At 39.3% G+C, this 127,795-nt stretch overlaps 4 protein-coding genes across 6 annotated transcripts; 3 read left to right on the top strand and 1 right to left on the bottom strand.

Moving 5' to 3' along the window:
* The first annotated feature begins 10,430 nt into the window (after window positions 1-10,430).
* Window positions 10,431-85,611, top strand: CCDC175 (coiled-coil domain containing 175). Its single transcript, XM_029239393.1, has 20 exons — window positions 10,431-10,590; window positions 12,335-12,420; window positions 14,412-14,523; window positions 18,125-18,260; window positions 20,881-21,109; window positions 27,331-27,453; window positions 37,401-37,510; window positions 41,023-41,104; window positions 49,085-49,221; window positions 51,403-51,513; window positions 52,351-52,422; window positions 59,836-59,971; window positions 60,530-60,661; window positions 66,090-66,228; window positions 70,185-70,264; window positions 71,726-71,878; window positions 75,076-75,178; window positions 78,523-78,566; window positions 79,879-80,066; window positions 85,276-85,611. The coding sequence occupies exons 1-20, from the start codon at window positions 10,431-10,433 to the stop codon at window positions 85,280-85,282; spliced, it is 2,340 nt and encodes a 779-aa protein (XP_029095226.1). The 3' UTR covers window positions 85,283-85,611.
* Window positions 85,612-85,813: 202 nt separating this feature from the next.
* Window positions 85,814-104,174, bottom strand: JKAMP (JNK1/MAPK8 associated membrane protein). Of its 3 annotated transcripts, none has more exons than XM_029239394.1 (7): window positions 104,102-104,174; window positions 102,041-102,132; window positions 101,319-101,473; window positions 95,650-95,856; window positions 92,231-92,412; window positions 88,669-88,745; window positions 85,814-86,807 (listed from the first exon to the last, which is right to left on the bottom strand). In XM_029239394.1, exons 1-7 carry the CDS (start codon window positions 104,103-104,105, stop codon window positions 86,589-86,591), a joined length of 936 nt encoding a protein of 311 aa, XP_029095227.1. In that variant the 5' UTR covers window positions 104,106-104,174; the 3' UTR covers window positions 85,814-86,588. The 3 variants fall into 3 exon arrangements, with proteins under 3 accessions (XP_029095227.1, XP_029095228.1, XP_029095230.1); XM_029239395.1 differs by having other exon boundaries at window positions 85,917-86,807; window positions 102,041-102,114; window positions 104,102-104,166; XM_029239397.1 differs by lacking the exon at window positions 88,669-88,745 and having other exon boundaries at window positions 86,620-86,807.
* Window positions 104,175-104,298: 124 nt separating this feature from the next.
* L3HYPDH (trans-L-3-hydroxyproline dehydratase) lies at window positions 104,299-115,870 on the top strand. The gene is made up of 5 exons (XM_029238612.1): window positions 104,299-104,892; window positions 107,661-107,830; window positions 110,313-110,435; window positions 110,525-110,662; window positions 115,411-115,870. Exons 1-5 carry the CDS (start codon window positions 104,385-104,387, stop codon window positions 115,534-115,536), a joined length of 1,065 nt encoding a protein of 354 aa, XP_029094445.1. The 5' UTR covers window positions 104,299-104,384; the 3' UTR covers window positions 115,537-115,870.
* A 5,834-nt stretch (window positions 115,871-121,704) lies between these two features.
* GPR135 (G protein-coupled receptor 135) lies at window positions 121,705-123,245 on the top strand. Its single transcript, XM_029237145.1, is given in 2 exon segments — window positions 121,705-121,906; window positions 121,909-123,245. Coding segments are annotated over 2 exon segments (1,539 nt in total).
* The last annotated feature ends 4,550 nt before the right edge of the window (window positions 123,246-127,795 follow it).

Raw genomic sequence — 127,795 nt, 5'->3', positions numbered from 1 at the left:
AACGCAGCCAAAAATAAAAATAAAATAAATAAATTGATTTTTTAAAAAAACTGTGTTTGGAGACAAAGAAGGTATTACATAATGATATAAGGGTCAATTCAACAGGAAGATATAATGATTGTAAATATATACGCATCCAACTTTAGAACACCTAAGTATATAAAACAAATATTGACAAATCTGAATGAAGGAATTTACAGCAATACAATAATAGGAGGAGACTTCAACACCTCACATTCAATAATGGGTAGACATCCAGACAGAAAGATTGATAAAGAAACAGTGGACTTGAACAACACTAGAGATCAACTGGACCTAACAGACATATGCAACTTTTACCCAACAGCAGAGGAATACACATTCTTCTCAAGTGCACATAGAATATTCTCCATGATAGATCACATGTTAGGTCACAAAACAACTCTTAAAAAATTTAATGAAATAGAAATTATATCATGTACCTTTTGGACCACAATGGAATGAAGCTAGAAATCAGTAACAGAAAGAAAATGTGGAAAATTCATAAACACATGGAAATTAAATAATACAGTCTTGAACAACCACTGGATCAAAAGGGAATTTTAAAAATTTCTCATGAAATATGAAAACAAAAACACAAATTACCAAAACTTATGGGATGCAGCAAAGGCAGTACTAAGGAAAGTTTATGGATAAACACCTACATTAAAAAAGAAGATGTCAAATAAACAATGTAACTTTACACCCCAAGGAACTACAAAAGAACAAACTAAATCTAAAGTTAGAAGAAGGAAGGAAATAATAAAGATTGGAGCAGAAATAAGTCAAATAGAGAATAGAAAATCAATTTTTAAAAATCAACAGAACTGGGCTTCCCTGGTGGCACAGTGGTTGAGAGTCTGCCTGCCGATGCAGGGGACACGGGTTTGTGCCCCAGTCCAGGAGGATCCCACATGCCACGGAGCGGCTAGGCCCATGAGCCATGGCCGCTGGGCCTGCGCATCCGGAGCCTGTGCTCTGCAACGGGAGAGACCACAACAGTGAGAGGCCCGTGTATCGCAAAAAAAAAAAAAAAAAAAAATCACTATCAGTGGGGGAACAAAATAAAGGGCATCACATAAGCAACTGAATAAAGTTATTTTAAAAAATCAACAAAACTAAAAGTTTTTCATAAAATAAAACTGACAAATACTTATCTAGATAAAAAAGAAAAGAGAAAAGACATGAAATCAGAAATGAAAGAGACATTACAATAGAAGCTTCAGAAATAAAAAGGATCATAATAGGCTATTATGAACAATTATATGCACACCAATTGGATAACAAAGGAGAAATGGATAAATTTCTAGAAACACACAACCCACCAAGACTTTATCAAGAAGAAATAGAATGCCTAAACAGACCAATAACAAATAAGGAGATTGACTTAGTAATCAAAAACCCCCTAATAAAAAAAGCACAGGACCAGATGGCTTCATAGCTGAATTCTACTAAACATCCAAAGAATGAATACCAATCCTTGTTAAACTCTTCCAAAAAATAGAGGTAGAGAGAATAGTTTCAGACTCATTTTATGAGGCCAGCATTGCCCTGATATAAAAGCCAAAGACACAAAAAGAAAACTACAAGCTAATATCTCTGATTAACATAGATGTAGAAATCCTCTATGAAATACTAGCAAACTGAATTCAACAGCATCATCAAAAAGATTATACACCATGACCAAGTAGGATTTATCCCTGGGATACGAGTTTAGTTTAACATACTCAAATCAGTCAATGTGATACCCCACATTAACAGAATAAAAGATAAAAATCACATGAGCTTCTCAGATGCAGAGAAAGCATTTGACAAAGATCAACATCCATTCATGATAAAAATTCTCAACAAAATAGGTATAAAAGGAAATTTCTTCAACGTAATAAAGGCCGTTTATGAAAAGCCCACTGCTAACATCATAATCAATGGCAAAAACTGAAACCTCTTCCTCTAAGATCTGATGCCCACTCTCACCACTTCTATTTAACATAGTACTGGAAGTACTAGCAAGAGCAGTCACACAAGGAAAAGAAATAAAAGGCATCCAAAGCAAAATAGAAGAAATAAAATTATCTCTATTTGCAGATGACATGATCCTGTATGTAGAAAACCCTAAAGATTACACACACACACACACACACACACACACTGTTAGAACTAAAAAACAAATACAGTAAAGTTGCAGGATACAAAGTCAACGTCCAAAAATTAGTTGCATTTCTTTACATCAACATTGATCTATCCAAAAAGGAAGTCAAGAAAACAATCCCATTTAAAATAGCATCAGAAAGAATAAAATACCTAGGAATAAATTTAACTAAGGAGGTGAAAGGTCTGTGCACAGAATACTATAAGACATTGATGAAAGAAATTGATGAAGACCCAAATAAATGGATACTCGTGTTCATGGATTAGAAGAATTGATATTGTTAAAATGTACATAATACCCAAAGTGATATACAGATTTAGTGCAATCCCTATCAAAATTCCAGTGGCATTTTTCACAGAAATAGAAAATGCAATGGAATCACAAACCCTGAATAGCTTAAGCAATCTTGAGAAAGAAGAACAGAGTTGGAGGTATCATGCTCCCTGATTTCAAACTATACTAGAAAGCTATGGTAATTAAAACAGTATGATACTGGCATAAAAACAGACATATAGACCAATGGAACAGAATAGAGAGCCCAGAAGTAAATCCATGCATATTTGGTCAGCCAATTTTCAACAGTAGAATCTAGCTCATGTCTTTGCTTCCTCTAAGTGGGAGAGAAAAGCCAGATGTTTGCTACCAAAAAATGTATTTCCGACAGAATAAGTGGAACTTTCTTCACTCTATTATATTTTAGGTTATCCACATTAACTCATTTGGGTACCCAGTTTATGGCAGAATTTTTAATCTCCATTGGGAAGAATAGTACCAAACCAAGAGCAATTTTTTCCTGGCCTTTATAGAGTTTCTTCTTAACAAGTAAAGTGCATTTATTTATTTTCTTTTTTATAAAAATTTATCCTATTTAAAATTTTATTCCTTAATTCATAAATTGGTTATTATATTAAATGTATTTAGCCAATTAACTATTTTATAATTTAGCTGCATGATTTATTAGTCAATAAGGTTACTTTGAAGCTATTAAAATGAAACTTGTTAACAATAATATAGCACCATTGAACCAGACACTGTGCCTGGTGGGCTTTTTACAAACATTACTTCTAATCCTCAGAATTTCAAAATCCTGCATGATTAATATTTTTATTTTTATTGTCCAAATGAGGAAACTGAATGTCAAGATGTTTAAATAACTGGCACAAGTTTACATAACTAGTAAGTGATGAAACAAGGACTTGGATCACTATTTGTCTGATTTTGAGGCCTGGGCTCTTTCCACTGAGAACATCGCCTTTCCTGTGTTTCTCTGCCCCCTCCCTACAATCTCTAACTCAGGAGCAATGCTGCCTCAGCAAGACTATTTGATTGCTAGTAATAAAAACTCAACTAAAGTATATTAATTATAAACAGGCATAACACAAGGGAGTCCAAGGACTTAACTACAGGAGATTGAGTATTTTTCCAAACATACAATTTTGCTGCTTTGACCTTTGTAGTTAAAGACAAAAGTGCTTAAATCCAGGTATTACCTAACAACCCTGCCGTGAATAGAGGCAGTAAAGAAGAGTGCACAGATCTTCAAGATATCATGGCTTAATTTTATATACAGATTCATCCTGAACCAGAATGAATTCACAATGGAACAAGAAAAACAACTGTTAGGTTGGAGCCACGGTGACAATTCATTTTTCAACTCCAGAAGCTCATTGATCTTGCAGAGCTGGGAATCCAAAGTTCTCATTAACTGAAATCATGGCTAAATAAGAGTTATCATAAAACTAATTATTAAGGAATAATTCTGATGTAATAAAATTCACTTAGAAGCAAGTGTTAAGTGCAGCTTAATCTGGTGGTTCACAATGTTCTTCAGGGTCTTGTAATGGTAATGATCAGTAAGACTTTTATGAATGTCAGTTCTTGCTGTACCAGCCTACATGTAAAAGGGGTGTTAGACCCTGAGGAAGTTGCCTTTTTCTCCAGTATTATTCTTTTTTCTACTAAAACCTAAACTGCAGGAGATTTTGAGCTCTATATTTTAAAAAACTTCTGAGCACATGAATCTCTCCTGTTATCCACTTCAACAATATCCTAAGCATCTATTGTGTGAAAATTGCTATGCTAAGTGCTACAGGAGATTAAAAAATGAGTAAAACACAGTTCCCACTTTTAAGGAGTTCATAGTACAGCGATGAAAACAATAAATATATGGAGTTGTTTGTTTTGTTCCAGGCATTGTTTTAAACACTTTAAAGTGTTTATTAATTTATTTAATTCTCAAGACTACCCTAAATTAAGGCCTCATTTACAGATGAGAAAACTGAGGTGTAAATGCTACACAGCTATTTAGTAATAAGACTATCACACAGAAAACTCTTAGACCACTCAGCCTACAGTGACTAACCATAAAAAAATGTGAATAAAGTGCTCTGGAAGCACTGAGATTATTGGGATCCAGAAAAAAACTTGTGCATGATACAGCTTTTCAGATGGGCTGACAATACAAGTATGTTTTCAATAGGCAGAAAAAGCACCTGCAATGCAGATTTTGATTCTGAACTGGTTGAATTTGACATGCTGGCAGCATAGGCTGATGAGAATGTTTAGTCTCGTCTACAAGATTAATTCTTAGAGGAGAGGTCGGGCAGGAGATACAACCTGAGAGTTATTTGTGTAGATTCAACTCTATTCAAGGGAAGGGTTGAGAGAGCCTGAAGAGAAGACCAAGGATGGAGCCCAGGCAGCATGCCCAAGGAAGGCAGCGAAAGAAGTGAAGAAGGAAAAGCAAGAACCAATTAGGAGGTGAGTTTCTAAAGAAGGGTTGGTGAGAGCTGGGTAATTGTGTCAAATACTGCAGGAAAGGGGATGTGTGGGATCGGGGCTTGAGAAAAGGCCATTAGAAGATGAGGAAGAGGTAATTTAGAATTCCGGGTGAAGGGATGCATTATAGCCAAGATGTAGACCACACTTTCAAGAAGTTTGGTAATTGAGAGGTAGGGTGGCCGAAGGGTTGAGGAAAGGCATGAATTTAGGAAGCGATGACTGGGCATGAGGTCAGAGGAAGACACAGGTGAGGGAGGAACTAATTGAGGAAGGTCCTTGAGGAGGTGGGAAGGAATGGGATTCAGAATTGCCATGGCTTGTATTTTTACTTTCCCAAATAAGCTCTGGAAATTCTCAACTGCAATCATATATGCAGGGAATTGTCAGCCAGTGTTAATCTGACATTTTCTAAATTTGTTAAAGGAAAAAAAAAAAAGAGAAAGATTTTTAAATCAAATGGAGAGTACTTACTCCAACTATCTTTACCAAACCGTCTTCATATGAATTACCTTATCTATTCTTCAATAATGAGTCAACTAAAATGAGAAAAAATAAGGAAAATAAGAATACTGCTCCTGAAAGATCGTGAATGTTAGAAAAGTCTAAAAATGCTAAGTCAGCATTAACAATTATCCCCAGCTACCTTTCTAAAAGAGGATACCCTTTGAAACTTCAGTGACTTAAGTTAATAATAGTGAAATAATAAGACATTCTTGCTAAATATGGCACGGGTTGTTTCAGGCCCAATTTAATTTCTGATTACTCTGCAGATTACTCTGCCCACTTGAAAAAATCAGAATGCCGTTATTGATGATATTCTGTCCTGTGATAAAATGTTACCTTAGGCAAAAATAAACTGAATTACCATGCAGCTGCCAGCAGGGATAGCTTAATCTCTGCTCTCAGCAGCATTGCCCGCAGCATAAAACCCAAACTCCTGAGCTTGCAATTCAAGGATCTTTGTAGTGAAATCACAACCTAAATTTCTGATTGGGCTCCTGCTTTTCCTCTCCATTCACCCCATGCCCATTGGCACACCTCCATGGCTGTGCTGACGTCCTGTGTAGTCCAGAGCACTCCTTACCCGAGCCCCAATCCCCTGCCCTGGTCACAAAGCCACAATGCAGCTCTAGCATAGCAGACAGTGCCCCAGTCCTGGAGTCAGAAGGACTGCTCTGCCATTGTCCAACTTTAAGGGCCTGACCTGAGGTTATCCCCAAGGTCATTGAAGCTCTCATCTTGGGGTGATTTTCTGAACAATAGGGTAATCATCATAATTCACCCCAGAGAGTTATGATAAAGATTGAGTAAGGCATGGAAACAGTTACAAAATGTACATTTTCTAAAACCACAAACTGCTTTGCAGGTGTGCTTCAAAACCGACCCTTCTTTTTCACCTTCAAGGCCATTTTCTTGAAAACAGGGGGCCAAATCTTGTCCATGTGTTTAGTCAAAGCACTGATAAGAGTGTCTGGTATGTAATAAAGCTCAATACGTGCTGAGTGGCTTCATCAGAGAAAGTGAACTTTTAGGGGAAACAAGAGGAAAGGAGGCTCTCATGAGAGTAGACAGCTGACTTCTCCAGATTCTTACCCCTTCTGTCTCCCCTTCCTCCTCTTATTTCTCTTTCCTCTTTTTGCCTTGTCTCTCTGACCTCTTTCTCTCCTCCACTAAGAGAATAATAAAAGAAGGCTGACTCCTCACCACTATGTCCCCCTTCCTCAGAGAGGCCTTCACTGGTGCCACCTATGGGTCTCATTTTTATAAGCTCAGTGCCCAGCACAATGCCCAGCACACAGAAGGCACAACCCAAACACGTAAACCAATGAGTCCAATGCCGACACACGTGAGGCCGTGCCTTTCTCTGGTAACCTGGCAGGCATCTTTCTCTGAAGAGACTCGGCCCTCAGAACCTCCCTAACTGAGCACTCCAGGCAGTCACTGCTGTCCAGCAGAAATAACATGGAAATAAAACCAATTTCCCATCTCTGGGACAGCAACTGTTGATTTAATTGCAGTAATTGTCACTAAGGGTTGAATGACCAAGAGGTTTAAGGAAGGCAAGGGATGCAGAAAGGACGTTAACATCTGTATTTCAGAAGAAATGTTTCTTGTTTTCCATTTAGTAGAAATAAAAGATGGGAAATAGCATGTACTCTGTGGTAAGTACATCATTATTCTACATAAGCTTCATAATCCCAGGATGTAAAATCCAATTTTACAGATGAAGAATGGAGATTGAGGTTAACTACCTGAGCCAATCAAAAACCACCAGCAAATGATGCAATGGGCGTTTGACTCAAATCTGTTCAGCCCCGAGCAATTGCTGATTTCAGATAAAAACTAGTCAAGAGACAAAGTTGAAAAGGAGGCTCCTTATCAGGTGTTGTTACAAACAATGATACGGTCTGCCCTTTCTTGGAGACACCGCCCTATCCTTGTTTGGCGTAGCTCCATCAGGGACACTAATCCATCTGTTTGCTTCTCTAACCATCTGGCATTACCTAGGGGACATGCTTTTCTTGCCATTTTACCACAAATGACTGTGTGATGGAGTCGCAGGAACTAAGAATCGCAGACTGATCACAGGACAGGTACTTTAGAAGCTGTGAGAAGCCCAAGGGGTATGGAATCTTTGTCTAATGTATAACGATCTTGCAGACATAGGCATAAAGCCAATATGAAGGCTTAAAAGGTACCCAATGGGCAAGGATCAAGAATGCCTTTCTATTCAATGCTCAAAGCGTCACTGATTCCTTTACCTAGGAAAGGCCCACCCAGCCAGCTGGTTTAGACCTAATGTTGGGGCTGACAAATATTAGTTCAGAGAATGAATGTGTGTCTGACATTCCATGGGTAACTGTCCAACTGTTCTGAAGCCTCTTCTCTCCTGCCACCTCCACAGAAGCTGGAAATGCGGATACCCCTTGGCCTAACCTCCCTTTCATGGGTGACCTTGTGATCTAGTACTAGCCACTGAGACATAAAAGGAAGTAGACAGATTTCCTTCCCTGATGAAAGGGAAGAAGGGCTTCCACAGGTGGACCCTTTCTACTCCTTTCCACTTTGTACAAGGGCATGAGGTCTGGGGCTACAGTCGCCATTTGTGACCATGAAGCAACAAGCCTGAAGATGAAACACAACATGCAAAAGATGGCAAGGCATTAAGATAAGAAAATCCTACTGACCAGCCATGATGGGGAGGCAGGGCCATGTGCCCATATCAGGCCCTATGCTTGGTACTGGTAGGATCAGAGTGAGGAAGACAGAGACTCTATTTTCTTGAATTCTTACTTCTCAGGAGGATTTGAGCGTGGTCCAGTACTGAACCGTCAGAGATGCTGAAATGCTGAGCACAAAGCGCTGAAGCGTGCAACTACTTCCTATATGTGAGATGTTTAACACATCACAGAGACTGGGACCTTGGCTTGGTCTAACCCAGGGTCTAGAAACACAACCAAGAAGTTGAGGCTTTCTCTAGAGGTACTAGATTTATGCAGAGGCAGGAACAAGAGCAATGTCATCGTCAAATACCATATACACCTCGAATACTGTAGAAACTGCAAATACGCCTGAATACAGTGTTGTATACGTTCCTTTGCAAGTAGGGGTCAAACTCATGCAGCAGTTGGGTTCTCCTGGCCCTGTTAGCAGCAGGGGAAACAGAAGCAAACTTGCCTGAAAAATATTGACTGGAAGAGAAAAGTATCTGTTATGTTACCAGAGTAAAAAGGAAATGTGAGAGAAGTAGGACATGACTTTTGGCTCACTGAACACCATCTATGGCTACTGAAGGATCAGAAAGCTTTTTTTGTACTCTCAACTATTTTGTTTATCTTCTGTATCTTTTTTAAGTTTTTTATAATTAAAAAAAGAAAGCTTTACTTTCTTTTCTAATTACAAAGGTATACATGCAATGCCCCCTCAGGGATTGGCCTCACTCATAGACAGTGGAGAGCAACGTGATCCAGATGAGGTGATGAGTAGGAATAATATTCTGGTGGCAGCATAATAAGGGTTGGCTTAGGGCAGTCCAGTCCAGGTAGTTCAAGAAGAGAGGAATTTATCAGAGGAAGTATGCTACAAGGGCTATAGAAACCAAAGGGAAGTTACGTAAAGGAGATCCCAGACACCAGAAAGCTGCCACAAACCTGTACAGTGCCCACATGCCTGCACTCACTGATAAGCAGCTGGAGACAGCTGGAGACACCAATTCCCACTCCTGCCACCTCTGGAGCCACCCAAACTGCTGGGATGCAGTCAACTGTGGTGGCCTGAAACTGCCATTCCAGGAGACGAACAGAATGGCTTCTTTGCCAGCTAGTCTCCCACCAGTGTCTCCAACCAGCTGACAAGTGTGTTTGAGGAATGTGGTTTCTAGGCATCCTCCCCCTGCCTCACAGAGAAAAGCACGGAAGGACACGGATGGATCTGAATGCCAAATCTTGCAAAAGAGGGGACCCAGGAGAGTGTTAAAAGCCAGGATATGGTTCTCCCTGGAGGAAGGAGGCTGTTGTTGTACTGTGTCCTCTCCAAGGCAGTCTAGCATAGTGATTCAGGGCATAAACTTTGTGTCCTCATATGCAAACTGGGAAATAACACCTACCTCAAAGGATTGTTATGAGGGTTAAATAGGTTACTGTAGGTAAAGTATTTAGGACAGTGCCTGGAGTATAGTTCCATTCAATAAAGGATAGCTATTGTCATGTTACTTTCACTCTGATTTCAATTTTGCCATCTGTAAAGAAAACTTAAGAAGGAGGGGGTTAAATCATCTTCGCTGCTCTCTAACCAACCAGAGGAAAGGGGAACAATAGTTACACTCAATCTGATCCTGATGCAGGGCTGGAGTTTGGAGACGCAGAGAAAAATAATATCCCTGCCTTCAAAGAGCTTACGGTTTGATGAGAAGGCAGAAGAAAATCACTGATTCAAGTTAAAATGTGCACAGTGGTAGAATGTATACAGGGAAAGGTCTAGAAGAGTACAGAGATGGGTATTGTAGCATAATGGAAAGATTTATACAGACTCCACTTTCAACCCAAAATTATTCTCTTGTGACGCTGGGCAATTCACTTAGTCATCCCTGCCTCAGTTTCCTTGTCTGTTAAAGTGGAGATAATGAAAGAACTTCCCTCACTAAGCCATTGTGAACATTAAGGGAGCTGTACATACAGCTGTAGTACCTAGCACAGAAATGCGTTCAAAAGTGATCATTATTATGATTCCCACGGTCCACGAGAAGTGTACAAGGGTTCAGGCACAAGTCCTGAACTAAAGAAATGGAAATGGAAGGAGGAAAGGGCGGCTAAAGAGGGACTCATCCTTATAGGATCGCTTGATTATTGTGTATAAAGTTAGAGAAACTGGCGAGGCACCCACCCCAGGTGGCGCGCTGGCGCTCTGCCTCGGCGTCCTCGTTGCCCGTGGCAACCGGCAGTCCCTACCTCTGGCCCGGTAGGCGCTGCGCAGGGGCAGCAAGATGGCTGTGAGCTCCTGGTCCTCAGAGCTGGGGTTCGGCAGCGAGAAGGCGCTGCAGGCGGCCGCTGTCTCCACTGGCCCCTCTCTGGAATTATGCACCTTCCCCTCCACCCTGGGCTCCTCGGTCGCGGCTGCCGCCCTGGAGCAGCTCTTTGTTGTCGGTGAGAGGCCCGTGGGCTCCCGGAGGGACGTCATCTCGGAGGTGGCGCCTAGGCGGCATTAAGCGGGAACCTTCGTGGGGACCCTCCCCCCAGAACTCAGGGCATCCCTGGTAGGGAAGAACCTTCTCCAGCTCCTTGGGGGAGAGGGGGGCGAAAGAGTGGGACCCAGGGCTCAGCTCTGTGGCTTGGCCCAACTCACACTAGTAGCTGGTGACAAATTGCGGACAAATCCCAGGACTCCCAGGCCACTGCTGTTTGCCTGTGATTGGAGTGCCCACCTGCATTTAGATTATGTATTTAATTTCATCTTGTCCCTTCTCGCCTTTTCTTTGCAAGTTAATTTCCTCCAACACTTTGGCATGGCAAACTGGAGGGTTTCACAGGTAAATAAGAAAGGAAGAAACACCTGTTGCATTAGGCAAGGAATTGTGCATTAGGCACAAATACTTTTTCTGCTAATAATTTCTTGACGCTCAGAAAGTTTGTCATAGGAAAAAAATTCATTATGCTTTCTTGCCCTGAGTGTGAGTTATAAAGTGTGTAGCTCTCCAGCCCATTTGCAAGTGGGAGTACGCTTGTGCTTATTCATTCCATAGAAAAAAGGAAAAGAGACAGCAGGCGATACCTGTCCCTCCCTAACACACACTTGCTTGGAAACTCAGTAACTGATTTTTCACTTGGTTTGAGAGCTTAGTTCATTAAGAGAATCCAAGTTTTCAGGAACTGAGGGCAGAAATTGCTATTTACTCTTCTGAGAGTTGAGGATGGCCACTCAGGGCATGGACTCTGGAGTCACACCATTTGTGTCTGAATCCAGACCTCTCATAAGTGATGGGCTCTGTGACCTTGAGCACATGACATGACCTCAAAAGTCTTAGATTTCTCACCTCTGAGATGGGAATCATCATGAAGTTATAAGAATCAACTTAGATTATACATACATGTGAAACATTAAACACATCACACTCATCCCACACATGTGGATACAGGCCTGGAATCCATTTAGACAGAATCTGTATAATGGAATGGTGACAGAGCCAAGGTGAGTAGAGCTTCCTCTGTTCTCTCTCCTCTTCCTTTTATATTTTATTTTTCCTTCCTTCTTCCCATTCTGCATGTATCTTGTCTTCCTTTGCCTACCAACATTTTCCAAGCCTCTTTTCCCATGTGATTTCAACTTACAGTGTGTGAGAGAAAAGGCGCTATCTTTCATATGTCAATGAATGAAAAGGGTTAGAAACTCTATCTACCTCACACCTACCAGTTTTACAAATACTTACTCTCATCCCATGATTAAAATATTGGCATGGAAGTGAAAATGACATAATGAATTTTTAAAGAATTAAATAAGTGTTGTTTTGTAAAATACTACGTTTAGGATATACGTATACAAATTTATATGAAGACATTCTTAAACCTACACTATGGGCATGTTATATTTATCCCTTTTATAAATATATATGGAAATTTTTTGTCTTGTCCTATACAGATTCCTTCTTTCTACCATGAGTGATACAAAAATAGAATCTTAAGAGGAGTTTGTCCTCAAGAAACATAAAGTATATACCTAAATTAGTACACTGTAAAATAAGAAATAACAAGTACAAAAGAGATTCATATGATGTACTATAGAAATTCAAAGATAGAAGATGTAATTTTCAGCTGAGTAAGATTTGAGTTGGATCTTAAAGGTTAAACAGGATTTGGATAGATAAAAGATCTTAATTTTCTAATTTTTTTTTAGAACAATCACTGCAAAGTGACTACTTTAAATGCAATGAAGAAGCTAAGACCTTTCTTAAGGACGTTGCTATTGCTGTTAAGAAATTGGTATTGTATTATCTATAAGAGCTACTTTTTCAATCTTTCACTTATTTCTTCATCAAACTTTAATTTAGCACCAGCTCTGTTCAACATACTTCAATAGATGAATAGGGAAAATATTTGCCCTGAGTGAAAATTTCTCTCAGTTTCCTAAGCATTTGCACCAGTATGGATCAGTAGTGGATTGGTGCCCGATTTCCCATGCAGAGCACTGAATTAAGGACCTGTGCTATGGATGAGGGCAAGACAGCTCAAGAGAAGAGACCCTGCTGATAACAGAGCTCAGTTAAGGGGTGGGCCACATGGGCAAATGCTTGTGACATCAATATGCGAGCATTGCTTAAAACCAGCAAACAACCTCTGGGATAAACTGCATGCATAGTGCCAATTTTCTCAGGTCTCTATAAGCAATTCCTCACAAAACTGGTGAAAGATTATTTGGCACCTACTCCACTGACACACAGTGCTTTTCAGTGAAAAGAAATAGGTTCTCTTTCAGTTATACTAACTTGGCCCCATCAAAGAAATATTTAAAGAATTTCCTCTTGAAGTGTCACAAAAGTGTCTCTGTTTGGCCCTGGTCCTGAGTGATGTTTCAGAATGGCAGTGTCTCCTCATTTGATTTAAAAATATTGAATAAGAATCTACTACCTATCAAATATCTAAAAATGTAGAAATATGGCTATAAAGTTAATGAGCTTGAGTCTACAGACTGCTGAGAAAAGTTAATCTTATTACTTTATAATTATATTTTTATGTAATTATATATAGTTCTGTAGGTATACTACAGAATTATAGTTTATAATCCCAGTTAAGTACATATATGTAAACACTGAGAGTTTGTGTGTGTTGTACTGCACTGTGGTCCTGTGGAAACCCTTTCCTCTGTTTCGTTCTTTTAGTTATGTCTTTCTCCAGGATTTGAAGTGTTCAAAATAATTATTGTGGCTTATTAAAGTATCTAGTATGTCTCCATTTAATATCTGAGCTGTGAAATCTCTTAAATAGAGATAAATCCTCCCATTTTTTAAAGTAACACATTTTCACTATTATAGAAGCATTGCGTGTTTATTCTGGAAAATTTAGAAAAAAATAGACAAGCAAAAGGAAGGATATAAAAACCAACATGATCCCACCCTAAAACAATCACGATTGACTCTTTGTTGAATGTCTTGACTACTTTCAGGATATAGATGATTCCTGTATTGAATTTTATTTTTTACAGAAAAGTGGTCTTACTAAATATACAATTATGCAACCTGCTTTTTTATTATTCATAAAATACAATGGCAGTTTCTCAGGTCATAAAGTAACTATAGCCATTATGACCGTTTATTTAAGAGGTGATTTATCTGTTCTTTCCACTAGCAGATTTTTGAATGTTTTTTCCTTTTTGAAACTAGCCCCATATATATATATTTCCAAACAAATAGGCAGGGAGATATTTTTAGGTAGGTATAAGAAAACCACTGTTCTTTTTATACCTAAGCATAGTTTTATAGGCATTTTCCATTTTTAAATTAAGTAGCTTCCTTTCCTTCTCTTTTTTTTTTTTTTTTTTGCCTCTTGGCATGTGGGATCTTAGTTCCCTGACCGGGGATCAAACCCGCACCCCTACAGTGGAAGCACAGTATCTTAACCACTGGATCACCAGGGAAGTCCCAAGAAGCTTCCTTTCTCAATGTCACCCTTTTGTTGGAGTCTTTCCTTTTAAATTTATTGAAACTGCATACAAGGGACACGCACACATAGCGAAAGATAATTTCTGAGTAGAAGAAAATCAGCAGAAATTAAAAGATAAATTAACAATGACACATTAAAAACTCATTGAAGAACAGTTATTTTTCCCACTTGCTATTCCAAATAAAAATAATGGCAAAAGGTACTTACTGAAAAGCAAATTTTGATCTCTGAAAACATTTACAGGGCCTTGTTTAGGAAATCAATCTTATTATTTTAATGTCTTAACTTTTTAACTATGTAATTTACATTTTCAGGAAGAAATGAGAAAATCCACAATTGATCTTCTGGAAATTGAAAGCATGGAACTCAGCAGACTATATTTTCTACTGGAAACTCTTCCCACTAGTGTTAGCAGAGAATTCGAAGGTACTGTGAGGTTATCAACTGTAGAAATTTAGTTTATCTTATAAGAAAATAGAGCCTAGTACTTGTAGCAAGATGAGTTTAATAGTTATTTCATATCAAAAAATAGCCAGAAAGAGTATACAACACAAATATAGTGAGATCCATGATAAGTTTCCCTTACTTTTTAAGTGGAAATAATATATATGACTTGAATTTATATAATTATTGTAAATAGACTAAAGACAATATTGGTCCTTTTGTGACTGGCTTATTTCACCTGGCATGTCTTTGGGGTTAATCCATGTTGTAGCATGTGCCAGAATTTCCTTTCCTTTTAAGGCTGAACAATATTCCATTGTGTGTATATACCATGTTTTGTTTATCCATTCATCCATCAATGGACCCTTGCATTGTTTCCACCTTTTGGCTGTTGTAAATAATGCTGTTACAAAATAATAATAATATCAATGAAATAGTAAATAATAATGCTATTACAAACATGGGTGTGGAAATATCTATTCAAGGCTCTGCTTCCAATTCTTTTGGGTATAAATGCAGAAGGGAATTGCTGGATTGTATGGTAATATAGTAATTTTATGTTTAATTTTTTGAGAAGCTCCCATACTGTTTTCCACAGTGGCTTCACCATTTTACCATCCCTTGCACAATGCATAAGCATTCCAGTTTCTCTACATTCTTGCCAGCACTTGATATTTTCTGTTTTTGTTTTGTTTTAAATAACAGCCATCCTAATGGATAAGAATTGGTATCTCATTGTGGTTTGCACTTCCCTAATAATTAGTGATGTTGAGCATTTTTCATGTGCTTATTGGCCATTGGTATATCTTCTTTGGAGGAATGTCTGTTCAGACCCGTTGCCCATCTTTTAATCAGGTTGTTTGTTTCATTGTGGGAATTCTTTATATATTCTGGATGTTAACCCCTTATCAGATATATGATTTGCAAGTATTTTTTCCCATTCCATGGGTTACCTTATCACTCTTGTTAATAATGACTTTTGTTGCACAGAAGTTTTTAATTTTGACATAGTCCAGTTTATATTTTCATTTGTTGTCTGTGCTTTTTGTGTCATATCCAAGAAATCATGGCTAAATCCAACATTATGAAGGTTTCCCCTATGTTTTCTTCTAAGAGTTTTATAGTTTTAGCTCTGACATTTAGGTCTTTGATCCATTTTGAGTTAAATTTTGTATTTGGTGTAAGGTCAGGCTCCAACTTTATTTTTCCAGCTGCCAGGAGTGTTGGCTGAGGCTCACAGCTCAGTTCCTCTACAGGAATTGCCCTAGACAAAAGAGAAAAGCTTCACTTCAAGTTAGACTCCCTCCCCAACTGCTGCCCACATTCAGTGATTGGTCACCAAGAGAGTAGAAAGGTCTGCCTCCTTCGCTCCACGTGGAATAACTCTGAAGTGTCATCACAGCTCCAGCTCATCATCATTTAAACGCTCCACCCTTGCCCAACCCTTATGTCCTCAGAGGAGATGTTCCTCAGAGCTTTACACACAAATTTTAAGATTTGTTTCCCAGGGAGCCCAACCTAAAACAGTTGTCTAAATTAAAAAAAAAAAAAAAACATTTTTAAAGTAGATGTTCCCTTGCAGCTCCAAGTCTACGTTCATTGTCTGCTCTGTCATAAGGGAGCTGGGGCGCTGTAAATTTCCCCTTTTGCCAGCTGGTGCAGTGTTAAGCTTTGTCAGTACAGAGCACCGAAGGGTTACTGGAGGAAAAAGGGGTTGTCTTCCTGTTCTGGTGTGCTCAGCTTGGCCGACTCCTGCAGTGCAGATAGCTTCTGCCAGCAGTGTGCAACAGTCCTTGGTGCCCAGAAGCTCCCTCCAGTATCCCCTGAGTGGCTTCATGGTAGATTGCTCCCCGTGAGGCAGGTACCCTGGCACCGTTTAGGTGAGTTCTGAAGTACAGCAATTCCCTGTGGACCAGTCCCCCCAGTGCCCCCAGAAGCCATATTTCTAGTAAGTTCTGCCAGCGGAACATTTCACGAACTTCTTTGCCATCCAGTGAGCCACAGACCTCTTCAATGAGGTCTAGATCTCAGGTCTGGAGGTGCTGCTTCCTACAGCCCCTGTAGGGCTGCTCCTTGTACCTAGTATTCCTAAAGTCTTCAGAGTTCTCTTTACTCTCTTAGTATTCGTTCCCTCATTACTCTACTTCTCTGCTACAGTTAATAATTCTTTATATTAAAATTTCCCTATTCAATATAAGATTTCTATCTCCCGATTAGACCCTGAGTGACATAGTTAGTTATCAAAGAATTTGCACAGTGTCAGTCTAGTTTGGCAGGGAAAATACAACAAACTCCTACATGCAGATAAAAAATAAGACTTAATCTGTGCTCAAGGCAGAATTAAGAATGTTTTTGTTTTGTTTTCTTTGGTTGCCTTTTTTTTTTTTTTACTGTCCAGATTGGGTTACTTTTATAAGCAGGAAAAATATTTTAGAAGGAAAAAGAAATACCATGCTAGCTTGTAAGGTCCTTGATACACACTGAGTACTTAGCCAAGTAAATTTAATTGACCTTGTGTTTTAAAGCTTTTCAGCTTGAAGTATGGTCCTTGGGTCAGTAGCATCAGCATCACCTGGGAGCTTGTTACAAAATGCAGAATCTCTAGGTCCACCTCTGACCTACTACATCAAAATCTGTATTTCAACAATATCCCCAGGTGATACATATGCATATTCAAGACAAAGTTTGAAAAGCCCTGCTACAATGAGCAATTTAACTTGTAGCCTACAAAAAAAGAATCCAACTCTCTCAGGGGAGCTACCAGCCAGTTTCTAGGGAATTTGTTGCATAGAAATGGATGGCCCAGTATCCATTTCTAAACAGCAGTGTTCAAAAATTCATGCATTTTAACCATGTATCTATCAAGCGCTGAGGTAATCCTTTGAAGTCTTATGTGATTACACTGATTTGTTATTTATTAATGAGTAATTAGTTCTTTAACACACTGGGTTCCCTTGAAAGCACAGCCAGAAGCAATGGCTTTTGCACTATTATTTTATTAGGACATACAATCCAAAGAGGAGGAGGGTGGGATAAGGAACCAAAGCAGGGAGAATGGAGAGCTAATATGGCGTGCAATATGATGTTGACTGCTGCTGACGGCAGGTAGTTGAGTGTGAGAATACACCCTCAAGACACAGTGTTACCTCTTCTCAGCAACACCTAAGCAGTGGCTCCTGCCTACCATTGGTCCGATGCTTGCCACACCTCCCAAACTTTCAGTTACACATGCATGGGGGGCGTGAGTGTCTAAAGAAGTCCCATGGTAGAGGTAACAAGGAAGTCCTAGACAGGTGAGAAGTGGATAGGACAGGCAGGAATCAGGTGCTATCAGACTGCACCGCCTGAAATTGTGCAGAGCTCATAGAAAGCTGGTCACCGACCATAGCAACAGCTGAAATAAGGGAAATAATTGATAGGTAAGATTGAGAGGGTCCAAAGGGGGTGATTAAGAGGTGTCTGATCCAGGAACATAATTAGAAGAATATTTCAAAGAAAGACAATTTATTATTTGAAAAGTCAGTATCTACAATTGTGCAGTTTCTCAAATAACTGAATAACGTTTCTTCCGCTTACTTTTAAGAATGTGTCAGGGATGCCCGAAGATTAAATCTTGTTGAGATAAATCAATTACACATGAAAATTACGAGGATAAATGATGAAATAGAGTTTCTGAAGAAGAAAATACCTGATCTGAAAAAAATTAATAAAGCTCTGGGGTAGGTTTTTTCAGAGGTTTTTTTTTTTAGTATTTGAGGGAGTCAGGGGCTGGGGCTAAAGTGGGAAATCTTTCCTAAGGGATTGTCCTCTGGTCCAAACTGGTGCAGGGCAAGTTAAGAGGTGGAGATCACTTATAAAAGATGACTGGCTGATGAGGGGTGTGTGATGGCTGCAGAGAGCTGGGAAGAGAGCAGAAACTCTTCTACCACCGCAGCCAGGAGACCTGTAAAATTTCAGAGGGAATTCAGCTTCCCAGCAGCAACTACGGTGTGTCAATCACACAGTGCCTCGCACCCCACCTCCAAAGGTAGAAACACACAGTGGTTTTCATTTCCTTTTTAGTAAAATTAAGTTTACAAACCTCAACCACCAAAGCAAGAAATTTTTCTGGGTATTGTGTTGCAAATATGATATCAAACCTGATATATTGTAGCTAGCTTAGTTCCTTAAAGACATTCAGTTATAATCTACTGGAGGGTTGAAAATGGGATTGGCTCTAGATTTTATCTTCAATTAAATGAGAGCTGACACCTGTTAGTTTCTTTTCTTTATTCCTCAGCTGTGTTGTTAGCACTTCCCCCTCTGTGGAAGAAGTGCTTTTCTCCATCTATAAAATGGAGATTACAAATCTTGACTTAGCCCACTGAAGAAGAGATATTCTGAAAGAAAAAAAACAATAAAACCCTGAAGAATAACTCAGTACTACAAGTAAATTCTCAAAAGTAATTCTCAAACTTTCAGTTTGTTGGAGTAAGAAATACTCAAAGAGCCCTCATTATAGTGAAAATCTTCTTGGGAAGCTAAAAGAATCAGAAGGTTGCTTGGTGCACAAGATATCAAAGCATCAGGAATTAGGTGGGGACCTCAAGGCCCAGGGACAGGTTCCCAAAGTAGGCCCTCAGAACACCTATTCTGGGAGATGCTCCATGAAAAAGAAAGTTCATGACCACGTAAGTTTGAGAAAGACTGCATACTCTAACTCCTCTTAGGGATTCACAGTGCAGATTTGTGCATGGTGCATGCTAGCCACAATCAAAACTAGACTATCAATTTCTAAACTAATAACAAGGGAAGATAATATCCAGGCTGGAATACTCATATCAACTGACCAGCACCATCACACCCCTATAGTCCAGTGATTCTTAAACTTGAGTGTACATCAGAATCACCTGGAACACTTGTTAAATTACTGGGACCTCCACCCCAGATTTCTGATTTAGTAGATCTGGGCAATGGGGGTAAGAATTTGAATTTCTAACAAGTTCCTAGATGCTGCTGATGCTGCTGGTCCTGACCACACTTTGAGAATCACTGCTCTAGAGAAATCTTTATGGAAAGTCAAATTACAAATGAACATAATGTGGGTTGCCTGATGAGCTAGCATCATCAAGCTACAATCACTTATTGCATCCATTTTTCAAAGAAAGATGTATATCAAGGTGCCCACACTCTCTGACAAGTGATCCTCTCCTGGACACTCCTCAAAAACTGGACACAGTCCTCAGAAACTGGGGATGGGGATTTCCTTGGGTCCTACATTCCATTTCTGAGAGCTTTCCCAACCCAGCACAATACACCTAGTCAGGTGTATTGATTTGACTTGTTTTGTTTTGCTTTGCTTCCTTAAGGCCACTCAATCCTTAGTTTGCTTCATTCTTAGAAGGCTTCCTCTACTAAACCTACAAAGCACCCATTATCTGGCCCCATCTAGCCTGAGCTTCTCTTAATTGCCTTTTCTGTGGTAGAGTTGACTTCTGGAAAATAAACTTACCAACAACCTGTTTCCACTTTCCTGAGGCTTTCACACAGTCCGCCTGAGCTAGATAGAGTGTTTAGCCTTGGAGATTAGAAAAAGAAAAACATCATTACATTGCAGGAGCTTTGAAAAAAGGAAAATAGAGAAATGTCACCAATTGTCCTTCCTCCAAATCTTTTATTGTTAGCCCTGGGGTAGATGTTTCTCAGTCTTAAGGTGGGTGTGGCCAGCAATGGATATGTGAGGTTAATGTCTCCTCTTGAACTCAGATTTGGCTACAGCTGTGAGAAGATAAGTGGGTTCAAATTAGATTTCAAACGCCCTCTGAGCAGTGAAGACAGACTCAGATCCCTCCTCCCCAATTCCTTTCCATCAGAGGAGGATTAGCTTTCTTCTCCTGGGCCTTCTCTGCAGGGCAATGGCATCAGAAGGTGGCTGGAAGAGTGGTGGGATGTTTATCTTTCCTTGGCTTAAACTACATATCTCAGGATGATAAGGTAGCTATGGCAATGCTACATATCAAACCATTTGTCCGGCCAGATTCCATTCACCTGTTCAAAACTGGCTTTGAATCATTGTATGTTTTAAACCAAAATATCCCATAGTTACTACCTAGTGTGTGAGAGTGGGTGGGGTGAGGCAGGACCACAAGACACTTTTGCAGTGATAAAGAGTTGCAAGGTTGACACTTGTGTTTCCTTCTGTCCTTCATCGCAACCAACTTTAGACAATCACAAATTCAACTCTAAAATAAGTATTCGTTAAATTTCCCTCTTTATGGTGGTTCATCTCATCAAGCCAACTTTAAATTTCTTCCTGGAAAGCCATCCTTTTCATGCCAAGAACGATTCTTTTTCTCCTAGTGAACAGCAAGAGGAACTAGCGAGGCATTATGAAAATGTTGTCCTGTCACTCAACCATGCGATGAAAGAAAAAGCCACTACCACTGTTTACATCAATGAGACTTATACCAAAATTAACTCAGAGAAGAAAGAACTAGAATTGCAAAGACAATATATTCAAGAAGTAGAGGAGCAAATGGAAAAAGAAAAAGCAGAATATTTGGAAAAAAAACAAAAGTTGAGTCAAGAGGTAAGTGGCATGATTTATTTTTTTAAAAAATACAGAATTGAGGGCAGGAAATGAGAAATAACTTATTTGTCCTTGATGCTAGCAAGCATGCCCGTGGTATCTTCTGCAGGAATAGAGCAGAGGCTCAAGGACACTGGAGCCTGTGGGGAAGATGTCTGATTGTGTAGCGGCATCTGAGTTCATGGGAAAGAATATGAATGACAGGAGTGGTAACACTGGGGTGGCCCCTTGCTTATATGCAGCACTGTAGGTACTAGGAATTTGCTTCTGTGTCACTTGGTTGTCTCTGCAGACAGGATGAGCGAGTTCAGATCTGCCGGAACTGATGCCGAAACCCGAACTCTGTGCACCGTCACCACATTGAGTCTCAGAGAGAGTTTTGGGTGAAGTAGAAAAGAATAGCTTTATTGCTTTGCCGAGAAAGGGGGGCCACAGCGGGTTAATGCCCTCAAAACTGTGTGTCCCCAGCCTGGGTGGGTGGGTGGGTGGGTTGTGAGGGGAAGGGTTGCTGATAAGGATCAGGGCGCGTGTGGGGCCTGCATCCCTTCAACCCAGAGATCATCTGGAGTCTGGTGGTCTGGTGATGGCTTCTGTGGTTCTCAAGGTTATGGAACTGTGACCTTCTCTCTGGAATGAAGAGCGCTTCAACAGGTAGTTAGCATCTTCCATTTGGTGTGGGTTTTAATGCTGTAGAAGAGCTCAGAGATATTGTTATGTGTGTCCCTTGAGGAGGAACCAGGACCCTGCCCCAAGGCTACACTATTGTTTCCTCACTGCTCCTCCCTTGTCTCTGGATCCCCTCCCTTCCCTGATTAGCAACTGTTTAAACCTGCTCTTTGGAACTCAGGGAAGGTCATGGAGGCTGACTAAAGCGTATTTCCTACAAACAAGAAACAGGGGACAGGGAAAGACTTTTGTGCCCAGGAGCCCCAGAGTGTACTGCTTGGTTTCAGAACTTGTGCCTCTTACTGAATGAATCCAAGAGGAGAGGCCTGCAGAGGGTCTAGGCAGAGCCAAGGGCCCTGTCGACTGAAAAAAAAAAAAAAAAGTGCAACCTAGAAGTTGTGAATTATGTTGTATTTGAGGACCTTACTGAGGACTGTAGCCTGGGAAGGCAGCCTCTAAGATAGTTCTGAGGAAGTGTTCCAAAGAGGTAATGGAGGAGCCAGGATATGTAGAAGTTTTTGCCGGGGGGAAAAAACAGATAGTCCAACATCAAAAGATTATTGCTAATCACAAAAAGACAGGCATCTCAAGGTAATGATTTTAGTGCTTTTCTATGTATGGGAAGATTCAAGAGTCTGGGCTCACTGAAATCATTCCTTTGATAGCATCTTAACTACCTAGGGTCAGTATCCTGTTTTTCTCCATCCTGAAGCCCCTCAGGGCACACCATCAGGCTGAGGCTGCACGGTGGCTGATGGCTTGATGGTGAGGAACATTCGTTGTTTACTGAAATGGCAGGCCACATTTTTTGTCCACAGCCCCAACAGAGAAGGGTATTTTGAGACCAGCAATTTTGTGAGGGTCAGTGGAGATAGCTACTGCATCCTGAATTCTAAATAATTCACCCTCAGAATGGCTTCTGATTGATTCCTCTTTGTTCTGCTTCCCGTTGCCCCAGGGGAAGCAGGGCTATCTCCGTGCTAGGTGTTCCTAGCAGCAGCCTTCTTTTCCTCCATGCAGTGAGGGCCTAGCCCGGGATGGAAATTGCTGTTGAGCTCCTGGTGCTGCCCTCTGCATCAAGGGAACTGGCATAACTATAATGCAGGAAATTGGACCTGGGCTTGCAACCCTGCTATATTAAATATGCATAAAGATATATATATATGTATAAAGAAAGAAAGAAAAGAACATTTATTAAATTGCACTTCTTGAGTCTTAATTAAAATTTAGTAGAATACAATCTGGCAGTGATCAACATTTTGATGCAAGAGAGAGAAATATCACTCCCTGGGAAGTGCAGGCCCCTGGGACAGACTGCCAAGTGAGGGTGCTTGGCTTCGCAAAGAAAAGAATTCAAGAGTGAGACAAAGTAAAGGGAAAGCAAGTTTATTTAGCGAGATACACATTCCTTAGGCCGAATGCCGACCTGTCTCAGAAAGCGAGAGTGGCCTCAGGGTGTGCGGGTGGTTAGTTTTTATGGGCTGCGTAATTATACGATAACAAGTGGGAGGAATATTCTATTGCAATATTTTGGGGAAGGGGGTGAGGATTTCCAGGAATTGGGCCACTTCCCTCTTTCTGGCCTTTTATGGTCAGCCTGGGAACTGTCACGGTGCCTGTGGGTATGTCATTTAGCATATGCTAATGTATTACAATGAGTGTATAATGAGGCTTAAGGTCTACTGGAAGTCTTCCACCATCCTGGGCCTATTGATTCTAACAAGTTTTTTGTGTTTTTTTTTGGCTGCATTGGGTCTTTGTTGCTACGCTCGGGGCTTTCTCTAGTTGTGGTGAGCAGGGGCTACTCTTCATTGCAGTGCGTGTGCTTCTCATTGCCGTGGTTTCTCTTGTTGTGGAGTACGGGCTCTAAGCGCTCGGGTTTCAGTAGTTGTGGCATGTGGGCTCAGTAGTTGTGGTGCACGGATTTAGTTGCTCCACGGCATGTGGGATCTTCCCGGACTAGGGCTCGAACCGGTGTCCCCTGCGTTGGCAGGGGAAGCCCCTAATCAGTTTTTAGAGTATCCTGTTTTTCTCCAACGGCTTTGTCCCCTTCCTCATTCTTTTAATGGTTTTGCCCTGCCCTCTCCCTTCGTCTCAATTTGGTTCTTGGGATGATTGGTTTCATGATAAGACTATTCATAAGTTCCAGTCAGGTCTGAGAGTCTCTATCCTTTAAAGTGCCCCTCTTTTCAGAAACAGTTTTACACTAAAACCATGGATTATTTTTCTTAAGTATAGACAGTTCAGCCCTAGTCATCCTCAGAACAGGCACTTTGTGAAGTCGCTGGCAAAGAGTCCCTTGGGCAGTCTGCAGCCACTAAACAGAATTTGTAAAAGCTGAGTTCCCTGGACCTTTTCCGGGGGTGAAGGCAGCTGTTAGCCTGCATTGCAGTAGTGGAGTCAACTGAAATTCCTGACTCTTATCAGTGGACTAGACCTTGCTTGGATTTTTTGTTATTGCAATGAAATAGAGTCAGGACAACAAGGACCTAAAGGGGTTTTCCTGTTTTCATTCTCTACCCACAACAATGATGAGAGGACTTCATTTCACCCACTGTTTCCAGCCCTCTGCTGGACTTTCTCTATGAGCAGTCTGGAAGCCCCACACTGGAGGGGTTCACTGAAGTTATAGAGGCAGAAAGTGGGATGTGTCTGCATGGACACAGGGGAGGGACGATGTGCAGGGCAGTGTAGGTTAGGAGTGGGGAGAGCCTTGTCCCTTTTCTTTACTTCCCCAGGGGATGAAACAATGGTCAGTAGTGGCATGGGATCTGAGCTTTGCCCACCAAAAGGAAGGCTCCACCAGGCAGGGATTTTGTCTGGCTTTTTTCATTGCTAAATTCTAGCATCAGGATCAGCGCCTCTCGCATGTTGTAGGCACTCTATAATATTACTGTATTGAATGATTGAGTTTCTAACTTCATTTTAAGCTCTAAAGGGAAGTTTCTACCCTCCCCAACCCCTTCCTATTCTTTAATATAAATGTTAAAAGGAAGGAAGCCCAGAGGGGCTTCAAATTGAGAATTTGAGAACATGATATGTTCTCCTTCCTTTTGTGAATAGTGTTTCTCAGGGATCCACAAACTTTTTCTGAAAGGGGCCAGAGAGTAATAGGGCTTTGTGGACCATACACAGTCCCTGTCACAACTACTCAACTCTGCTGTTTTAGCACAGAGAAGCCAAGAGCACTACCGAAATAAATGAACGTGGCTTCACAAAGACAGGTGCAGGCTGGATTTGGCCTACAGGTAGTAGTTTGCCTACCCCTGGTCTATCTCCCTGGAAAAGGGTTAGGATACTTTCAGATGCAAATAGCAGAAGCCCTGACTCAAACTGACTTAAATAGTAAGGACATTTATTATCTTACACAGTAGGAATTCCCAAGGTAGGGCAGACTGCAGGACTAGCTAATTCAGTGGCTCATCCCTCCTCCATCTTTCATCTTAAGGCTGGTTTCCCTCTTCATCACAAGACGGCTGCCAGTGACAACTGGACTATGTTTCCTTTCTCAAGTAGAAAGAAGAAAACCTTTCCCAACCAAGGACATAAGTTTCTTGCTATGTCTGATCCGGCCAGGTTAAGACAGTTCCCACCCCAGAACAATAGTGGATCCTAAGGGAAAATGTGTACTAGTGGACTAGACCAACTGGGAGTGGATATTAAGGACTCAACCAGCAATGCTCACTAAATGCACATCATATGCCATAGTAACAGCCTGTTAATTCCCTTTATTTCCAATGAGAAAGGAAAAGCTGTTTACAGCTGTCAGAGTCTTCAAACCGTAAGTTCTCTTCTAACACAAAAGAGTTTTTGCTAATATTATTTCTATAATTGCAAGACCCAAGACCTTGGGAGAAGGCTTAGGCCAAAGTATGAGCACAGAATTTCAATTTTCAACAAAATTTATTGTCACCAAGTTTCATTTTAATGCACCTGTGCCCTAGTGCAGAGATAACTGATAATGTTCACATTCATTCAGAGTAATCACTTTGGGTGAATTGGCTGGTGGCTTTGATGGAAAGCCACACAAACATGTTTTCATAACTCTTTAATACAGAGTTAAATATACTTTCTCTGGCCTTACTATTCAGTTACCTTTTTCTTCATAATTCATTTTGCCAGACAAATCCATGATGTGTCTGATTTTGATAAGGTGACTCATTTCAATAGGATCTGACAGGTAATCACAATATGTTTAATCATAGGAAAACTGTTATTTATCCTGTCAGTGAAAATAATCAATAATCAATCTGTCACAAGAATAGAAAGGTTTTTTATTTGAGCCAAACTAAGGACTAGCTCAGAAGCCATCTTCCCAGATTACTCTGAGAAGCTGCTCCAGAGAAGCATGGTTTTCAGTATAGTTTTTTTTTTTTTTTTGCGGTACGCGGGCCTCTCACTGTTGTGGCCTCTCCCGTTGCGGAGCACAGGCTCTGGACACGCAGGCTCAGCGGCATGGCTCATGGGCCTAGCCGCTCCGCGTTCCTATATCTCAAAATGTGAAAATTTCTTTTATCAATCCCCAACAGGTCAGTGACCCCTTCAATGGGTCCTTTGCCCAGTGTTGCAAATGCCAATCAAACGAAACCGGGTTCAAAATCAGAAACTCGAGTCATTGATCAAGGAGTGGAGAAGGGAGAGCTTGTGCTCTAAAAGCACCATCTCCCTGAAGGGAGGGGAATAAGGGAATTTTAAGGATTAGGAGGCGGTGGTCATCAGGGCTCTAGGAAGGGGGCAGAGATTTACAGAGGCAGCCAGAGCAGCTAGGGCATGCACAGTCTTCCATGCTTCCTTGCACAGGGCATGAATTGTGCCTAGCAGAGTATAAATGCCCCCTTTGGGCAGAGATCTTAACATGGTAATGAAGCAAAGGTAACTTTCTGACACCTCTAGGCCTCATCTGCGCAGGCAGAGCACTCCTGTGGTCAAGTCACAGTCAGTTCAGGGCATTTGACCACTGAATATCTCTTAAGACACAGCTGCAAAACATTTCTACCAAATACTGGGCGCTTTTGAAACAAGCCCAGGTAAATGGAGATAAGGATCCTTTAGCTCTCAGGGGCTGGTATGGGTGACAAAATGGTAAGTTGTTTAGGATTGTGAGCTGCCCTATCTTCAGTGATTTTGTTTTTGGTCTGTTTTACTTCTCATGAAATAACGTGAATTTAGATTTCCAAACAATTCTTAATTCCTTCCTTTGACTCTTCTGATGTGCTTAGCGCACAGTAAATCTGGTAACAATTGCTATGATGTTTTACTAGTAAATTTTACAATGGCAGTTGCTTTTATAATTTGCTGTTAATGATCATTGTTTCATTGTTCCTCTAAATTTACTAGTTCAACATTTTATAATTACAGTTTGATCCTTGTGATTTATTATTTTTCCTCTGATGCTTCAAACTAAGCAAACCTGTTTTTTTTAAATTTGATAATATACTTAGATTGAATATGGTATACTTAAATATGAATTAGGTTGACAAAATTTAAAAAAACATTTCCTAAACTGTGTTGTCCTCTTAAGCTTTTTGATTTGTTTATTATGTTTGTCACTACAGATTGATGAATATAAAAAACTCTGTGAACTAAAGAGAAAGGAGACTTACAAAAAGAAGAAAGAATTGGATAGATTAAGGCTTAAAATGACAAAACTGAGAGAAACCCTTGCTACCAGCACAGTGGTAAGAAAGAATAAACTATGTTTCTTCAAGCCTGACCCCAAGCACCTCAATATACACTGCCTTGAATCCAACTAATAGCAGGTGGTTTAAAAAAGGAGCTGATATTAATTAATCTTCATGCCATTCGGGGGAGAATGTTTTTGGCATGTTAATCTTTTCTGACATTTAAAGTGTCATAGGGCAATTGTGTTTTCTTCTTTAGGAATATGATGGAATGAAGGAAGTTTGGAATGCTTAGGTACACATTGCATTTGATGGGCCAAAATACTGTAAAAATGTTTTTTAAAAAATACATACAGGGCTTCCCTGGTGGCGCAGTGGTTGAGAGTCCGCCTGCCGATGCAGGGGACGCGGGTTCGTGCCCCGGTCTGGGGGGATCCCACATGCCGCGGAGCGGCTGGGCCCGTGAGCCATGGCCGCTGAGCCTGCGCGTCCGGAGCCTGTGCTCCGCAACGGGAGAGGCCACAACAGTGAGAGGCCCGTGTACAACAAAAAAAAAAAAAAAAAAAATACATACAGAACCGACCAAATGGATATAGAATCATATGTAATGTTTGTGTGAGGTTGCTTTATTTTACATAACAAAGTGAATAAACATGGGCAGATTCCTTAATTCTGAATGTGTGATAATAAAACAGAATTTAGGCTCTCCATTTATATTGAGTACATTAATATGGAAAGGAGACTATTTGTCTCTTCGAGTTAGAAAAACTTCAGAGCTCTGTACTTCTATTTTTCTTTTGTTGTTGTTGTTGCTAATTTTTTTAAAATTTTATTTATTTTTTCTTTTTCTCCCTCCCTCCCACCATCCCTATCGCACCCCTCCAGGCGGTCACAAAGCACCGAGCTGATCTCCCTGTGCTATGCGGCTGCTTCCCACTAGCTATCTACCTTACGTTTGGTAGTGTATATATGTCCATGCCTCTCTCTCGCTTTGTCACAGTTTACCCTTCCCCCCTCCCCATATCCTCAAGTCCATTCTCTAGTAAGTCTGTGTCTTTATTTCTGTTTCACCCCTAGGTTTTTCATGACATTTTTTTTTCTTAAATTCCATATATATATGTGTTAGCATATGGTATTTGTCTCTCTCTTTCTGACTTACTTCACTCTGTATGACAGACTCTAGGTCTATCCACCTCATTACAAATAGCTCAATTTCGTTTCTTTTTATGGCTGAGTAATATTCCATTGTATATATGTGCCACATCTTCTTTATCCATTCCTCTGATGATGGACACTTAGGTTGTTTCCATCTCCGGGCTATTGTAAATAGAGCTGCAATGAACATTTTGGTACATGACTCTTTTTGAATTATGGTTTTCTCAGGGTATATGCCCAGTAGTGGGATTGCTGGGACACATGGTAGTTCTATTTGTAGTTTTTTAAGGAACCTCCATACTGTTCTCCACAGTGGCTGTATCAATTTACATTCCCACCAACAGTGTTAGAGGATTCCCTTTTCTCCGCATCCTTTCCAGTATTTATTGTTTCTAGATTTTTTGATGATGGCCATTCTGACTGGTGTGAGATGATATCATAATGTAGTTTTGATTTGCATTTCTCTAATGATTAATGAAGTTGAGCATCCTTTCATGTGTTTGTTGGCAGTCTGTATATCTTCTTTGGAGAAATGTCTCTTTAGGTCTTCTGCCCATTTTTGGATTGGGTTGTTTGTTTTTTGGATATTGAGCTGCATAAACTGCTTGTAATTTTGGAGGTTAATCCTTTGTCAGTTGCTTCTTTTGCAAATATTTTCTCCCATTCTGAGGGTTGTCTTTTGGTCTTGTTTATGGTTTCCTTTGCTGCACAAAAGCTTTTAAGTTTCATTAGGTCCCATTTGTTTATGTTTGTTTTTATTTCCATTTCTTGAGGAGGTGGGTCAAAAAGGACCTTGCTGTGATTTATGTCATAGAGTGTCCTGCCTATGTTTTCCTCTAAGAGTTTTAGAGTGTCTGGCCTTACATTTAGGTCTTTAATCCATTTTGAGCTTATTTTTGTGTATGGTGTTAGGGAGTGATCTAATCTCATACTTTTACATGTAGCTGTCCAGTTTTCCCAGCACCACTTATTGAAGAGGCTGTCCTTTCTCCACTGTACATTCCTGCCTCCTTTATCAAAGATAAGGTGACCATATGTGCGTGGGTTTATCTCTGGGCTTTCTATCCTGTTCCATTGATCTATCTTTCTGTTTTTGTGACAGTACCATACTGTCTTGATTACTGTAGCTTTGTAGTATAGTCTGAAGTCAGGAAGCCTGATTCCTCCAGCTCCGTTTTTCGTTCTCAAGACTGCTTTGGGTATTCGGGGTCTTTTGTGTTTCCATAAAAATTGTGAAATTTTTTGTTCTAGTTCTGTGAAAAATGCCATTGGTAGTTTGATAGGGATTGCATTGAATCTATAGATTGCTTTAGGTAGTAGAGTCATTTTCACAATGTTGATTCTCCCAGTCCAAGAACATGGTATATTTCTCCATCTATTTGTATCATCTTTAATTTCTTTCATCAGTGTCTTATAATTTTCTGCATACAGGTCTTTTGTCTCCTTAGGTAGGTTTATTCCTAGATATTTTATTCTTTTTGTTGCAATGGTAAATGGGAGTGTTTTCTTGATTTCACTTTCAGATTTTTCATCCTTAGTGTATAGGAATGCCAGAGATTTCTGTGCATTAATTTTGTATCCTGCTACTTTACCAAATTCATTGATTAGCTCTAGTAGTTTTCTGGTAGCATCTTTAGGATTCTCTATGTATAGTATCATGTCATCCGCAAATAGTGACAGCTTTACTTCTTCTTTTCCGATTTGGATTCCTTCTATTTCCTTTTCTTCTCTGATTGCTGTGGCTAAAACTTCCAAAACTATGTTGAATAAGAGTGGTGAGAGTGGGCAACCTTGTCTTGTTCCTGATCTTAGTGGAAATGGTTTCAGTTTTTCACCATTGAGGATGATGTTGGCTGTGGGTTTGTCATATATGGCCTTTATTATGTTGAGGAAAGTTCCCTCTATGCCTACTTTCTGCAGGGTTTTTATCATAAATGGGTGTTGAATTTTGTCAGAAGCTTTCTGTGCATCTGTTGAGATGATCATATGGTTTTTCTCCTTCAGTTTGTTAATATGGTGTATCACGTTGATTGATTTACGTATATTGAAGAATCCTTCCATTCCTGGAATAAACCCCACTTGATCATGGTGTATGATCCATTTAATGTGCTGTTGGATTCTGTTTGCTAGTATTTTGTTGAGGATTTTTGCATCTATGTTCATCAGTGATATTGGCCTGTAGTTTTCTTTCTTTGTGACATCCTTGTCTGGTTTTGGTATCAGGGTGATGGTGGCCTTGCAGAAGAGTTGGGGAGTGTTCCTCCCTCTGCTATATTTTGGAAGAGTTTGAGAAGGATAGGTGATAGCTCTTCTCTAAATGTTTGGTAGAATTCACCTGTGAAGCCATCTGGTCCTGGGCTTTTGCTTGTTGGAAGATTTTTAATCACAGTTTCAATTTCAGTGCTTGTGATTGGTCTGTTCGTATTTTCTATTTCTTCCTGATTCAGTCTTGGCAGGTTGTGCCTTTCTAAGAATTTGTCCATTTCTTCCAGGTTGTCCATTTTATTGGCATAGAGTTGCTTGTAGTAATCTCTCATGATCTTTTGTATTTCTGCAGTGTCAGTTGTTACTTCTCCTTTTTCATTTCTAATTCTATTGATTTCAGTCTTCTCCCTTTTTTTCTTGATGAGTCTGGCTAATCGTTTATCAATTTTGTTTATCCTTTCAAAGAACCAGCTTTTAGTTTTATTGATCTTTGCTATCGTTTTCTTCATTTCTCTTTCATTTATTTCTGATCTAATTTTTATGATTTCTTTCCTTCTGCTAACTTTGGGTTTTTTTTTGTTCTTCTTTCTCTAATTGCTTTAGGTGCAAGGTTAGGTTGTTTATTCGAGATGTTTCCTGTTTCTTAAGGTAGGATTGTATTGCTATAAACTTCCCTCTTAGAACTGCTTTTGCTGCATCCCATAGATTTTGAGTTGGCGTGTCTCCATTGTCGTTTGTCTCTAGGTATTTTTTGATTTCCTCTTTGATTTCTTCAGTGATCACTTCATTATTAAGTAGTGTATTGTTTAGCCTCCATGTGTTTGTATGTTTTACAGATCTTTTCCTGTAATTATCATCTAGTCTCATAGCGTTGTGGTCGGAAAAGATACTTGATACTATTTCAATTTTCTTAAGTTTACCAAGGCTTGATTTGTGACCCAAGATATGATCTATCCTGGAGAATGTTCCATGAGCACTTGAGAAAAATGTGTATTCTGTTGTTTTTGGATGGAATGTCCTATAAATATCAATTAAGTCCATCTTGTTTAATGTATCATTTAAAGCTTGTGTTTCCTTATTTATTTTCATTTTGGATGATCTGTCCATTGGTGAAAGTGGGGTGTTAAAGTCCCCTACTATGAATGTGTTACTGTCGATTTCCCCTTTTATGGCTGTTAGTAATTGCCTTATGTATTGAGGTGCTCCTATGTTGGGTGCATAAATATTTACAATTGTTATATCTTCTTCTTGGATCGATCCCTTGATCATTATATAGTGTCCTTCTTTGTCTCTTCTAATAGTCTTTATTTTAAAGTCTATTTTGTCTGATATGAGAATTGCTACTCCAGCTTTCTTTTGGTTTCCATTTGCATGAAATACCTTTTTCCATCCCCTTACTTTCAGTCTGTATGTGTCTCTAGGTCTGAAGTGGGTCTCTTGTAGACAGCAAATATATGTGTCTTGTTTTTGTATCCATTCAGCCAATCTGTGTCTTTTGGTGGGAGCATTTAGTCCATTTACATTTAAGGTTATTATTGATGTATATGTTCCCATTCCCATTTTCTTAATTGTTTTGGATTCGTTATTGTAGGTCTTTTCTTTCTCTTGTGTTTCTTGCCTAGAGAAGTTCCTTTAGCAGTTGTTGTAGAGCTGGTTTGGTGGTGCTGAACTCTCTCAGCTTTTGTTTTTCTGTAAAGGTTTTAATTTCTCCATCAAATCTGAATGAGATCCTTGCTGGGTAGAGTAATCTTGGTTGCAGGTTTTTCTCCTTCATCACTTTCAATATGTCCTGCCACTCCCTTCTGGCTTGCAGAGTTTCTGCTGAAAGATCAGCTGTTAACCTTATGGGGATTCCCTTGTGTGTTATTTGTTGTTTTTCCCTTTCTGCTTTTAATATGCTTTCTTTGTATTTAGTTTTTGACAGTTTGATTAATATGTGTCTTGGCGTATTTCTCCTTGGATTTATCCTGTATGGGACTCTCTGTGCTTCCTGGACTTGATTAACTATTTCCTTTCCCATATTAGGGAAGTTTTCAACTATAATCTCTTCAAATATTTTCTCAGTCCCTTTCTTTTTCTCTTCTTCTTCTGGGACCCCTATAATTCGAATGTTGGTGCGTTTAATGTTGTTCCAGAGGTCTCTGAGACTGTCCTCAGTTCTTTTCATTCTTTTTTCTTTATTCTGCTCTGCATTAGTTATTTCCCCTATTTTATCTTCCAGGTCACTTATACGTTATTCTGCCCTGCATTAGTTATTTCCCCTATTTTATCTTCCAGGTCACTTATACGTTCTTCTGCCTCAGTTATTCTGCTATTGATCCCATCTAGAGTATTTTTCATTTATTGTGTTGTTCATCATTGTTTGTTTCATCTTTAGTTCTTCTAGGTCCTTGTTAAATGTTTCCTGCATTTTGTCTATTCTATTTCCAAGATTTTGGATCATCTTTCCTATCATTATTCTGAATTCTTTTTCAGGTAGACTGCCTATTTCCTCTTCATTTGTTAGGTCTGGTGGGTTTTTATCTTGCTCCTTCATCTGCTGTGTGTTTTTCTGTCTTCTCATTTTGCTTATCTTACTGTGTTTGGGGTCTCCTTTTTGCAGGCTGAAGGTTCGTAGGTCCTGTTGTTTTTAGTGTCTGTCCCCAGTGGCTAAGGTTGGTTCAGTGGGTTGTGTAGGCTTCCTGGTGGAGGGTACTAGTGCCTGTGTTCTGGTGGATGAGGCTGGATCTTGTCTTTCTGGTGGGCAGGTCCATGTCTGGTGGTGTGTTTTGGGGTGTCTGTAGACTTATTATGATTTTGGGCAGCCTCCCTAATGGGTGGGGTTGTGTTCCTGTCTTGCTAGTTGTTTGGCATAGGATGTCCAGCACTGTAGCTTGCTGGTCGTTGAGTGAAGCTGGGTGCTGGCGCTGAGATGGAGATCTCTGGGAGATTTTCGCCGTTTGCTGTTACGTGCAGCTGGGAGGCCTCTTGTGGACCAGTGTCCTGAAGTTGGCTCTCCCACCTCAGAGGCACAGCACTAACTCCCGGCTGTAGCACCAAGAGCCTTTCATCCACACGGCTCCTTAATTTGGGATGATTCATTGTCTATTCATGTATTCCACAGATGCAGGGTACATCAAGTTGATTGTGGAGCTTTAATCCGCTGCTTCTGAGGCTGCTGGGAGAGATTTCCCTTTCTCTTCTTTGTTCTCACACCTCCCAGGGGCTGAGCTTTGGATTTGGCCCCACCTGTGAATGTAGGTCGCCGGAGGGCGTCTGTTCTTTGCTCAGACAGGACGGGATTAAAGAAGCCGCTGATTCGGAGGCTCTGGCTCACTCAGGCCGGGGGGAGGGGGGGTAGGGAGGGTCACGGAGTGCAGGGCGAGCCTGCGGCGGCAGACGCCAGAGTGACGTTGCACCAGCCTGAGGCGCGCCGTGCGTTCTCCCGGGTAAGTTGTCCCTGGATCCCGGGACCCTGGCAGTGGCGGGCTGCACAGGCTCCACGGAAGGGGGGTGTGGATAGTGACCTGTGTTCGCACACAGGCTTCTTGGTGGCGGCAGCAGCGGCCTTAGCGTCTCATGTCTGTCTCTGGGGTTCGCACTTTTAGCCGCGGCTCCCGCCCGTCTCTGGAGCTCCTTTAAGCAGTGCTCTTAAATCCCCTCTCCTCGCGCACCAGGAAATAAAGAGGGAAGAAAAAGTCTCTTGCCTCTTCGGCAGGTCCAGACTTTTCCCCGGACTCCCTCCCGGCTAGCCGAGGCGCACCAACGCCCTGCAGGCTGTGTTCACGCCGCCAACCCCAGTCCTCTCCCTGCGCTCCGAATGAAGCCCGAGCCTCAGCTCCCAGCCCCGCCCGCCCCGGCGGGTGAGCAGACAAGCCTCTCGGCTGGTGAGTGGCAGTTGGCCCTGATCCTCTGCGCTGGAATCTCACCGCTTTGCCCTCCGCACCCCTGTTGCTGTGCTCTCCTCCGCGGCTCCGAAGCTCCCCCCTTCTGCCACCCACAGTCCCCGCCCGCGAAGGGGCTTCCTAGTGTGTGGACACTTTTCCTCCTTCACAGCTCCCTCCCGCTGGTGCAGGACCCGTCCCTATCCTTTTGTCTCTGTTTATTTTTTTCTTTTGCCCTACCCAGGTACGTGGGGGGTTTCTTGCCTTTGGGGAGGTCTGAGGTCTTATGCCAGCGTTCAGTAGGTGTTCTGTAGGAGTTGTTCCACGTGTAGATGTGTGTACTTCTATTTTTAAAAATTAACAACATCGATTGAAAGCCAGTATTGTGATAAATATTTTGTGAGGATTACCCTCATTTTAAAGATAAGAAAACTGAAGCTTATGCAGTGACTATAATTGAAGAGGTTAATGTTAATACTACTTCTATGTTAATTAAAACAGAAACACCTGTTAATCTATCACAGTTGAATTAATGAGCCTAGCGTATTTCTTCTATTTGTGTTGAGAATTACATGTAAAACTATATGGGGCAACAGTAATACTAAAACATCGCATTGCTTATCAGTCTTCAGTTAATTCCATTATATCAATACTATTTATAGTGTGATTTTGACCATTATAGTTACAATATATCTATTATGACATCCAATTACAAAACATTAGTAAAATTAAAAACTTCCCCCAGATATGTGCGTTTAAAAAGGTGATTATCTGTTTCTTCATATATCAACATAGTAAGGAAGCATGAGTCAGGCTAGGCTCAAAGGAGAACACAAGGATTGTATAAAACAGATCTTATCGGCACGCGTAAGCTCATATCCCCAGTTGGGGCCTCATAAATTATGCCAAGCACACCACCTGGTTTGGAAAAATGAAGTATATGTTCCTTAACCTGTTCTTCAAAGATCTCTAAAGACAAATAAGTCAAGGCTTGAGGTGGCAGGGGTAAACTCAGCTCCAGTGACATTCTCTACCTCCCCCCAATCCAGCGCCCCACCCCACCTTACCAGTGGAGAATTGTGTTTAAAGCACAAACTTCAGTATCACAGAGACCTGGGTTCAAGTCTTGGCTTTACCAACCCGAAGTTTCCTCACCTATAATATGGTGGTAATAATATTGCCTATTTCAAAGGGCTTTTGTGGAGATAGAATGAGGTCATGCCTATAAGGCTTTTAGCTGAGTGTTTTGTATTTGGTAAAGTTTGTTGTTATTGCCTGAGATTAGAAAACAACATTTTGGCTATGGACTTGAGACTACAGGGAATTTCAGGTTCATCTTCATGTGGTGCTTTTAGTTTAGAAAACTCTGAAGTCAGGTCAAACTGGTGTGATGCTGGCAGAAAAGAATAATGATGTGTGATTCTTAAGGTGCCCTACATGTCCAGGGCAGGGAGGATCGAGGGCTAGAGGTTATGGATGTCAGGCAGGACGGGCCTTCAGTGTATAGTCACTAATCCTGATTATTGGTCAGAGTTCTTTGGATATTCTGCTAATTTTTGATGGCATATCTAGGATTTCAGACTCCTGTTAACTCTGGAACTACTTATAGCCCACAAGTTCAGTCATATGAGTGCTTTAGAGGAAAAAAAAATAGTTTGGGGAGCTTTCACCCACCTGTCTCACCTGACATGACTGAAAGCACCTCTATACCCCCAACAGGTGTTTTTCTGACCCCACACTGATGTGCAGGGTTAGGTGGCTCTAAATAATCTGTCCATGGTTGCTCTATGCCAGAGAGCAAAGGAATTTGTTTGATCAGCTTTTCTCTCAGCTCCACTTTCCCTCACAAGCTGAAATGCAGACCCAAGCTCTGATAAGTTTGCTTTCCCTTTTCTTTATTCCAAAACTGTGTTGTAAAAATATGTTCACTATGAATTTTCTCCATCCGTATTTCCTTTTCAATCATGCTAACATTTTTTCATAGTACCCAATTTTTCCATTTCCAAATTACTGATTAAATATTAAGAAAAAAATCTTTGCAACATGGACATAGCTATCAACTAAGGCAAAAGACCCAATTTGTTTTGACTTTTCTTTTTATAATACTCATTCTAGTATCGTGGAATAACATTTTGAAAATAATTATGAAAATGTATATTTAATTTTTTTAAATGGTAGTCAAGATGAATTCATGTCTTGAAAACTGTTTTTATAGTTTTCACATTGCTATAATTGGTTTCTCTCCCTCCCAAATTTTGTTTTCTTTTCTGATGAATTCAGGATTATTTCTGTCTCAGTTTTTTTTATAAAGAAACAAGCAGTATAATGATTGCTTTATATATATTTTTTTTTTAATTAATTAATTTATTTATTTACTTTTGGCTGCGTTGGGTCCTCGTTTCTGTGCGAGGGCTTTCTCCAGTTGCGGTGAGCGGGGGCCACTCTTCATCGTGGTGCGCGGGCCTCTGACTATCGCGGCCTCTTGTTGCGGAACACAGGCTCCAGACGCGCAGGCTCAGTAGTTGTGGCTCACGGGCCCAGCCGTTCCGCGGCACGTGGGATCTTCCCAGACCAGGGCTCGAACCCGTGTCCCTTGCATTGGCAGGCAGATTCTCAACCACTGCGCCACCAGTGAAGCCCCTGATTGCTTTTTATTTTAACTAAAGGACACCCCCAGTGTAAAAGTTGAATGGATGATACATGAATATTTAGTGAATTGGACTTCTGTCATGAACCATTTGATGATGATTGAATGCCCCAATTTTACTGAATTTTCAACAGGTTCTTAGTGATCACAATTTAGAGATATCACAACTACAAGAATCAATAAGACATTGGGAACAACAGGTTGAAGACGTGAAGAAATCCTGTAAGATCCTGGAGGATAAAATGTAAGTATAATACTTTATCTTTACAGAAGCACTTCTAGATGTTATGTTCCTTTCATTAAAAAAAAATTTATTTAATAGTAGATGAAAATTATTCTCTTATTTTACTAAAAGTTGTGTGATTGTCAGCTTTATAGAATCACCTCTTCATTTTGAAATTAAACAGTCTTTCAGATGATCAAGAGAAAAAAATTGAGGATGATGTGGTTAGTTTAGGAAAAGGGAGGGAATTTGGGGTGTGTACTATCCTTATTTCAGTTCCTTACTCCCTACAAATACGCTCCTGGAGGAAGGCACTGCCATAGGGCTACAACTCACCTAACCATGCTGCTACAGTTGTTGTTCTTAGTCAAGGGGGACTTGCAGCACTTATTGAGAAAATACAGGGAAGCCTCAAGGCAAAAACTTTTACCATGGAACTGAAACCAGAAACATAAGGAAATATTCCATCTGTCTCAAGGCCTAGTGTTTGCTTCCTTCTGCGATTCTCTCTTTATCTACATGCTGTGTTCTCTTCCTGGTGAGTCCGTGGCTAAGCATGGCCATTCCAAACCCTCTGAGTTTACCTGTCACAGATCCATCTATCTTTAGAGATTGACCAACAGATTCTCTCCCAGGAGAATTCCCAGATTTCCAATCAAAAGCTGTTTGGCTCAGCTCTGGATAGGAAGGTGGGGTCTTTTAATATAAACATGGCTTCTGGGCTTACCCCCAGGGTTTACTGACAGTTTAAAAGACAAATTATGGTCTGAGCAGATTCCGCAAAAGACAAGTAATTCCACATGTGGGATCCTGTTACAATATGGCTCATTTCTACATAGATTTGAATGTATTGGGATTAAAATTATGTCTTCTAAAATAAGAACTGCACAGCACAATTCTACTCTATCATCAACAGTCCATAAAATATGCAATAATCCTTATACTCAGTACCAGATTTAAAATTGGAAAGCTCAAGTAATACAACAATTAAAAATTAGAATAAAAAATCTTTTTCTTTGAAAGTGATTCGATAATTTTAGTTGATATCTATTTCTTAAAAACTAGGCAAAGAATCATAGTGGAAAATATAGATTAGCTCTTATTTCTAGGAATTATGATTAAAAGCCTTGAAACACTGATAAAGTTTTATTTATAAGCAGACTTCATGTTAGCTAACTGGTTTTAAATGTATGTTCAAGATAAAAATGGGGATTCATTGATCTTTCATTTTGAATGGCTCATCTTTTTTTTTTTTCAGTCCCAGCCTTTCAAGGGTTTTCATGTGGAATCTCACTGAGGAAAAGTTCTTTTGATTAATTTGGTGATTGAGGATATAAGTTTCCCCCCCCTTTTATTAATAAAACTTTACTTTTTCTTCTTTATAACTTGGCAAATTAAAAGAAAATTCTCTGTATTTTTATTTTCTCACTTAGTTCCTTTTCTCTATCTTTGGAGGTAGGGAGAGGCAGCTCAGTTCTTGTTTGGTGGATTTGAAGAATCAAACAGTGTTGTTTTATAATATTCTATAAGATTCTTTAAGAATAAATTATACAAGAAACTAAAATAATTTATATAACTCATCTTCCTATTAATCTATTAGTCTTAATTTCCCCCATCCCACCCACCATGAAATCGTTAACTTGCAAGCTCATTATCTATTTTGAGGTCAAAATATTGAGGGAAAGCAAAAATTACTCAACTCCAAGTTTAAATTCTATATGTGGACAGTTAAGGGTACCTCAAATTCTTCACAGATCCACAGGAGGCATTGCTAGTTTAATCCTTCTTCTTTGCTATTATTGATATCCAGCATGATGTATTTGCATAATAAAGGCAAATCAGTGCCTATCTTTCTAAATTGCTATGACTTTTTTCGTCATTCAGCTGGTTATCAACACGTGGGAAGTGGGGAATTGGAAGCTAAATATTGTATATAAATGACATCCAATTTGTGACCCAAAGTACATACTTGCCATTATAGTGCAAGAGGCTATAAAAATTATAGATGCTTTTTAAAAAGGACTGACATGGTTTCAAAATTGTCAAGGTTACCAAAGATTTTCATCCTGCCAAATTTTAGTAATCTGATCTATTCCTCAAAGTTTTTAAATTCTTTATAGAATTTGACACAGATGTTCACTTCCATCTTCTTGATATACTTTCTTCACTTGGCTTCCCAAACATCACATTCTCTTATTTCATTTACTACACTGCTTCTTCTCAGGACCCTTTACTTGTTCCAGTTCTTCTTTTTGTCTCTAAATTTTGGAGTTCTCAGCCCTTCACTGTTCTCTGTTCTCTACTCGTACTCTCCATATGTGGTTTCATTCAGTCTCATACTTTCTGTACCCCAGTGACTTCCATATCTATATATCCAGCCCTGACCTCTAACTGCATATAGTCTACAGCTTATTTGACCTTTCCACTTGGAGGATATCTCAAATATACATGTCCTAAACAGAATTCTTAATTTCCCATCTCCTTGAAATAGCTCTTTCTTTAGTCTTCCATATCACTATTTACCTAGTTACTCCAGCCAAAAAACTAGGAGTCATCCACCATTCCTGTTTTCCTTACTACCTAACCCTAACCCAGCTAACCAACTAACCTAACCCTAACCCAACTCTAACTCCAGCCAAATCCAAAGCATGTCCTGTTGCCTTCATCTTTAAAATATATCCTGAGTCCAGCTGTTTCTCACCAGCTTCACCACTACAACCTTAATCTGAGCCACCATTATCTCTTCTGGACCACTGCCATAGACTTCTACATAGTCTATCTTCCTATACTATTGTCTTTCTCTACTAAGTGGCCAGTCATTTTTACAAGATGTGAATCAGCTCATGTCACTCCTTTCCTTAAAAAATCCTCCCCTGGTTCCCTTCAAAATAAAATCTGAACTTCTACCTTGTCCTCAAGACCCTATATGATCTGGGCTGTGTCTAACTCTCCAGCCTTCTCACACTCCTGTCTTCATCAAATATTCAATACACCAAGCTTGTTCCTATCTCAGGATATTATCACCTGCTGTTCCTTCTATATGAAAAGCTGTTCCTTAAGATCTTCAAATATCTGGCTCCTTCTCATCCTTCAGGTCTTTCACAAGTTATCCCAAGAGGTGTTCCCTAATCACCTGTCTACAGTACCATCCTCACTCTCAGGATTTCTCTATCCTTTACCCTACTTTGTGATCTTTGGAGCATTTAACACTATCTGAAATATATGTATATTTTTTGATAACTTTCTTATATTCTGTCTACTCCACTAGAGTGTAATTTCCATGAGGGTAGAGACTTTGTGCTGTATCTCCCAGAGTGTAGGTGTTCAAAAATTGCTTCTTACATTAATATATAAATAAATGAAATATTAATCCATCAATCCAAAAGAGTAAAAATTTTGTTTATTTTAATGAATTGTAAATAAATATATTGTATAGGGAGATGGAGACTGGAAGTTTCTGATGTCATAAGTAAATGTGGCTTTGCTGGAAAACATGTCCTAATAGGAATTTATTTGGCTTCCTTTGTTCATAGGCTTTTCTTTAGGAATAACAAGGAAAAACTGGATGATGCATCTAATTTTGAAAAAAATGAATTATTGCTGAAGATAAAACAGGTAGGAAGACAGAAATGATGGCTTTAAGATTATAATTAATTTTTAGTTAACATTTTAAGTATATGTGAAAAATGTGAAATTTTCCAAAAGTAGCATTTTCATTAACTAATAATATTCATGATCATTCACAGTAATTGATTTAAAGATTTGATCAGAAAACTGGAAGAGAATAGTGAAAATCACCTAACCTGAGCAGAAAAAAGAATTTTTAAAAAATGAGGATAGTTTAAGAGACCTCTGGGACAACATCAGTGTATTAATATTCACATTATAGGGGTCCCAGAAAGAAGAGAGAGAGAAAGGGGCAGAGAACATAATTGAAGAAATAGTAGCTGAAAACTTCCCTAACCTGAGAAAGAAAACAGATATCTAAGTCCAAGAAGCATAGAGATTCCCAAACAAGATGAACCCAAAGAGGACCACACCAAGACACATTGTAATTAAAATGGAAAAAATTAAAGATAAAGAATCTTAAAAGCAGCAAAGGAAAGGTGACTGGCTGTGTACAAGGGAACTCCAATAAAATTATCAGCTGACTTTTTAGCAGAAACTTCTTAGGTCAGAAAAAAGTGGCATGATATATTTAAAGTGATGAAAAGAAAAAAACCTACAACTAATACTCTACCTGGCAAGGCTATCATTCAGATTTCAATGAGAGATAAAGAGTTTTACAGACAAGCAAAAGCTAAAAGAGTTCAGTAGTACTAAACCTACTTTACAAGAAACATAAAAGGGACTTCTCTAAATGGAAAAGAAAAGACCACAACTAGAAATATGAAAATTATGAAAGGAAAAATCTCATTGGTAAAGGCAAACATAGAGTAAAGGTCAACCACTTATAAAAGCTAGTGGGAATGTCAAAAGACAAAAGTAGTAAAATCATCTATATCCACAATAAGTAGTTAAGGGATACAAAAAACAAAAAGATGGACAATGTGATATCAAAAACATTAAATGTGGTGGGGGCGCATAAAAATGCAGGGTTGTTAGAATGTGTTCAAACTTAAGATCATCAACTTAATCACATATATATAAAAGTTGTTATATATATACTTCATGGTAACTCCAGACCAAAAATTTATAATAGATGCACACAAATAAGAGAGAAATGAATCCAAACATAACAGTAAAGATAGTAATCAAATCACAAAGGAAGAGAACAAAAGAAGAAGAAATGAACAAAAAAGAACTACCAAAACAACCAGAAAACAGCCAACAAAATGTTAATAAGTACGTATCTATTAATAATTGCTTTAAATGTAAATGGACTAAATACTCCAATCAAAAGACATAGAGTGGCTGACAGATTTAAAAAAAGAAAAACTCTCTATATTTGCTGTCTATAAGGGACTAGCTTCAGATCTAAGACACACACAGACTGAAAGGGCATGAAACAGGTGTTCAGTGCAAATGGAAACAAAAAGAAAGTGGGGATAGCAATGCTTATGTCAGACAAATAGACTTTAGAGCAAAGACTGTAACGAGAGACAAAGAAGGATATTATAGACTGAGAAATGGATCAATCCAACAAGAAATAACAATTGTAAACATATATGCACCCAACATAGAAGCACCTAAATACAAAAAGCAAATATTAACAAATATAAAGGGTGAAATTGACGGTAACATAATAATAGTAGGGGATTTTAACACCTCACTTACATCAATGGACAGATCATCCAGACAGAATATCAATAAGGAAACAATGGCTTTAAGTGACACATTAGACCAATGGAATCAACAGATATATATAGAGAGAGCATTCCTTCCAAAAGCAGCAGAATACACATTATTTTCAAGTGCACATGGAACATTCTCTAAGGTAGATCATATGCTAGGACACAAACAAGAGTCTACAAGTTTAAGAAATTGAAATCATATCAAGCATCTTTTCTGACCACAGTGTATAAGACTAGAAATCAACTACCAAAACCAAACCAAAACAAAACCCTGCAAAAAACACAAACACATGGAAGCTAAACAATATGCTACTAAACAACCAATGGGTCACTGAAGAAATCAGAGAGGAAATTTAAAAATACCTGGAGACAAATGAAAATGGAAACACAATGATTCAAAATATACGGGACACAGCAAAAACAGTTCTAAGAGGGAAGTTTATAGTGATACAGGCCTACTTCAGAAAGAAGGAAGATCTCAAACAACCTAACCTTACATCTAAAGGAACTAGAAAAATAAGAACAAACAAAACAAAGTAAGAGGAAAAAAATAATAAGGACCAGAGCAGAAATAAATGAAATAGACACTTAAAAATAAAACAATAGAAAAGATCAATGAAACTAAGAGATTGTTCTTTGAAAAGATAAGCAAAATTGATAAACTTTTATTTAGACTAATCAAGAAGAAAAGAGAGAGGGTCCAAATCAATAAAATCACAAGTGAAGTTCCAACCTACACCACAGGAATACAAAGGATCATAAGAGATTACTACAAACAATAATATGTCAATAAAATGGAAAACCTAGAAGAAGTGAATAAATTCCTAGAAATGTACAATTTCCCAAGACTGAATCAGGAAGAAATATAAAATATGAACAGACCAATTACCAGTAATGAAAATGAATCAGAAAAAAAAAAAAACTTTCAATGAAGAAAGTCCAGGATTGGACAGGTTCACAGGTAAATTCTACCAAACATTTAAAGAAGAGTTAATGCCTATCCTTCTTAAACTCTTCCCCCAAAATTTAAGAACCCGTTTTATGAGTCTAGCATCACCCTGATACCAAAACCGGCCAAAGACACCACAAAAAAGAGAATATTACAGGCCAAAATTACTGATGAGCGTAGTTGCAAAAATCCTCAACAAATATTAACACACTGGGGCTTCCCTGGTGGCACAGTGGTTGAGAGTCTGCCTGCCGATGCAGGGGCCAGGGGTTCGTGCCCTGGTCTGGGAGGATCCAACATGCCGCGGAGCGGCTGGGCCCATGCGCCATGGCCACTGAGCCCGCACATCCGGAGCCTGTGCTTTGTAACGGGAGAGGCCACCACAGTGAGAGGCCCACGTACCGCAAAAAAATATATATATATATATTAGCACACTGAATTCAATAATACATTAACAGGATCATACACTATGCTCAAGCAAGATTTATCCCAGGGATGTAAGGATAGTTCAGTATCTGCAAATCAATCAATGTGATATACCACTTTAATAAATTGAAAATAAAAATCATATGATTGGGACTTCCCGGGTGGTGCAGTGGTTAAGAATCCGCCTGCCAATGCAGGGGACATGGGTTCAAGGCCTGGTCTGGGAAAATCCCACATGCCACAGAGCAACTAAGCCAATGTGCCACAACTACTGAGCCTGCGCTCTAGAGCCTGCAAGCCACAACTACTGAGGCCACGTGCCACAACTACTGAAGCCTGAGTGCCTAGAGCCTGTGCTCCACAACAAGAGAAGCCAGTGCAATGAGAAGCCTGTGCACTGTAATGAAGAGTAGCGCCCGCTCGCCACAACTAGAGAAAGCCCACACACAGCAACAAAGACCCAGTGCAGCCAAAAATAAATAAATAAACAATAAATAAATAAATAATTTTTAAAATCATATGATTATTTTGATAGATCAGAAAAAGCTTTTGACAAAATTCAGCACCCATTTATTAAAAAAAACTCAAAGTGGGTGTAGAGGGAACATACCTCAACATAATAGAGGCCATATACAACAAGCTTATAGCTAAAATCATACTCAAAGGTCAAAAGTTGAAAGTGTTTCTTCTACAATCAAGAACAGGATAAAGCTGCCCACTGTCACCCCTTTTATTCAACATAGTATTAGAAATCCTAGCCACAGTCTTTTTCAGACAAGAAAAATAATCCAAGTGGAAAAGGAAGAAGTAAAACTGTCAATGTTTACAGATGACATGATACTATACATAGAAAATCCCAAAGCCACCACCAAAACAAAAAACCACTAGAGCTCATCAGTGAATTCAGTAAAGTTGCAGCATACAAAATTAATATACAGAAATCTGTTGCATTTCTATACACCAATGACAAACTATCAGAAAGAGGAATTAAGGAAACAATTCCATTTATAATTGATTCAAAAGAATAAAATATCTAAGAATAAATCTAACTAAGGAGGTAAAAGACCTGTACTTGGAAAACTATAAGACAGTAATGAAAAAATTGAATATGACACAAATGGAAAGATATATATTTTACCATTGGGAGAATTAAAATTGTTGAAATAACCATATTCCCCAAGACAATCTACAGATTCAATCCAATCCCTATTAAAATTCCAGTGATATTTTTCACAAAATTGGAACAAATAATTCTAAAATTTTTACCAAAACACAAAATACCCTGAATAGCCAAAACAATCTTGAGGAAGAAGAACAAAGCTGGAGGTATTACACTTTCTGATTTCAAACTATACTACAAAGCTACAGTAATGAAAATGGAATGGTACTGGCACAGAAACAGACACATAGATCATGGAACAGACTAGAGAGCACAGAACTAAACCTGCATATATAGTTTATTAATCTATGACAAAGAAGGCAAGAATATACAATGGGGAAAAGATAGCCTTTCTAATAAATAATGTTGGGAAAACTGGATAGCTACATGCAAAAGAATCAAATTGGACTACTTCCTCACATCATATACAAAAATCAACTCAAAATGGGTTAAAGACTTAGATATAAAACCTGAAATCATAAAACTCATAGAAGAAAACATAGGCAGTACACTCTTTGACAACAGTCTTAGTGATTTTTATTGGGTATGTCTCCTCAGGCAATAGAAACAAAAGCAAAAATAAACAAATGGGACTACATCAAACTAAAAGGCTTTTGCACAGTAAAGAAAACTATTAACAAAACGAAAAGACAGCCTACTGAATGGGAGAAAATATTGGCAAACAATATATCTGACATGGGGTTAATATTCAAAATATGCAAAGAACTCATACAACTCAACATCTAAAAAACAACCTGATTAAACAATGGGCAGAGGATCTGAATACACATATTTCCAAAGACATACAGGTGGCAAACAAGCACATGAAAAGATTCTCAGCATCACCAATCATCAAGGAAATGCAAATCAAAACCACAATGAGATATCACCTCACACCTGTCAGAATGGCTATCGTCAAAAAGACCACAAATAAGTGTTGGATGAAAACTGAACTCTTCCTGACATCCAATCTTAATTCTCATGAGTTATAGGAGGCAAGTTCAACAATGACACAAAATTCTATTCTAACTTTAACTTTTATTATGAAATATTACCCATATACAGAACAGAATATTTACTGTAAGTGTACAGTCTTCATGTACATATCTATCTTTTGATAAATGTAGTTTATTAATTTTAATGAAGTATAGTTTATCAATCTTTTCCTTTTTGGCTTATGCTTTTCATGTCCTATGTCTTGAGGATATTCTCCTACGTGATCTTGTAGAAGCTTTAGTGTTTGCTTTTTCACGTTAAGTACTGCAAGCCGTCTGGAATGTGTGTGTGTGTGTGTGTGTTCTGTGAAATGGTAGTCCAGATTCATACTTTCACATAAGATTGTCCAATTAACTAGCACTGTTAAATGAAAAGATAGTACTTTCCTCCACTATATTTCAGTGGCACTTTTGTCATAAATCAACTGTGGATCATAAATATATTATAAATATATGTGTGAATCTGTAGCATCTATTTTATTCATTTGGACTTAATCTCTTCTCACATTAAAACCATGCACTCTTAATTAGTAGCTTTAAAATAAGCCTTTATAGTTAGTAGTAAAAATCCTTTAACTTTGTTCTTCTACAAGATTGCTTCCATTATTCTTGGCCCTTTGCATTTCAGTCTGTCAAGTCCTGCCCAAAAGCCTGTTTGGATTTTGATTGGGGTTGAATTAAATCTATAGATCAATTTGGGGAGGATTTTATGTTTTAACAATATTGAAGTTTCCAATCCATGAACACAGCATGTCTTTCATTTATCTTAGGTCTTTTTTGTTCCCTTTGACCTAGTTATTCAATTTCACTATGATATGTCCAAGTTTTTATTTATACTGCTTGGGATTTATTGGGCATCTTAAATCTGTGAGTTGCTGTATTTTGTAAGTTCTGCAAAATTCTTAGCCATTATCTGTTCACATATTTCTTTTGTCCCATGCTTTTTCCTGTTTTTCTGAGACTCCAGTTATATGAACACACTTATGTGTACTAATAAAATATCCTGTCTGTATCTTACTCGCTCTTCTCTATTTTCTACTTTTTGTCTACCCCTGCTGCATTCTGGGCAGAATGGTCTTATTTCAATTCTTAATTTTGGTTGTTGTATTTTTCAACTGGTAATTTTCAAATCTGCTTTGTTGCTCTTTATTTTTTCCAATTCCTTGCCATATTTTTCAAGCATGTCTAGTATTCTTTGATCATAATAAATACAGTATTTTTATATTTCAGTGTCTATTTCCAATACCTGGTATTTTTGTAGGACTGGTTCTGTCATCTATTGTTTCTGCCAATTTTTGTTCATGCTGTCTTGTTTCCTTCTGTTGGAAAACTGTACACTGGACATTGTACTTCAAAAAAGGTGTTTGTAGAAACAATTTGAGGCCTAGGATGACAGTGTATTTCTCAGGAACAGATTTCATTCACTTCTGTCAGATACCTGGGATGTTAACAGTCCCAAACCTCCTTAATCCACCTTTAGGTTCCCTGGTGATCTAAGCCAGGCTGGACCATAGCTTGTTAGCTTCTAATTCACTCTTCTTCAGAGGGTGAAGCTCTCTGGAATCCCAGACTAATGTGGCAGGAGGTTTATAAGGCGTAACACCTGGATAAGCTCTAAGTGTTGACTTTTGTCCCCCTTGTCATGTAAGAGAACCAAATCTCAGATTCCAAGTGGCTTCTTCTATATCAGTAAATGTCCTCAGAGTAAAAGGAGTTTTCAATGCTAGGTTTACCAGTCTGGATTCTTGCTTTCTTGTAGAATTAGGCTTACTAATTCCTCATTATCTTGTTAGTTCTGCAACACTTTTTTAAAAATAAATTTATTTATTTTATTTATTTATTTTTGGCTACGTTGGGTCTTTGTTGCTATGCGCAGGCTTTCTCTAGTTCTGGCGAGTGAGGGCTACTCTTCATTGTGGTGCGCAGGCTTCTCATTGCAGTGGCTTCTCTTGTTGCGGAGCACGGGCTTTAGGCACACGGGCTTCAGTAGTTGTGGAAGGTGGGCTCAGTAGTTGTGGCTCGTGGGCTCTAGAGTGCAGGCTCAGTAGTTGTGGCGCAAGGGCTTGGTTGCTCTGCGGCGTGTGGGATCTTCCCGGACCAGGGCTCAAACTCATGTTCCCTGCATTGGCAGGCGGATTCTTAACCATTGCACCACCAGGGAAGCCCCTCTGCAACACTTTTAAGAACTTTTTTCATCCATCTATTTTAGTGATCCTTAGCCCACCATTCCTACCCAACCTAATTTTCTTACCTCATTTGAAGCAATTCAGTAGAGACATCCAAGCACAAAGTTCTCACCTCATTCAGAACACTAATGGGTACTATGTTTTGTCCTTGAATAGAAATATTTAACAAAAGTTAAGCATGATATCCAGTCAAAGAGGTTTTGAACAAGAGTTCCTATGGATGTTACATTTTCTTTTCCCTGGTGTAGTTTATCTTCTGGGAAAAGGACATACAGATCTTGTTGAATGATCCCAGTTTATTAATCCCAATTCTTATTTTAATATCAATTATTACTTTATGGTTTACTACTTTACTATGGTTTATTACTTTACTTTATGGCATCAGTGTTTACTACGTTTCTACACATTTGTCATAATTTATAGAAGAGGCCCCAAAATGTACAGTTACATATTTGATATAGAATTAGATCACTCAACATTTAAGGCATAGTCATTGTATGTTAAATAATATACCCAGTGTTCTAGAGAGTTGCCCACCAAAAGAGCCGTGAAACAAATCCTCTACTTCAATTCCTTTTTTTTCTAGATGGCTGAAAAGCTACACAAATGTCATTTCGAGAACAAAGATCTACGAGAGAAACTGCATACTGTTTCAAGACAATATAAGATTGTCCTAAATGAGGAGGATAAAGTTTTTATGCAGAAACAGAAAATTTATTCTGAGTATGTTTCTATCCATAATCCATACATGACTCAACATGCTTTAGTTATGGGTTACTTCTCCACTTAAGCTTATCCTAGTTTAAAATCTATTGATAACAATGAAGTGTTCTTTACCCAATTGTAAATACACTCCTAATGCGCCTCTATATATACTGAATAATGCTTTCCTCATATGGGTCAGATCAAATCCATAAACGCCAAATCTATTATTTTTACTTCTAAATCAGATTCTTGAAAGAATAATCATGCTTTTACCCCATGAGACTGCCTAGAGAAACTATGGGATCTACCTTCATCAGAAACTGGCTTTGCACCTACATTTCCTTTCTCAGAAAAAGGTTTTGTCATTGACACAATCCCCTAACCCAGAGACTGGGAAATTATTCAAGGAAACCCCTATCTTTTACTAGGACTCCATTCAAGCACCAAGGCTTGTCAATTCCACCTCCCAACTATTTCTCAAAAATATCCTATCCTCCTCTCCAACTCCACTCTTTTCACCCCTTTTAGCTTCTTTGGTTTGGCTTGCCTCTCATAAGTTCTTCCCACTTTCTGTTTTACCACTCCTAACTTATCCACCTCCCTCTCACCACAATGATCCTTCTGGAACGTCCCTCTGAGGTCATTCCTTTTTATCAGTCACTGCATTGTTGTCAGCTGGGTACAAATCCCTTTGTCCCACTGAACTATGAACAGATCAGAGCAGTTGCTCTGTCTTACTCAGCACTGTATCTTCAGGATCTTGTCCATTGCTTAGCAGGTAGTGGGCTTTCACCAGTGTTTTCCTAATGAGTATTACAGAATAACACCTTGCAAGTTTGAGTTATGTAAGTAGTAATACATTACTACGCTCAAAGTTAAATCACATGGAAGTGTAATTATGGTGTCCAGGCCCACTTATGTGAAGCTGAATTTATGGTCACTGTTGCAGCATTTAGGATGCAGAGAGTTACTGCAGTCATTTTGTATCATCCAATTGAATAGTCTACTAATAGTATTCTTCAGGCAAAAACTTTCCTCAGATCCATACTAAGTTATCAGTTTGAATCACAAAATGTGCTGATGACAAATAATTGTAACAATAAAACATTTACTACTGTTGTTGGTTTTTGTCTTCTTCAGCTTGGGCTACCATAACAAATTACCATAGACCAGGAGGCTTAAACAACAGAAATTGATTTCTCATAGGTCTGGAGGCTGGACATCTGAGATCAGGGTGCCAGCATGGTCAGGTTCTGGTGAGAGCTCTCTTCCTGACTTGCAGATGGCCAACCACCTTCTTGCTATGTCCTCATAGAGGCGAAAGAGAGAGAGAGAGAGAGCGAGAGAGAGAGAGCTGTCTGGTGTCTCTGCTTATGAGGGCACTAATCTCACCATGAGGACTCCATCCTCATGACCTCATATAAATCTAATCACCTCCCAAAGGCCCCATCTTCAAATACTATCTCACTGGGGCCTAGGGCTTCAGCATATAAATTTGTGGGCGGACACAATTCAGTTCATAGCAGTTTTGAAGAAGATGAGACACTTAGATAAAGTACTTCCTGTTACAGGCACATTCCTATCAATGTCTAGAAATTTGAACAAAATCATAAACTTCCCATTATTCTCTCTGTAAGTTAGAGATGAAAAATAACCACTCTTTACAAAATGCCTCATGAGTGCCACCCACTGGCGTTGTCACTTCACATCTCGTTTAATCCTTAAAACCAGTGAGATAGGTACTGTGATCCCCACTTTATGGATGGGGAAACTGAGGCTTATCCACAGGTGAAGTCTCTTTTCAAGGTCACACTACTAGGAAGAGGTAGACCACTATCCAAAGTCGGTCTGATTGATTCCTTCACCTTTTACAAAATAACATAACAGAGCTGATAAATTCATTAAAAGAGACACACCCACTCAGCATGATAAAATACTATAGAATTGTTCTTGTACTTTTATGGTTACTATTGCAGTTAATGTTCCTTTCATGGCTTAGAGATTTTCATAAATTTAGCCACCACTAGCAAAAAGACTTTGTTTCTATTTTTACTAATTTATTTGATAAACAGTTCATGAACTAAACTTTCCAAACTACTTTTTAAATTCTTGTTTGTGGTTGCATATTTTCTTATGCTGAGGAGTTAAAAATGATTATTTCAACCTTAAATATATGATTACTCTGTTTTTTCATGGTAGAAATCAGAAACAACTGGCATTTATATCTCAGAAAGAAAACGTCCTATCAAAAAGAAAAGTAGACATCAAAAATATGGAAGAAGGACTTATCAGACTCAATGAGCTTCATCGGTATGTTTGTTGCCTTTGAAAATTTTAATCTTCATTCCTCTACATTTATCTTTTTAATAAATGGTAGCAACAAATCTATGCCAATTTCTAATATACTATAGAAAAGGAGGTTCATAATTGACTCTCTCTCTTTTACAGTCCAGAAAAGTCATCATCATCGAATCTTTCACTGAAAGGAGAGACAGGCACTGAGTTGTACATAAGCTGTGTTTAATATCTCTGTTACAGCCTTCACATTCCCCTCCATCCCAGATTCACAAGCAAATCTTCCATCCTTAGTTACCACTTATCCCTAATTCAAGAATATTTATTGGCTTTCTAAATTATACATGGCAGCAAATCAGAACTCAGTCTAGAACCCAGAGTTCCTCACCAATTTGTTGACCTTAACCCTTCCTATGTCACAGTGTTACTTCCCTTCATGTCCTCTGTATGCAGCAAGTTTGCCTTAGTCACAAGAGTCCTGACTTGCTGCTCCTTTCCTCTGTTTCTTTGCATATGATGATGTCCTTTCCTTGGTGAGATTGCACCTCCATTCTGGCAATCCATGTTCCTCCCTCTATTAAACATTATCCTCTAATAACCTTTCCTCAACTGCCTCACCAAAATCCGTTCTTCCCTATCCTTGGCTTCAATACTTGCAAAATCAGTTTACACTTGCAAAAATTGTAATTGTCTTTCCATTAGTCTGCCAATAAAATCTGTTGTTTCACAAGGTTTGTTTTGTCTCCCAATTAGATGGTAGCCTTATTGTGCATGTGAATTATACATACAGTCTACTATACATTTTAACAGCTCCCACAAATCCAAAGTCCAATATATTTTTCTTGTTTTTAGAGCAACAAAGGAAGTATATCGGAAACAAATAAAAGTCCTGAACGATAACCTGGAAAGAAAAAATCAGAGATGGTAAAAAAAGAAAATTCATTTATATTATAAGTAGTATATGTTATCTTTTTAAAATTTAATTTTATTTATTTATATTTTTATACAGCAGGTCCTTATTAGTTATGTATTTTATACATATTACTGTATTTATTTCAATCCCAATCTCCTAATTCATCCCACCCCCTGCACGCCCCCTCAGCTTTCCCCCCTTGGTGTCCATACGTTTATTCTTTACATTTGTGTCTCTATTTCTGCCTTGCAAACCAGTTCATCTGTACCGTTTTTCTAGATTTCACATATATATGTTAATATTCAATATTTGTTTTTCTCTTTCTGACTTACTTCACTCTGTATGACAGTCTCTAGGTCCATCCACATCTCTACAAATGACCCAGTTTCGTTCCTTTTTATGACTAAGTAATTTCCATTGTGTATATGTTCCATATCTTCTTTATCCATTTGTCTGTCCATTGTACATATGTACCACATCTTCTTTATCCATTCGTCTGTTGATGGGCATTTAGGCTGCTTCCATGACCTGGCTATTGTAAATAGTGCTTCGATGAACATTGGGGTGCATGTGTCTTTTTGAATTATGGTTTTCTCTAGGTATATGCCCAGTAGTGGGATTGCTGGGTCATATGGTAATTCTATTTTCAGTTTTTTAAGGAACCTCCATACTGTTCTCCATAGTGGCTGTATCAATTTACATTTCCACCAACAGTGCAAGAGGGTTCCCTTTTCTCCACACCCTCTCCAGCATTTGTTGTTTGTAGATTTTCTGATGATGCCCATTCTAACTGGTGTGAGGTGATACCTCATTGTAGTTTTGATTTGCATTTCTCTAATAATTAGTTATGTTGAGCAGCTTTTCATGTGCTTCTTGGCCATCTGTATGTCTTCTTTGGAGAAATGTCTATTTAGGTCGTCTGCCCATTTTTGGATTGGGTTGTGTGTTTCTTTAATATGGAGCTGCATGAGCTGTTTATATAGTTTGGAGATTAATCTTTTGTCCATTGATTCATTTGCAAATATTTTCTCCCATTCTGAGAGTTGCCTTCTTGTCTTGTTTATAGTTTCCTTTGCTGTGCAAAAGCTTTGAAGTTTCATTAGTTCCCATTTGTTTATTTTTGTTTTTATTTCCATTACTCTAGGAGGTGGATCAAAAAAGATCTTGCTGTGATTTATGTCAAAGAGTGTTCTTCCTGGGGCTTCCCTGGTGGCGCAGTGGTTGAGAGTCCGCCTGCCGATGCAGTGGACACGGGTTCGTGCCCCGGTCCGGGAAGATCCCACATGCTGTGGAGCGGCTAGGCCTGTGAGCCATGGCCGCTGAGCCTGCGCGCCTGGAGCCTGTGCTCTACAGTGGGAGAGGCGGCAACAGTGAGAGGCCCACGTACCGCAAAAAAAAAAAAAAGAGTGTTCTTCCTGTTTTCCTCTAAGAGTTTTATAGTGTCCGGTCTTCCATTTAGGTTTTTAAGCCATTTTGAGTTTATTATTGTGTATGGTGTTAGGGAGTGTTATAATTTCATTCTTTCACATGTAGCTGTCCAGTTTTCCCAGCACCACTTATTTAAGAGACTGTCTTTTCTCCATTGTATATCCTTGCCTCCTTTGTCATAGATTAGCTGACCAGGTATTTGGGTTTATCTCTGTGTTTTCTATCCTGTTCCATTGATCTGTATTTCTGTTTTTGTGCCAGTACAATATTGTCTTGATTACTGTAGCTTTGTAGTATAGTCTGAAGACAGGGAGTCTGGTTCCTCCAGCTCCGTTTTTTTCCCTCAGGATCGCTTTGACTATTCAGGGTCTTTTGTGTCGCCATACAAATTTTAAGATTTTTTGTTCTAGTTCTGTAAAAAAAATGCCATTGCTAGTTTGCTAGGGATTGCATTGAATCTGTAGATTGCTTTGGGTAGTATAGTCATTTTCACAATATTGATTCTTCCATTCCAAGAACATGGTATATCTCTCCATCTGTTTGTGTCATCTTTGATTTCTTTCATCAGTATCTTATAGTTTTCTGAGTACAGGTATTTTACTTCCTTAGGTAGGTTCATTCCTAAGTATTTTATTTTTTTTGTTGCAGTGGTGAATGGTATTGTTTCCTTACTTTCTCTTTCTGATACCTTGTTGTTAGCATATAGGAATGCAAGAGATTTCTGTGCATTAATTCTGTGTCCTGCAACTTTACCAAATCTATTGATTAGCTCTAGTAGTTTTCTTGTGACATCTTTAGGATTCTCTATGTATAGTACCATGGCATCTGCAAACAGTGACAATTTTACTTCTTCTTTTCCAATTTGTATTCCTTTTATTTCTTTTTCTTCTCTGATTGCTGTGGCTAGGACTTCCAAAACTATGTTGAATAATAGTGATGAGAGTGGACATCCTTGTCTTGTCCCTGATCTTAGAGGAAATGCTTTCAGTTTTTCACCAATGAGAATGATGTTTGCTGTGGGTTTGTTGTATATGGCCTTTATTATGTTGAGGTAGTTTCCCTCTATGCCCACTTTCTGGGGAGTTCTTATCATAAATGGGTGATGCATTTTGTCAAAAGCTTTTTCTGCATCTTTTGAGATGGTCATATGGTTTTTCTTCAGTTTGCTAATATGGTGTATCACATTGATTGATTTGCCTATATTGAAGAATCCTTGCATCCCTGGGATAATTCCCACTTGATCATGGTGTATGATCCTTTTAATGTGTTGTTGGATTCTGTTTGCTAGTATTTTGTTGAGGATTTTTGCATCTATATTCATCAGTGATATTGGTCTGTAATTTTCTTTTTTTGTAGTATCTTTGTCTGGTTTTGGTATCAGGGTGATAATGGCCTTGTAGAATTAATTTGGGAGTGTTCCTTCCTCTGCAGTTTTTTGGAAGAGTTTGAGACAGATGGGTGTTAGCCCTTGTCTAAATGCTTTATAGAATTCACCTGTGAGGCCATCTGGTCCTGGGCTTTTGTTTGTTGTAAGATTTTAAATCACAGTTTCAATTTCATTACTTGGTCTGTTCATATTTTCTATCTCTTCCTGGTTCAGTCTTGGAAGGTTATATCTTTCTAAGAATTTCTTCCAGGTCATCCATTTTATTGGCATAGAGTTGCTTGTAGTAGTCTCTTAGGATGCTTTGTATTTCTGCGATGTCCATTGTAACTTCTTCTTTTTCATTTCGAATTTTATTGATTTGAGTCCTCTCTTTCTTTTTCTTGATGAGTCTGGCTAAAGGTTTATCAATTTTGTTTATCTTCTCAAAGAACCAGCTTTTAGTTTTATTGATCTTTGCTATTGTTTTCTTTGTCTCTATTTCATTTATTTCTGCTCTGATCTTTATAATTTCTTTCCTTCTACTAACTTTGGGTTTTGTTTGTTCTGCGTTCTCTAGTTCCTTTAGGTGTAAGGTTAGTTTGTTTATTTGAGATGTTTCTTGTTTCTTGAGGTAGGATTGTGTTGCTATAAACTTCCCTCTTAGAACTGCTTTTTCTGCATCCCATAGGTTTTGGATCATTGTGTTTTTGTTGTCATTTATCTCTAGGTATTTTTTATTTCCTCTTTGATTTCTTCAGTGATCCCTTGGTTATTTAGTAACGTATTATTTAGCCTCCATGTGTTTGTGTTCTTTATGTTTTTTTCCCTGTAATTGATTTTAATCTCATAACATTGTGGTCAGAAAAGATGCTTGATATGATTTCAATTTTCTTATATTTACTGAGGCTTGATTTGTGATCCAAGATGTGATCTATCCTGGAGAATGTTCTTTGTGCACTTGAGAAGAAAGTGTAATCTGCTGTTTTTGGATGGAATGTCCTATAAATATCAATGAAATCTCTCTGGTCTTTTGTGTCATTTAAAGCTTCTGTTTCCTTATTAGTTTTCTGTCTGGATGATGTGTCCATGTTGTGTCCATTGGTGTAAGTGAGGTGTTAAAGTCCCCCACTATTACTGTGTTATTGTCAATTTCCTCTTTTATAGTTCTTAGCATGGCCTTATGTATTGAGGTGCTTCTATGTTGGTGCATATATATTTATAATTATTATGTTTTCTTGGATGGATCACTTGATCATTATGTAGTGTCCTTCCTTGTCTCTTGTAACATTCTTTATTTTAAAGTCTGTTTTATCTGATATGAGTATTGTTTCTCCAGCTTTCTTTTGATTTCCATTTGCATGGAATATCTTTTTCTATCCCCTCACTTTCAGTCTGTATGTGTCCCTAGGTCTGAAGTGGGCCTTTTGTAGACAGCATATATATGGGTCTTGTTTTTGTGTCCATTCAGCGAGCCTGTGTCTTTTGGTTGGAGCATTTAATCCATTCACATTTAAGGTAATTATTGATATGTATGTTCCTATTACCATTTTCTTAATTGTTTTGGGCTTATTTTTGTAGGTCTTTTTCTTCTCCCACTTAGAGAAGTTCCTTTAGCATTTGTTGTAGAGCTGGTTTGGTGGTGCTGAATTCTCTTAGCTTTTGCTTGTCTGTAAAGCTTTTGATTTCTCCATTGAATCTGAATGTGATCCTTGCCAGGTAGATTAATCTTGGTTGTGCGTTCTTCCCTTTCATCAGTTTAAGTATATCATGCCACTCCCTTCTGGCTTGTAGAGTTTCTTCTGAGAAATCAGCTGTTAACCTTATGGGACTTCCCTTATATGTTATTTGTCCTTTCTCCCCTGTTGCTTTTAATAGTTTTTCTTTGTCTTTAATTTCTGTCAGTTTGATTACTATGTGTCTCAGTGTGTTTCACTTGGGTTTATCCTGCCTGGGACTCTGTGCTTCCTGTACTTGGGTGGCTATTTCCTTTCCCATGTTAGGGAAGTTTTCGACTATAATCTCTTCAAATATTTTCTCAGGTCCTTTCTCTCTCTCTTCTCGTTCTGGGACCCCTGTAATGTGAATGTTGCATTTAATGTTGTCCCAGAGGTCTCTTAGGCTGTCTTTATTTCTTTTCATTCTTTTTTCTCTATTCTGTTCCGTGGCAGTGAATTCCACCATTCTGTCGTCCAGGTCACTTATCTGTTCTTCTGCCTCAGTTATTCTGCTATCGATTCCTTTTAGTGTATTTTTCATTTCAGTTATTGTATTGTTCATCTCTGTTTGTTCTTTAATTCTTCTAGGTGTTTTTTGTTTAATTCTTCTAAGTCTTTGTTAAACATTTCTTGCATCTTCTCGATCTTTGCCTCCATTCTTTTTCCAAGGTTCTGGATCATCTTCACTATCATTATTCTGAATTCTTTTTTTGGAAGGTTGCCTATCTCCACTTTGTTTAGTTGTTTTTCTGGGGTTTTATCTTGTTCCTTCATCTGGTGCATAGTCCTCTGCCTTTTTTTTTTTTTTTTTTTTTGTGGTACGTGGGCCTCTCACTGTTGTGGCCTCTCCCATTGCAGAGCACAGGCTCTGGACGCGCAGGCTCAGTGGTCATGGCTCACGGGCCCAGCCGTTCCGCAGCATGTGGGATCCTGCCAGACCGGGGCACGAACCCATGTCCCCTGCATCGGCAGGTGGACGCTCAACCACTGCGCCACCAGGGAAGCCCTGCCTTTTCATTTTGTCTGTCTTTCTGTGAATGTGGTTTTCGTTCCACAGGCTTCAGGATTGTAGTTCTTCTTGTTTCTGCTGTCTGTCCTCTGGTGGAGAGGCTATCTAAGAGGCTTGTGCAAACTTCCTGATGGGAGGGACTGGTGGTGGGGAGAGCTGGTTGTTACTCTGATGGGCAGAGCTCAGTAAAACTTTAATCCCCTTGTCTGCTGATGGGTGGGGCTGAGTTCCCTCCCTGTTGGTTGTTTGGCCTGAGGTGACCCAGAACCTGAGCCTGCAGGCTCTTTGGTTGGGCTAATGGTGGACTCTGGGAGGGCTCACACCAAGGAGTACTTCCTAGAACTTCTGCTGCCATTGTCCTTGTCCCTGCAGTGAGCCACATCCCCCCCACCTCTGGAGGAGACCCTCCAACACTAGCAGGTGGGTCTGGTTTAGTCTCCTATGGGGTCACTGCTCCTTTCCCCTGAGTCCTGATGTGCACACTTGTTTGTGTGTGCCCTTCAACAGTGCAGTCTCTGCTTCCTCCAGTCCTGTTGAAGTCCTGTAATCAAATCCCACTCACCTTCAAAGTCGGATTCTCTAGGAATTCCTCCTCCCATTGCCATATCCCCAGCTTGGGAAGCCTGACGTGGGGCTCAGAACCTTCACTCCAGTGGGTGGCCTTCTGTAGTATAATTGTTCTCCAGTTTGTGAGTCACCCACCCAATGGTTATGGGATTTGATTTTATTTGATTGCGCCCCTCCTACTGTCTCATTGTGGCTTCTCGTTTGTCTTTGATGTGGGGTATCTTTTTTGGTGAGTTCCAGTGTCTTCCTGTTGATGATTGTTCAGCAGTTGATTGTGATTCCGGTGCTCTCACAAGAGGGAGTGAGTGCATGTCCTTCTACTCTGCCATCTTGAACCAATCTCAGTATATGTTATCTTAATTAACAATGCCCCAAAGTTGGAAGGATATCAGAGTGCTTGCTAGAGTCCAAGGAAATTATTTTCCCAAATTAAATTGTGAGTTTTCTTGGATCTAGATGTGTTTGTTAGTTTGATTTTTTTGGCATTGAACAGAAACAGAGTTTTTCATCCTAATCATGGCAAGTCACCAAAGAGTAAAATTGCCAAGATGTGCAATGCCTCTTTGCACCAGTAAGGAAGGCGATGTGCAGGGACAGAGGAGAGTGGTTAATTACACAGGCTCTACAGATGGACTGCTTTGTTTGCTCTGCCTCTTATTGGCTCTGTGACCGGGGCTAAGTTATTTAATAACCTCTCTGCTCCCATCCCTACAAAGTGAGGAATGATAGTAGCACCCGCCTTGTAAGGTTGTTGTGAATGGTAAATGAGATGATTGATGTACAGTATGTAGCTCAGTGCCTGACACCTAGAAAGCACTTGCAGAAACATAGCTATATTTTATTATTGTTGTCATTGTTATAATATTATTTTTAAGACTCCAATTGTACATTTTTACTCTTCTCTAGTTATATAGCTTTTTTATGTTAAAGTGGAGAGAAAAATTTGAGAACCTAGAAGCTTGAAATTTCTTACTAGCACTTTGAGTAGTTTAGGTAATTCTTTTACTATTTCTGTCTGGGACTCTTCTTTTTCCAGCACCCCTGAGCCTTCCGCATTTCTATCCTTTACCTAGAGGAGGCAAGCTCTAGGTAAATTGTGGTTTGTCCACTGTCCTGTTAGATGTACTGACACAACTTAATGTGAAGCAACTTGCAGAGATGGCATTAAGGCAGTTAATGTTTTGTCTTATTTTTTCAGCTAATATGTCTAGTCTACAACATCAATAGCACGAACAATTTTATATAATCATAGTAGGATTTGTTTTGTTTTGAATTCCTTCATCTTTTCAGTAAACTGTGATGTCAGTTTGATGATAATTCTTTTTGTTCTAATCTCTAGTATTATAACTCAGTGGAAAATAGCTTGTTTGCTAAAAAAACATGCACGTTGGACCAACATGATAAGGGCTGAAATACAAGAAATTATAGATAAAATTCAGGATGCTGAACTTAGACGCAGTGAATTATTACAAGAGGTAAAGGAACTCAAGGAACTTAGTATTTACCCCCTATATTGCATGTCAGTAATTCTTCAATATTTCATTAAACCTTACCTTATTAAAAGGTATTTTGCTTTCTGCTGATTTCATGTTTAGAGTGAATTATGTAACTTCCTTGAGAAATGTAGACAATTGCTCTATATTAACTATAGGAATTTAGCAAAGTAGCAATTCTGTCCAGAATATGCTTTTGAAGCATGTAACTGAAACTTGAAGATAGTGTTTAGGGAAACTATCTAAAAATAAGGAGACTAAACATCATTTATTTAGCTCCTATATTCATCCTGTGCCTACCCTCCATCCCCTACTATTCCCACTCCCCATTTCCTCAAGTCATTTATAGCTATTGTTTGGTGAAGAAACTAATCTCTGGAGGGAAAAGAAGATCCTCCTCAGTGGTTACTGAGAAATAATATAACCTGAAATCAGAGCCAAGTCTCATGCACAGAAATATTAATTTACCTGGCTGTTTGAAAATTTAATGCTGACTGCTACAAAACAAATGATAAATCCTCATTTATTTCCCCTAATTAGACCAGTTTTAGAGAAAATGAGATCAATGAGTTTTTGGCACAGATCGAACAACTTACATTAGAATTAAAACAAGAGGAAGAGGAATTTGTTGCCAAAGAAAAAAAGTTAATTCGAGAGTTGAGCAAGTATGAGGTAAATTTTATTTTACTTCTAAGAATAATTTTAGATGGCGATATGCAGGGGAGGGTGTATTTCATGCTATTTTAATCAGTTAGAAGTAAAGTAAATCTTCTAGTATAAACAAGACTACAATTAAATTATGAATCTTTCTTCTTTTTCTAAAAAAGAAATAGAACAACAAGAAATATGTTTTCAGTTAAAAAAAAAAATCACACACTCCAAGTTTTGTGGAAGTGCTGGCAAAATCCATGGAGACAGGTAGAGTGTTGGATAAAACCATGAAGAGCCGGAACAGGAGAGGCTGGAGAGAGTAATGAAGGGTGAGGGAGACCAAGAAGGCCAATCTCAGAAGTCCTTCTTAAAGACAGGGCATGGCACTGACCTGGGAACTGCCAAGGGCTGACCTGAGGTAGAATAGAGCATGGATGATGGGGGAAGTGGAGAGAAAAGTCACTGCAAGGACCCAAGGGGCCCAGAGTGGCTAGGTCTCTGGAAACACAGCAGAAAACAAACCTTTTCAAGGTGATGGTGTTACCTTGATAGCCAAGGCCATGTTTCTTGGAGACCACCATTGGAAGAGTAGCTGAGGAGAAAAGAGATGGTAGCAGAAGACTTCCTCAACTTGATTCAGTTTGAAGAGGGAAAAGAAGGCCTGACTACCCCAAAGAGAAGCTTTATTTGAAGGCAAGGGAGTAGGGAGTCCTTACATTTCAAAGTTTAGATCTTACCCTGGTCCAAGCCCACTCTTCCTCCCACCACACACACCCTGCCACATCCTGCAGAAACCCTCTGCAGATAACAGGTCCCAGAAAAAGCCAATTCTTTCTAATGTAAATAGCAAAAAAGAAGCAGATATGTCTTCCACACAAAAATACTATGAGAAAAACAAGTGAAGGGGCAATGAAACTTTCCATCAAATGAAGAGCGCTCAGAGAAATGGTGCTGGAACAGATGAAAACTGTGACTCAACATCCCTCCATGAATTCAGAAAAAAATAATTTCATAGAAGTGCCAAGGAAGATTAGCAATATGGAAATACAGGAACTCAGGGAAGAGACGTCAGAAGGGGATGGCCAGAAATAGGAAGAGGGGAAATGGGAACTGGCACAACTCAGGGAACAAACCAGGGAAAGAAAGCATTGCACAAACCTATACAAAATTAGAAGGAACAGAAGGAAGAAGCAAGGCGGAAAGCATTTCTCCATTGGTTGTAGCATGTGTGGGTACCCAGTATTTTTCTAGATGCTGAAAAACAGAAATTTTTTAAAAGGGGGGAAAGAAACAGAAGCCTTATGAAGCTTACATTCTAGTGGGGTGGGGGAGATTGAAAATAACAAGATAAACAGTAGAACATGTAATATATTCAGTGGTGATAAATGCTCTAGAGAAAATAAAACAGGGAAGTGGGATAGGGTGAGTGTGTGTAATGCGGTCTGTGTGCCATTTTAAACAGGGAATCAGAGAAGGGTACAGCGCCAAAGGCTATGAGGAAGTGTGATGCGCAGATATCTGGCGAAGGTGGCTGCAAGCAGACGACATGCTAAGCATGCAGGTTCTGACGCAGGACTGTCCTATTTGCGGAATGACAAGGAGGCAGTGGGGCAGCAGCAGAGATGGGGGAGAGTGCTGGAGGTTCTAGGGACTCATCTTCCAGAAGCAGATGCTAACATGGAATTAGGAGTGCAAAGGTTTATTAGGGTGTAATGCCTATGAAAGGACTGGGCAGGGACCATTATGTAAACTGCAAACTCTCTGGGGAACTCCAGAGCAAGGATCGTCCATTAGAAGAGGCCTGCCTTGGGCAGAAATGGCTATACCCTTGTACCATCTCTTCGCTCACACGGTTAGTTGGAAACCACCCCTCAAAGAGCATGGTCTTGGCTAGATAGCCAAGGCCACTCTGAAGGGGCCAACCACACTGGAGGCTGTCAGCTAACCACACTCCTTGCCACAGGACAGTGAATTCTTCCTTGAGGGTAGATCTAAAAGGGGCATCCCCAGGCTTGCCACACCTTGTGAGAACTTTGTCTTTCACTCTGCATGGGCTGGGAAGCCAGTAGTAGGTTCTCTGTGAAGATTATTTATTCTGAAATAATCTGGTTTTCATTTAAATAGGATCACTCTAGCTGCTATGTTGAGCAGAATTTAGGAAAGCACTGGTGGATGCAGGAAGACCAATTAGCAAGCTAGAGCAATACACCAAGTGGTTCAAGTAGCTTGAACCAGAATGATAACTGAGGAGGTGGTTGGAAGTAGTCAGCATCTCAGACGTTTTTTGAAATAGAGCTGACGGAGGTTACCAGTCGTACTTAATGGTAAACGAATGAAGGCAATCCTCTTAGAGTCAGGAATAAGACAAGGACACCATTTAACATTGCATTCAAGCTTATACAATGAAATTAGGCAAAATAAGTAAATTAGAAGTATAAGGCTGCAGATGAGAAAATTTCTGCAGACAGTCTGCTTGCCAGGCTGTGTGCTCCCTGCAGGACTCTGTCCACCTGTGCCTCATTTACACAAAGTCATAGACAGATGGCAGCCTGTGCGCCATTATTATAAATCCCTTTTCCCCTTGAAAATCACCATCAACGACCCTGGGCACATTGGAATCCCATTTCTGCCTTTAGTTCAGTGGCATGAGGAGCCCAAATTGGAGAGGAACCACCCTCAGATTTTGGTTTATGGAACCATTATTGTACCCTTGATAGAATCATTCTTCTCACCAGTAGTAAGATCTCTGGACTGACAGAGCCAAATTCACAGGGAGGGGGAGCAAAATCATTAGGTTTAATAGTGAGAAGGCCCACTGCATTCCCAAGGAAAAGAGCCCTGTATATTATTCACTGGTTCAGAATGTAAACTTCCAAATCTTTAGAGGTGTTTTCTTCTAGGCGGTGCTGTGACTAATTCTTGTGTAGACTTGGCTCCGATACCCAGGGGCCTCCACTACAATGTTCCTGTCAGAGCTTGCAAAGCCTTCTGCATCACTCTGATCTAGCACTGACACATTGATCACAGTTGGATCTGCTGGGTCCTTCAGCCCTGTGTCTGGCAAGGTTCAGTCAGAGAAACAGAGCTACCAGGAAAGGAGTTTATTAGAGGATTTGACCTTCTGCCATTGTGGGAGCTTGTTATGTAGTCTAGTGAGTCTTTTAGCTTTACATCTGGAGCCGGGGCCCAAAGGCAGCAGGGCAGGCAGTTCGGAAGGAAAGATGGACAGGAAGTGGAGAAAGCAAGGTCAAACTGGAAGTCGCAGGATGAGCGGAACTCATGAGCTTGGACTGGTACCTGCATTGGCCACTCTCCTTTCCAAGGCTTCAACGCCCAAAAATCGCAGCAGAAGCCGGAGCCTTACATCACTGGGCTATGTATGCACGTGGCTCAGGACTCAGGGAAGCTGAGGGAAGATTTGAATGATCTGAAGAAGCTGTGGGCCTGACAGGTCACCCAACTCGAAGAAGCTGAGCCAGCAGCCACCACCTTGCCTGAGCTACAGCAGCATCTGATACCCAAACCCTGACTCCTAGCGTAAAAGAAGAGCGTGGTTTCTTGTCAGGGTGCTGCCGGCAGCTTCAGCCTTGTGCAGGCAATGGGAATGAATTAATGCATTCACATGCCTCCTTATCCCCCCAGGCCATTCTTTTTTTACCGAATATAGTATAGATATGCGTTTCTTAATACTGCAGTCCGGAGAATTTACTCCTGATTCTGCATAGTAATATTTTTATATTACGGTGTTTTATGTATGTTTTTGTCTTTCTGTATTATTCATAAGGATTCTAATGGTAATTTGGAATGGGACAGCATATCACTGTATTAATTAGGGTGCGAGCAAGGTGCTCTATCAAAGAGATGCCAAAATGCAGTGAACATAAGCAAGATGTGTACTAAAGGGTTAACAATCCTCTATCCTTTACTAGGAAATTGACCTCGGCTTAACTTTCTGGCTCTTCCCCTCGTAGCCTGATAAAGGTGGATTATCAGTTGTATTATCAGGCAACATTGCTTATATAGAACAACCCTTTATTAGTATGCTGCATCTTGACCAGGAGAATAACTAGCGGGAAACCAGAGCATTGGGCTTTCCTGGATTTGATGCCTCTTTTAAATAGGCATGTCCCTTGTATAGACCTAGAAGGTATGCCCAAAAGATGTTGGTTCCAATTTAAACATGGGGCTTCTAGGCCAGGGAGTCCTTCACATCTACCCCTGTGGATCTCCTTCTCTTGCACTAACTTACCACTTTGTTGGGGTCAATGGAAACTAGCCTCTGGTAGGCTATGTTGTGAGGGCATCTCCCACTGGGGAAGCATGTCTGGCATTGCTCTGCTGGTCCTCAGGGTTTCCTTTAAATTATGTGTGTATGCAACTTAGATAAAAATAAAAATAAAAGTTTTTAAGAGTAAACTGGATCAATTATGGCCAGTTTAAATCTTTGAGTCTGAGTATCTATTTAAGACAGATACTCAGATACTTCTGACATGGTCATTACATAAGAGAGATGTTTATTTCTCTTTCCCGGTATAGGCTGAAGGGAAGGGGTGGCGGGCTGGAAGGGTAGCTCTGCCACCCTCGGCATGAGACTAACATCTGTGGGTCCAAGTGGCAGCTTCCATTCTCATCCTCTTCCAGCCAGGGGAAGGAGGAAGGACCCAAGGGGCACATACCCCTTCCTGTTGAGGGACACACCCCACCTCCGCTCACAAACTCATTGGTCACACCCACCTGCAAGGGAAGCTGAGAACTCACTCTAGTTGGCAGCCATATGCTCAGCTGAAACTCAAAGAGTCCTGATATCGAAGGACAGGAGAGTGGATAGTAAATGTCAGTTGGCTGTCTTTGCCTTAGTCACTATTTTAAATCCACCCTAACTTTCTAAGAGAGATTCAACTATATTCCACTTGAAACTAAATAAAACCTGAGTTTGAATAAATAAGCAGGCATTTTCATGTTTTACTTTCGGCACTCTTAACCCATTTATTGTAGTATCATATCCACTTATTTCTACCCCCTTCCCATTTCTTACTAACATCCACGTTTCTTAGAGCTGGTATATATTTTGTTTTTCTGCCTGGTTTTGTTTTGTTTTTTTTTTCATAAAATATGATCAATCAAGAGAAAGTTTCTCAAATATGTTTTTGGGGTACACATTAGGTAGCAGTAATAGAACCATAGCAGTACAGCTATAGAACTGAAAGGATCTTTGGAGAGCCCAGTGAATTTAATCTCCTAACAGTATAGATTGCCAGAGAGTCAGTGAGTCAGCCAACAAATATTTATTAAATATCTAGTATGTGCCAGATACCTTTCTATGCACCTTAGGATAAGAGGAGTCCAGGACAGACAGAACTTTTCCCACCAAAGAACTTACCTTCTACTCTAGAATACTGTACGAATTCTCCAAAATCATACCTCACAATCAGCTTTACTGTCTTTAAAGCAAAGATTCGCTGAGGAAACACAAATTAACAAAGAAAAGGAAGGTGAACTAGTCGAGTGTCTTCCACAGCTTCAGGTGGCAGAAGAAGAATACACGGACAAAAACAGACAGTTTGAAAATCTCATTGATGTTCTTACAGGTACATATGAAGCACTTAGTAATTGAACTCAAGCCCAGGTAAGGATTTCACTGTTGTCTGCTAACACAAAGTGGATCACAAGCCAGTGGTGAAATTCTCCCAACTTCTCCCATCACCTTTAACTCTCTATTCTCTAGTTTTTGCCTCTTCTATTAATTTCCTCTTCTCTGCACCACAATCTTACTGTTAACTCTTGTCAAATTCCTCCTTTTCTCTTTTAAAACTGTTTAAAATTAAGAATTAGTAGCAACTGTATTATATGGTTTCTCTCTGTACTTGCTAAAGGTAGAACCAACTCCTTTATCTCCTGCCATGTGGAAAATTTTTTGTTTCTTAACATGAATTTACAGCTTGACTTTAATCATTTTCTAGCTTGACTTTAATCATTTATAATGTATGTACTCCTTAGACTTTTTTCACTAATCTGCCCCTAAGGCAGAGATAGATAAGAGCTTGTCTCAGATCTGGGGGCTTCATAGAGAAGATGAAATGTGTCTGAAAGTATGCATATTTTGCATTTTATTACACGGCACACCATGTGTGTGTTTAATATAGAAAATAATTATTTTCTCCACAAAAATTGGATGTGGTCAGCTAACCCTGAACCCCAAATTTCACAGATCCAGAACCATCCCTAGAGGTGTGAGTCTTGTTTTGAATTTGGGGAGTAAAGGATCATTATCCAAGGATTTAGGTTATTAAGAAGGACAACTTCTAGAACTTCTATCTTCTAGATGATGGAAAAAGTGCCATTGGAATCAGGCCAGGACCAAAATTACAGAAAATGTGCACATTTTTTACTGGAATGGGAGTAAAAAATGTGCATTGTGGTGGGACTGACCAGCTGGCAAAGATGAATATGGGGATAGGAATTAAAGCAGTGTGTCAAAACAAGGTAGTCATATGGAAACCCAATATGGTCAAGTGTGAAATAAACAGATATTCAAAGTGAATAGTGGTAATTTTCAAGGAAGGTGGATTTTTAAGAATATAAGAATATTATAAGAAAAAGTACCTGGGTCTGGTTCCCATTCCTCAGTTGATTTTCCACTTTTGCCACATTTTCATTTAGTCAACTCAGTTAGGTTTTCTTGTTTTTTTACCACTTTTACCAAGACTTGCAACATATATGTACTCCGTTCCCAATTTTCTACTCCCCCACCCTTCCTTCATCCCTTCTTGCACTGGGTGGAGGATATAAGAAACACAATGAGTATAAAAATAGGCAATATATTGCAGTATATTGCAAGAACTGATTCTCTTAAGTCAAAGAAAAGGGATAAAATACTGAAGAAAGTAGAGAAAAGAGAGGAAGGCAGGAGAAAAGAAGGAAAGGGGACGTAAGAGCAATGTGCTTCGGAGAGTAGGAAAGTATACTTCACCTGCCAGGAGTGAGACTTATAGAGGGTAGAATATAAAGGCTCAGTACACATAAAGAATAATGTTGTGACTTGTGATTAAATATGATGGATAAAACACATGCATCTATCTTTGCTCCCTAATAAAACTTCATAAAATATGTGCAAAAGATTTATTTAAAGATATAAACCCACAAGTACAAAGAGACTGGCAGAGAAGACATCAACAGATAATAAATAACAGCAAATTGTTGGAAGGTGTAATTGGATAGAGGTATTAGCAGAAAAAGAAGTTTAACTAGCAAGTGCTCACGGAGAAGCATAGCATGAGGACAAGAAGTTCTCTCCTCAGGACCAGGGAAGTCTTGGACATTGGAGGACAGGGATACTGTGAAGCCCGAGATGAGTCATGGGGCTGAAGATTTGCTGGAAGTCTTTATAGCGAGCAGTTAGACCCCCAGGTCAAGTGTCCTCTTCTGTGTCACTGACTGACTATTCCTCCACAATGCCAGCAGAGAAATTGGGCAAGAGGGTTCTAACTTCAGGATATCAGATATGGCTGAGCGCAGAAAACAGGTGCTGTTCTGAGACCCCCTTCCACTGCTCAGCTTGATGAAGGCTGCCAGCTAGTTGTGTTATAACTCTTCTGTGATCCCTTCCCCACCCTGAAGATGGTTGGATTCTTCCCCAAGGACACTGAACAGTTTCAAAGAGCTCCACAGAATCTAACATTAGAGAGCCCCCCAACAAAATGGGTGATCACTTCTGATCACTGTACAGTGAAGTCCACCCAGGAACCAAACCTTTTAGTCCCTCACCCTTAAGTAGGATTAGATAGTCAAAGATCACCAGACATCTCAGGAAAAACTCCAGCATGAATGACATAAACTAAAGCAGATAGAAAAACAGAACTTGGTGGAAACATAAACACAAATAACATAAGAATACTTTTAAAGATAAATTCTCAGGGAGTATATATTCTCTGTATATTATTATATATAATACATATATATTCTCTGTATATTGCTCAGAATATATGTTCTCTCTAGTATAGAGAATATATCTTAAAGTATATTCTTAGAGAAATAAGATATTGCATTTATGAAAAGAACAAGATGCTTAAAAGAAAGAACAAAGAACAAAAAAGAGCTCTTAAAAATAAAAAATATAGCAACTAAAATTTTAGAATTCAATAGGATTATAAGAAAAGTTAAGGAAATCTCTCCAAAAATAGAACAAAAAATAAGGAGATAACAGGATAAAATGGTAAGGAAATTATAAAACTGTTCTGAGGTGTCAAATATCTGACTAACAGGAAGGCCAGAAAAAGAGGTCAGAAAAAAAATGGGAAGTATAAAGTTATCAATGAAATATTACAAACATATTTCTCAGAACTGGAGAATATGAACTTCCTATTTTAAAGGGCCTTAAAGGGCCTGTCAATCCCCAGTACAATATATGAAAGAAAAGACATTAAGCTACATCACTGTTGGATTTCAGGAGAAAAAAAAAAAAAAAAAGAGAAGATCCTAAAAAGCTTCTAGAGAGAAAAAGCAGATCTCACACAAGTCTGAGAATGGTCTCAGACTTCTTTACATCAATATCATAATAGAATTTAGAAGACATCGCCCTCAAAATTTTGAGAGAAAATAATTTCCAACATTAGATACCCATCCAAACTACCAGTCAAGTATAGATTTAGAATAGAGATATATTTAGATATACAAGATCTCATTTACTCTGTCTCAGGAAGCTACATAAAATTTGCTTCAACAAACAGAGGAAATAAATCAAGAGAAAAAAAAAGGTATGAGATTCAGAAAGCAGGAGGTCCAACATGAGAGAGATGCAGAGGGAAGTCCCAGGAGGTCACCTTTGCGGCAGGACTAAAGAAAAATGTACAGAAGGTAGTGGGAGAGGGTAGAGAAAGGGAACTGATGGATTACATAACGTGTTTGACCACGTGGGAAGTAATGTTCAGAAAGATTTTACAGTTCTGTTATAGATTTTGATATGAATTAATGACATGTACATGGAAAACTAAGCAATTCTTTTAAAAAGTGAGGTAATTTTTACCTCCAGGAAAAACAAGAAACTATATAAGAAAGGAAGTGTAATCATACTACACTGTTTGTCTCATCAGTGAATAATATTTACATTGTCATAATGATCCAAACAGTTAAAATTCATTTAAACAAAATCCACAACTTCACGAGGAGGTTGAGGGAGGGAACATGGAGCTGCGGGTGTGGGTGGGAGGTGTAGGGATGGGGGTAAGTGGGCTGTGTCTTCTACTATGTTAGGAAGCGAGCAGAAGAAGTTAAGAAAGAAAAAAGTTTCTTAAAGAAAAAATTTTAAGAAAAAGATTTTTAAGAAAATGTAAGAGGAAAAAGTTAAAATGAGTTAAAAATGGTTGATTCTGAGGAGTCAAACACAGGGGTGGATGCAGCATTGGGGCGTGCCTGACTTCCAGTGTTTGTTATAAGCCTTATCATAGTGTATGGCTTCTAAAACCAGGCATATGTCTTGTTTTGATTATTGTCTTTTAATTAAAGAACACTGTAGGTGGTTATTTTTTCCTCTCTCTCTTTTTTATAGCACAAAAGCAGGAGCAGAATTCACTGAATGATCACATTTCTCAATTGTCAAGAGACTTTTTAAGATACCTTGACAACACGGTAAAGAGTCAATGTATTCATTCTTTTTTCTTTTATTAGAATATTGGTATATACAGACAGTGATACTTACCTAGCACATTAGAGTTTTCAAGAAATTCACATTTTTTAAACTTACTCTGTTAATATCAATGTTTTGAAATTTTTAGTCACAACATATATGTATATAGATATATACACATACACACATATATATACATGTGTGTGTGTTTGTATGTAGAGAGAGAGCAACTTCAGAAGCAATGAACATGTAACCTGGGACTTCCCCAGTGGTCCAGTGGTTAAGAATCCACCTTCCAATGCCAGGGGCACAGGTTCGATCCCTGGTCAGGGAATAAGATCCCAAATGCCGTGCTGCGTGGCCGAAATTTCAAAAAACAAAACAAAACAAAAAACTGGAAAATCACTGGGGAGGATTCAGTTTCCTTATTTAAAAGGTAGAGATTAGAGTATGCTTCCTAAGATTCTTTTCAGATCTATTATTCTGGTAAACTCCTATGAAGACAAGGATAAGTGGGCCAAAGTTGTGGGTGTGGAGGGGGTGAATGAGATGGGAGCAGGTGAATAGATGCTTACTACCTTTTCAAATTTTATAATCAATACTTAATGATAAACATATGTATGTGGAGTTGGTTAATTAAAAATAAAATGTATTCTTTGAGAGTCACTGATCTCAAAAGTAACTTTCAGTGCATTATGGAAATAGAAACATATGAAGGGGAAAATTACAAGTAAGTATACTATATATATAATTCTATATTCTTTATAAGATGCTGCTAGGGATGATTATACAGTGTACAAAGATTATGTGATTTATAGCAGTATAATAATAGAAAACTGCTTAGAGAATTCAGTAGAGAAAACTGTAGAGAACTCTGAAAAATCCATGAAGTAATATTCTTCTTCTTTTGAGAAATATTAAGTCCTCACTGAAAGAGCCTCAATAAATTCCACTCCCTGCTTCCCCAATTTTGCCAGGTAATTGTTCATATGTCAAAGTCTGTTTTGTGAAATTGTCTCAACAACTTAACTTTGGCTCTTAACTTGGGATCCATAGACTCGTTTCCCAGAGTCCATTCGCTTTGGAGTTTATATAAAGTTTTTCAAGGGAAGGTGTCCATAACCTCTGCTGATGGCCAAGGAGTTACAGCTGACCCTTTAACAACATAGGTTTGAATTCTGTGGGTCCATTTATATGCAGATTTTTTTCAGTGAATGAGTACTACAGTACTACGCGGTCTGTGGTTGGTTCAATCAGCGGATGTGAAACTGAGGATACAGAGGACCAACTGTGAAGTTACACGCAGATTTTTGAGTGGAGGGGGTTTGTGCCCCTCACCCCTGCATTGTTCAAGGGTCAGTTGTAATTAGAACCCCTCTCTGAATGTGGTCCAGGCAAACTAATACACTGGGGCCCTGCTAGTTGAACTCTATACAATAACTGTGGGTTTTATGTTTGAGCAGAATAAAGTGAAGCAAGAATTAAAACAATTAAGAGATCACGAAAGCCATAAAATCAAAGCTCATTTTGAAGTTCTAAAGCACTTAGAAAATGAAATCTACGTACATGACCTAAAAACAGATGATTTGCTCTTGGAAAATAAAAGATTAAAAGAGGTAAGTTCAAGTGCACTTCACTTTGCACAATGGTCTTGGTTGATTGTCTGCATCTGCACTAGTTACAAGAGAAAAGGAGAGAATAACTCTTAAAACTTTTTAAGTGAAACTTAAAGTACACATAGAAAAGTGCCCAAATCATAAGTGCACAGCTTAATGAATACACTGGGTAACCAACACTTAGATCAAGAAACAAAGCATCAACAGAATCCAGATATCTTCCATTGTGCCTTCCTGTCACTAACCTCCTAACAAGGGTAATGCTATACTGACTTCTAATACCATAGGCGAGTTTTGCCTGTTTTTGAACATTCTATGTATGAAATGACACAATATGCACTCTTTTGCCCAACATTATGTTTTTGAGGTTCATTCTTATTACTGAGTGAAGGTATGATTCATTCATTCCTTAGTTCTGTATTGTATTGTATTGTATGTATGTACTGTATTCCATTGTATGACTAATACTACAGTTTATTTATACAGCCTACTGTTGATGGGAGTTTAGAGAGTTTCTAATTTGGACTATTACAAAGAGTGTTGCTATGAACATTCTACTACATGTTTTTTAGTGAATAAAATTACATATTTCTTTTGGGTAAACATCTCAAGTGTAATTCTCGAGCCATAGGGAGGCATATGGTCCACTTTAGTGCTCAGTGCCAGTCTCCCAAAGACGTTTCACAGCTGCCACTGCCAGCAGTAGTGTATGAGAGCGCAGTTGTTCCTCGTTCTCTATGAAACTCGGCCTTTGTCAATTTAATCATTCTGGAGGGTGTGTATAGAGGTGTCCCTTGGTGGTTTTAATTTGCATTTTCCTGATGATTAATGAAGCATCTATTCATACGTTATTGGCCACTTGGATACCCTCTTTGTGAAGTACCTGTCCAGGTCTTGTGCCCATTTAAAAAGTTAGGTTGTCTGTTTCATATTGATTGCAGCTCTTTTTAAAGCAAAGGAATTTGTTCATCCAACCCCTAAAATTAAGGTCTCAATCTCAAATGATTAAATTTTACTTATTTATACTTGAGTTACTTATTTGAATCTGTCACTCACTGGTAACCCTGTGTGACTTTGGGCAGATCACTTAACTTGTGAGCTTCATTTTTCTCCCCTTAAAATGGGAATAACTCCTAAGTTCATAGTGTGAAGGTGACTTCTTTGTAAACTGAAAGTGCAAAAGAAATGCAATATAAAAATTTTTTTTTTGGAAAACCTTATTGACCTCAAAGGTCAGGATCTGTATCAATGTATTTCAAGAGTTTTGCACAATGCCTCACATGTAAAAGGAATTCAGTCCCATTTGATGCTCACAATAACCTGGATAATATATGTGGATATTACATTATATCCCTTTTATAGATTAGGAACTGAGTCTCTTTGGGTTTTTTTTGAATTTTTAATAACTGGAAAAATAAAAACAGTCCTACAGCGGTAAGACTCTAAGGGGATAATCTCTTTACCTCTTCGAGCAATTTTTTTTCCATTGGTTAAATGGCAACAATTTTCCCACTAATATCATGTGTTTTTTGGTAGAATTAAAATGGCGTAAGAGGTACTAATGTACTTTGAAAAGGTAGATGTGCTCTGCAGAGCCCAGGTACCATGAGCAAGAACCTGTACACATCTGACACATCTTCATTCTAGCCCTTGAAACAACCTTGTAAGAAATTTCATCCACCTGTGAAATATTCCACCAGGCTGTCTTCTATCAAGATGATGTAGATTATTTATTAATCTAACTGGAATTTTCATTGCTGTTTTGGCAATGTGTGAGCAAATGGATGGCTGACTATGTTAAAGACCGATTCTAAAAGTTCTGTTTTTGGATTCAAGGTCCACCTACTAGCCCCTGGATGACCCTATTCGTTTATCTTATTCACTTACCACTCTTTGTTTTAATGATCGCATCCCTTCATTCAACAAACATTTTAAGCATCATTGAGTCCCAAACTCTAGGGAAGGCACAGTGAATACAAATACGAGTAAGACACGGTCCCAAGCCCTTAGGAAGCTCGCAGTCTAACTGGGGAGATGGATATACAGATGGAATTACAATTTGGTTGTTAAGTGTGACAGTCTACACAGGGTGCATATACAGAGTCACCCAGAGCAAGAGCACCTAATCACACCACGGGAGGAGCTCCAAGGAAAAGTCTGACAGGGTGTCATTAGCATAGAGGTAGGCTTTACACCTGGGAGATAGTGAAATTCCTCAGGGATAGTGAATGAGAACAGTGAGGTGTGAACAGAGTTCTGGAGAAAGACAGCTTTTAAAGAGTCAACAGAAGAGGAGACCAAAAAGGGGGACTAAGAGAGGAAAGTTGGAGAGTTACGAGAAGCCTGCTGAACTAGGCAAGTCTATGAATAGTGATCCATGTTCAAAGAGAGCGAGAATGATGACTTGGACTTGGCTTAAGGTGACTTGCACTTTGGTTTACTACAAAACCTTCCAGCAAGCCATGCAAAGACTGCCACAAGATCAAGGCTGCATGAGAGACCCTCTGAAACATGCTTATAAACACAGTCCTCTGGAACAGTTCCATGTCTACTTCTCCAACGGTACCAGACACTATTTCTAAGATTTTTATCAGTAGTTTCTAGTATTTGACTATTTCTCTCTTGAAACTGGGCCAGTGCCAACATTATATCCCAAAGCCCATACTTTCAGAGTTCCCAGAGACTTTAGAGGTCCTGAGCATTGGGTGGTCAGAACAGAAAGCCATGACTTCAACACTCAAACCACTGCTACCACTGCCACCCCATGCAATGAAACATCCAACTAGAGTGAGCAATTCCATAGGCTCTCCTGACTTGATCTCTGTGAGGTCTTATGAACGCCTCCAGTGAGGCATCAGTGCTGCCTTGTAACATGTACTGAACACACATTTTACAAAAAAAAAAAAATCATTTTTTTTCCCTGTGAAGACAGTGTGTTTAGGCAGAATACCTTTTAATTCGTTTTTGTGGCAAATTCAGAATACCATGTTTACTTGGCTGTTGAAATGCTTACCAGGAAGTAATGTCCTTTACCTCCCTCACCAGAATGTAAGCTTAACAAGGGCTATGTTCACCACTGTTACCCTTGTACCTAGAATGGTAGGTCGCACAGAGGAGGAATCAATAAATGTTTGCTAAGTGACTGCATGGATAATTAACTAAACTGCTTAAAGCAAACACATGCCTTTAATTTCCAGTATATTGCATACATAAAGAACAGCACAGAGCAACACAGAAAGGGAGCAGAAGACCTCATGTGCACCTCAAGTGACCTGTCGTCTCAGCTGACAGCTCTTCAGAGTAAGTAATGTGTCATGAATGACCTTTACATATAAAAAATAAAGTTTTGTTTAAATCAGTTTTACTGGTTTGCATATAATAAAATGCACCCATCTTAAGTTCAATGTGTTTTGACAAATGTACATACCACTAGAACGACTAGTACCACAAGAAAGATATAGAACATTTTCATCATTGAAAAACGTCCCTCGTGTCCCTTTGTGGTTGATTTCCCACCCTACCTCCAGTCCCTAGAAACCATTGAGGTGCCTTCTGTCCCTAAGGATTAGATATAAATGGAATGATAGAGCATGAACTCTTTTGTACCTGGCTCCTTTCACTCAGCAAACTGTTTTTTAAGATCCATCCATGTTGTTGCATATATCATCATTGGCTCTTTTTTACAGCTGTATAGTAGTGTTCCATTAAATGGATATACCATGTTTTGTTTATCCATTCACTAGATGAAGGACATTTGGATTGTTTCCAGTTTGGGGTTGCTATTTGTTTGTAAGTGTTTTTGAGGATATTTGTTTTCATTTCTCTTGGGTAAATACAAAGGAGGGGAATCGCTGGGTTACACCGTTAGTGTAACAGGTTTAACTTTATAAGAAATGGCCAGTTTGCCAAAGTAGTTGTACAAATTTATCATCCCACTATCAATGGGATGCTCCACATCCTCACCAACTATTAAAATTGTCAAAACACTTAAAATTGTTAACATTTTAGCCACTTACTAGGCATTTAATGATATTTCCTTTTTTTTTTTTTTTTGGCGGTACGCGGGCCTTTCACTGCCGTGGCCTCTCCAGTTGCGGAGCACAGGCTCAGCGGCCATGGCTCACGGGCCCAGCCGCTCTGCGGCATGTGGGATCTTCCCGGACCGGGACACGAACCTGGTGCTCTGTATCGGCAGGCGGACCCTCAACCACTGTGCCACCAGGGAAGCCCCATGATATTTCCTCTTAATTAAGTTTTCCTGTTGACTAAGGTTGTTAAGTACCTTTTCATATGCTTTTTGGCCACTTATACATCATTTTTTGTGAAGTGTCGTGAACAAATTATCTATTACAGCATGACGTTACAAATTACTTTGCTCACAAATTGTCAATTTGGTTAGAACTTAGTGGAGGCAACTCCTGTCTGTTCTACATGACATCGGTTGGGGCAACTTGATGGCTGGGGGGTAATTCAGCAGCCGGGAACTGGAATGATCTGAAGACCCACTCACTCACACTTCTGGTGTCGATGCTGGCTCTCAGATGAATTCAGGGGAGACTGTTAACCAGAACACCTCCATGTGGCCACTCCATGCATGTAGCTGCTTGGCCTGCTGTGTTCCAAAAGTTAGCATCCCAAGAAAACAAAGTGGAAGTTCATGGCATTGCTGTGACTTGACCTTGGTAGTCAGAGTACCACTTCCACAATGTCCTAATGGTTGAGGCAGTCACCAGGCAAAAGGGGAGGGGACAGAGACATCACTACTAATGGGAAGAGTGTCAGCATCATGTTGGGGGAAGAGCATTTGAGATGAAATATACTGTGGAGCCATCTCTGGAAAATACACTCTGCCACATGTCTGTCCAAATCTTTTGCATATTGCTTTGTGTTCTTTGTGTTTCTTATTGAGTTAAAATCATTATATAGTCTGGAAATGAGTCATTTTTCAGTCTGAGGCTTGACTTTTCATTTTCTTAATGGTGTCTTAGAAAAGAAGTTAAAAATTTTCTTTTGAACAAAGACTGCTTTATCTAGTTTGTCTTTTAGGGTTAGTATTTTCTGTGTCCTGTCTAATACATTTTTTTTCAACTTTTTATTAAGAAAAATTTAAAACTTACTGAAAAGTAGCGCATAGAATAATGAATCACATGTGCTCATGTCTAATACATTTTTGCCTAAGCCAAGTTCTCAAAGATTTTTTCCTACGTTATCTCTGAGTTTTTAGTTTAGCTTTTATGTCTAGATCCCTGATTCATTTCAAGTTAACTTTTTCATATGGTATGAGGTAAGGGTTGAAATGTCATGGTTTTCTCTTATGCGTATTCAATTGTGCCAGCACAGTTTTTGAAAAAACTCTCCTTTTAGCACTGTATTACTCAAACGATGTTTTTAAAAGATCAGTTTTATGAGTCTGTTCCTTTATTCTAAATATCTAACTGTACACCAGTGTCACACTGTCCTGGTTACTATAGCTTCATATTCAGTCTGGGAATCATGTAATGCAAGTTCTCCACATTTGTGCTTCTCTGTTAGAATTATTTTGGCTATTTTAGATCTTTTGATTTCCATATAAGTTTTAGAATCAGCTTATTAATCTATGCACACCACACACACATACCCCTGCTGGGATCTTAATTGGGTTTGTGTTGAACCTGTAAATCAATTTGGGGAGAATTGACATCTTAACAAAATGAAGATTTACAATCCAAGAACACAGTATATATCTCCATTTATTTAGAACTTCTTTAATTTTTCTCAGCAAGATTTTGCAGCTCTTCATATTGTTTTAGAGGTCCTCAAGACAGTCACCATTCTTGGTGATTAGCTGGAAGGATTCACAGGACTCAGAAGTTGTTATACTTTATAGTTATTTTCTATTACAGTGAAGGGTACTGAGTAAAATCAGCAAAGGGCAAAAGGGCTTGGAGGAAACCAGGTGCAAGCTTGCAGGCATCCTCTCCCAGTGGGGTTGCAAAGATGCACTTAATTCCCCCAGCAATGACGTGTGACACATGCAAAATGGTGCTAGGCAGGGGAGCTCACAGGGGCTTGGATGTCCAGGGTGTTTATTGGAGGGGGTCAGTCACATAGACATGCAGTGCCTGTGTGAATGACCTCAGTGACTCAAGCAGCTACCGAGATGCTCAGGTGGTATTTCTCCTTTATTCCCTTAGTATGGGAAATTGCATTGATTGATTTTGGAATGTCAAACCAATCTTCCACTCCAGGGATAAAACTTTACCACTTGTTCAAAACCTATTATTGTTTTCTTATATTGCTGGATTTGATTTGCTAATCTTTGAGCAGATTTCTGTATCTGTGTGAGACTGCCTTGCTCTGCTCACACCCCCAGCAGAGCGCCCAGTGGTCATAGCGCTCACATTTCTCCACCTTCTTTCAGGTGTCACAGTTCTGTACTGCGCACTCTCCAGTATCTGAAAACTGGATATTGAAACAAATATACTTGATTTATACATTTAGTCCCATTTTCTCCTTGTTTTAAGTGGGAGGGCAAGTGTTGTTCTGACATTTTGGAAGTAGGAATTTTTAGATAAAAATAATTTTTGAAAAACAAATAGCGTTACTTGAATAAAAATGTTCAAATTATTTCACTAACTTTTGCATTTTAAAAATCTTTAATTTAGCACAATATTCGGATTTGTGGACTGGATTTTGGACTACACTTAAGGTGAGCTTTTTTGTGTTGCCTCCATAAGTATCATATTTCTAAGATATTCACCTACCTAATAAGTGTGTGTGTAAGGAAAGAGGTCAGGATTTGCGGGGAGTGACAGAGCTGGTGTGATCATCATATCCTAAAATGTATCCTTTGTGCTGTTAAAAAACAAATTTCAACTGAGTAAATTTTAAAGATCTTATTGGCTTTATTCAACACTTCATGAATCAGGCATCATTTAAGCTAGCAGACAGGAAGGAGCCCTGAGGAGCTGTACAAATGAAAGACTTTCATAGTCAGAAGGGATCAGGAGCAAGGAAGTTATTCCAGGCAAAAAAGGCAGGTTGGCTGTTGCAAGGTCACTTTCCTCTCAGGGATGGCAGGGGTCTACTAGGCAAATTACCTGACTAGTACTGATCAGGTAGATTCCTGATTGACTGGTTTAAGATTCCATTTCTGAGAGAGCTGAAACTGTAATTAAGTCTCGCAGTTTGGTGACATGGGGTTTAGTGTTAAGTGACTCCATTTTGGGCCTGTTGTCTTGTTTTTAAGAGTACCAAACATCACTATGAAATCTTAATCCTTTGGGAAGCTGTCTTCCCACTCTACCACTTCAGTTAAAGTGGGAATGGGGGAATTACAATTTTTTTTTTCAAGTACAAACTGAACACAGATCATTTTAGGACAAAGTTGTCAATTCTGAACTCCATCTCTCCTCCATGTTTTACCAGCCATTCACCATCTCCAACCCTCCCCCCTTTAGAGGGAGGTAGGCTGTAGTTTAAATCCTGGTTCTGCTACTTCCTAAGTATTTAAAGTTTACATGTGATCCTTGTTTAACCCTTAAAACAGTGGCTAAGGGAAGTGTTAGTAGTGCCTTTTTTAGATGAAGCTACAGAGGCTCAGAGAGTTTAAGTGACTTGCCGAAGACCAAACAGTTGATGAACTTATGGGGATTTAAAGCTCAGATCCAGCCTGATTCCAAAGTTCTTTCTCTTAAGCTTTAAGCCATGCTGAATCTCCTCTGCAATTCTGTGCTGCTCTTAAGATGGGCTGGCTTTTTTATACCACCACCACTACCCTACCCAGTTAAAATTTGGAGTTCAGTGAGTACTCTGTTAAATCTTCTCATTTGCTAATCCACTTTTCTGAGATCCTTTACAGAACCTTGTGAATTTGCTGTCTACAGACACTTATTTTACATGACTAGTACCAATTTTACCTATGTATTTTTGTCTTGTGCATGACTCACTTATACAAAATATGTTTTTATTTATTTTGTTGCAATTTATATTCACATACCCCCAAATGCTACTTTTTAAAGGAATTGGTAGAGAGTGGTAATGAGACCTTGCAAGAAATAAAAAATCTGATAGAGAAGCTGTATGAAAGAGATGAAAAAATTGAGCAAATCAGTATTTGGCTTCAAGAGGACATTGAAGAGATGCGTTTTCTTATGGAACAGGAATCGCAGACGGACCTTCTCAGTAAGAAACACCTCAAGAGCTTTGGGTAACAAAGACCTTTCTGCTATTCTACTGTAGCTGGTGACATCTAATATAGCAAAAAGAAAAAAAAAAAAAGAATACCTATCAATAATTTAGTTATCCCCAGTAATCCATTCTCAATAATGTCACATATGTTCAATGAATGTTGATTCTCATTTGTGGGGTTGAATATGGTAATGCAGCAGTGTTGGGCAAGTCTCCCTTCCATCTGAGTGAATCTCCTAAATAACTGAATCTCAACTTCTTTCTGATTTTTTAAAACATTTTTCCTCCCAAAATCTTTTTAAACTCTTTTACATACTTCCTTGTCTTCTTAAACAGAAGATATTGAACATCATTTTCCCTTTTCTTCCTGAGCTGAGTTTAGCATTAAAAACAGCAACAGCATTAAAGACAGCAATAGTTGCTGTTTTCTAGTGATGCCTTCTGGGGCTTCTGAGATGATAACACATCCTATGCAACACGATTGACTCATGAGCAAGCAACCCGGGCTCTCCAGAGGAATGTCATCCTCAATCCCTAGTCTAGTGTCATGTTAGACACAAGGGCTACAGAACTCCTTCCAGATCAGGGCTGCAGTTAGAAGTGAAGGTGAATCCTCGCACAGTACAGCCCAGAGGTCCCAGGGCTGGAATCCCTTGGGAAGGTGGGATGGTGGAGGTAGAAGGGGCTGGTGAGAAGGAAGGAGAATAGAGCGTAGGGGAGAGATGGAGTGGTGAAATGAAAATAATGTCATCTGGCAAGTGTACAGATCTGTTAGAGGTTATTAAGGTTTAAAAGCATCATCATTAGAAAAGCAATATTAAAGGTGGGTTGTAGAAAATTTACAAATAAGATGAAATAAAAGTAAAATGAGAGAAAGTGGTACAACTAAAAACATCTCAATATTTGGTAAAAACCAATATTCTGAGGGTATTGCTTGACAAAAGAAATAATGTTTTAGCAACCAATAAGGAATTTTGTGGGTGAACCTTCTTATCAACCTAAAAGCTGTCTTGGTGGTCCTGCTCCAGGTTGGTGATACCTATTATGTCTTAGTGCATAAGGGTCCCTGGTGAATCTTGCTTAACTCTGCATTTTCTTTGCTAGGTCAGGCCATCCCTAGCAACTGTAGAGCAAGCAGAATTTTAAGAGCCAAATCATCTCTAGGTGTCAATTGCACTGTTTTCACACGAGCAGATCTTCCATTTTTGTCTGAAACCTGATGGAATCTTTGCATTGGAGCAAAAAAATAGACTATATTGAAAAGCTAAACCCATGGAATAACTAATACCATATTCCCTTTTTCATTTATTTTGAGTACTGTCTTATTGATAACCTATGGAATGTGGAGGATTGCAGCATGGAAAAAATTGCAGGCCACCCAAACGAGAACAAGCTGAGGCATAAAGCTTGGTAGAACAAGGGAGTCAGAGTCACCATCGCTTGTTTTTGCCAGAGATTCAGAGGCAGGTGTGGGAGTGAGAGAGGTTTAGTGTGGGGAAAAAAAGGAAGGTTTCAGGTGTGTTCCGATTGGAGGTTGTTTGCATGGGGAGGCTGGTAACAGGCTGACTAGAAGGAGGACAGCCTATGTGATTGATTAGTAAGCATACTTGGCTTTTCTCTGGTTGGTCCCAAGTTAGAAGAAGGGTCATAAAAGAGGGAAGTTGGTGGTCATTGATCAAGTTATGACTGTTCTGGGCTCATTACATATATGGTCATTGCATGGGTCTATTGTCATGTATGGTGTGGCCATTGTTGGTTTGTATATTCAGTCTCAGCATGGATCTTAATTTTTACTTCCATTTTCAACTTAAAGTATCATGTTCAGAAAAGAGTAGTAGTCGCTTTGAGTGAAAACCAACCCAAATAAAATATAAATAATAGGCCAATTCAGCATGTGCCATTCATTTTTATTTCATCCAAATGGTACAATCATTTAATTAAAATTTAAGTTCATTTGATAGGCAGTCCGTATATACGACTCTTAATTAAACCGTTCTTATTCTAGACAACTGGAACAAGTTCCAGTTAATATTTATTATGAAGTATTGCAAGTATGGAAAGTATTGGCTTGGCCAAAAATTTCGTTCGGGTTTTTCTGTAAAGCTGCCCCCTCCTGTTTTTATAGGGCTCAGAGCTAAGAATGGTTTTTATATTTTCAAATAGTTGGGAAAAAATCAAAAGGATAATACTTCCTGGTGCCAGAAAATTATATGAAATTCAAATTCCTATATTTGTAGATAAAGTTTTATTGAACCCCAGCCATGCTCATACAGTCACACATTACATATGGCTGCTTTTGTGCTACAATGGCAGACACTGACAGGGACCATGTGGCTCGCCACACCTAAATTATCTATTACGGAAAAGATTTGCCAAACCCTGAGCTAGAGTATTGCATCTTCTCCTTTGATCACTCATGGAGTGGGTGAGATTTTTTTGGCAACATGGCAAACCCTAAGGATCCTAGACCATGCAATGATGAACATGTTCTGTTACACAGTGACCAATTCCGGAAAAAATTAAAATATTCTTTTTGTTGTTGGAAATGAAAAGAATATCACTTAATTTTATAAGAAAAAACACATATTTCTACTGAAAATATTTTCAGTCAATAGATTACTGATTGGAGGAATTTCAATTTAAAAAGTCAGTACTGTTTGCAGCCACTGAAATGTTCCTAACTGGGCATACTGATACTTGAAATTCCTCCTGTTTTTAAGGTTTCATCCATGTTTCACTATTAACACTAAACTGAATTCCACAAGTATTTACTGAATGCCTATTCTGTGCCAAGTACCATGTTAGGCTCTGGGGTTACAGTGGTGAATGAAAACAGGTATAATCCCTGCCCAAATGGAATTCACAGTCTAGTACAGAAGCCGGCAAATGTTAAAAGGCCATAATATTTTTTGGCTTTGTCACCCATAAGGTCTCTGTAGCAACTACTCAGGTCTGCCATTGTAGCAGAATTGCCCCTGTAGTTTGCTCACCCCTGACACAGTGGGAGAACCAAGTATTATGCAAATGTATGTAAAACCTCTTGTCATAGGAATTTTACAGGTGGGGTATGAGAGCTATGAGAGAACCTTAGAGGGAGAGAGACTTGACCTAGTTAAGGAATCGGGAGAGGTCTCTGGAGAACTGGAAATGGAGCTGAGATGTAAAGGAGGATTTCTGGATTCCCTTACTCCACTTGTTTCTGCTCCTGGAGCACTGGCACCACATGGGCTTTGGAGGAAGGTGGACCTGGGATCAAATCTCAGCTCTGCTTCTTACATGTTATTTAACTTCCACTCTTCAGTTGCCCTGGTTAAATATGAATGCTAACTAACAGGAATAATAAATAATGCCTCAGACACAAATTAGGCACTGAGATCCCTGAAATCTTCTGCCCTCCTGAGGAGATAATAGTCACCCTGGCTCCTTGAATTACTTGAACATCTCTGAGGCACCTCTCAGCTCTTGGATATTTCGCGTTGAAAGTATTCTGTCACTGATGGACTTCTAGAGAAGCCCTTGATCTCTTCCAGCTTAACAGCCCTCTCCTGCCCTCTTCTGGCCACAATGTGTCACTGTGGCCCTGCAGGTCCTGGTGCTCTCCTTCAGGGTCACTGCACTATCTGTATTAGCATATTGAATACCTTTGAGCCCTGTACTAGAGCACATGCCCAGTTACTGAGTCACAAAACCAGTCCCTGAAACTGGTCATACACTGTGAGAAGCAGACAAGTGAAGAGATGATTAGAATATGGTGGATTCCTTCTAGTGAGTGGCTATGGAGGGTAAAGAGGCACCTCTCAATCTTTTGGGGCGTTGGGAATATACAGGGATGTCTTCCTGAAGGAGCAGCTGACGTAAGCTGGCCAGGAACAGTAATAGCGTGGCTGAGTGGAGATCTGCTGGGGGTACCAGTTGGCAAGAGTGGGGGATAGGCTTGGCCGAATGTGAAGTGCCAGACTTCATCCTGAAAACTAAAATCGTTACTTTTTGCTTTAACGTTCTTTCTTGTAAATTAAAGGTAAATAAGTTAATTCTTGGTGTATACCTAAACCAAATAGTAACTGTGTACAGATTATTTGTAAAGAAGTATTAAAAATAATTTTGTTTTAAAATTCCAAAAATCCCTGAGTTAGGTTACAGATAAACACTTTGTGTGCTAATCAAATATTTTAACTTGATATGTGCTCTACAGAAGACTTCTTTAGGCCAAGAGATATTTTTAGAGAAAGATCAAAAAATTCGTGTAACTCTCTGTTAAAGTTATCTTTTTGTTATTGTGATGAAAAGGACTTGATATAATTTATTTTGATCATTTAATTCTGGAAAAGAACCTAATTATTGAAGCAGAATCAAAATTTCAGTATGAAATACTTAAAAAAATCATTCCCTCAGAAATTTTCAAAAGATCTCTTCGAAAAATTAAGATCTGAACTAGGAAGAGAGTTTAGACCATGGTTATCAAACATTAGAGTCACCTGGAGGAAGTTTTAAAAATCCCTCTGCTCAGCCAGACCAATTCACCCTGAATCTCTGGGGGTGAGACCCCAGTGTGTTTTTAGAACTCTCTCCAGCTGGCTCCATTGGGCAGCCAAGTCTTGAAAACTATCGGTTTGAGACAAATATGTAACAATGTAATTGTTATATATTTATCAATTGACCCAAATTAAGAAAATATTTTAACTTTTATATTACCTATCCAGTGCTAGTTAGCAAAGTAATTACTATACACTGTAGCAGCCAGAGTAGTAATACAGTACAAGGATCTAAGACAAAACAAAGCCGAGCTAGAAAAAGGGTTGTTTTTGTGTATTTTTAATGACCATTTTAACAAATTATTTAGTAACATTAGGAACCACAGTTGCTATGAATTGTTCTAGTCTTGTTCTTAAGGAAGCAAATTAAAAATGCAAATATGTATTATTTCCGAAATTCTTTGCATTTGAGGACTTGTAATCATATTACTTGCACAATTTCTCCTTTTGCATACACACTTTTCTGCTAGAAGAGGACATTGGAGGGGAAAATAATTATTAAAATGACTCCAAATGTACTGCGACAGAAAGATAGTCCTGGTAATCAGATGCATGATCCCTCAGCACCACCCCCCACCCCAACCCCGCCCATTATACAATCGTCCAATTGAGGATTCTTGGGGCAATTTAAAATTGTAACTACATAAACCTATATAAGATACATATAGACTTTTTACATTTTATTTATTCCTACAGAAAATAAGAAGAAACAGAGTCCTATCAAAAGAATACGTCTCCCAGTGGTTGAATGTACTATGAAAAAAAATCAACAAAGAAAAACTAACAAAATAACTTAAAGTATACAACTGCTGTGAATTTAAAAGGTACAAAACTACAGAAAAAGTGAGTGCATTTTCTTTTATATTTTTCAACTGTCAATGGAAGTCTTAAAAGTTTGAGATTTAACAAACTCACGCAACCCTCGCCAAGGAGCAGAAAAAGGAAATAACCTTCTAAAAATACAAATGGATAAACATGGTCAGATTATTAAGTGCAAAAATCTTATTTTGTTCCCAATCATGAGTCTCCTGAAGACTTCAGAGCATAAAAATCACAGCACACGTATTACCAACCAACCACAGGAAAACTTTATGTACTGTATATATTCTGTATTTTGTTAAGTCTAGGAAGCCACCAATTGAGATATCACAATGTGACAAAAATTGTGTCTCAGGATTCATAAAATATGGCACGTGCATATATCCTTCAAAAATGAGATATGGGGGAAGGAAGTATATTTATTCATTTGGGAAAGAGACACTAATCTTACTACTTAACATTTTGAATTATTTCCACAATTAGTGTGGCAAATACAATTAAATGCCAGATATTTGAGATTTTTTTGTAGTTAAGCATTTTATTATCATTTTTCTTTACAGGAACAGGAATAACCTGAAGATGTCTTCAACCAAACTACCTAAAACAAAAGACCTCTTATATAAATTAGGCTCTATTTTTGTAATAGATCAAAATACTGTATTGGTGAAAATAAATAGATAACAAAAAACAACATACTTGATTTCCATGTTTGCTATCAGACCCCACAAATACGTTTGACTTTATAATTCAGTATACTTGAAACACTGAAACACAACAGGCATGCGCAAGTATGCCAATGCTAAGGATTCCAGATGATACTTGTTACAGTTTTTCTTAATAAAAGTGGGAACAACACATTGCTAGGTACACAGAAACATGATTTTGCACAAAAGAGCTAAATTGTTGCAAGAGGCAAGTGCTTCCTAATAGGTTTCTAGTGTAATATAACCGTGTGCTCTAAGTGTATGGTGTGTTCTACTACATAATGGAGAATTATGGGATTTTGTATTTTCCATCAAACCACAAAATCTGTTAAGTCAAAAAAAGAACACAAACAACAAACCCCCCCATAACATTAGGTGTACTGACAATCATATTCCCATGTATGACAGAAGAGTACTAATACATTCTTTTCTTTCTTTACTTCCTTTTATTAAGAACACTTCTTAGGGTTTTTTGGCATTTTACATTCAGTGTCCATTGGCTCCTTCTGAGAGTATCCGTGAAGGTTCGGTAAATTTTGCGGTGAACAAGTAAAAAAGGGCTGGTGTGGGTACCAGTGCCAAAAGGGGTAGATCTTGCTCGAGTTTATCCACTCTGGAAATGGAGATTATTCCATAGGCATGAAGTAACCAGTGGCTGAAGAGAACAATGAGTCTTTTCTTTCTGACCAGAAGATCATAGCAGTTCTACACAATTTTATAAAAGAAAGAAAAGAGAAATACAGATTATTGGGCTGAATTGGCTAGATAATTTATTACATTTTACTTTAAAACATATTATTGTCACACAAAATCATAACCTCAGAATCCCAGGGACCTAAGAAATCACCCAGTCTTGCTACTGCACTTCACAGATGAGGAAACTGAGGCTTCCTACATTCAGCACTCAGCGGCAGCACCAAGACGGGAGCCCACGTCTCTAAGTTCTGGTCTACACTACCGTTCGACCCTGGAAACACTACTGCTTCTTCTGAAAGATCTGAACTGGAAGGGGAACGCCACGTTATGTGCCTTCTTCCTGCCCTGATCCACAGCAGCTGAGCCTACCAGGGCGAAGGAGGAGGTACATACACCCAACTTCCTTAACTCCAGCGTTCCTAGAGTCTGCTGCCTGGATACTTAGAAGGGAGCAGAAATGACATGTGACTGCTCTGATTTCCCTTGTATCTTTAATACTGCTCTACAATATACAGAAATTGGAAGGACCAAATTATTATAAAAGTAATATCTAAATGTGCTAATGAACACACTAAAATGTAATTTGCAACTGGTTACTTAGCAGCCTTCCCTCATTAAATGGCTCATCAGCTCACCTAGAGCTTGACTGTCTTTTCCTGACTTGAATACCTATTTCAGATTCATGTACAGAGTGCTAATTGAAGTACATGAATGTTTTATATATGGGGGATTCCCAGCAGCAGAGAAACAAATATGATTCAAGCTAATCAAACTTTCCATAGTAACTATGGATAATAAACAAAAATTCAAAAACTTCATTTTATTCAAATAGCCAATCATCCCCCCCCCCACATTTCCCTAGAGTTGATAAAAGTGCCAAAACTAATTTGCTTATCTTTAATTATACTGCAAAGTTGATTAAAGATTACCAAGGAGAAATGGGAGTAGAATACAAACGGAAGCATCTGAAAAATCACCGTAAAAATACTGTCTAGTTCCTCTACTGCTAGTCTGCCTAAAAGTCACTATGATTTCTTTCTCATTCTTTCACTAATGTAATAGAAACAGGAGCTTCAAGAGCAACCACTCCAAAATAGTTAACAACTTTCTCTGGGGTGAACTTTTTTATGTTAAGAATTATAAGAGAGCACATATCAACTGTAGTGGGCGGTTGAAAACAGTGCATAGGCACTAGATTAGCAAGCAGAGGATGGAAGAGTACTAAGACATGTTACACTTTTATTCCTTTACAGTTTACTCTCTAAGAGTTCTAACAGTGGCCTTCCACTGAAATATTAAAAAGTTAGAGGCACAAAAAGGATATCTCAAGATAGGAACAGCATCGGAGCTAATGTGAGTGTTAATAATATTTCCAAATCACCAAAGTATTACAGATATTAGAGGGCAAAAGTAGACATCCGTAATCAAGAAAATAAAATTAGGGACAAAACATAGAAGGGTATGGAATGTACACTGTAATTATTGATGACTGTTAGTGTTCACTGCAAAAAAAAAAAGGCTAGAATTAGTTCTATATAAAATAAAGCATTTTTATGTTTCCTTCAAAATAGTGTTAATAAGGTTCAACATTTCAATAATTATACATTTTCTATGTGGATAAACGATGTGAAATGAGTTTTTTCTCTAACATGCCGGAGTTAAGCCTGACTACTTCACTAATTTCCCAAGCAAATATTGTCTAGTATACAACTTTTCATGAACTAATGAGCCAAAAGCCACTGAGTGGCATCGTTTAGCCAAGGATTACTAAAACAGTCAGCTGTAACATATCATATGCACTATTCTCCTATTCAGTTGTCAAATCTATAAAAAAAAAAAAGTCTTTAACAAAGGAAAAACGATGTCCTACCTCTATTTCGGAAGCCGACATGTACACAGCCAGAGTAACCAAAGATAATACTAATATAATGTATGGGAAGGCATAGTCTGAAAGACAAATATTGGTATTACGCTGAAAATTAAATTTTCTGAATAAACCATCAAAAAATTCAAACAGTATAATTCTTTCCACAGACAAAAACCTTCTCAACCAGTCTTGGGAGAGAGTGAAGCCCTAATGCTCTAAGGCAGGGGTCAGCAAACTTTTTCTGTAAAGGGCCAGATAGTGAGTACTTTTGGCTTCGTGGGCCACGCAGTTTATGTCTCGGTCACCTAAGTCCGCAGTTGTAGTGGGAAAGCAGCCAGATCATACAGAAAATGGATGTGTCTGTGTTCCAGTAAAACTTACTTTATAAGTTTGTAAGCTATAACTTATTTATAAGTTATTCAGACAATAAAATTCAAATTTCATATAATTGTCACATGTCAAGAGATACTACTCCTTCTTTTGATTTTTTTCCCCAACAGTTAAAAAATGTAAAACTATCATTGGCCCAGCTTTGAAGACCCCTGCCTGAAGGCTTCCACTGCTGTAGAGAATTAACTTCTCTCCTATGCATCTCGCACGATACTAGTTATGTATCATACTTGGGAGAATTGGCAAAATAATTACTCAATTTTCTGTGTTTTGTGGTCCAGATGGGGAACTTCAGTTGAGAAAGGCTATATATAAGAGTAATTCAGCTTTAATTAAAAGGTCATATACCAATAAACCTCAAAGGCTAACTGGATCATTCAGTGCTCTTAATGTCAAATTTCTAGACAGTTCTATTTCAAATACAGTACAGTAAAATAATACTTTAAGTGAAATTTTTTCTTAAAAATACCACCTCTTAAAATGTTCTAAGTTTATAGCTCACTAAAACAAATGGACAAATTGAGAAAGATTCCTTGAATTATTTTTATACAATTATTTTAAAACGATTAACTTCAGTTACTAAAACTATTAATCATTCTACAATACAATGCAGTGGAACCTATCTGGAACATTTTCAAATGTTAATTAAGGATATGGCAGCCCGAATCTCTGAATTATCTATGCAGGTCTGATTCCAATTGCTAAATAACTGACAATGATTAGGTCCTAACCAGCCATTCAAAAGAATCCCAATTAACTTATAAATAGCTAAACAATGTTGCTAATGATAGTAAGAACTGGTAGTAAAAAGGAGAAAGAGGAAATTTCCAACAAGCCCCAAACTTGTGGGGAGTAGAGGGAGGTTCTGGGCTCAAAGCAGGATTTAGAGTGGTTCTTACTCTAGGGTCTAAAACAATGTAATATTTTGAGCAACTAGGTCTGGCTGGGGGTAGTGCCTGGAAATCTTCATTTTAGTTCTGCTGGTGGTTCAGAGGAAGATCACACTTAAAAACTGGCTTCAATAATACTTCCAAGCAGGTAAAAGCTTGTCACTGACATCTTCCTAATTACCCCAGTGTCTCTCTCCCTAGACCCTGGTATCTTGAGCTACCAGAAGCCGCTTGGTGCTCTACTTTGCTCAGACTTGCTATATTCCCTTGTCATGGACTAAATGTTTGTGACCCCACCCCCCAAATTCTTATGTTGAAATCCTAACCCTCAATGTGATGCTGTTAGTAGGTGGAGGGGCCTTTGGGGTGGATTAGGTCATGAGGGTGGAGCCCTCATGAATGGGATTCGTGCCCTTATAAAAGAAACCTCAAAGACCTCTTCCCTCTTCTGCTATGTGAGGACACTGAAAGAAGACAGCCATCAATGAACCAAGAAATGAGTCCTCACCAGACTCCAAATCTGCTGGTGCCTTTTTTCAACACCATAAAATTATGAGTTGGTATGATACCCTCTGTGACTAATCTCAGCAGATTGCACAAGTTTATACTTAGTGCAAATAAACAATAACTCCTTGATCCTCCTATGAATGTGCTTTGAGTGGAGGCTTGTTAACAAAATGATCCAAAGACTTTCAGTGTGGGAAAAGGCATTTTCCATATAGGCAGCTACAACATAGGAAGTAACACTGTCTGGCAGTCTCCTTAGGTTAACTTTCCAAACCTTTCCCTGCTTTCCACAGCTTTTCCCTTTTCCCCATTTCATAACCAAGAGGTTCTCTACAATAGTACCAGTGGCAGTCTAGGACACAGGGATTTGAGGGCTGGCAATGCTTAAATCTTTAAGCCTAGTCAGCTCTCCCAAGCTTGTCTAGGATAAATGACTACCTGTGCTCTTTTGAATATTCCATGAATACCTAAAACTGAATTCACTTCTCACCAACCTATTTGCTTATTCTAACATTCATTATTCATACATTCACTAGTTACTAAGTCAGAAAGCTCCTTTATCGTATTCTCCTCCCATTTCCTCAACCCCTATATTTAATTAGTTACCTAGCTTAGTTAATTCTGTCTTTGAAATAGTTCTTCTTTCACAATGTTTCTCTGCTTTGGGTCAGACAGTCAGGCCCGGCTTATGGCTGTCATCTCTTAACTGATCCCCCAGGTTCTCTTCCCTGCCAATCCATCTTCCACACTGCTACCAAGTTATCTTTCTAAAATGCAAATCTAGTCATGTCACTCTTCCTCCTGAAATCCTTTTAAGAGCAGGTCTCTAGTCCCTAGAGCAAGAATAGCAACCTCAAATGCCTACAGAGGTCATCCAGGAGAATGACTGAAGTGGGCCAAGTCTAAGAAAATAGGAAACGGTAGGAGCTCGGAAAAACTATAGATTTTCAAACACTATGCAGGCCAAAAGAAACAATACATCTGTAAAACCAGAATATGAGGGATAACAGACCCCTGACTAGTCTCCAATTTCTTCTTCCCGTGGCCTTATCCTCAGCTCCACCCTCCTAACTTTGAATCAAATTCATTACTAAGCTACATTACTTGCACAGTGATGCCATCTTGCCCAGTTCCTTCAGGCCAGAAGCTTGCCCTCTGCACCCAGGCAGGCTCCATATAAAGATGGTATCCAACATCCTTGCAATGTTCAACGTCACACGTTCAAAAAGTCCCTATGTTCTCTCAGCTACTTATAGCTTTCCTAGTAGTATATGAGCTCTTTAACACCAACTTTCTCTCATTCTTCTTTCGAGTCACAGATCAGTCTAAATGGTTGCTGAATAAATGAATGGATATATTAAAAATATATATTGAGGATTTTTTACTATATCTAAAAGTCTTTCATAAAGGAATTTAGAAAACTAAGACTTAATGGTAAACAGTATATATTATCATGAGTAATTTCCATCTATTACATGTAAAAACCATCTATTATATCAAGAGTAATTTCCATCTATTATATGTTTTTTAATTTATACTCAGGTTTTAAAAATCTTCCTATTGACGTTGTGAGCTTCAAATACAAAGTATTCTCTAAACAGAAATCAGTTTTGATAAAGGATGATGATACGTTTTAGCAAAAGTATATACTATGGTTTATTTTCAAGAATAAAAAACAGAAACCAAACTACAGAAAAAGGTCCAAAATTATACTCAGAGAAAATATTGTTTATCACATATAGTAAATATATTTCATTGACTTTACCCAACAAACTTACATAAAAGGCCTCCACCAACTGCCTGAAGCACGGTTAAAATTGGGAAGAAGTAAAGTGCAGCATAAATACTTTTAAATCGATCAGATTTCCCTAACCCACAGGCAATCTTCTTTACCAGAAGAGGTCGGAGCAGCATCATTAATACCAAGCAGAATGCATAATAGATAAATACAATGGTGTATCTGGAAAATAAAATAAAAAATTATAACATCAAAAATATGTTTTAAAATGTATTTTTATCATTGATCATTTTAAAATCAAAGATCCTGAAAAAGGTTTAAAAAGTCTATCCATCGAATATTCAGATTGGTGGAGGGTTCACCAAAAAGACTCTCATAATACCACTGCAAAGTGTATGCTGAGTCCTTTCCGGTAGACAGTTTGGAAATGTGTATCAAAAATCCTAAAATGTTTATATCCTTTAATTCAAAAATTTTACTTGTAGAAATTTATCAAAGGGAAACAATCGGGTATACACAAAAACCTGATGAACAAGCATTTTTAGTGAATCACACAATAAAGAAAACTCAGGAAGAAAATAAATATTCAACAATAGGAAGCTGGTTAAATTTTAGAGTACATTTATGCTGGAATACTATGCAGACATTAAAAATCCAGTTATGAAAGAAATGTTAACAACAAAAGCAACTGTGCCTCATACATTAAGTGACAAGAACAGGCTACAAAACGGCATGTGCATAGAATAACCTTAATATTCTTTAAAAAAGAATAAAAAAATAAAATAAAAAGTGCAGCTGGAAAGACATTTTTAGCAGTGATCATCTTAAGAAATGGAATTATGGATTATTTTATTTGGGGTATGCCTTTTCTGCTTTCCAAATATCCTATAATGTAATTTTTACAACCAGAAAAAAAGTTGCAAAAAGATCTCTGTATCAGCAGACTATAGTTTCTAGCTCCTTATTTTGAATATTTATATTTCTATGCACATAGTTCTAACTTCCTTTCCATGAGGATTTTCAAATTATTTTTTTACTATCTTATACACAAACCCTCTCCCTTGCAGGGGGGAGTCAAGGGAAGCATGGGAGTTGTTTCAAATAACTGACCACATGCCTCTTCTCCACACAGCTTAATGATACCGGGTCGCTGTGCTCTCATGATGCTTTTAGGTCCAGCCCTGTACCATACTGCATTATTTCAAGCCTCTCTTCTTGGATAATGAGTTTTGTCTTCTTAGGCTACCTCTTACCAATATCAAAACAAAATAAAATCTGTCTATTCCTTCAGCTTGTAGTTCCTTAAGAGCTCCAAAAAGACTATTATTTTAATCAGAAGGAAACCATCATGTGCTACCTGTCCTAAAGAACGAGGAAACTAGCTTTTGGAAGCAGATACCTGTTTCCTGCCCCTGCTCTCCACCAGAAGACCTCACCCTCTACCTCCCCGCCCCCATCCATGCCCCTCATATGCACATAGGATAAATCTGACAAGCTAAAGCTAAGTTTTGTTACAACAGTAATTACTGCTCATTGTCAATAACTCAAAGTTTTAGTAAACATTACCTTTTGCAGTAAGTTTCTAATGATAGAAGCTTGCATGTTTTTCCATATCTTATCTAATTAATTTCCCCTCAAAACTATAATTATCAGTAAAAGTATTCTGATATTTTTCAATTTGTAAGGAATTTACATATACCAATGGAGAAGATATCCTCCACTAGTCAATGTAATAGTGTTCCAAAGGTTTCTGTTAATATTGCGCCATTACTTTTTGTTGACTTACAAAAGAAAAAAATCATTATGACTTTGGTAGTCCTACAGCTTTCAGAAATATTTAGCCCCAGTCTAGCCACATATGTAAGTTTAAATGGTTATGTAAAGTAACATGTATGAATTCAAATGCTAGTATTATAAAATCTTCTCATACTTTTAATAAAACATTGTTTTGTATAATTAGTAAAACAAGGCAGACAGTCCATTCCACAGTGACTATTGGTAAAGCTGCTAAGAAAAAAAAAATACCTACTTAATTCAAAGATGGTGAACAGATGGAAAATGTCCTAATCAATGAAGTTGTGTGATGAGTCTGACTGAGTGCTGTGACAAGGCTCTGAGGCTACACCCAACTCAGCAGGACAAGTGCTGTAATAAATTAGAAGTGGCTGTTATGACTGCAGAACGAGGGCTGCGAGTACCTATTTGCCATCTCTGTTCTCATATTTTTTGACTCTCCTACTACAGGATTTACAGATATTATAAAAAACACTATAGATGTGAATAGCAGTAAATCAGTCTGATTTTGTTTTAAATAAGATGGTTATACATCTTATTTAAATATAATATCTGATTCAGTAATTAACTTCTCTATATAGGACCAGGTTAAGTTCTGCAAGTCCCCAGGACAATATGTGACAAGAGAATAATCAAAGCTGAGGGTTATAGCTCTATGAAATCAACAAAGAAGATAGTATCAGTCTTTTAGATACAATTTATATATATAAATATGTCTGGTTGTCTCTGTACATATATAAATAATTTGCAGGACTTAAAAGGTAGGCAGGTGGAAAAGATTTTTATAGCTCTATATTTGGATCTCGTTTTTTGTTTTGTTGTTGCTTTTTTTTCTACTTTTTTTTTTGGATCTCGTTTTTTGCAAAGTATCTTTTTACATACGTGCATGTTTGTTTTTGACACTTAGTACTATTAAGAATTGCACAAAAAGTACGATTTTGTTGAGCATATTACATAATGGTAACTTGCTACAACTATGAGAATACAAATACCAGACTCTTCTATTATACATTTACTGAGAAAAACACATCAGAATGAACACTAATTCACAGAAATTCTAAAAATGTAGGCCAGGGTAATATTATACAGAATCTTATGAATTTGATATTTAAAAAAAAAAAAAAAAAGAACATGAAGCCAAGCACTCTAATAATAATGCCAGCTACTTATAAGTGCTTCCTGTATGTAAGGCATTTATTTAAGTCACCTTATAAGGTATCATTATTCCCATTTTTACCAACAGGAAAGCCGAGGTTAAGAGGCTCTTAACATGTTCAAGTTAACAGCTGACAGGCCTGGGATTCAAAGTCAAGCCTGTTTTTAGCTCCAAAGCCTATACTACTTCCTGTATGTCAGATATTGCTTCTCTGTTGTATAAGAAAAAGGTTTTCCTTATAATTCCCTTTTTAAGAAACAGATATAGCTTATTTTAGAAGTGCTCAGACATACTTCAACATCAACACAAAAATACTTTCACTTCTATTATACTAAGATGTATTTCTATTTCCTCTTCTCAGACTATGTATCACGTAAAAGAAGAAAATCATTTCTGTATATCTCCCCCAGTGCCTAGGAGCCATTTCACAAGGCTCAATCTGCTTAAATGAATGAAATCTATAATCATCATTTTTTTAAAAATGATCCTACGTCTAAATAAATACTTACAGTGGGTAGACAGCTTCATGAGTACAGTGCACTGTGGTAACATAATCTGGACTTGGATTGTAAAGCATGGTGTACCAATCAGAAAGCATCAATACTCGACATGAATGGATATAAAGCACACCGACTGGATCGCTCACAAGTAAGGTGATGATAGCTGCCATAGTGCATTCAAATAATGCAGTGATGTGTTGGAAAACGGCACTGGAACTAGTAAAACAAAAGAAGCACAATCACCAGAAAATTCTCAGCATGTTAAGTGGCTTTTAATAAAACCTGTGTATGCTTCAAAATATGTATTCTAAAAAGAAGTTTTAACTGATAAATCCTGAAACAAAAAAATCTTCTAAATAGGTAAGTAAAGCCAAGCACATATGAAAACTACTTGAGAAGGATTTAACCTTGTTTACTAAAAAGGGATAAATACTCATCCCAGATAACACTGTGCCAATATTGTCTAAATGTGTAGAAGAGCAGAAATTAGATCTACCTTTATCTTCAGTAACTCGCCAAATTATTAAAAATGTCTTGAAGTTATCTATGCATCATTTTAAATTATCTTAAACATTAAAAGTACATAAAAGATTATATGTAATACATATTAGTTATAAAATATAATAAACATTGTAAGCTCACCACCTAACCCAATAACTAAAACATTAACAACTCGTATCTACCTGTTCCTCCCCATTCCACATTCCTGTCTCTCCCCTAGAAATAACCATTATACTAAATGTTCTTTATTAGTTTTTCTAAACAGTTTTTATTCCAACTGTATTTATACTTCAAAACCACTATTTAGTTTTGCTTATTTTTCAACATGATAAAGTGAGGTAAGCTTTCTGAGATTTTTCTTTCCACTCAAAATTACATTTCCAAGATTCATTCATGGTTTTGCTTATAGCTGAAGTTCAGTCGTTTTCATTGCTGTATAATATTCCATTGTGTGATCTTTCCATTATTTATCCATTCTGCTTCATTAGTAAAATGTGTTGCAAATGTCTTCCTCTCAGTTTGTGGGTTGAATTTTCATTTTCTTTGTGATGTCTTTTTATGAATAGATGTTCTAAATTTTAATATAGTTGCCTTTATCAATTTTTAAATTTCTGGTTAGCAGATTCTCACACTAAGAAAAATATTATCCTATATTTTCTTCTAAAAGTTTTAAGGTTTTGCTTTTCATGTTTCAATCTTTAACTCAGAAGAGATTTCTGTGTCTAAGTTAGTATATAACTTTAGCTTTTCCCATTTGGATATCCAACTATCCCAGCAGCAGCATTTTCTTGAATAGTTACTCTGTTCTCCCCACTAAGCTGCCATGCCACTTCTGCCATATAAAGTCTCCTATATAACTGGCCTGTTTCTAGGTTCTCTATTTTGTTCCTGGGGTCCATTTATCTATCCCTGAGACAACAGAATATGCCAATAATTCTTGATATTACATACATTCTTTTACTTTTTCAGTGGTCTTGGTCATTCTTGGGCCTTTGAACTTCCATATAAATTAGAGAATTAGCTTGTCAAGTTCCACAGTATAAATCCAATGTAGCTTAGCTACCTTGGTCTTGGCTACCTCACAGTACTGTGATTCTGTAAATGAAATATAGGGAGGTAATTGATTTTATATACTTAGCTTACAGCCAGCCTCTTCACTAAACTCTCATTATTTATGATTGCTTCTCTATAGATGCTTTTGAGTTTTCTATTTGAACAATGTTTCAGTTACCTATCACTGCACAGCAAACTACCCTAAAACTCAATGGCTTGAAACAACCACCAGTGATTATTTCTCACTGTTCTGTGGTTTGACTGGGCTCATCTGAAAGAATGAAAAACAAATTCACAGAATTGCTTCCTACGAAGCAAAACACATCCCAAGCAGAATAAATAAAAAGAAATTCACATTATAATTAAGCTGAAGAATACCAAAGATAAAAGAGCAGCTGGTCAGCAGCCCCCATGTGCTCACAGCTGACAGCCAGCACCTACTCCAGCATATGAGTTACTCATTTTGAACACCACAGCCCAGTCCAGCCTCTAGGTGGGTGCATCCCAACCCAACATCACGTGGAACAGAAAGGACTACCCAGTTGCTATCGGCAGTGAACCTCTGGCCACCCTCCCAACCCTACTGCCTGGTTTGTCACTCTGGCCCCAGCTCAGGGTGGGTTTGCTTGTTTTCTGAAAAAGAAGAGTTCTCGGAGATCCCCCCTTATTCCTGTGAGACCAGCAATGTCTTAAACAGTATGTCTCTTCCAGACTTTAGTTATTTCATGCAGGAGGGTGACCTGGAGCTCCTAATTAGCCCATGGTGTTGGAAGCAGAACTCCTGTGCCATTTTACACAGATGAAGACACAAAATATGTAAGTAAACGTGTACACTTTCATATTATATAATCCAATCTTTTGCTTCCCTACAGAATTCATATTTTTAGAGGCAAAATCCCAACCTCATTATTTCTTGCCATGACTTTAGCAACCTTTTTAATGGCTTCCTCTTCTCATCATGCTCCCTTTCAATCCATCTGCAGTCAACTATGTAATCTTTACAAAATGGAATCTGCTTTTAAAACTCCTCTTATTAAACTACCTCAGTGGATCCCATCTGCCTTTCAGGAAAAATACTTCCTACCAGCATTACCTCCCACACCTCCTGCCCTTACGAAATTACTTTGTTTCCTCACTGCTCCATTCATCTCAGCATGCTTCATGCTCCACCTGAAAACACGTCACTTACCTGGCAAATGGTGTATCCTTCAAGATCAGCTCTGGGGTTGTCCCCCAGGTCTTAGGAGTATTTCCTAAGACTCCCCCAGCCCCAAACCTCTTTATATCTTGGTCTCATTTAGTCCCTATTTCTCATAGCACCCTCAGCTCTCATTTCTTGGTTATGCTGTGCTCTTTCTTGGCTCTAGACTTTTGCACATCTTTTTCCTACTGTCTGACTCTTTCCTCAATTCCTCTCTCAAAAACTACTCATTTTTCAAAGTTCAACTTAAAGTCAGTTTTTTCTGTGACACCACCCTATTTTGAGAGGACAGAACTGACTTCTTCCCTCTTTAAGCTAGCCTTAAACCTCTGTACACACCTCTCCTATAGACCCTCACATACACTGTGATGGTTTGTCTACCTCATCCACTGGACTGTGAGCACCCACATCTTCATCATCTCTGAATCCCACAACCTAGCACAGCACCTGGCACATTGCAAACATCCCTAAAGACTGTTGCATGAATACATCTGGAAAGCTATAAATTACATAAAAACAAATTACAGAAGAAGCGCAGCTTCTGGCTTCATTACATAAAAACATGTAAGTTCTGCCTATCTCTGCCCTGGCCTCAAAGAAAAACAAATTTAATACTAAACTTTGGGGAAAGCAAGCAGGCCAGAAAGGGAAGTTTTGACTAGTGTCTAGCCCATGCATTCTCAATGGGCACTAGCACTCCCAAGGGGACAAGAATGGATCCTTGGGTATAAAATAATATTACACTTTTAATATATAAAGCACATGTATACATACACTATATAAACCAATAAACAATATATCTGCAATATTAAAATTTTATGGGTAGGTGGACTTGGGGGAAAAAAGGTATCTAAAAAGCTTCTTTAAGGAGGAAAGAATGAAAAAAATGTCGAGAAACATGAATCTAGCCTCAGACAGCTAGGCCTCTGCTTCCTTGATTTTAAGTGCAATGTCTCAGGAAAATACAAGAGATAGTCCTTGTCTTCCTTGCTACCAATTTCCTAGGCAAAGCATAGATATGCAACCTCCTTTTTAAACCCACCTCCTTTCCTGCCTAAGCACTGATCACACCTCTGCTTTACCCGCAAACCAAGGCTCTACCCTCTGCTCTAAAATTCTCTCTCAAAACATATCTGATGTTTTAGTTCAAATGCATTTGGTGAGGTACATCCATTAAACCTACCTCTTCTCCACTCTGGGCTGAGAAGTTCCAAATGAGCAATTATTCTATTTTAGCTCTGTTAATCACATCTCTTTTCTAGCCCTCATCTCTCATCATTCTATAACAGAAATTAAAAGCAGGATGAAAGCTGCTTTAAAAAAAATTTTTAATAGAGTCTTCTGAAAAAGTAATGAATGCTCTTCCAACGTAAATAATCACTGTGGACTTATTAGGTAGATCCAGAAAAGTACTGATTCTACTTCCACCTGACCTTCTCTTCACTTCCGTTCCTACCACTGGCCATCACTATTTCTTGGACAACAGCTTTCTAATATGTCTCACCACTAATCTGCCCTCCACAGAAGTTATCTTCCTAAAACATACATCCAAGATGCTGTTTCTCTAAACCCAAACCTTCACCAATAAATCATTCACTCGGCAAATACTAAGCGAGTATCTACCATGTGCCAGCGGCTGTGCTGGTCTCTGGAGATTTCATAGAGAACAACAGCGATGGCCACTGCCCTCATGGAGCCTATGGTCGGGGTGGGAAATAACATTAAATGAGGAGACAAACATAACTACAGATTGTGTTGACTGCTAAATACAAAGCAAAAACAACAACAAAATGAGAGTGCTATTAAAAAAGAAAAATAACGGGTACAGACCTACATTAGATTGGGTCAGGGGAGGCCTCTCCGAGTAGGTGTAATTTAACCTGAGATCTGAAGGAAGAAAAGGCAGCTAGGTAAAAAGTTGCAGGGAGAAGAGAGTATTTCAGGTAGAGAAGAGTTTGGGGAAAGGGACAGGACTTAAAGCAGGAAAGATGCTGAGATGTCAGAGGAACCAACAGCCAGGATGGCTGAAATGTACTACAGTAGAATATGGTTCCTCATTCCCAGTGGGATGAGGTTCACAACATCACCAAGAACTTTCACATTCTGGCCTCAACCCCCTTTCCCACCTTCCTTTTTATCACCTTTCTCTCATATGCAATCCACACTTTGAACACCCAACTACTTCCATTCCCACTCACAAGAGATCACGTTTCATACCTCCCCGCCAGTGTTCATGCTGTTGCCTCTGCCTAAAATGTTCCTTTTTTGAAGTGTTTCGGATGCCACCAGGCACAATTTATCTCTTCCATTCTTTGTGATTCCACAGCATTTTGTTTATAAAGCTTTTATATACTTTTTGTTATATACTTTTAAGACTGATTTGTATTATAATTAGTTATGTATACATTTGTCTTCTCTACAAGAGTATGACTATAAACCACATCAGTTATTTTTGTATCTCCTTCCCTGATCTTTTCAACATAAAACACAATGCTCAGTAAATTTTCTGGATTTGTTTTAGTATGAGTTTTCATAATTAGCTTGCAGCTATAGCATTTTAACTACATTATACTAGATTACTAGTATTAAGTTGCAAAGTATTTGTTTTAGAACAATAAACAGTTTGTAATCATAGCCAAGTCTTTGTAGAAAACCAATGAAGATAATTAAGAAATAAAAATATAACTAAAATACTCCCTCAGCATCACTCAGAGTAAAACAGACAAAGGATATTTCCCTTAATATTTACTGAGGCATGCCCTAGCATTAAGTTTCCTTGCCACAGTCAAAAGTAATCAGAAGATAAAGGAAAAACAAGTTTGCCACTTTTACAAAAACAGAAGTATAATTACTTGATAAGGTCTTCTAAATGATAGCTATTCCAACATCAGTCCACCCAGATACATTCATAGAAAGTGCTAACCTCTTTTTCCCTGAGTACCATTCAATGAAGAACCAATGTAAAACAAGAGGAAGCATAGCCATAAATCCAAGATAGAGCCAATCATAAAGTTCTGGAGACTCTGTGCAAGGCTGACAATACTTCTGTGCATTTGTTCTCTGTCCTCTTGGACACACCTATGATATATAAGAACAGTATTTTATGTACAGTTATTATCCTAGAACATTAACACCTCCAAAAAATCATTCACTAAGACATCACATTTCAGTTTAAACATCTGTTTACATGTGCATCTTTTAAAAATAAAAGATAAAGCATAAGTAAAATAAAAAGCAATCTACATTGCATTTGTTATACCTGTATAAGGTTATTAAAGGACTCTATTAAGTTACTAAAATAGTTGACTAATATTACACGAAAAACCTAGTTATTAACACCATATAAAAATTGCAGAGAAATGCTCTGGAGTTGTAATGCTAAATTATTGTCCAAATCACTTTTCTATATTAATAAAAAGTAATTAGAAATTATTATAAAACTATCAAATTAGAAAACTTAGTAACTGTGACCGTCAAGATGTATTATAGATATATAATCAATATGACAACACAAATAAGGATTTTATTAATGCCTCCATATTCTTTTACAAGTTGAATACATTGAAGAAGTTATTCTACATGTGACAAGATTTCAGAAGCAAAAAGATTTTACAAATGAAATAACATACAAATGTTAAGACTTACCCCACATTCTCCATATATTTCAGTTGAGCCATTTTTAAATAACAGGGTCTTCCCACAATACAGTCCAAGGCATGCTGGTTGAATATCGACAGCTTTTTAAAAACAAATGCCAGTATAGTAACATCTTTTGTGATTATAAAAAATAAGGTAATAAGAGCTGAAACATTTGGCAGAAATATCTCAACACACTTTCAATTAAAAAATATGTATTAGACAAAAGTCTTGATGCATTTATTTAAAGGTTTCCTTTTACACTGTGACATTACTGAAGGTTACATGGAACCTTATTGCTAATACTGTTCCTTAAGATTAAGGTCCTCAACCAGCAGAGCGGACTTTATGCCCACAACTCAAAGCCTAACCTGGTACGTCTCCAGTGGCTCCAACCAGCCATTCCCCTTGATTAGATGGTCTAGCCTTTTGAATTTCCCTTTTTTTTTTTTTTAACTAGAGGACTAAGAGAGGATGGATACTTTTTCTTTTGCCCAGTCAGGACATTAAGTGCGAGCATACACACGAAATCTATTATCACCTTCCTTCATGACAGAACACCCTTTAATACCAGAAAAGCAGAGAGGACATAAGTTCAGAATAAAGGGAAGGCCTTTAAAGTAAATACATTCACCTTACAAGAAGCTTGTAAATTATCCTAACTTTGGTCATTTTTGTAGAGGACAAGTGAAGATTTCACCAAGGCTGTCACTGGGCCTCTGACCAATACTTAGGAACCACTGCATTAGAATCAACCCTCTGATCTCAAGGCTTGGACGACATAAAAAGCAGCTCTTTTTAACCAAAAAACTCAGGGCCTACAGATTGTCTTTGACCTCATCTACAGGGAGAAACTATCGAACTAGTTTTTTTCATCAGTGACATCTGATTCCCTTCAATCATTGACTCATTCCTTCAGTAAACATGCATTAAGTGTCTGATTCCACTGGTGAAGGGCCCCTAAAGATTCACGGAGGAACATGACAGAGTCCCTACCCTCAAAGAACCTACAGCCTCGTGTGGAATAAATCCAAAACAACTGTGGCCAAATGTGAATTAACTTGGGAAATTATGCATTCTATGGCTATTCTTGAACAATCATTTCCCAAATTCTTCATGAATTCACAATCTAGAGACTGCCTGATCCACAATACTCTTTCTTCTTTCAAATTCAAGTAGACTTTTTTCTTTCTCCTTGTGCTTAAGAGAAAAATAGAAATGGCGCTGACTAAAATGCCTCAAGTTTAATATTTTCACTTTTATCAAATTTCTGACTTTTTAAAAAACCCATGGGCTTCTTTACCTTACTTGGCACTTATTTTTAAACCAGTGTAATCACAATGTTCTAAACTAATAGACGGAAACGAGTTGTTTCAGATTTTTTGAGAAGGCAGAAGGTAAAGAATTGGAAACCTTCTATACCGGTTTTGCATCTAGCAGATGCATAATAAATACATTTGAGTGTAAATATTCTAAAATTTCTCAAAATCCAAGGCCTGACAACCGGTATGATAAACTGAACGCAACAGCTTACCGTCGACCAAAAAAACCCTAGCTCCCACTGCACGCTCACTTTCCCCTTTGATTTCCTTTAGTAAAGGAGGTCTAGATTTTTTGCAACCGTCATGCCCCTTTGTGAAAGGCCCCCCAAACTTAACGTTTGATGCTGAAGCTGGACACAACCGTTAAGCAGCAATTAGCTTCTGCTTCCTTTCCTGTTTTCCTGCACTTACGCCCGCGCTTTAAATTGTCAAGTCAACTCTCAGGAATGTTAAACAAAGGGACCGAAACAAAGGGACTGAGGTGACATTTTGAACAAACAACAAAGGTCTGTCCTTTTCCCCCAGTACGCAGCCGGCGTCCCCTCTGCAGTCGGTCTCCTCGCTGCAGCTTGTCTGGAGCAGAGACTACCCCTATCCCACCTCGGCCCGGCCAAGAGCTGCTGGGAGCAAGGGACAAGGATTCGCCGCTATCCGGAGGCCACCCGCTGTGGCCCAGCCCAGAGCTGGGAGCGTAGGGAAGAAGCAGAGACTAGGATAAATGCTTCCCAGGACCTCGGCAATCACTCACCCATCGGCAGTTTGTAGGTTTCCTTGGAGAGGTTAGTGATCAGCCGACCCGGCCGCAGCGCCCGGACATCCGGGCCAAAGCCGCCTCGACGGCTCCGCCTCCTGGTAACCCGGGCGACCGCTCCGAAGCCCCGCCCCGCCTCGGGCTTCCGGGTCTCGGCTCGAAGGCCCCGCCTTTCAGGTGGCGCTGCGGCCTGGCCCTCTGGCGGGGAGGAGGCGGTTGGACAGGCGGCTGGAAGCGCGAGCGGCCGTGCGGTGGTTGATTCCCCATCCGGACTCAGACGATGGCGAGCCCGCCGGCTGTGCCCCGGCTGCCTCCGCACGACCCGAGGACGCCGGCTCTGTCGGTGGTGGACATGCACACGGGCGGCGAGCCTCTGCGCATCGTGTTGGCTGGGTGTCCGGAGGTGGTCGGCCCCACGCTGCTGGCCAAGCAGCGCTACATGCGCCAGCACCTCGACCACGTGCGGCGACGGCTCATGTTCGAGCCCCGGGGGCACCGGGACATGTACGGGGCTGTGCTGGTGCCGAGCGAGCTGCCTGGCGCGCACCTGGGCGTCCTGTTCCTGCACAACGAGGGCTACAGTTCCATGTGCGGCCACGCGGTGCTGGCTCTGGGCCGGTTCGCGCTCGACTTCGGGCTGGTGCCAGCGCCCCCCGCCGGCGCCCGCGAGGCCCTGGTCAACATCCACTGCCCGTGCGGGCTGGTAGCCGCCTTCGTGGAGTGCGAGGGCGGCCGCAGTGGCGGCCCGGTGCGCTTCCACAGCGTCCCGGCCTTCGCGCTGGCCACAGGTAACCGGCGGGACCCTTCCTACCCTGCAGCCCAGGACCCAACTAATTACACTGTCCCTCTGGGCTGGAACCCACGCACCGCAACTAACTCACCCCACAAAGCCTTTACAATCAGTAAAAAGGTAATTCTAAATAACTGCAAGTGTGTGTCAGCACCTTGCCCTTGCGAATTTGTGTGGTGCATGCAATTTGATTACCCCGCAGATCTACCCGTCTGTGGTTTGGGGAGAGTCTTGAGGGGTACAGAATTCCATGCTTCCCATACTCAGCGACTCATTCTCCACTCGTCAGGCATTCCTAGAGATTTCACAGTTGGGTAAGGCAAGGTCCACTAGGGTCAAGGAAAGTGCAAAGAACCGGATCTCCAGGCTGGCTAGAATATGATTGCTAGACACATTATTACACCCTGACAAGTTAGTAAACACGTTACTAAAAGTCATCTGTAAAAATTGCCTTACCCACTTATTGGGGGAAGAATTAAATATTTTCGAGAAGATACAGATGTTGCTGGTCTAATTCTTTAAGAACAGGTACAGACATTGCCTGGGTCCAAATCCTGACACACCCTTAAAGCTATGCAAACTTAGTCAAATTACTGACGCCCTCCATGTCCATTGTATCTTCATTTGTTATCTCATTGAGGCTTTTTTGAGGATTTAATGAGTATGCAAGGTACTTAGAATTTTAAAAAAACATCTTCCTAGACATAGAAAGACTGCAGAATATATAGGGTTGCTAGTTATAGTTCTCTAGGTGTGCAGAGCCTTTAAAAGGCTTTGGTGGGTTCTCTAGTACAGAGCCTGTATGTCATGTAAAACAGAGTGTAACTATTCATCCTTACAAAGAGGGAGATTGCTACAAATTCCATCAACAAAGGCTGAATTCTATCAAGATGCTTTAGTAGTCTGACTGGAAGTGAGCTGGGAGCTAATTTAGTCAACCCAGCAATAGGGTTATCATTCCTTTTCTTCAAAGTCTTCCAGCTGTGCAAATCATTCTGTTAATTTGATCTTGATCCTCCTCGTGGATTTGGGTTCAAGTTTAGCCTGATTATAAATGTTATGAATGATGCAGTAATAGCCCAGGTGTTTGAGAGTCTTAGAATACCTCAGGCAGCTGAAACACACAAGTTGATAAAGAATGCCACTGGGCAAACTGATGCCAGTTTCCCAGAAAGAATGGTGTCACGTCTGGATTGGGAGGGAACTTGAGGGAGACAGGAATGTATGTTAGGATTGCAACTTTAAAAAGCTCAGCAGTTAACTAGCTTGGCTACCTGATTTCCCCTTAGGCCACCCCAGCAGCAGATTAGAAACACTCTAAATTTTGTGGGAAATGACAGCTGGCAGCAGGATCACCAACTACGTACATCATAGTTTGGGGTTGGTTAGGGCAGGGGCAGCCAACCCCACAAGCACAGTAGTTCCTGAAAGCATCACTGTGTGACCATACTATAATCAGTGGGCATTAATGGTCACTTTGAGCCATTAAGAAAATGAAATCCTTAAATTCTCTACCTTGAAAATTGCATAAAAGGCAGATGGATAGTGTCCAAGATCACGGCCCTGCCCCTCCCCATCTCTGTGACCTTGTGGAAGGGATTCCATGTTTCAATGTCATCTATAAAATGAGGATGACAACAGTCCCTACCTCAGGATTGCTGAGTTCATCTCCACTCCACCCAGCTAAAATGAAGACTCTTTAGTTTTATTCACTGTATTTAAGTGCTAGAACAGTACACAGTCAATGAATATTTGTTGTGTAAATAAATGAAATTCAGAGAAGAATATGCTGATTGGCAAATGTAATTATCTGTCCTCTTAAGAGCCCTGTTCCAGTTGGAAGTTAAACTTTTGGCTTTAATATTAACATTTATTGTATTCCTAAACTGTGCCCACTATTCCCCACACATTATCACATGGAATTCTCAAAACAATCCCTTTAGGACGAAACAGCAATTCCATTTTACGCATGAGGACTTCAAAGCCACACTTAGCTTTCCCCATTCTGGCAGTCTCACATTTCCATCTATTTCCTGAGTCTCCTTTCATTAAACCTGCTTTTCATGTTGCATCAGCATCAAGATAAAGACATTTTTGATTCACTTTTGCTCTTAAGTTCCACAGGTGTGTTTTATTCCTTTGATTATAAACTTGCTCTGTTTTGACACATCATGTGTTAAAAGGGTCCTGTGGTTCTACTCTAACTGGTAGCCCCCTGGTATCTTTGTATGACTCACTGTGCAAACTCAGGAATACAAGAACTATTTTATTTTTCACAACTTAATTTCTGAATTTGAGACCCCTCTCTGCCCTGTTGATTGACTTAGCTTCATCCTTCCACAGGCTGGCCCCTTTTTTGATAATCTGCATGAGAGGCACCTACATTTTCCTTCATAGTTTTCACACATTCATGTTCCAGAATTTCCTCTCTCTCTGCCTCTATGATGTTTTCTAGAAAAGATCTTCACAATAGTTAACAAAATATGTATGTATGATTTAGGAAAAACATGGCATTCATGTTCTAAAACTTATACAAACCTCATTAACTTAAAAATAGAAAGATGTACTGAGCTAAAGGTCTATTATTAATTATGTGATGCATACTCATTTTGAAAATGGATTTTTGCTCCATTCCTTTTTACGATAGGAAGAAGTACCCCCACCCCAACCCCCGGAAATACACATATATTTAAAATGCTGTTAATTTTATTTTATGTTATTGCTGAAATACTAAAACAAACTTATTTTCAAACACATCTTTTTTAGATCTCCTAGTGGATGTTCCCAGTCATGGAAAGGTGGTGGTGGACATTGCATATGGTGGTGCGTTTTATGCGTTTGTTAGTGCTGAAAAGTTAGGACTTGATGTTTGTTCCACAAAGACAAGGGACCTCATGGATGCAGCAAGTGCAGTGACAGAAGCAGTGAAAGCTCAGGTCAGTACAGATGCTGCTATCATAGCAGATACCCTCCCCTGTGACATGGAGGGAATATAAATGACATGTCTATACAAAAAATAAATATCTCTGAGTTCAAATTATCAGTAGTACTAAGAATAGGGTACTGGTTATAATCTTAGACTCTAGAGCAAGACTACCTGGGAGTTGTAGTTTTGCTACTTGTAGCTTTTATAACCTTGAACAAGTTACATAACTTCCATGTGCCTCAGTTTTCCTAGCTGTAAATGGAAATTATGAAATACCTGCTTCATAGGGAGTTGTAAGAATAAGTCAATATGTGTAAAGGACTTAGAATAGTGCCTAGCCATAGTAAATGTTCAATAAACGGTAACTATTATTAACTTTAATAATACATAATAATAATATAATTTGTGGTTACTTAAACATAGAAAATGTATTATATACTATTCCACTAATTTGAAATGCTTTGATATATGTGGTCATTCTGCAAACCTTGAAAATAATGAATGTAAAATATAGCTTACAAAATAGATTTCATTAAATCTGATCAGACTTTCTCTTATTTCACAGAGAACATTAATTCCTAGTTAGTGAATTTTTCCTATATTGCTAAGAAGTTACTTAAATAACCACTCAAGTAACTCTAGTTTGGCTTGGGAAAACTATTGTTATAAAATCAGTTTAGATAATAAATAATTCTAGAATATTCTTTCCTTTCTAGCACAAGTGTGCCTTTTTACCTAATTGGGACCTATATATAAAACTCAATTTTACCTAATTGGGATCTATATATAAAACTCATATACATATTTAAATGTTTTAGCATATGAGAGTTTATCATTCTAAGTAAAAAATAACTTAGGAAAGATAGAATCTAATATACTTCTACTAATTATTTATGGGCCTATTTAACATATCTGAGGCTTTATTTTAACATAATAACTTAAATAACAATATGAATATATACCATATCCCTGTTCTAAATTATCATTTTTCCAGGACTGTCAATACCAATAGGTAGAATTATTTTATCACAGTAACTTCTGAAACTCTGAATTTACATCCATTTTCTGTTCTAGTAAGCAGACAGCTAATAGTTTAACAGTTTGACACAAAATAATTTGACCTTATTTTTAATAAAATCAAGAGAAAAAGGCATTGTTTTCTTAATAAAAGGAGTAATTTTGAAGTTCTCAAAGCTAGAACTTCTCACCAAGGTGGCAAGGGGTGGACTTTGAGGGAGGAAGGATTCTGAAAAAAATATGAGTAGTTCTGTTGGTGGTGAAGCAGGCAGTAGGACTACTTTGTGAATTACTGATTATTCATACTGCTAATGCAGATTTAGGCAAAGGCCATTTGCCGGGGGGAGGGAGCTAAAGTAAATATAAAATAAATTCATCTTTGTCCTTTTAGCAAACATTTACCAAGGACTTATTGTATGTCGGACACCATGCTAGATGCTGGAGACCCAGAGGAAGAACAAACCCCACAACCTTCAAGGAGCTCAGTCTAGTGGGGGAAGCATCCCTGTGGGCAGTGTGATGTACTGGTGCTATTGTGGAGGTGGTGCATAGGGGCTTTAAGAGGTCAGAGAACAAAGATCCAATATACAGGCCTCTTTAACTGGGTTATAGATGGACTCTTTGGATTTTAAGAATCCAAATCTCTTCAACTGCTTTAAATGACAGGTAAGTGGTAGTGGAATATACTAACTGTAAGGATACAATGGAAGTGAGGTTATAGTAATCTCAGCCAAGCTACCAGGCATTACAGGAATCCAGAAGTTAAACAACCAGACCTCCCAAGTTCAGGAAGCATCGTACATTTGGACCTGACCAAGCTTTACCACTGACGTGACCTAGCTCCCCTGCCAGTGCCTGCTTCTCTCTGTGTGTACCTGCTGCTTTTTATGATACTGACTTCATCCTTTCTAAGTCTTTTTTGACCCATCCAATTGTTTCTCTTACCTATAGCTTCTGCATCCTTATACTTTTTGCTTGCTCATGGCCTCTGACAGTTCTTGTATCTATCAGTGGTATTAATTTCAGCTCTAGATACTCACTGCTTGATTTTTCTACATTATCCCCTTCAAGTTCCTGAGGGTGAGAGTAGGATTGCCTTAACTCCTCCTGCTTGAGCAGCCATGGCTGGCCTGTGAATTGACCATCCTGGGGTCAATGCTGGGGTCAGCGGTTCAAAGAGTATGTGTTTCGGGAGGTATGTGTATAAAATAGGACTGTTCCTTTAATAGAGGCTATGTGCAGGCCGACTTCTTAGAAAGGGCTCAAAGTATAAAAATCATAACTTCTCACGAAACTATCTTTATTCATCTAGAGAAAGACATAATTTCTAGTATTTAGTGCTGTGACCCAAAAAATATTTTTTAAATGATAAAGATGGAAAAATTATGTCTGAGTACCCCATATATGTTATTTAAAAGATAAGTTTGAATGAAAATATTTATTTTGTGTGTGGTTGATAATTATTTTATTTACAGTTTAAAATTAATCATCCTGACAGCGAAGACCTTGCCTTTCTATATGGAACTATATTAACAGATGGAAAAGACGCTTATAGTGAGGAACCAACCACCAACATCTGTGTGTTTGCAGATGAACAGGTATTAAAACTGGAATTTTTAGGCACACAGCCAGGTAATATGGAACTAGAACACTGTGAACACTCTCATCTTCATTTATTCTGCAACAGGTTGACAGAAGTCCTACCGGCTCAGGAGTGACGGCCCGAATTGCCCTACAGTATCACAAAGGGCTTCTAGAACTGAACCAGACCAGAGCCTTTAAAAGCAGTGCAACTGGCTCAGTATTCACAGGGAAGGCTGTGAGGGTGAGTGGTACCCTTAGCTACTCATTTGTAAGTATGTTACTTTTGAGACTGTGGAGACCTAAGGTGGGTGTTAGATAAGTTTCTTCACTTAGCTCTTAGAAGAGAATTTTAAGACAGGCCTGAAAAAACTTCCGTTCAGCTAGGATATTGGTTTTCAAAGTGTGGAAAGGACCTTGGGGTCCTATCCATGGGTCCACAAAATCAAAGATATATTCATAACAATACTGAGATGTTGCTTCCTTTTCACTTTCATTCTCTCACAAATGTACAGTGGAGTTCTCCAGGAGCTACATGATGGGTGATATCCCAACTGATTGAATGCAGAAACAAATACGAGAATCTAGCTGCCTTTTGTTATGCCAGACATTAAAGAGATTTGCAGAAATGTAAAAAATGCCATATTTCTCATTAATTTTTTTTTGTTTTGGCAGATATAGTTATTTTCACAAAAATTTGTTGTTTATGACAAAATGTAATTGGTTTATTATTTTTAAATGCATTAATGAACAAATATCTTTTTTTTTGAATTTTAGAATTTTACTTACTGTTTTTATATAGCAGGTTCTTAACAAATATCTTTAATTCCCAATATAGCAAATATTAATTGATATAACTGAAATAAACAAAAACTTTTTGAGGTCCTAAAATCTTTTTAAATTGAAGTATAGTTGATTTACAATATTGTGTTAGTTTCAGGTATACAACATAGTGATTCAGTATTTTTGCAGATTATATTCCATGGTAGGTTATTATGAGATGTTGGGTATAATTCCCTGTGCTATATAGTATATCCTTGTTGCTTATCTATTTTATGGATAGTAGTTTGTATCTGTTAATCCCGTACCCCTAATTTGTGCTTACACTCTTTCCTTTCCCCTTTGGTAAGCACAAGTTTGTTTTCTATATCTGTGAGTACATTTCTGTTTCGCATATACATTTATTTGTATTATTTTTTAGATTCTACAAATAAGTGATATCATACAGTATTTGTGTTTCTCTGTCTGACTTTCACTAAGCACAATATTCTCTCCATCCATGTTAATAAGAATAATGGCATCCATAATAATGGCATTATTTCACTGTTTTTATGGCTGAGTAATACTCCATTTTGTGTGTGTGTGTGTGTGTGTGTGTGTGTGTGTGTGTGTGTACCACATCTTTTAATCCAATCATCTGTTGATGGACACTTGGGTTGCTTTCCCGTCTTGGCTCTTGTAAATAGTGCTGCTATGAACATTGGGGTGCATGCATGTTTTTGCATTAGTGTTTTCATTTTTTCAGATATATGCCCAGGAGTAGAATTGCTGGATCATATGGTAGTTCTATTTTTAATTTTTTGAGGAACCTCCATATTGTCTTCCATAGTGGCTGCACCAACTTACATCCCTACCAACAGTATAGGAGGGTCCCCTTTTCTCCACATCCTCACCAACATTTGTTATTTGTAGACTTTTTGATGACAGCCATGTTGATTGGTGTGAGGTGGTACCTCATTGTGGTTTTGATTTGCATTTCTCTAACAATTTCATGTGCCTGTTAGCCATTTGTATGTCTTCTTTGGAAAAATGTCTATTCAAGTCTTCTGCCTATTTTTTTAAAAAGATTTTTTGATGTGGATTATTGTTTAAGTCTTTATTGAGTTTGTTACAATATTGCTTCTGTTTTATGTTTTGGTTTATTGGCCCTGAGGCATGTGGGATCTTAGCTCCCCAACCAGGGATCAAACCCACACCCCCTGCATTGGAAGGCAAAGTCTTAACCACTGGACGACCAGGGAAGTCGCTTCTGCCCATTTTTTGATTGGATTGTTTGGGTTTTTTGATATTGAATTGTATGAGCTATTTGTACATTTTGGAAATTAAGCCCTTGTTGGTCACATCATTTGCAAGTATTTTCTCCCATTCCATAGGTTGTCTATTTGTTTTATTGATGGTTTCCTTTGCTGTGCAAAAGCCTTTAAGTTTAATTAGGCCCCATTTGTTTATTTTTGCTTTTATTTCTTTTGCCTTAGGAGACAGATCCAAGAAAATATTGCTACTACTTATGTCAAAGAGTGCCTATGTTCTCTTCTTCCAGATTTCCCAGCACTACTTATTGAAGAGACTGTCTTTTCTCCATTGTATATTCTTGCCTCCTTTGTCGTGTGTTGACTATAGGTGTGTGGCTTTGTTTCTGGGTTCTCTATTATGTTCCATTGATTTATTTGTCTGTTTTTGTGCCAATACCATGCTGTTTTGATTACTATAGCTTTGTAGTATAGTCCAAAGTCTGGGAGGGTTACACCTCCAGCTTCATTCTTTTTTCTCAGGATTGGGGGCTTTTATGGTTCCATATATATTTTAGGATTCTTTGTTCTGGTTCCGTGAAAAATGGCCTGGGTATTTTGATAGAGGTTGCATTAAATCTGTAGATTGCTTTGGGTAGTATGGCCAATTTAATAATATTATTTCTTCCAATCCAAGAGCATGGAATATCTTTTCATTTGTTTAAATCATCTTCAGTTTCCTTCATCAGTGTTTTATAGTTTTCAGCATATAGGTCTTTCACCTCCTTGGTTAAGTTTATTCCTAGGTATTATTTTTTTGACCTGATTTTAAATGGGATTGTTTTTTACTTTCTGATATTTCATTATTGGTATATAGAAACGTGACTGATTTTTGTATATTAATCTTGTATCCTGCAACCTTGGTGAATTTATTTATTAGTTCTAATAGTTTTAGAGTGGAGACTTTAGGGTTCACTATATAGAATATCATCCCATCTGCAAATAGTGACAGTTTTACCTCTTCCTTTCCAATATGGATAACTTTTATTTCTTTTTCTTGTCTGATTGCTATGGCTAGGATTTCCAAAACTAGGCTAAATAGAAGTGGTGAAAGTGGGCATCCTTGTCTAGTTCCTAAATTTAGTGGGAAGGCTTTCAGCTTTTCACCATTGAGTATTATACTAGCTGTGGGTTTGTCATAAATGGCCCTTATTATGTTGAGATATGTTCTCGCTATACCCACTTTGATGAGAGTTTTTAATCATGAATGGATGTTGAATTTTGTTGAATGCTTTTTATGCATCTGTTGAGATGATTATGTGGTTTTTGTCTTTCCTTTTGTTAATGTAGTATATATCACATTGATCGATTTGTATATGTTGAACCATCCTTGTGACCCTGGTATAAATCCAGCTTGATCATGGTGTATGATCCTTTTTATGCATTCTTGGATTTGGTTTGCTAATATTTTGTTGAGGATTTTTGCATCTATATTCATCAAAGATATTGGCCTGTAAATTTTCTTTTTTAAGTGTCTTTGTCTGGTTTTGGTATCAGGGTAATGGTGGGTGAGGTCCTCAAATCTTAGGGTATAAAGGGATCCTGAGACCAAAATGTTTGAGAACCATTAAATTAGGGTTTGGATTTTTTTTGTTTTTATTCTATAGGAATGTTCCATTTTATATAATAAGATGTGAAAGTCCTGAAAGGTTGTGGAAAGTATTTTTGTAACAGAATCAAAGTATAAATGAGCTAACAGCTAATTAATGAATTTACTCATAGTAGTAAGTAAAATCTACTGTAGTATGATTAAATTGCATCTAATAAATGAATCTACTCACAAAGAGTCCTTTAATATAGCAGATAACTTATCCTAATAAAGAGTTTTATATCCTAATGTAGCTGTTTTTAAAGTTTGTTCTTTTCTGAATATGGAATTTGCTTTAAGTTAGGGATTCATATATAATACGCTGATCTTATGGGATACGAAACCATTTATGTTATATGCAAAAACTTGGAATACGTTATCTTCAAGTCTGAGACTCAAGACAAAATAATAATCGACAACATTTATTGGGTGCTTGACTATGTGTCAATTTCCAAGCTAAGCACTTCACATATACCATCTCTTTTAATTCTCCCAAGAATCCTCTGAGGTCAGTAATGTTATCATCCTTTTTTCACAAGTGATAAAATGGAGAATTAGAGTTTAGATAATTTGCCAGAGGTCAAACAGACAGGTAACAGAGCCAGGCTATGCATGTGGGTCCCTCTGAGCAGAGCCTGTACTGTTAACCACCATATTTTCTTGCTCTTAGGCAAACGTTTGATGCAGATGGGCAGTTTCACCCACATAAGAGTGAACTCATCTCTCAACCACCCACTAATGATGACTCCCAAAGCTTCATCCCTACCATGCTTACCTGTGCCTCTCTCCTGAGTCTGACACTGTCCACTAAACTCATCTCAAGATGATTGTCCCAGAGATATCTCAAACTCAGCTTGTTTACAAGTTCTTCCTTCCTAAATGTGTTCTTCCTGTCTCATTCCCCATCTCAGCTAATGGTGGCGCCAGCTTCACTTCCAAGCTAGAAACTATGGTCATATTTAACTCATCTCTATTCCTCACCTCCTACGTACATCAGTCCCCAGGTCTTATCAATTCTGCCTCCAAAGTATCTCTATATTTTGTTCTCCATTCTCTAAAAACTGCCCTCCTGTCTCTAGATTTAATTGATGAATTAAGGTTCCTCTTAACAGATTGCTGGGTTTCTAGTCTCTCTCCTCTCCAATTTGTTCCCTACTTTACAGCTAAACTAAATCAAAAACACAAATCCAGTCACTTACCTTAAAAACCTCCCATTGCCTATATGATTAACTCTTGGGTTCTCTTTAAAATGATAAAAATTGAGAATACAACTTTTAGGCTAGATAAACTATGAGGGCAGTATCTTGATATTCTCCTTTCACCTTCTTTTTTCAGGAAGTAAAATATGGTGATTTTAAAGCTGTTATAGTGGAAGTATCTGGACAAGCCCATTACACAGGTACAGCAAGCTTTATAGTAGAAGATGATGACCCACTGAGGGATGGATTTCTTCTCAAATGACTTATATGACTTTTAAGGGCTTTCTTTAAATTGTTATCATAAGTAAATTTTCTCTGAATTACGAGGAAAACTGTATCCAAATTGTACATGTAAGGCAACTAACATTCTTCTTAAAATAATACACTGTGGTTAAATATAAAGTCATTATTCCTCATATTTATACATGTGTATTGGTATATTGCTTATAGAATACAAAATGCAGAATACTTTTCTAATTAACATATCAGGTAAAATTAAAACCTTAGTTCTTGTTATTTTTAAATATTCCTCTGTGGTAATTACTATAATATTCTGTTTTAAATGCTCTTTGAATAATAGCTTCAATTGTAGCCCTCACAGCAATGAGTCTTACAAGTTCATTATTTTAGTCTTCCAGTTTTTGAGTAAAATAATGCCCTCTCTCTCTAAGCAGCATGCAAGGGAGACAGCTTATTATAAAGTCCTCAACACTTAGCAGTCATAAACTGGAAAGGAATGGGGTGGTCAGCTTCTTTAGGTGAGAGTTGTAGCTGCTGCAGGGATGTCCTCTGTGCTGCAGAGCCCAGCTCCTATACCTGTAAACTCGTAGGAGAAGATCAAGAATCAGGCTTTTGATATATCTTTAAGGCTCTTATACTGCATTACTGAAGTATAGGTACACAGTAGGAGTCAATCAATAAATCTCTACAGTGGGGCAAGTCACATACTCTGCCAGCTACATGCCAGGTAATTTAAAACATGAAGGACATGTTAACTATTGGCATTCTTGCTAGTTAATTGTGAACCTGTTAAAAAATAAAATTTGATCATTATCAGTCATTATAAAATGAAGTATTAAAAATTATTCACCATGTGATTTTCTCAATATTCAGTAGACTTTTTTTCTGGTGGGTGGGGGGTATTTTCTCAGTTTATTTTAGATTCATTGTTTTGACCTTAATTTGTGCTCTGAACTCTGTCAGCCTTGAATCAGTAGACTCTTTTTTGAGGTAAGTAATAGTATTTCTTTTTTAGAGCATATAGTGAAGTAATTCATTCATTTCAACTGGCTGTATCATCCAGCAAGTCTGTGTAGACCCAGTTATTAGGTCTCTGATTGAATTACCTGACCAAAAGGAAGGCTATAAAGTTAATGTTCTTGATTTCCTTATTGAATACACAAAAACTAATGTTTTCCATTCATTATCTCTTAAAATCTGTGGTAAAAAATTCACTTACCTCCAAAAAATAACACTAAATATGACCAAGAAATTTTCTACAGATCAGGGAGATTTGCTGTACTTTATTTTAATAGAAATAGAACCACTATTTGCTCTCTAAATTTCACAAGTCACATTAATTTGAAGACATAGATTGTTTAGAAGTTTATAGCATTTTGTAATGTGCACACACATCTCCCCTGATCTAACGAGGTACACTGTGAAATTTGATTATTATTCTATGGCTACCGAGGGTGGCGAGTATTTTATCACTGACATTCTTTAGAACTGTTAGCACGTGGTGATAACAAAAATGCGGACTGACATTTAGTCAGTTTTATTATTGTTTCAAAATTCTCTACAGACAGTGCACCCCCTGATCAACTGCACCCAGGCCGGCACTCCCTCCGCTCACCCATGGTATGCCACTGCTTTTGTCTCATTCATGAATATGAGAGGAATGCAAGCCAGAAGTGTCAACTAACTCCCTCAGGTCGCATTTAAGGCTGTCAGTCTAGGGCTTCTGACCCCAAGTCCAGTATTTTCCTGCTACACTTCCTCTGCCTCTAAGACAGGACAGCCAGAACTTGTTCTTTGATAATACTTTAACAAAAATATTATGTTTGTTGAACATTGAAAAATAGATACTACCTAAATCTTCCTAAATTCTAATCCAAACCAGAGCCAAACCCTTGCAATAATATTCATTCCTTCTGTATTTCACCGTGTCTCCCGTGGAGTCAAAACCACTAGGGAAATCAACTGCTGTTCCTCTCACCTCCAAGTGTCTAATCAGTCACTAAGTCCTGTTGATTCTACCTTCTGAATACTGCTCACATCTATCCCTTCCCATCCTTGCTAAGGGTCTTGTCTTATCACTAACGTCTTTCAAGCAACCTCCTTCCCCTCATTGGTTCCTTCCTCTAAGGTCTTACCGAGTATCATCATAAGCAAAATGAAACAAACACCCCTTGTCCACCTTCTCTCTTCAGCCTGCTGTCTGTCACCCCTGTTTCCTTCCCTTTGCAGTCAAGCTCCTAGATTCCTTACTCTCTTCTCATTGGGTACATTTTCTCATCTTCCATTTGCTACTCAACTATTGCAATCTGATTTCGACCTCATTACTCATTGGAAACTATGCTTGATCTAACGGCCAGATTTAATGGTCACCCAAGGGTTTATGCAATCCATGGTGGATGCTGCTCCTTGCTTCTTGCAGGCAAGTGTGGTACATTTTAGAGCACCAACCTCTACTCCCTTGGTGCAGAGCTCAGACACAGAGCCATCCGCTGAGGTTCTCAAGACCATAGGTTAGTACTCAGGCCCCATTAGTACCCGTCGGGTGCTGCAGTTGTGTGGGCCCAGGTCCATCTCCTCTTCACCATGCACTTGCAAATCTTTGCTCCAGGTCCTCTAAACTCTGTAAGAGTTGGGGCACCTTCCTCTTCGTCCCTCAAATTCCACAATTTCCATACCATCCCTCCTTAGGACAATGCCTCTCGTACTTCAGTGTAGGTGTGAATTACCCAGGGATCTTAGAATGCAGACTCTCATATCCTAGGCATGGGGTGGGGCATTTCTAACAAGTTCCCAGCTGATGCTGGTACTGCTGGTAGGAGGACTGCAGTTTTAACCAATCGATTTTAATTCCCTATTTGGGCCCAGGCTTTACAGGTGAGTCTCCCCTACCTGGAAACTTCTCCTCTTAGCTCTGAGCTACATAAGAAGCCTGCTACCTCCCTACCTGGAGGTAAAGAATAGAGCTGACCTCATCATCACAGCAACTTTTCTGAGAAGAGGCTGGAAACTTACATTCTCCTCTTTTTTGAAAAGCAAAAGTAAGACAAAGCACCCCGAAACACAGGACAGCTGATTTCTCAGTTGGCCAAATATGCCTCATCAAATACATCACTCACCTGCTTAGCTTCTCTCCCTTTACCTGCTTCTTAATTTTTGCTACTCCCTAGCATTCCACCTATGGTTCCTTTCTCTCTTCACTCAATACTCTGTTCCTAAGTCATATTCATGCCCACGTTTTTCTCTCTTGCAGAGAGGCTGACATCTCCCAAGTCTCTAAATCCTAAGCTCCAGAGCCATACTGCAGGTTCACTACTTGGTGGACAAAGCAGACTCATCTGCCCCTAGAATGTGCCCCTCCTCCCATATTCCCTAATTTGATCAATGGTACCACCATCCATCGAGCCAGGAACTTGGGATCTATCCTTGGCTCCTTTTTCATGCTCTTTTGTCCTGTCTCTTGATGCTCTGAGGTGGATGTCTGTGGATTTGGCCGGCATCATTCCTTTCCCCTTCTTTTATCAACAACACTCTCCTTTTCCTTTGGGAAACCATCCATCCCCTGCACATAGCCTTGATGGGGCTGCCAGACAAGGGGTACTCCAATCAGACTGTCTCCTCTAAGACCTGGGATCTTGAGAGAAATGACATAAGGTCTGAAAAATGGTTGAAGCAGACTTATTCCTATAGAGCCCTAAAGAGATCACCCTCAGTTCCTTTCTGCTATCTCTACCTGTAGAGCTGCCCTGACTTCTCTTGTTCTTGGGGTTGGCTGTTAGACTATCCTTTTGAACTCCCCCTATCCTTCCAGTAAATTTTGCTTTTGCTTAAATGAGACAGTGCCCTCAATGTATTGTTTATATCCAAAGACTCTAATCCATATACTGCCTCCTTCTTCACTGTAAATGCCTTAGTTCAGACTCTTTCATTTCTCCCCTGGGCTATTATAATGCCTTTTCTTTTTTCTTTTTTTTTCCAAATCTATTTATTCATTTATTTTTATTCATCTATTTTTGGCTGTGTTGGGTCTTCACCACTGCACGCGGGCTTTCTCTAGGTGCGAGGAGTGGGGGCCACTCTTCGTTGTGGTGTGCAGGCTTCTCATTGCGGTGGCTTCTCGTTGCAGAGCACAGGCGCTAGGTGCGCGGGCCTCAGCAGCTGTGGCTCGTGGGCTCCAGAGCACAGGCTCAGTAGTTGTGGTGCACGGGCTTAGTTGCTCCACAGCATGTGGGATCCTCCCGGACCAGGGCTCGAACCCGTGTCCCCTGCAATGGCAGGCGGACTCCCCACCACTGTGCCACCAGGGAAGTCCCACAATGCCTTTTCTTAACTGGTCTCCCAGTTGCCAGATTCTCTTCCTACAGTCCTTATATTTTTAAACAACATTTATGACATTGTAATATATTTGTGTTTGCCTAAAACTGTAAGGTCTTTGGGCTAGGATCCTTATTTGTTGTTTCTGAAAACCTAAATAAACTAATCTGTTATATATTTTTGGCTTAGTTCAGTGGTTTTCAGCTGAGGTTGGCCCCCTCATCCCGTGAACATTTGGCAATGTCTGAAGACATTTTTAGTTGTCACTACTGCCATCTCGTGGGTAGCGGCTAGAGTTACTGTTAAACATCCTACAGTGCCTAGGATAGCCTCCACAACAGAGAATTACCTGGCTCAAAATGTCGATAATGCTGAGACCGAGAAACCCAGTCTTATTTACCACCTTAAATGAACTTTACTTATACTGTAAGTTTCCAGTAGGATATTTTTCCTCACTAAAATAAGTGCCCAAAACACTAATGTTGATTCTAAGACCTGAAAGTATACTAGTCATTCTTGAGATCAGCGTTTCTCAAACGAGCATCAGAATCACTTGCAGGGTTCGTGGCTGGGCTCCATCCCCAGAGTTTCAGATTCAGTAGATTTGGGGTGTGGCCTGAGAATCTGCATTTCTAACAAGTTCCCAGGTCATGCTGATGCTGCTGGTCCAGGGTCCACACTTTGCAGACCACTGCTTTAGAGAACCCAAGGGTTTGTCACACTTTCCCTCATTAGAGGCCATGCCCAGAAACTTGAGATGCAGCTTCCCTGGGCAGGCAGGCCTTTCCTGTTCCTGTATCTTCCCGCCAGATACCTGGAGCTGCGTCTGTGGCGACTGCTTGGCTGGCAGCACCTTAAACTCAAAACATACCACATTCCAGAGAACTGATCAAGGCTGCCGGCAGGGCAAGGAACCAGTGACTCTCCCCTCTTCCCTGACACGTGTGAGAGAGTAATGGTCCTGGGGTCCAGGTCCTTGAAAACAAGGTGACATCCTGCCTCCAGGATCCATATCCTAGCTCCTCATAGCACCTGTATCAGAATCACCTTTGGGGTTTAGATTCATGGGCCCATCCTCAGTACTCCTGGGAGTCAGCCAGCCATTGTGCATTTTAATAAGCTTACTACATCAGTGGTTCTCAAAGTGTGGTCCTTGGACCAGCAATATCATCACCACCCAGCGACTTGTTAGAAATGCAAATTCTCGGACAAGACCCCAGATCTACTGAATCTGAACATCTGGGGTTGGGCCCAGTCAACTGTGTTTTAACAAGCCCTAGATGATTCTGTTGCATGCTCAAGTTTGAGAACACCTGGTTTAAGTTTTTCTGCTCCCTCAAGTTTAAGATCTCCGAATTTAGATTGTTTTCCACTTCAGGTTCTAGATTCCTTTCCTACCTGTAGATGCCAGAAACACCCACAGGAAGCAAAGCACCCCCCCTCGCCCCCCGCCTCTCTGTAGGACATGTGTATCCAAGAGAGCTTGAGAGTGAACCCTTGTTGAATTTGGCCATCTGTGTGAGGACCAGTTCCTGCTTTATCTGATCTGGCTGGGCAGTGGTCCCTGAGGGGGTCGACCTGGCACTCTCTGAAGCCCACCTCCCTGGCCGCATAACCTCGGGGAGAGGTGACATCCTGGACCGGCTTTTCTGAGGGTACTCGGCCGGCGTCCCGACCCGCGCTCTCGCGTAAACACGCGGTTCCCTTGGCAACGCCTGGAACGCACGTCAAAAGCTCCGCGGGTCGCGGGCTACGGTCAACCCTCCGGCTGAGCGCAACTCCAGGCAGAGGCCCCTCACCCCCGGCCCCGAGCCACCTCGGGCTTACGGGCGCCTCCCCCGGTGCGGGATGAGCAGACCTGCGGCCGCCGCGGGGCCCCATGGAGAAGCAGCCGCCGCCGCCGGTGCGCCCAACAGTGAGCACAAACTTGTCGGACAGCCCACACCCCGGCGCCCCGTCCGCGGCCGGCACGCCTGGCCGGACTTCCTCTGCGGCGACGGCGGCGGCCGTGCTCTCCTTCAGCACGGCGTCGGCCGCGGCGCTAGGGAACCAGAGCGGCGGGAACGTGGGCGACAGCACTGGCGCCTCGGCGGGCACGGCGCGGCGGGGAGGCCACCGCTGGGCCCCGCGGCGGCGCCGCTGCTATCTCAGGGGGCGGCGGGGACGGCCCGGGCGCTCGTCCTCCTGCTCATCTTCCTGCTGTCTAGCCTGGGCAACTGCGCGGTGATAGGGGTGATCGTGAAGCACCGGTAGCTCCGCACCCTCACCGACGCGTTCATCCTGTCCCTGTCTCTGTCGGATCTGCTCACGGCGCTGCTCTGCCTGCCAGCCGCCTTCCTGGACCTCTTCACGCCGCCCGAGGGCCCGGCGCTCGCCGCCGCCGCCGCGGGGCCCTGGCGCCGCCAGCCAGTTCTTAGCTCGTGCTTCGGCATCGTGTCCACGCTCAGCGTAGCCCTCATCTCGCTGGACCGCTACTGCGCCATCGTGCGGCCGACGCGAGAGAAGATCGGGCGCCGCCGCGCGCTGCAGCTGCTGGCCGGCGCCTGGCTGGCGGGGCTGTGCTTCTCCTTGCCCTGGAAGCTGCTCCGTGCTACCTGGGAGTCCCCGGCGGCGCAGAGCTTCCACGGCTGTATGTACCGGACGTCCCCGGACCCCGCGCAACTGGGCGCGGCCTACAGTGTTGGGTTGGTGGTGGCTTGCCACCTGCTGCCCTTCCTGCTCATGTGCTTCTACCACTACCACGTCTGCAGGACCGTGCGCCTGTCGGACTTCCGCGTGCGGCCCCTGACCACCTACGCGCGCGTGCTGCGCTTCTTCAGCGACGTGCGCACGGCCACCACAGTGCTCTTCATGATTGTCTTCGTCATGTGCTGCTGGGGGCCCTACTGCTTCCTGGTGCTGCTGACCGCGGCCCGGCAGGCCCAAGCCACGCAGGCTCCCTCGCTCCTCAACGTGGTGGCCGTATGGCTGACCTGGGCCAATGGGGCCATCAACCCTGTCATCTATGCCATTCGCAACCCAAACATTTCGATGCTCCTAGGGCGCAACCGGGAAGAGGGCTACCGGACTAGGAACATGGACGTTTTCCTGCCCAACCAGGGCCCGGCTTTGCCGGCTAGAAGCCGCAATCCCCTTCGAAACCGCTATAGCAACCACCTGGGGGCCTGCAGCAGGATGTCCTCTTCCAGCCCGACCAGCGTGGTGGGAGGGGACGTGGCCATGTGGGCTCGCAAAAATCCAGTTGTGCTTTTCTGCCCGGAGGGGCCACCAGATCCTGCGACAGCAGCAGCTAAACAGCCTAAATCCGAAGCCGGGGATAGCAGCCTCCAAGAAGGGTTGGGATGCACAGCTTGTGAAGGCAAATTTTCATCCGCTTCGATGAACAATACAGGATTCCGGAGAGAATCGTGTGTTTCATAAAGCCAAACGTTTACAAAAGAGACAGAGGGGGAGGCCTACCACTTCCCCCAAACAACATACAAAACAGTGTCCTTTCCTTCAGAAGCGCTGAAAGGAATGTAAAGTGCAAAACTTAAAACGATGTTCAACCACACAACCAAGCATTGTGAACTGTAAGTGCCAAAAATGACAAAAATAAAATTCACAATTACTGAAAAGCTCATATTACAGGAATCACACTGGGAAACAAACAAAAAAATTCATTGAACGCAACTGGTTCATATACATAAACTTTCAGGAAAGAATGAAGACCTTAAGAATTGCTCGAAGTCCCCTCTAAATCACCAGCATTCAGCAGAACTTCAGATTTCTAGAACTTGCACCTCTGACACATGCCTTGGGTGCTTAGGTTAGGAGTCGAAAAATTTTATCCTTACACACTTTGGTGCATTTCCTCCCCACCCCCACCCCCATAATCTTTGTGAGAAATTTTAAATTCATATCCCGTTTAAAACTATTTTAGGATTTTGAAAAAATGGTTTATTACTAAAAGTGGTTTATTACTATAAAATCCAACCATTTGACGGGCAAAGAGAAGTATGAACGTAAAGAAATGTGGCTATTTTTTAAAGTATTTCAAGATTATACTTAGAAATTAATGTCCCCCATCTAATCCCCAAAATTATCTGCCTTGGAAGCTTTGAGACTTAAACCTTACTCTAACCTGCTACTTTTGTTTCTAATGATTTAAGGGTGCCACTCTCAGAAAGCTTTCACATTCTTAAAAAATAATTTTCATAGTAGAAAATCTTTGCATTTGAGGTAAATTGATTTTTGGATGAAGCCAAAAATGTAATTTGAAGTCAAGTTGATTGAATTTTGTGAGTAATGCATATATACATATATGAGAGCTCTATAAAAGTAATAAGCTTGGCTATCCTAGGTAGCTTTCATCTAACCGAAGGTGATTCCAAAGAGGAATTCAAAAAATATTTTGAGAAGTGGATGCATTCTTGGAATAAGCATAAAGCTCTCCAGGAAAATCATGTTCCTCTACATTTGGAAGTTTGGGTACATTTGTTTAAAAAAAATAGTTGCTTGGGCTTCCCTGGTGGTGCGGTGGTTGAGAGTCCGCCTGCCAATGCAGGGGACACGGGTTCGTGCCCCGGTCCGGTAAGATCCCACATGCCGCGGAGCAGCTGCGCCCGTGAGCCATGGCCGCTGAGCCTGCGCGTCCGGAGCCTGTGCTCCGCAACGGGAGAAGCCACAACAGTGAGAGGCTCACATACCGAAATAAATAAATAAATAAATAAATAATAAAATAATTGCTTAATAGACATGACATAAAATAATGTGGTCTTTATTTGAAAGGAGAATGGCTATGGGATTATTATATGTAATAGAGTGCTCATAACTTAGGGGTAAAGTCAGAGAGGTACTTTAATCAAGCCAGAAATACCTTCAGAAAGGTGCAAAACAAAGATGCTGTTTAAAAATATTTGAAAGCACAATTCAGGATTTGTGTGGGTGAAATTTCTCACATTAAATGCCACTGTACATAGAATCATTTACTCAGAATTTTACAAGATGTTTTTGTGTTTTCTTCCTCTTTCCTTTCTTCCATCTTGCCCCTCTTTTCTTCAGTATTTCACAGCCTTAATTGAATAAGTACTTTAAACTAGACATGAAACCTCTGCTCTCATATAAAGATTTTAATGTGAAATGGCCACCTTTTTTTCTTGTAAAGTATTTAAAGATCTTCATTAGTATTTAATTTTTTGCGTGTGACAGAAGGGTGTATGTCATTATTTTGTAATCAAAGATGGAAATTATGATTTTTTTTTATACAGCAAGTTCTTATTAGTCATCCATTTTACCCACAGCAGTGTATACAGGTCAATCCCAATCTCCCAATTCATCCCACTACCGCCCCCACCCCCACCCCCGGCCACTTCCTCCCCTTGGTGTCCATACATTTGTTCTCTACATCTGTGTCTCAATTTCTGCCCTGCAAACTGGTTCATCTCTACCATTTTTCTAGGTTCCATATATATGCGTTAATATACGATATTTGTTTTTCTCTTTCTGACTTATTTCACTCTGTATGACAGTCTCTAGATCCATCCACGTCTCTACAAATGACCAAATTTCGTCCCTTTTATGGCTGAGTAATGTTCCATTGTATATATGTACCACATCTTCTTTATCCATTCGTCTGTCGATGGGCATATAGGTTGCTACCATGTCCTGGCTATTGTAAATAGTGCTGCAATGAACGTTGGGGTGCATGTGTCTTTTTGAATTATGGTTTTCTCTAGGTATATGCCCAGTAGTGGGATTGCTGGGTCATATGGTAATTCTATTTTTAGTTTTTTAAGGAACCTCCATACTGTTCTCCATAGTGGCTGTATCAATTTCCATTTCCCACCAACAGGGCAAGAGGGTTCCCTTTTTTCCACACCCTCTCCAGCATGTGTTGTTTGTAGATTTTCTGATGATGCCCATTCTAACTGGTGTGAGGTGATACCTCATTGTAGTTCTGATTTGCATTTCTCTAATAATTAGTGATGTTGAGCAGCTTTTCATGTGCTTCTTGGCCATCTGTATATATATGATTCTTGTCAGAGCTAAAGATGTTTTAATGTTTTCCCTTTCTCAAGACATCACACAATCAGAAGTTTATGAATTATCTTTATATATCTTCCTACACTGAGTGTAGTACAGAGTAGATGAGATCATGTCTCCTCTTTAGCACTTATTATAAAACATTTACAGACAGTGCAGCTGAACTCACGTTGAACAGATATCCTGTTAAAGGCAAAAAAGTTGTGTATTTTTCACATTTTGAGAAAATGGAAGTCATGTCTGATATTTAGAGGAAAATGATAAAGTCTTCCAATTCCAAAAGGTATCATAGCACAGAAATTCAGCAACTGTGAATAGAGGCAGAAAAAGTGTTAGAGATCTTAGCGGAAGGAGGCAAGCATGTTGCAAGATAGGGTATTGTCTGAGAAGAAGAATTGAAGGAAGACATTTAAAAATAACCGTAACATGAAATAAACCTGCTTCGTGAGTGAGGGGGAAATCCATGAGATTGGGAGTGACAAGGTGGTGGCATGAAGGATTGTAGGCAGAAAAATGAATCCCCACCCTAACTCTTGGTAGGCAGGCATAGGAAGTTTTAGGAAGGGGGTGGCTTGGGAAGGAGATTGTTCTGTTAGTGGTTCTAAGAATAATGGTGGGTAAGAATGTGAGGGGAGAGAGAGAAAGTAGCTAGTAAGTTACTGAACAATTTACAGTGTTGTGTTTGTCTTTAAATTTGAGGCTATACAACTGGTCAGTGATAGAACTAGGACTTGAACCTCAGAACTCCATATTCCCTTCTCTACCCTCTGTTGCACCCATAAAGATCAATAGATAGAGAAACTAAGGATGAGAAGTTGTGGTACTATCGTCATCACCACCACCATCAACATCATCACCATCTACTGGTTTTATTTCGTACTTTATGTAGAACAACTTCCTGGGCACTGAGGCTACTAACGGGTAGAAATCACATTACCTGCCTTAAGAGGGCATACAGACTAATCGAAGACTTTGTGCTTTATAAAAATGGGCCACAATCAGGACTCTTTAGTTTACCTGTAAGGAAGAAAAGGTGCAGCATTTTCAGAAGCGGTTAGCAAAGAAGAGATGGATTTGGAAGCAAAAGACATGCAGATAAAGGCCGGGAACCAATCTGGGCCAGTTGTAAATACTTAGAGACAAAAATTAGCGCCTTGAATAAAAGATGTGAAAGAATGACTCAAATAAATATAAGACTTAGACCTTTCCTCATGGCTTTGTGGGAAAAGGAGAAAGAGAAGCTGTGCAATATTGGGATGTATCAAATATTGTTTAGACGTAAAGGCCAGAATGTAATCCTTCATATCTCATTCTGCTCCCAGCTTGAGTATTTCATTTAAATTACAATAACAAGTCATACTCAGCATAGTACATACATTAGCTCATTTAATCCTCAAAGCAACCCTCTAAGTAGTGGGTGGGTGGGGGATGCTATTACTATCACACCACCCATTTTACAGATGAAAAAACTGAAGCAGGGCTTCCCTGGTGGCGCAGTGGTTGAGAGTCCGCCTGCCGATGCAGGGGACACGGGTTCGTGCCCTGGTCCGGGAAGATCCCACATGCCGCAGAGTGGCTGGGCCCGTGAGCCATGGCCGCTGAGCCTGCGCGTCCGGAGCCTGCGCTCCGCAACGGGAGAGGCCACGACAGTGAGAGGCCCGCGTACCACAAAAAAAAAAAACCTGAAGCACATAGGGACTACGTGATTTGTCTAAGATCACACAGGAAGTAAGTTCTAGATGTAAGATTTGTCCCTAGCAGACTGGTGCCAGAAGTCTCATCTTAACCACTGCACGGTACTGCTCTAATTTGTGAAAGCTTATGGGAAACCTGAAAAAGAGCCTGGGAAGATAAAAACAACTATCAAAGGGATGGGAAATAGATATCATAAAACTTAAAAGAAAGGATTTGTTTAATTTGGAGAACAGCTATATAAGATGTGTGTT

This window comes from Monodon monoceros, unplaced genomic scaffold, assembly GCF_005190385.1.
Source record: "Monodon monoceros isolate NGI ecotype Baffin Bay Population unplaced genomic scaffold, NGI_Narwhal_1 Super_Scaffold_21, whole genome shotgun sequence".
In the NCBI taxonomy this organism is placed as follows: domain Eukaryota; kingdom Metazoa; phylum Chordata; class Mammalia; order Artiodactyla; family Monodontidae; genus Monodon; species Monodon monoceros.
This window is presented reverse-complemented; position numbering and strand designations above follow the sequence as displayed.

Coding starts and splice junctions, on each gene's coding strand:
- JKAMP (XM_029239394.1), bottom strand. Junction 92,413..95,649: donor CATGAAGCTGTCTACCCACT/GTAAGTATTTAT, acceptor TTTATTTTCCAG/ATACACCATTGTATTTATCT. Junction 86,808..88,668: donor TGTCGGCTTCCGAAATAGAG/GTAGGACATCGT, acceptor AAAATTGTGTAG/AACTGCTATGATCTTCTGGT.
- CCDC175 (XM_029239393.1), top strand. CDS start 10,431: ATGGCTGTGAGCTCCTGGTCCTCAGAGCTGGGGTTCGGCAGCGAGAAG. Junction 41,105..49,084: donor TATTGCTGAAGATAAAACAG/GTAGGAAGACAG, acceptor TTTTTTTTCTAG/ATGGCTGAAAAGCTACACAA. Junction 70,265..71,725: donor TAAGATACCTTGACAACACG/GTAAAGAGTCAA, acceptor ATGTTTGAGCAG/AATAAAGTGAAGCAAGAATT.
- L3HYPDH (XM_029238612.1), top strand. CDS start 104,385: ATGGCGAGCCCGCCGGCTGTGCCCCGGCTGCCTCCGCACGACCCGAGG. Junction 104,893..107,660: donor GGCCTTCGCGCTGGCCACAG/GTAACCGGCGGG, acceptor CATCTTTTTTAG/ATCTCCTAGTGGATGTTCCC. Junction 110,663..115,410: donor TCACAGGGAAGGCTGTGAGG/GTGAGTGGTACC, acceptor TTCTTTTTTCAG/GAAGTAAAATATGGTGATTT.